The sequence below is a fragment of the Solea senegalensis genome, linkage group LG3, assembly GCF_019176455.1.
Source record: "Solea senegalensis isolate Sse05_10M linkage group LG3, IFAPA_SoseM_1, whole genome shotgun sequence".
NCBI classification, from domain to species: domain Eukaryota; kingdom Metazoa; phylum Chordata; class Actinopteri; order Pleuronectiformes; family Soleidae; genus Solea; species Solea senegalensis.
In genome coordinates, this window is record NC_058023.1 from 23,279,310 (window position 1) to 23,418,283 (window position 138,974).

At 40.6% G+C, this 138,974-nt stretch overlaps 8 protein-coding genes and 1 long non-coding RNA gene across 12 annotated transcripts in view; 5 read left to right on the top strand and 4 right to left on the bottom strand.

Annotated features, from left to right (window-relative positions):
- The window catches only part of LOC122766157 (amphoterin-induced protein 2-like), a 3,710-nt gene extending 545 nt beyond the window's left edge, over positions 1-3,165 (top strand). Inside the window, exon 2 of the mRNA XM_044020813.1 lies at positions 1,348-3,165. Within this exon, the coding sequence (XP_043876748.1) occupies positions 1,444-2,958 (1,515 nt within the window). The 5' untranslated portion in view covers positions 1,348-1,443 and the 3' untranslated portion in view covers positions 2,959-3,165. The remainder of the gene's footprint in view (positions 1-1,347) is intronic.
- A 16,652-nt stretch (positions 3,166-19,817) lies between these two features.
- LOC122766347 (anoctamin-4-like) lies at positions 19,818-62,435 on the bottom strand. The gene is made up of 29 exons (XM_044021113.1): positions 62,089-62,435; positions 58,864-58,938; positions 50,341-50,565; positions 44,121-44,321; positions 43,498-43,655; positions 43,235-43,384; positions 40,495-40,595; positions 39,437-39,481; positions 39,223-39,354; positions 38,952-39,058; positions 37,376-37,431; positions 37,125-37,246; positions 36,864-36,998; positions 34,827-34,923; positions 34,253-34,313; positions 28,635-28,717; positions 27,823-27,963; positions 26,062-26,226; positions 25,887-25,923; positions 25,597-25,708; positions 24,895-24,952; positions 23,906-24,003; positions 22,970-23,112; positions 22,249-22,401; positions 22,009-22,156; positions 21,781-21,900; positions 21,565-21,670; positions 21,123-21,326; positions 19,818-20,432 (listed from the first exon to the last, which is right to left on the bottom strand). The coding sequence occupies exons 1-28, from the start codon at positions 62,318-62,320 to the stop codon at positions 21,135-21,137; spliced, it is 3,453 nt and encodes a 1,150-aa protein (XP_043877048.1). The 5' UTR covers positions 62,321-62,435; the 3' UTR covers positions 19,818-20,432; positions 21,123-21,134.
- LOC122766348 lies at positions 31,389-34,141 on the top strand. Of its 2 annotated transcripts, XR_006360060.1 has the most exons (5): positions 31,389-31,453; positions 31,607-31,795; positions 32,740-32,854; positions 33,540-33,680; positions 33,837-34,141. It is a non-coding gene; the product is annotated as an uncharacterized LOC122766348 (long non-coding RNA). The 2 variants fall into 2 exon arrangements; XR_006360059.1 differs by lacking the exon at positions 31,389-31,453 and having other exon boundaries at positions 31,482-31,795.
- Positions 62,436-71,228: 8,793 nt separating the features above from the next.
- LOC122765952 (angiopoietin-related protein 5-like) lies at positions 71,229-73,250 on the top strand. Its single transcript, XM_044020450.1, has 6 exons — positions 71,229-71,309; positions 71,432-71,462; positions 71,563-71,654; positions 71,859-71,976; positions 72,171-72,350; positions 72,875-73,250. Exons 1-6 carry the CDS (start codon positions 71,229-71,231, stop codon positions 73,198-73,200), a joined length of 828 nt encoding a protein of 275 aa, XP_043876385.1. The 3' UTR covers positions 73,201-73,250.
- Positions 73,251-73,564: 314 nt separating this feature from the next.
- On the bottom strand, positions 73,565-80,190 carry LOC122765951 (NACHT, LRR and PYD domains-containing protein 12-like). Its single transcript, XM_044020449.1, has 11 exons — positions 79,706-80,190; positions 79,590-79,613; positions 77,739-79,482; positions 77,386-77,559; positions 76,952-77,125; positions 76,701-76,874; positions 76,188-76,361; positions 75,884-76,054; positions 75,623-75,796; positions 75,214-75,257; positions 73,565-75,029 (listed from the first exon to the last, which is right to left on the bottom strand). The coding sequence occupies exons 1-11, from the start codon at positions 79,974-79,976 to the stop codon at positions 74,449-74,451; spliced, it is 3,705 nt and encodes a 1,234-aa protein (XP_043876384.1). The 5' UTR covers positions 79,977-80,190; the 3' UTR covers positions 73,565-74,448.
- Positions 80,191-82,239: 2,049 nt separating this feature from the next.
- On the bottom strand, positions 82,240-85,637 carry LOC122766231 (homeodomain-interacting protein kinase 2-like). Its single transcript, XM_044020921.1, has 7 exons — positions 85,455-85,637; positions 85,146-85,337; positions 84,891-85,072; positions 84,594-84,717; positions 83,779-83,901; positions 83,431-83,684; positions 82,240-82,510 (listed from the first exon to the last, which is right to left on the bottom strand). The coding sequence occupies exons 1-7, from the start codon at positions 85,635-85,637 to the stop codon at positions 82,240-82,242; spliced, it is 1,329 nt and encodes a 442-aa protein (XP_043876856.1).
- Positions 85,638-86,508: 871 nt separating this feature from the next.
- Positions 86,509-93,086, top strand: LOC122766905 (zinc finger protein 11-like). The gene is made up of 9 exons (XM_044022142.1): positions 86,509-86,786; positions 87,934-88,136; positions 88,261-88,350; positions 88,525-88,620; positions 88,728-88,838; positions 89,115-89,238; positions 89,345-90,494; positions 90,700-90,752; positions 91,699-93,086. The coding sequence occupies exons 1-9, from the start codon at positions 86,753-86,755 to the stop codon at positions 92,970-92,972; spliced, it is 3,135 nt and encodes a 1,044-aa protein (XP_043878077.1). The 5' UTR covers positions 86,509-86,752; the 3' UTR covers positions 92,973-93,086.
- Positions 93,087-93,278: 192 nt separating this feature from the next.
- apex1 (APEX nuclease (multifunctional DNA repair enzyme) 1) lies at positions 93,279-96,339 on the bottom strand. Of its 2 annotated transcripts, none has more exons than XM_044022144.1 (5): positions 96,263-96,339; positions 95,118-95,255; positions 94,818-94,981; positions 94,513-94,705; positions 93,279-94,260 (listed from the first exon to the last, which is right to left on the bottom strand). In XM_044022144.1, exons 1-5 carry the CDS (start codon positions 96,318-96,320, stop codon positions 93,746-93,748), a joined length of 1,068 nt encoding a protein of 355 aa, XP_043878079.1. In that variant the 5' UTR covers positions 96,321-96,339; the 3' UTR covers positions 93,279-93,745. The 2 variants fall into 2 exon arrangements, with proteins under 2 accessions (XP_043878079.1, XP_043878078.1); XM_044022143.1 differs by having other exon boundaries at positions 96,257-96,310.
- Positions 96,340-96,546: 207 nt separating this feature from the next.
- LOC122766852 (probable tRNA N6-adenosine threonylcarbamoyltransferase) lies at positions 96,547-101,152 on the top strand. Of its 2 annotated transcripts, none has more exons than XM_044022056.1 (10): positions 96,547-96,689; positions 97,446-97,596; positions 97,708-97,827; positions 98,616-98,791; positions 98,901-98,996; positions 99,080-99,129; positions 99,229-99,307; positions 99,424-99,489; positions 99,834-99,924; positions 101,073-101,152. In XM_044022056.1, the coding sequence occupies exons 2-10, from the start codon at positions 97,482-97,484 to the stop codon at positions 101,150-101,152; spliced, it is 873 nt and encodes a 290-aa protein (XP_043877991.1). In that variant the 5' UTR covers positions 96,547-96,689; positions 97,446-97,481. The 2 variants fall into 2 exon arrangements, with proteins under 2 accessions (XP_043877991.1, XP_043877990.1); XM_044022055.1 differs by having other exon boundaries at positions 96,548-96,689; positions 97,477-97,596.
- The last annotated feature ends 37,822 nt before the right edge of the window (positions 101,153-138,974 follow it).

Consider the following 138,974-nt stretch of genomic DNA (forward strand, 5'->3'; position numbering starts at 1 on the left):
TTAATCTTCCTTTATAAATTCTATATCAGCACATGATCTAAATTTATGCCAGTGGCTTGATACCACGTATCTCACATACCTTAAGTATGATATCAGTCTTTTTACAATTTTACAGTCCTCTGTTCTGTTGTTGTTTTTTTAAAACATTAAATCAAGTCCACATAGGTCCACTTAATCACTGCAGACATGAATTCCTCACATTCTCAGTCATAAATTGGTGATTAGTCGGTCTCTCTTTTACAACATTCATGTGAATATGTATATGTATATATATATGTATATATATATATATATATATATATATATATATATATATATATACATATGTGTATATATATATGTATATATACGTGTGTGTGTGTGTGTATGTATATATATATATATATGTATATATACATATATATATATATATATACATATATATATATATATATACATACATATATATATATATATATATATATATATATATATATATATATATATATATATATATATACACATACATGTACATAGGGTCTTTGGATTGCATCACATTATGGTGTCCTCTTGTCCAATATCTAATCAGTTTTTTACATCAGCATCTGAATAATACAGATACTAAATATCACATGGGCTCATCTCTGTATTCAACTCAAATGAATACATTTTGTTTTACACTGGCTTCAAACATGGGAAAATAAAATCCAGTAAATAAAACGCCACTGCCATTATGTTTTTGCTTAGTAAATAAATAAAACACCTTTTGAATATTAAAGTAAATATTCACTTGGCTTTAACAATGTCCCAGTTTGAAGTATAAACTATAAATTATCGACATACCTGTTGGCTGCAGTTTTTGAGGAAGCCTATGGGGATTTTAAAATATTGAGTCATGTGACTTGATTTAAACGATGCCGTGGAACTACAGCAGAGCAGCGGTGTGTATTTTATTTGTGGTGAACAGGGGAGGAGTATTACATGTCATGTCTGGATTACGTGCACATATGGATTAAGTTTCACTTGTTCTAGCAGTTTCTACCAGTTGTCATGTGCAGATGATGCCAGCAGCTATCACATTTGGATTTACATGAGGATCATTATTTATTTTTAGTTGCCTGCAATTCTTCTCCCTGCATTGTATTTTTACCCACATACTGTTACTAGGTGTTGTCACTGTTTACGCAGTGTTTAACTGTGGTTATATACAAATAAATCATTCAAATATGTATATTAGTTAGTCACAAAATTAAGACCAGCAACTGACATTTTTACGTGCAATATTTTTGCATTTTTACATATAATGGTTCAATAAAACACAAGATTAATTTCCATTTTCTCTTTATCTTCCTTGTTTTCCCTCCTCAGTTCGTAAATGTCGTCTGTTATCAGATCTGTGTAATGCTGACATGTGTGCACCCAGTGAGACAGTGACCTGAGATCTCGCCTCAAGGGAAGACCAGGATGCATTCCATTGCATCACAGCTTTTAGGCAAGACCAGCGTTGGAGGGCACCATTGTAACCCAGCTGCTGCAGTCCTGCTGCTGCTCCTGTGTCGTGGCTTCCTTCCCTCTGCGGCTGTTTGCCCACCCTGCTGCCTTTGCACCAGTGATATAATTTCCTGCAGCGGCTGCAATCTGTCCACACTGCCCTTTGATTTACCAAGCTATGCCACGCGGCTGGACCTCAGCCACAATCTTCTCACTGCCCTGCCAACCAATTGGATCCCCCAACCGTTTGACCGACTCATTACATTGGTTATCAACAGAAACTCGATAAGCAAAATTGAGGTGAATGCTTTCAATGTCACCCCACATGTGCTGCACCTGGACCTCTCATCCAACCAGATGACAGCACTGAACCTGTCCCTTTTCACTGGGTTGAAGGAACTGAAAGAGCTGTTGCTCTTTGACAACCGCATTGTCCAGATCTACCCGGGGGCTTTCAGTGGTCTTCACAGCCTGCAAAAACTCTACCTCTCTGGGAATAGACTGAAGGCTTTTCCCCTTGGACTTTATTGGGAACCTGGAGGTCCTCACAACCTGACCTTTCTTGATATGTCCTACAACAGACTCTCTAAAGTACCTGTTCAGAGTTTGCTGTCTCTCACCCGCGAAGGTAGAGTTTATTTGCAGGAAAACCCTTTGATCTGTGACTGCGCTTTACTTGCCTTGCTTGAGTACTGGATGTGGAAACAATATCGCCCCTTAGTGGACTTCAAAGCTGAATACCCATGTAGGGATGACTCCATATCAGGACTGGTCTGCAGCCAACCGGACATGTTGGACATGCCCCTTGAGTTGCAGACTTACAAAGAGGAGCCTGGTAAATGGCTCAGAGTACCATGTCCAGGCCTGACTTCTTCAGCTGAAGAGGGGCAGGTGGTTTTCTGGGTTACACCAAAGGCTGTAGTCAATTCATCAACCAGTGATCCGAGTGCTCACTTTATCGTTCTCCCCAATGGCACGCTGGAAATCAGAGGAGCAGTCATCGAGGATTCTGGTACGTATGGGTGTGTGGCAGCACGTCAGCGACACTATGACCCCCTTGAGTCTGTGGAGGTTAATGTGGTTGTCGGAAACTCGAGCACTGCCTCCGCCAGAGGCTTGACAAACCGCAGTGGGACAGAGCATTTTAACACTGCATTCACCACCCTTGTTTCCTGTTTTATCAGCATCGTATTGGTGCTGCTTTACTTGTACCTCACCCCATGTCGGTGCAGAGACAGCCGCGGTGGCACCAGAGGGTGCGGCGGACGAGCCTGGATTCTCTGTTCAGACCCCAGAGAGGTGGAGTCAGGACACCGGCGGTCAAACGGAAAGAGGGTAGCATTCTTAGAGCCTCAGGCAGAGGACTCAGATATTTGTGCTCCAAAAACACCAGCAATGAACTTGGGTCATGTTACTACTGAGGGAATTCTCAAGAATGGAAGTAGGACAGTGGGACAGACCCACACAGACCCTGCTCACATGGCATAGCAAGAAATTGACCATTTACACACTTGTATATTCTCAGTCTGTCTTTTTTTTTTTTTTCCTACAATACCTTGCTTTAGTACACACTGAAATTGGAATCTATTTGATGCAAACTAGTGTACTGTATGTCTTGTGAAGTGCTTTTGCACTGTAGTTGTGGTTTTTGTAGCAGGAATGTATATATATATGTATATGTGTATGTATATATATATATATATATATACATATATATATATATATATATATATATGTATGTATATATATGTATATATATATACAGACATATAGGCATCTGCCTATGACTGTGGAGATTATCTGAACTCAAAGATATGTCGATCAAATATGACCTTGTTATTTTATAAAATATGTAAAAATTGCCATCTTAACCCGAGGGGTTAACAATTGTAGTATTGAACCATTTCACAAATGCAGCCAGTACTCATGCCCTCTCCCTCCATTTTTAGTCTCTGAACAATAATGAGACGGTTTACTGTCATTTTTATGACCAGGTGTGTGTGGCCTGTTGTACAAAGTGCAAAGCTGTTAATGGAAACCTTTATGTGGCTCAAAGAAGTGCAAGTGAAAATGGCTTGGAGGATAAATTTGATATTCTTTCCTTACCAGGTCAAAAACACGTTCTTGCCTGCTTTTATAAACCATATGAAACAGTTTCCATAGGCATATATGGCTTCAAGTAGAACTGGCTACGGTGGTGTTGTCCTGTCACGGCATGGAAGGTGTTTTCACCGTTGTGTGTGTGTGTCGTAAATCACACGAGCTGTAGCAGGAATGACTGTTTAAGCAAGTCATCAAACCAAAGCCAGAGGTCAACGATACTGTAGCTCTGGTCCAAGCAAGAAGTGTAGATAATAGAGAGGATGCTATCCAGGAGCTTGTCAACACAAAGGAATGAATTATGCATGTCAGCCTGGCTTCAGCCTAAACAAACAAGAAATCACAGCCAACCACAACCAGGTTTGCAGCCATTGAAGCCTGACAAAGTAGAATTCTGATTCTGATTATGTGAGGCTATTTTTATTTTTTTTTATTTTTTGCTTTTTTTGCTTTTCAGTTTCAACAACTCCACAGTTGCAAAGTTGCATTGATCATCATTCTGTTTATTAAGAATGACTGTTACGTGACGGGAGTGTCATATTGCTGTTGAGTAATGTTTACAATGTGAGATCACATCCACATTTCCATTTAGCTTCATTTTATTGCCGTATTACAAGATATGACAGAGGAGAAGAGTTACTGGTTGTAATTCGTGTAGACTGTCGCAGTCAAATGAACAAGCATGAAATCTTTACTTGCCAAATACCAGCTTAAAGCTGAAGTATGGACTGTTTAACTGTCATAATTTGACCACTATATATAAATAGTGATAATGTCATTTAAGACACTGGCTTTTCAACACATTAGACACTTGTTCCCTTTTCCTTTAGTTAAAATGGCCCACAGTTTTATAAACGACAGATTTGTGGAGGAATTGATCCTCATCATCCACAGGAGTGTTCAGGCTTGGTGATGAAGCCACAGTCAGGCCAGATCAGCATCACAGTAATCAGGAGTTTTGTCACTCCACTCCAAGCCCACCATGACCTACATTCCTTTGTCCTTTGTCTGATTGTATAGGTGTGGAGGCATTTCTAAGGTGCCAGGAGGCTTGTTATATATGTATATATTTTGTTTTTGGCTGTAGATTGTCTGAATATCAACTTCTCTATATGTATATACAGTATTTATTTTGTTCTTGTACACATTGTAAATTTTTTGATGACTACAGTGATTGATATTTGTAGCTATGAAATAAAATGTTTCAGTTTTAGAGTACTACGAGTGTTATTTTCTCCCTGCAAGTGTCATCATACTTGTGTTCAACTTGTTTATTTCCCCTTTAATCGTTTTTTGGCTCCTCCCTCTTTGGTCAAATCTTTTTCTTCATCACTCTAAACCTAAAATGAAAAGTGGGGCTTTTCGGGTGACAAATGAAAAGTAGTGTTACATCTAGTGGGATTTAAGGATGACGGATAACCTCTTAGTGACAACACAATCACAGTGAAAATGAAATCCCCTTAAAAGCCTTTCCAGTGGCTATGGAAAAATCAATTTTTTTCCCCCCGGTGTTCACTTGGAGTGGTGAGACATGTTGGAAACACAGCTTCATGATTTCAGTGGAGAGGCCAATGGCAAGTGTTGAACAGAGGCTTCATCGTGATGGATCCCATTGGGACCAATTTAAGCACCTTGTCATTGTGGTTTACATATGTTAACACATTTAGATAGATGCAGGCGTTGACAGCGGAACAAAAAAGACTTGTTGGTGACCGAGTTGTCACTTCACTGAATATTATTTTACTGACTGTAACAAAATCTTAGGATAGAATATTATTAGTGTGATTTAAAGCTATTTGTTTTTATTTTGCCCGGGTTTGGACAATGTAACATTATTTATCTGCTGTGTCCTTCATCTAAAAGCAGGCTATGTCCATACCAAAACTATCAGTCCTGACTGAGGGAATGTGTGAGTGAAGCCAGCAGCTGCACAGGATAAGAATCATTTATCCTGTCAAACTGCTGGACATTTAGATTTCTTAAACGGTACAATTCACTTATGAAACTTTTCCGTCGGCTCTTCTTTGTCTCTTCAGTCATACCCCAACCTGTTTGCAGCCATCTCGCTTTACTAGCACAATGTCCCTGTCTGTCTTCACATGAAATGAATCACTTCCTGTGTGCAGTGTGAGAATATCTCTGCGCGATACAAGGTCTTGACACCGCTACACTAATGGCGCTTTTCCACTTGCCTTTCTATTAGCGATAGTACCTGGAATCTGGTACCTTTTTTCGTACCTGCGCTTGTGAGGTTACAAGTGAACGTCAGACTGCCGGCCACCGATTGGCAGAATGTCTGCACTGGTAGAGCCCCTTCTGCCGTATTTCAGTTCAGTGACCAGTTCAGCTGCGGTCATGCAGGAAGTACTCAACGATTCTGTGAACAAATGTTTTTTTATTAACTGAGTGCTAAGGTTACTAGCTTGTGTGTGTCGCATATAAAATGACGTCACAACAGTTTCATGCAGCCTTGCTATGATGAATCTGCCCATGTTGCGGAGGTACTATAGTATAGTAAAATCATCTGGAGTTATGCAGTTTTAGGTAGAAGATTCTTTGCATATATTCTGTATTAAAAAAGATGAAGGCTTCCATTGACAACACAAAGAGTTTTGAAGCCTCATAATTCACAATATGACCAGAAGTTCACCTGTAATCGGGCATAGATAATATTACATGTGCCATACTTTATCGATTGTCCTCCAAGTGTGAACACAATTAACAAAATTGACTTTTTCAAACCTAATTACTAATTCAAACCTCAGAAAAATGTTCACTGACTTGATAAATCAAATGAAAAGTAGCTAATTTTTCCCATAGACTTCAATTCAGTTTTTTTACAGCCAGCAGAGTCAGACACTGGTAAACTGCTTCTTCCATCCTCCTTCCTATGCTTCATCCATTTAAATGTACATTCTATGGTTTCTGGTTCTTTGCTAAGAACGAGAAATTAAAGACACTGAGTTGTGTCGTGGTTAATTTAGGATTCAGTGTTAGGGTCTGCATTTTGTCTATGACAGCTCGTCACTAGACAACAGCGAGTGGATCGTTGGAGGCACAATGACTTGTGTGCCGAGCGATTTTTAATTTCACATTTTTATGATTCTTGCAATTTAGCAGTAGTCCCTTTAGCACTGGGAGCAGTTTCAGTGCAGTACTGTGTTTTATGTTTCTCATATTTTATGGATCTGTTCTAAGAAGGTGAGTGAGAAATAAGCATACTGGTTGGGTTATTATAGCATTGCTAAAACAACAAATCTAATGGTGGCCTAAGACTTTTGCACAGCACTGTTGTAGTAATGGAGCCGCAGGATGTAGTTTCAAGAGGCTTTTAATCTCTTCTGTGCCCAATATAAATGTAGTAATTTCCCGACTATCCATAATTCAAACGCTAGTTGAGTGTAATGGATGTGTGGGTCGTAGCTTGAATAGAAACATTAATGTGAACACATTTAAGATAATGGCACCATTTAGCTAATTGTTCTCACTGTTTAATTAACACAGCTTTATTACAGATAGCCGCTTACTTGTACACAGTCTACAATTAGCTGGCAGTTCATGCCAAACCATGTAGTATGAAAATAAACTTCCTATAATCCTGGGAATCATACCCTTCAGTCAGCATTTAAAGGTTGATAAAATAAAAATGTATTCATTGCATTTGCTGTTATTGTGGAATCGGAGCTTACAATATGCTGATGTAAACAAATATGCTTACAACATGCATCAAAAATGAATTATGCATGTCTCCTATAAAAAATAAATACAAAATGGATAAATAAAATGCCATTTAATGGCGACTTCCGTCACAGCACACTAATGCTGGCAGCACGTGTGCCACGTGTGTATACATGCTGTAGATTTAATCATTTCCAGAGGGATGCTGGTGACATGCATGAAGAAAAATCCATTAAAAAAACTGCGCCATTTGCAATTCTTTATTTTTTCATTGCAAATACAACCCATTTAGAGTGACGAAATGCAGACTGGAAAATACATGATACACCGTGAAGGAGTTCTGCAATAATTGAAAGGCTCCTGCTTGTTGATGGACTGACTGTGTCATTCAGTGTGGTGGTGAACATGAGAGGTTTTGCCATGTGTTTTCAAGATCTTACCTCGTGATGTTTAATTTTCCTTTAAGGCCTTTCATATGCAAATACACCTAGTTCATTAGCATGTCTCCTTAGAACTCTCACTATGACCCTTGCTATTGTGATCAATGATGATCTAGTGTGGTCGTTTTAAGAATAGACCAAAGAGACACTAATGGTTTTTTTTAAGAGTTCTGATGATTTACATAACAGTTTCAATGTGACAATAATAGTTGTTACATAAAAGAGGACAACACAACAGAACTCGAGACGGCACAAACCCCCAGAGAGGTGGCCAAGTTTCTCACACAGTCTGTTCACTCCCCTACCTCTCAAGGTCGAATTTGGTTGACAAGGTCATATAGTTTGGTTAAAGAAAACTCAAACTCCAAAAATCAAAAAACTCCAAACTGTATCTGGATCACTGCAATAATCTAAAAATTGCTTCTTGGGATTATAACCCTTCATCCACAGAATATTTTATCCAAATCGGCCATTTTCTTTTGTGTTCTGCTCATTGACAGACAGCCAGACAGACAACCTTGACCAAAAACAGAAGCTCCTTAACTTAAAACACAGCATTAAAGAATACAAATGCACACATAGAATAATCTAATATATGACATAGTGGCTCTCTAAAGATAATATCAAAACTAGTTATGTATATCGTTAGGATTGTATCAATATCGATACCGATACTCCTTATCGGTACCAACACTTATCGATACTACATGTCATTTTGTGTAAAAAATAAAGACGTTACAAGATGTTGAAAGATTCAACCTTTTTTTTTAATGACCACAAGGTAATATTGAAGCTTCAACAGAACAGAAGCTGAATGCTTTCATTCTGCTGTCATCTTCATTTGTCTGGCGATTGTGAATGGGGTTGTCTGCGATGTCGGCGGAGCTGTGGTAGCTGCTGTTTGATTCATGCTGCCTACAGGATTAACGTAACGTAACAGTCTTTAGCGTTAGCCGGGCTGCTAGCTTTATTATAGCAATCAAACACGCCGCACTCCTTTAGCTTCATACTATGAGCGCGCACCAAGTGTTTGGTGATGAGAAAAAAAAGGACCAAAAACAGTACCGTTTGTCCAGGATCTTAACAGTACCCTGGTCCCGACCCAATTAGGGATGCGTACCAAGAAAGTACCACTCCTCGGTAAACATCCCTAATCAAAATTGAACGAAGAATATAGTGCAATCCATCATTTAAGCAGGGAAGATTCAGTGTGGCCTTAGGAGCAGCCACTTTCACAATAGCAGCAACAGCATATGAAACATTTTCCATTTATTTATTTTTTCTTTTTGCAAATTTGGTGCTACTGTCAAATGCAGACTGTCTATTTGACACAGATTTACTGATTAGATTCACTGTCTTGAGGCAGAGATGCTGGCTGTCAGGAGGAAGTGATCAGCTCAAACTGAATGTTGAAAACCTGAAAAATTGACTGTTGTAATAATTGCAGCCAGAAATGGGAAGTTGGTTTCTTCTTTTAGAATGGGGGCAAATTATATCTTATCTCTCATCCGCATTTGTAGTACATTAGAGGTGCATTAGAAGTATTTGTCTCTTTTGATTTTACCAAAGATACCTTCCATCCATCATCATTGTTCCTAAAAAACTGCAAGAATTAGCCTTTAAAATGTCATTAATGTAACATTTTGACCTGTCTGTAAAGGTTAAAAGACACTGACAAACTCAAGCAGGTCCAGTCACCTATAAATAATCTCTTGAAGAGAACAGGAAGGTGCAATAGCAGAATATACAACTAAGAAGGGGTGGAGTGGCTCAGTGGTTAAGACCGGTACCCTGTGTGCGAAAGACATCATGGTCGCAATGGTCACAAGTTTGACTCCACCCCTAGCTGATTGTACTCAATTCCATTGTAAGTCGCTTTGGATAAAAGCGTCTGCTAAAATGACATGTAATGTAAAGATAGCCTTCCATAACACTAATACTGTTTAGGCACAATGAAAGCAGCTGAAAACACTGTGAGCACGGAATCATGAAAGTGCTTCAGACCATAACAGTCAGCGCTGTGGTGAGAGGTGCTGAAGAATGGATGTTTCATCAACTCTATAGGCTTTAGTTTAAGGAGCATATCAGAGTAAGTGGAGGAGGCAGACAGAGGAGGGAATGTGATTCACTGCTGTGAGAGTGATGTGAGCTATTTGTTGAAGGGATGAGTGTTCAACCCACAGTCACATCGGGAGGAATTCTAATGTTGTGACTGTAGATAAAAGCCAGACTGACCCGGTATTGTCAATATACTAGACCGGTTTTTCAACAGCACTTGAGAGAGGGCAGTTGGAACAACAGCAGGTAAAAATATGAGCTCACATTGTGCTTCAGTAAAATGTGCAATAGTAACAGTAGTTAAATGTTATGTTGTGTTAGATAAGGATCAGGATAAACACGATATGTGCTACGTGTTTGACATTTATTGCATTAAGTCACAGAGGTGGTGGACTTGACTCGAGTCGGACTTAAGAAGCAAATTTTAGGACTTGAGACTTGCTTGACTAATGTTGGTGAAAGACTCGACTTAAGGCCCTGGTATACTTCCGCAAACCCGTTTTTGAAACACGGAAAACATTGGGTATCTACTTTTGCTACCTTGCATATAAACCTAGCAACACTTGAAATGTGTCGTCTTTTAAAGGCTAATATTTGAAATGCATTTTCATGGTTTAATATCGGCCTAATGTCAGTTTTTTTTTTACGTTTTAGGCTCTGTAGTTATATTTATTTTCATTTTATTGATGCTATTTTTTTTCATTAACAATTCCACTGTATGGGACCATGAAGCAGTCCTTACATTGTTGAATTTGAGACTTGGTTGTGACTTGCATGTGTGTGACTCCCTTCTCTGTTAAGTCATAATCTGACCACCATATGTCAGAAATGAGGGAACCATGGTAAATTGAAATAATGGCTTTATTGATAACAATGGTGCAGACATACCCACCCACTGCCAACCAAATGCAAAACATTACCACATTTAAAAAACCCAAAACTAGAATCTGCACTGGCGATTCAATTATGAATTATTGAAGACAGATATTGAATTTAGAGGATTTCTCTCTTTCTGTCTTTATAATAATTCAACGTAGAACAGATATGTCTGGGACAAATTCAAAATGGTTATGGCTCCAACTGTTTCTAAGAAAGTTCTAACCATTCTACGTCAGACTCATGATTTTAACACTAATTTGTAAAATATTTAAATGCTGATTAAAGATGATGACGTTATTGTGATATTTTATACTGTAATATTACACAACTACTGCTTCACATTTACAGTAGCAAGGTTATTCTGTAGAAGCCTGTAGTGGTTGACCATAGCTATTTATTTTGTGATTGGATTTAAACACAAGGGCATACTAAAATACACATGGCTTTCATGTCAAGCTGATATGAAAGCAGATCATCACGACTGACAGAGAAGGCCGGAAGCCATTTCCTTTCACTAAATTGCTTGGCATATTCTCAGCCATCGAGAAACTGGTTCAAGGTGAATGTTTGACACTGGGTTTTCTCTGAAGACCAACATCAAGCGCCGTGTGCAGTGGACTTTAAAGGGCGCTGGTGCTCAAAGCCTGTGGTGTAGCTTGTCTGTTTGGACACAGGAACTGCTCCATTTTTATTCTATAAAGGTGCAGTTTGCAATGTTTTGCCTTCGTTTATTAGAACATTGTACTTATGGAGATTATTTGTGCCACCAACCAGCACATGTGATTATACACACACCTGAACCTGCCCGATTCATGTGCTTATAAAAGTTAATAAAAATCACCAGTACTTCTAATATTTTAAAATGTGATTGCAAAGTAGGCTGTAATTTGATTAAACACAGATATTACAGGCTAAATAGTGAGGAAAATGTCATGACTTTAATTTAAAGAAGTTCTTTCATGTAAAGCAGTGAGTTTTTTCTCATTAATATTGAATTAATCCCTCCTGTGAGGCTCCTGTCAGTCAAAGCTGCTCTGGGTTTTTCTGTTGCTGGGGTTTGACTTTTAGAGTTTTAATATTAGTTTTTGCTGTTTCTGTTTAGTCATAGCTCTGTCAATCCATTAATCTCTTGATCATTTTTTGGATCAATCCAGTAGTCGTTTGGTCCATAAAATATTCAGAAAATGTCCATTGATAATTCCCAAACCTGGAAATAATGATGATCTCGAATGATTTCAAACCAAAGTTTTAATGACTCTGTTACATGGAGTAATGTAACTTAGCGCTAGTAAAAAATATTCCCATTTAATAAGATGACAAATAACTCAAACTTAACTTGTGTCCTTTAAATTAGTTAATTCTGAACTAAAAATGTAAAACATTTTCTCACATGGCAAAAAAAAGGCTTAGTATTGTTAAAGTCACCAAACGACTGTAAACAGGCATTATTTTACTGTATATAAGTTATTTACTGTAACAACAACTTACTTAAACTTAAAGCCACAGTAGTCCTGACATTTTTATATTCTGCACACAATTACAGTGAGTCTAAGACAGACAGGGACAAGGTGCAGCATTCATTTTCCACAGTGTGACAGCAGGAGCTGTAAAAGCTTGTAGTGAGAGGACAGACAGAAAAAGAAAATGTTGCCGGCCACAGATACAGCAGCCGGAGCTGACCCAGATTCCTGCAGAGTTAAGGTTGAAAGGAGTCTCTCGTCTGCAGAGTCATTTTCTGAAGTGAGCAATGACAGATTTGCCCTCAAAAAACGTGTTATCCAATATTTCGAAGCAGATGTAGGGTCACAGTCTGAGTATGAATGTAAGCTGCAGCCCATATATCAAACATATCATTATAGGCCTTAATAATAATAGTAATAATCATAAAATCTTGAGATATTTTCTCAACAGTGTTACAAAGTGCTTAACAGTAAAAATTGAGGAGGGAAAAGTGTTTTACAAGATGTAGTAAAACAAAACTGAAACAAACGTGAGTGAAAATACAAAATTAAAACTGATTAATCTAATTTAATCCAAATTATGTACAAATCGAATATTCTCAGAAGCTTTGATTGAAAACACAAGAGTTTAAGATGTGATTTAAAAGAAGCCAAGGATGGGATTTGTCTAATGCCACTTTCCCACTCTACAGTTGTAGCACAACTCGAATCTACTCGTTTTTGTGTGTGTGTGTGTGTGTGTGTTGTTTTTTGCTTTTTCATTAGATATAGTAACTGGTACCTTGTACTTTTTTGGTACCTGCCTTGGTGAGGTTCCAAGCGAGCTGAGCCGAGAACTGCATTCCTCTAACTTCGAGAACCTAATTCTTTTTTATAGCACTACGGCTTGAAAGTGATTCATTTTAGGATTTATTAATGATGATACGTTATCCGAGGACAGTAGTTTGTGGTTTCTATTAATTAGCGACTACATAAAGGCCCTTATTCCAGCCGGGGTTTGAACCTGGGTCTTCTTGCTGCAAAAGCAACCAGGCACCAACGAATTCCATGTGAATGCATTATTTGTTAGTATTGAATTCTTGAGCTGATTGTTACATATGTGAAATTAAAACAATTAAGCCCATAATACAGTGCATATATTTTATTTTGGTATGAAATAGTGTTGATCATGTTATATCTGGATGTCTTCTTGCACATGTCTCACAAGCTTCCTGGTTAAATACAAACAGGGATGCAAACCTCGGCATCTATAAAACCAGCTCCACTGAAATATGCACCCCTTGTTTATTTTATTTTGTATTTGGGATGAAATAGTGATGCAGAGTGACAGGAATCGAACTGAACAATGTAGGTCACTTCTTAAGACTTCTTATATTTAAGTCTGGTGTATTTAGTGACCGAAAGCCGGTGATTGTGACCCACATCACAACCCCTTCCTCCCTATTTTAATTCAGCGACTGTGTCTTTGCTCCAGTCATGCACTTATCTTTTTAATTAACTGATTCTAATGATTCAGTACACTGAAAAGAACTGCTTTGTTCATCACTTGTTTGTGTCGAGTATAAAACAACATCATGGCATTTCTGTGCAGCCGCGCTATGGCGATTCCGCCCTCCCGTTGAGGAGGTAATATAGTAATGGAAAAGAACCAAACCATGTAGTCAGGCCGAGCCGTGCTACAACTGTATAGTGGAAAAGTGCCATATAATCATGAGCGCTTTGGGGTGTCTCATCTTGACATTTGGAATAACACTTTGGGCTCAATCAATCATACCAATTTAAAACTTCAGATGTATAAATAGTGGCAAGACCATTTAATGCTTTCAAAGTAAGACATTTTTTTAAAATCACTATGAAGGCTAATGGGGAGACAGTGAAAGGAGGCAAGGACAGGAGTGATGTGAATAATGGCAATAAAATACAAATACGGGCGTAATAATACATATAAACGAGAGATAAAGTGACTGTAGAATAAAATAAAATGGGCATAGATAGCAGTGATTAACAAGTGGTTAACTGTAGAATACCGGGTACACTACTGGCTACACACATAGACACACAATACATAGAATATCCTAAGCTGTATTTTTACTTCATGTAATTTTTTTAAATTATTTTTTAAATTTGATTTCCAGTCCCTGAGTAGCTCAGCTGGTGTCGCATCAGTTGTGTTCTGAGGGGTTGACCTATACAGAACTTGGCTAACTTTGTCTCCTCCCCCATCTCTTTGATTCCTTCCTTAAACGCCCGTATGGCCCTTTCAGAACATCCCTTTGATGAGTTGTGACGTGTTTTATACCTTTTTTTTTGTTTTCATAAAATGTTCTAACTCTGCACTCACCAGGCATGACACGTTATCACTCATCAGGATGGCTGGGATCCCATGGGTGGCAAAGATGCCCCTCATTTTTTTCCACTGTTCACAATTAGGAACTGTTCCCAATACTGGCCCACAAAAATCCATGTGCAGCCTCATCCAGGGTCACAGATGTAGTGGTGCCACTGCTGGTGTGGCTTAGTTGGACTGGCATGCATGTATGGCACTTGCGCACTTCTGACTCCAAGCCTGCATCCATGTTGGGCCACCACACATAACTGCAGGCTAACACTTTCATTCTTGAGACCCCTGCATGGGCCTCATGAAGCTCTTGCGTCATAATCTGTCTCCCTTGTGGTGGGATTATTGCTCTACTCCCTCCATCATATGCACCCATCCTCCACACTTAGGGTGCATTCTCACCAGCCCTTCTAAATCGAATCCGAGTTCATTTGCTCGGAAAGTCATGTTCATTTGGGGAGGTGCTAATGCACAACCGAACTCTGATCTGCACCAAAGAAGCAAACTGGTCCGCCTACAAATGTAAGTCGCGGTTTGCTTCAAGTGAACCAAACGCAGGAAGCGGACTACAGCGCATTTGTGGGTAAACACAACCAAAACATACGTGTGTGTAGAATGATAGCCGGGAGAAATGGCTGAGCCCATTATTATTATTGCAGCGTATACAGTATGTGTCGTATGTTCACATACAACCCTAGGATTTGATGCAGCTCCATGTTTTGCTCTTATGTGCAGGAAGCGACCAACAGATGAGCGAGTTTTCTTGTTCATTGTCCTGTCTTCCCCTTCAGTAATTATTGATGCAGCCACCACCTCAGGCGAGGAGGGGAATACGTTACTCAAAAGTGTGAAAGCCAACCCCCAATTGAACCGAGTCCCCAATTGCGCCGAGTCTACTGGACTATTAGGTGGGAAAACAACCTTAGTTTGTTTTGCCGTTGCATGCATGGCTACACGTCTGTGTAACATTACACAATCGAGTTCAATAACTCAGCTGTCATTTCAGGTCCTGCCCTCCTATGTAATCAAGTCAATTCCCCTCACCTGTTGTTCCACATCCCTTCTACTCACCTGTAGCTCATTAGTTCCTCTCTCTATATACAGTATATACCAGCTCACTATCACCTTACCTCTGCCAGATTGTCTTGTGTTTTTGTAGCCTGTCTGATCAGACCTGTTTCATGTTCTGAGGTACTGGTTGAATTTGAAGATAATAGCCAGTGCCTCTTTCTCAGGTTGGGAATAACCCCTGATGATAATATCTGTGTACATGCATAACAGGCACAATACATGATCTGTCCTTTAATTGCTTTGAATGTTTTACCATGGGTGTTACTTTCTACCCATGAAGAAGTTTGTAACCACAATGAACTGGTTTCTTCAACTTTCACTCGGGAGCAATAATTCCTCTTCATTTATCTGACGTGAAAAAAGTGTAAGTGAATCTACAGATCGACTCTTATAATCTCTGAACATGGTCTGAACACAGTCAGAAAACCGTGAACACACCTTTTAGTGCACTTCCTTAAAGATCCCCTTAAAGTTACAGGTGCTAATTGCTTCTCTCGCATAAGAAACAAATTGTGACATTTTAAATTAAATACCAATTAACATAATAATTAGGACCTAACTTAGACTTTTAAGTGTGGGTAAATCATCAGAACTAATATTAAACCCAAACATAATCAATCATAAACTGAAACTACTATGAAATACATAAATTATTCATATGACACCTACAAATGCATTGTGAAGGGCGTTAATGTAGATGGGACTGAAACTTAAAATTGCTTGTATTATTGCATGAGCATTCACGAAGCAAACCAAATGCTAAGGATGTACGGTATATGTCACTTTGTTCAAGAAATTAAAGTCTCATCTGGGACTACAGATCTTAGGTGGATCGATACGTGAAAGGAAACTTACTGAAGACTAAAGGGAAAAAAAGGACTTATTTTAATGAGACAGACAGGGAAAACAACAGGAGAAAGAAAGAAGGGGACATGCAGAGATGGCCTAGTCAGCTGTGTTGCCCTGGCAACTGCAGCCAGGAAACAGCAGGAGTGTTTAATTTTCATGTGTTTTTTTTTGTTTTCCTGTCGTTTGCAGGGATGATCCAGGATGTGACATCATGGCAAAGAAACAAAATAAATTTCTCTTTCGGTTTAAATACCTGGGGACGCCAATAATTTATTATCGCGAGATAAGTGAAGTTAAATGCACCATATTCAATGAGATTAAAATGGATGAACCAAAACATGGTATTGAAAACCCCCACTCTCAAATAATAGTACAAATGATGATTTAAAGTGATTTACGATCACACCATGGCAAATTTGAGTAATTTAATAAAAGCAAACACAACAAATGTGTAAAAAATAAAAAATAATACGAATAATTTGAGTAATGACTCTTCCTTTCAAATCTAGAAATTGCAATGTTCATGTAAAACCATGACAGGGATTCTTCTGATTAGGAAAGTCACACAGTGCTGGGATGTGGCAGACAGATGATGGATGATTGTTATTTAAGTAGCTAATTGCTGATTTATATTAACTCTAGAGGGAGTCGAGATTTCAGCACTGAGCGCCTGCTGAGTTCAGTAGTCTGTGGCACATGTGCCACTTCAGTCTTGGCAGTAGCTGATGGTTGCACTGTTGGATCAGATGAACTGAGAGTTCAGCTGGTCAGGTGAGCACACTCCTATGTTTTCTGTCAAAAAAGAATCATACCTTGCGATGGTAACTGCACTGAAGGCGGGTATAGACATTGACGAGGCGTTACGCAGCAAGAATCTCAGAAGCTACTGATCTACTCGATGGTAAACCTTTACCATAAAGGGAAATAATAGGATTTTTTGGTGGTTTTTATATAAGCATATACATATATTACCTTATACTACTTTCTAGAATGAAAAAATAATGTATTTCTTTAAGTCTAATAGTTCATTTAAAGTGGAAATGGGTTTTGGTTTTTACCTGTGACTGCCACTGCTGAAATCAAGAAATTAAAGGCTCAATCTATGGATTTATGGCAAAAAAGGACCTGTGTCCGTAAAGCTCTCTCTCTTTTTTTGCCCGAATAGTTATCGGTGGCTTTTTGTGTGAAAGTGGAAATGTGCTGGTAGAAAAATCCGCAAATAAAGTTACATTTAATGGAAAAGGTAAAGACGAAACCAGAGAACCTTGAAAAAGATTGCTGTGAGAAATTGAATGTATGGGACTGTGGTTTAAATGGGGATTTTTACAGTAGGAGCCATGTTGTCATCCTCTCTTTGTGACATTCAGTTCTCTTACTTTACAATTCAGACTTTCATCAAAGTATTCCTTGTGATCTTGCGACTCTTCAACGCGTCCAAAAGAGTCCGTCTTCACCACATTAACTTCGCCACCTTCCTCTTAAATACAGCTGACTTGCCGTTCCAGCACACCTCAGCTGAACTGCAGCCATTACACAGAGTGCCGCGCTTCCAAAATGCAGGATATGAGGAAATGTCAGATATTATCCTCTGAAAGCTTTATGTAACCCCTGGGCTTGTGTCAGGGGTAATCCTCTTAGAGAGGAGACGAGTTGCTTTAATAGGAAACAAAAACACAGTTTGCCTCCTCTGTTGTGTTTGATGATAAAACTGGAGTTTGATCAGAGGCCACAACACCAGTGTAATCCACGCTGAAGGACGAGCCTCTTTGATTATTTCTATGTTCAACGTGACCAGCCACAGTGTTGGGTGCTGGATAAACTGGTGTGTATTAAATCTGCAGGGAAGTCTTAACACAACAGTGTAGTGAGTGGGACTGTGTAAGGTCTGAGTCATACAAGGTAGAATGATGTTATTCCATTTATAATTTGAAATCTGATTTAAATTTTTAAAAGCACCATTGATTTTTGCAGCTTTTTGAGAGAACATGCTCATGAAGGGCTGCGTTTCATCATAAACCACATCTCAGTGATGATATGTGTAAAAGCCTTTTTATCTGTAATGAGAGGGATAACAAGCTGGTCAGCCATTCAGACCAGCACATTCACAGTCTATTATCGATCAATCCAAATTATCATTACATTATTATTGGCTTGTCCACGGTGAAACGTTTATATAGAAATCTGTATCTTCAAGGCAACACGGCTCTCTGCCTCCCCCGTGTGGTGACAAAGACACTTTGTCCCTGTGCGTGAGCGTGATAGAAGATTAAAATGTCCCATTTGGAGGGTTTAGGAGAATGAATTGTTCTTGACCTCTGTTCATGGTTCATTATCCATACCCATAACGTCTCATATCATTAATTTACCTGTGAAATGGCATTAACAGATGGAAGAAATGATCAGTTTAAGGTTGTTTTTTGCCTCACTCATCAGTAGTGTCATTATAACCTTTCAGCATTATGTAAATCCGGTGAGCTGCGAGAGAATGACACTTCTCTGTGGCTTCTGTTTACAGCCTCTCAACTAAATATGTTGTGGCACAAGAGGATATGACCAATTACGGTGTAGTTCTGAGAGAGACAGCATGGGAGCTCATTACTGGCTGTTCCATTACAACTCGTCTGCATACAGGCTCCTAAAGGTGTAATGATTGCTGGCAACAAATTTAAATAAGGAATGAGTCTGTGCTCATCTGATGAGAGGAGCTCGAGACAGACAGTTGCAATATCAAGCATTATATATAGTATAGAAAAATATGATCCTCCCACAGTCTAAAAACATGCAATAAGGTGAATTGGACACTCTAACTTGACCATAGGTGTGATTGTGATAGTCGATGGTTGTTTGTCTATTTATGTGGCCCTGTGATGGACTGGTGATCTGTCCAGGGTGTACCCAGCCTTTCACCCTAGGTCAGCTGGGATTGCAGCCCCAGCAACCTTCATGCGGAGGATGAATGTATTAACTTTTAACTTGTGTTTGGTATGGTGATGCGGTGGTGAGTTGTGTCACAGCAAAAAGGTTTTAGGTATGAATCCAACTGCTGCCTTTGTATGTGGTATTTGTGTGTCTTTTGTTGAGTCAAAGTTCTAAATAAATTTTCTGTTCTGTTCTGTGATAAAAACAACTAAATAAACTGTTTTCCTTTTCTTTTTTGTTCACAAAAACGAGCCATGTGAACTTTGAACTCTGACGTGTTTCCAGATTTCACAATTTCAATCCAATTTTAAATATTTTGAGTACTTTTTGCTCAGGTGTGTTTATGTAGTTGGTGAAAATTATTTTTATTTTCATCAGATTGCCTAGGTTGTGCTGGAAAAAAAGGATATAAGACACTCTATGTTGCACATTCTTATAGCCTCTGTATTTACATAGTAATGGAAAAAAGCAGCTGAATGCTCTGTGTTCTAAGGATAACCACAGCATAACCACTAACCCCCAGCCCCCCATAAAAAACACACACATGCATTCAAATTAAGTTAAAATCTATTTACATTAAATATCTTTATTACTGCATTTATCAATCTTAATTCACATGGAAAGCATTTTCAATGTCAGCAAAATCTGGGCTCAGATAGAATAGATTTTTTTAAATGACTTAATTTGTCTTCTACTACACTATAGCAGAGCAGAGGGCCTAACATTCATTCAAACAGCTTCATTTACAATAAAGCAAAACGTGAACTCCTCAAACCAGGAGAAAATGTAAACAAGGTTTGTCATTCAGTAAGCTCAGCAGAGTTGTATTCTCCTACGTCAAACAATAAATCTGCAAAAGTTTTGTTTGAAACTGTCATTCAGGGTCTGAAGACACAAGCTGTTGACAATCCAAAGGAGATGAAACTGTCCAGAGAACAAAGAGTAGTAAATCTTGTTTCTGACTGTTCCAGAGGACACAGCATGGTTCTGAGTCAGGAGGCTGAAAGTGAAGGATCTCTGCCATCCTGCTGCTGTCCACTTGGAGGCGTTGGTCTGACATGACCGGAGGAAAGAGGGGAAGAGTGAGGGTCCAGTATCATCATGCAGGAAACCCAGCAGCCTTCACTTTCCTGGATTGTGCCTTATAAAACCAAACTGACAGCTGACAACCTGGAAATAAGACAAACTACATGGTGAGTAAATTTGGTCTTATTTTAGTTAGAATTTTAGTTTACTTTCTCTCGTCAAAGAGTTACAGATTGACTAAAGCGACGAGAAATTAGGTTTCCGAAAGTTTTAGCATTCACTTGGATACTGCAGCAACAAGTCTCTCATTTTAGACCGGGGTTGAGAAAAAGCCGGTTGTACCAAGTGACTGTTGTTTCCGACGACAGTGATGACAACTGTTGCTATAAGATGTTATTCACCACAGCTAGTTAACTGGTTGAAAACACTAAGCTTGTCCTTCTGATGTTTTATAAAGGAGTTATGAGCTAATAGTGGCTAATGCTACATCTCCCCAGGTCAACCCCCCCAAAAAAAAAAAAACAAAACAAAGACCATTGTTGATATACTGTACTATATACTTGAAGATCATAACATATATTGTAAAATACAGCATACTGTTTGTTTGAATGCTCTAAAAAGTGTTGCATGCCACCCTTTTGGCTAACGGATAACACTAGCATCTTAGTTTTCTAACCTAGTAACATTTGGAAGGGCCAAAACTGTTTCCATGAGCAACTCTTTTTACATGTGGAGAAATCCAAACCTTATGACTGGATGATCTTTGTACTGGAGGGGCAGATTTTACCCTTACATATAACATTTTTTTGGTTGATGAAAAATGTCTGGTCTTACCAGTTGATGTGTTCAGGGCCATTCCTTGTTGTGGGCCCTGACTTTCTTCTTTTTTGCGTTCTTCTCTTTCTGCAGTCTCTCCAGCTCTGCCTCATACATCATCTCCTGGATCAGGTATTTCTCCCTGCGCATGCGGTCCCTCAGGTCCTTGGGAAGGTCTGGGATTAGGTACGCAATTAGGGTCTTGATGGCAAACACCATGTGCTGCAAAAAAAAACAGAAACATTAGAACAAACATCTTCTGTGTTCAGCTCATCACTAATTGTGTCTCTCGGCTGTTTGTGGGTGCAGGTGATGCACAGTGGCTTATTGTGACATGTCTTTGCTGAAATGTTAATGAGATCGGTGAGTGAACTGAAACTGAACCCACATTTTATCGGAATCCAGTTCAGAAGCGAGTCTACTGTGTGGAGTCATTCATCAAAGACTGACAAACACTCACCTCAAAGACAATAATAAAGGCGAGTCTTGCTGCCAGGACATGCCAGAACTGTAGAGTGTATGAGTAGGGCTCAGCAGAGTCTGGAGGCTCCCTATAGTCTCGATACCTGATGGATCACAACACATAGGTCAAAGAGGAAATGTGTTACTTGTCCTGTTAAACAAAGTCTGAGCAAACGAACATAGAACATGCAATGTGTGCTCAGTAATGTGCAACCTGCAGTATGTGACAGCTTCTCCAAAGAGCTCAGAGCCATTAGTCCTGGGCTGCGATCGCTTCTCAAAGTCGGACACTCGGAACACTGAGAGACTGGCGTTGACATAACCCATCATACACCTGAGGATCACATGCCAATACATAATTCAATCAAACACTTTATAGTATTGAAATCAGCATGATCAGTATCACAAAACGAAAGAAATTCATTGTTCGATTGTTTCTCACCCTTGCCCTGCTCGGCCCTGACCAGCACAAGGTCCATATTTGTAGGCGTAAACAAGGCGAGGGATGAAGTCTGAGGTGACGGCGATGACAAAAGCATTGGTGATGACTGAGAGGATGCCAATGCCTTCCAGAATGCCATACCAGATCCCTGCCATAAATAAGCACGTGTTCACTTTTTACACAGGAAGCCAATCGTCTGTGGCTTGAGAAAATTGAGATAAGTGCACTGTATTTCATTACCTATGTCTTTGGCTTGTGATGGCAGAGGCCTCCGCCACTGTGTGACAAACTTGTAGGCGTCTAAACGGATCTCAATGATGTTGTTGAGCAGCGCTAAGAGAGGGGCCAGAGGGAACGCGGCCACAAAGATGGTCGTGAAGCCGAACTGTAAAACTGAAACACAGCACAAGGACGCTTTAGATCACACTTTCAGTGTGTCACGTCACATAAGCGCTTATTTTGACTCTTTTTTGCAGGGAGTAAATCTAAGATTAACTCCACTATTAGCTTCAGTTAAATCCTGAGGGTATCGATTAGCTTTATAGATTATAGACTGTATAGATTAGTTTTTCTTGTAATCTTGCCTATAGACATACATTTTAATGTATGTCACAGATTAATGACACTGAAAACATGAACACTTTGTGAGCAGTAATATAGATATATATATGTATATATATTGCAATATTGATAAACAATGGCGACCAGGGACAAAAAATCCTTTCTGCCCAATTTCAATCCACAAAAAAAAAACAGTTGCGTAACAAGGACTACAGCTCCTGTATTGCAAATGAAAACATGTAAAACTGTGCTGTAGAAGATTAAATTGTCGAGAGCATTTGGGATTACCTTAAAATAAAGATGTGATATCAGAGGATGTGACATTAATATTGGCAGTTTTTTTCCCCCAGTACTGACCATGAGAGAAAATTGCATGGATTGAGATTAAGATTCCACATACTCATCTCCAAATATTCATCGAAGAGTCCATAGGCATTCATTGGCTGCAGGTTGTAATCCCTCTCCCACTGAGGGAAGCTGGCCTTAGCGTTTGGCCCATGCTCTCGCCTCAGCCTCCGCCGTGTCCACCAGTTTTGGATCAGTCTAAAATAACAAATGAACAATGTACATGTTCAAATGTGTATAGTAGTATAAAAGACAGTATAAAAACACATGAAAACCTAGGTGTTTGTAGGGTTGTGTCTGTTGCATCTGTCATTACTAATGGCCCTTTTCCACTATGGTCTCGCCGGAACCTGGGGCCTGCTGAGATGACCAACATTGCCGCAGCTTCACTGAATTAATGAAAGCTTTCAGCACTTACTGCATCCCAGAATGATGAGATATACTATATAGACAAAAGTATTTGGCCACACCTGTTAAGTATTAAATTCAGTTGTTTCAATCAGGATTTGGGCGAGGCTTCATCTTCAATGCAGGAAAATCTTAACTCATTTCGGACAATGCTATGCTTCCAACTTTGTGGCATCAGTTTGAGGAAGGTCCTTTTCTATTCCACCATGACTGTGCCCCAGTGCACAAAGCAAGGACTATAAAGATACGGTTAACCTTTGGGATGAACTGGAACAGAGATTGTGAGCCAGGTCTTCTCGTCCAACATCAGTGCTGACCTCATAAATGCTCTACAGAATGGATGGGCACAAACTCACATAGAAACCCTTCAAAATCTTGAGGAAACTCCATATTAAAGAACTGCATATGTATTTGAATCCTAACCCTATGTCATTATAGTCCCTGTTGATGAACTTTTGTCCATATAGTGCATTTCCACCTCCATTTCCACCTTTTTTCCCCAAGGACACAGTAAATCTATATGACATCTTACTGTAGATACATACCAATTTAGTAAGAATGACGACAAACAGACGAAACTCACGGGTAGCCGAGCTCCATAAAGTTGTTCCAGGTCTGTTTTAGCACCATGATTATCCCCATCTGCATACAGAGGTCAATGAGACAGCCACTGGGGTGGCACTGCAGATATAAGAAGACAGAGAGAAACCGGGGCAACATGATCAGTAGCACTGGCTTACAATGGCATTCCCAAAATGTCTGCAAAAATGGAGGCACTCTGCATCATCCTCGTGTTAGGTTTTGTCCGTATCACTCACTGGAAAACACACATTGTCACTGCATTATATAGGTTGTAGAGGAAGAATTCCATCTAACCACCATGAGTAGACACACTTTTGCCATACGTACTTCTTTGTATTTACTATAGTACACCTTATATACATTTAGAATGACCAAAGTCTTTCCTGTTAATATTATAATTAGTTACATTCATTACTGGAAGGAAACCGACAAATTCATATGATTTTATGGTGTGGTTGTGTATTTAATCAGCATAAGGTTTGGCGTGTTTTCTTTTATCATGCTGTGTTAATAATACTTACACTTTTTACAATAGAAATGATAACGTTGTTGTTGTTTAACGTCTAAAGAACCTTGTCAACTTTGAAATGTCAGTGTGCAGGCAATTCTTTTGAAAGATTTCTGCACCAAAGGCACTACTCCCTCCAAGCAAAATCATCATGACTTGGCATAACTACGAAAGGCTGACTTAGGCTACACTGTTCATTACATGTCACAGTACAGAGATTTTTTTTTTTTTCCAATTCTGCAGCCAGGGGAACAAGTGGGAGCCCATTAGCTCAGCATCTAAAAGCGCCAGCTCAGGCCCTTAATTCCCTCACATTATTTCAGTGTATATTTTCCAGCATACACCTATAAGCACAGCAGGCAGAATCACTTATTGCTGATGGTGTTTAAATGCCTCATAGTTGGGCATAATAGCCCTAATGTCTTATTTAGAAATACTTAGATCCATAATGATTTGCTGCCCCACGAGAATACATTACTCACCTCTTCCAGTTTCCAGCGGTTGATGAGCCGTAGATATGCACCAGGCCGACCCGTAAATCTGTCAACCAAGAAAATAATAATAATCGATCAATTAATCAAACAATCTTTATTTGTACAGCACTTTTCATACATATGAAATGCAGGACAAAGTGCTTTACTTAAAAAAAAAACCCATCCCCACCCACACCATATACTCACACATTTACATTCAGACACATTGATAAGTGTGAGTTGGTTTTTTTTGTTTGTTTTTTTTAAATGCAGTAAATTGGGGGATCTCAAAATGACTGAAAAAGAGATCGATTTTATTTAGTTTCATGTGTTTATGTGTGAAAACATCCTGCACCACAAAGCTCCCCTTGGGGACGAAGTAAAGTTGAAGTTGAATACCTGCCTTAGATTTGGGTGAATATGTTAGAACCTTCATACTGTGCAGTCTTGTGTTGGGTGTGTCTGACTGCTATATTATGTTTGATCTCCAATTTCTTTGTGTACTTAAGAGGGCACACTCTTTACTTGTCACATCATTTCCTTAAGAAAGCTTGAATATTTAAACCGTGAGCTTATTTCTTTTTGAATATTTACTCAGACAACAGCCTGTATTTTAGTTAGTCATTACCCTTTTGATAATCTTATTTTCTTTAATTAAATTAATCCATTCCTGCAGTGGCACCTGTCTTACTTCATTGTTGTCTTTCTTACCTTCCTAAAAAGAAAGCAATGTAGAATGTTGAACTGTTGAGGTTGACAAACTGAAAAAGGAACATCTTGAGAGTGAAGCTGTTCTCCCACTCTGACTCTGTCCTTGGCTGCTCTGTGGATACACAGAGAAACGGAATAGTGAGACAATGGATCAATTAAAAAGTGTATATACTGTATGTATATTCTAATCAGTTGTATGGGTTAAAAAAATATGCATAGATGTCATTAAAACTGAACCAACACCAGAGTAAGGTAATCGGATAATCTATCTAATGGTGAAGTCAACTTACCTAAGTTAGTGAGAAGAAGAGCAACTTTTTCATAGAGCTAGAGAAAAATACAGGTTTAAGCTTAGTTTCGAGGGAGGAAGTTGCACATTCTGTCACTTACAGTGATTGCGTTACTGTTATTCAGTTAATAACTGATTGACCGTTGATCTCTGTACCATAACAGCCAGAAACTCACCACGTTGAGGAGCATGATGATGCAGAAGTTGATGCAGACTGCCGTGCCCGTGGTTGCCACCTGAGAGTTGTTCCTGATAAGAGCCCAGCCAAAGGCGGCAAAGGTGCTGACAGTGATGACGCGGTAAATGACAATGCCAAACACAGCAGCAATCACCACCAGAATCTGTGACATCAGAGTCATGCAAAGAGTATTGATACAACAAGTTATAGTAAATGACAAATTTACATTGCACTGACAATATAATATCAAATTACAAACATGAATTTAAATAGCCAGAAAATAAATGTCATATCCTTAATTTATTGTCCTCATGTCCTCTTTTTTTAACAGTAGTACATTATTTGTTTAAACAGTAATCCACAACAGTGGGGACGGATAAATATAATTGTAACAAGTAAACACAATAATCAGATACAAGTACAAAGACAGACCTAGAAATTATTTTATAAAATGAATTTGTGACATTTTTACAAAAAAATGCATTGATAAATAATTGATAAATTCAATGTGTGCACCTCAGTGCTGCCTCAAAATTAGCTAAGGTGTGCAACAAGGCTCAGTTGTAGGGCCCACTCTTTTTTGATCAATGTTTATAATGTTGGTCAGAATATTACTGATGCATCTTTTCATATTTATGCTAATAACACAACTGTCACACAAACACTTTTGCTTTGGACTTTCAAATTTCACATTTGGCATTTGACACATTCATTCAGACCTGTCCCATCTTAGTTTTGTACTAAATGCTAATGAAAACAAAACAAATTTAAAAAATAAACAAAAATATAAAAATTTGAATACATGTTCATAGCTTTTAGTATGTTTATCTACGTTTACGTGACAATTTAACTTGAATGTGTTGTATAATTTAGTTTAGCCCTCCTGCTACCTTGTGTGGGTCAGATTGACCCGCTCGGTCCAGAATGACACCGCTCCCCCTGGCTGTGGGATATTAAGGAAGCAGGAGAGTTGATCTAGTTTGTTTAGTAAATGTTGTTAAACTGGTCTTTCTTGTGAATGAGACTCTGGTCTCAGGAGATTACCTGTATAAATAAAGGTTAAATACAAATATATGAAAACATTTAAGTTTTTATCTTGGAAAGAAGGTTTACATATAATATGCAGTTTGGATGAAATTGGTCAATATTGGCCAAACATAAATTTGCATTTGACAATTAATTTAAATAAGACTGATCTAAATCAATGGTGCACTTCATGAATTCAAGGAATTGTCCTATAGAAGAGCATGGAGATAAAAATCCTCTACATCAGTGGTCACCAACGTGGTGCCCTCGGGCACCTGGTAGCCCGCGAGCAGCCAACGAGGTGCCCGTGGGCAAGGAGTAAAATGTCCTTGATATTGTTTATACAAACTGTGATAATCATTAGGAGTAAGCACTGGAATTAATGTGTATGCAATTGAATGCATAATATTCATCATTTAAATGGTAAATTGCACAAAATAATAAAAATGAATATGGTAGCCCTCCATATTATTCTCTACCCTTCAGGTAGCTCTCGGTCTCAAAAAGGTTGGTGACCCCTGCTCTACATGAACATAATTTACTAAACTTGCAAAAATATTATGGAACCCTTTAGCAATTACCATATTCAGAGAGCATGTTTATACAAAATTTGTTTTAACTGGCTCATGTGCAAACAAAATGAAAATATTCCACACGGTTAAGTGTTTGTATAAGCCTGTAGGGAAGATACATGCAAAGGTGAGGGTCTAGCTAGTTGACACTTCAAACTAACCATGAAGAAGATCCCGGATGTTGAGACAACAAGGCGACTGTATTTATCAGTGAATGCTTGATAAGGCTCAGGTTTTCCAGATATGGGGTTCATCCTCTCTTTCTTTGAGTATTTGGCTTCAAACTGAGGACGTATTTCATCCTGTAAAACAACGGACAAGACTGTGGCAGCAAAATCAACTCTACTTGTGTTTCCTCCCTAACACAAATGAATCTGAGTGATGCTTGACTACAACCGTTGAATGTGATAAATAGATGCTAGTGAGACCTGTCCTTTCCCATAATAACAAACACAATGGAGATACGTGTGTTCAAGGTCAGTGAACTTTGTGACATGAAAGTTAAAGCTGCAGTGTGATCATTTTTATTCTTTGTTATTCTACATCTGTTTGGTCTTCATGAACAGAAATGATGTTAATAATTTGTCATTTACAGTGACAAACAATGAGTTTGTCACTGTAAAAGAGATAAAATGGTACATTTCCACTAAGTCATAACAGACTCCTGGTGCCAGCAACAATCAAACATTTATACATGTACTAGACTGACACAGTCTTAACAAAGATATGAGGAGTATTGTATGTCTCAAGGGTAGAGCTGCTGTGAAGGTAGAAATACATCATTTGAGTTGAAGATCTTTCTGGGGGACGTCAAAGATAAAAAGAGTAATACCTTGGCAAATGAAGCTGCATAGAAAAACCTCTGTATATATATATATATATAAATACCTCAAAATGTCCTAAAAATGTATTGATACATGTCTATAGGTACTGAAATTCCAAATTGAAAAGGATCACACGGACTATCGTTTACCTCGTCTTCCTCCCAGTCGATCAGGTCCCAGTCGTATGCGAGCACAGCCCTGCGTCTTTTCCAGAACTCCAGGAAGACCGTTGCTGAAAAACATCCATCAAACAGTATCAGGTGTTTGCATGTAAATGGTCTGTATTTATATGGTGCTTTTCTAGTCGTGACCACTCAAAGCTGGTTTAAGGCCCAGGTATACTTACGCCCACACCGTGCAACGCAGGCCAGATTTTGGAACCGTGCGCAAAAAGAGCGTTGGGTGCGCATGCGTGAACTGAGCCTCCGCCCCACCAGTAGGTGGAGTATAAGCCCCGCTCACCAAGCAGAAAAAATATTTTGCGCAACAGGGCCTTTACACTACAGTTATACAGCAACTAGTTTTATCACTTATCTTTAGCAAAGCTAGGAAACAAACCCACAACCTTTAAATTGAAAGACTTCTTGCTCACTCGCTGAGCTGAGTAGTGATCGCAGGACTGCTTAGTCCTAATGAAATTCAATTCTCTGTTCTGCATTGTGTTAAATGATCCTTGCAAAAAACCAAACTGGCCACTGTTGCTTGAGACAAGATCAATACAATCGCTAGGAGTATCCTAAAACAGGAGAGTTGCAGGTCATCAATCCAAAACATTGAGGAGAAAGACACACAGGGAAGTTTCTTCATCACTACAGTGGAGTTCCATTAATGGGATTCCAGAGAGACGTGTCTGTGTGAAGTCGGGGTGAATAGTTCACACGAACTGAGACCAAGTCATGACCAAGACATGAGACGAGACATTTCAGGACCATGAACGAGTCTCCGTGCTATCAAATCATGAATCAAGACATGTTTGGAGAAACTGGTCAGAAGTCACATCATCCAAGGACTTCCACCCATAATCGACCACCACCTGTTTGCATACAGGGATAACAGATGGACAGTGGACCCATGTGGAACAGAAGGACATACAGTGACTCAACCTCCTGAGGGTCCTGAAAAACAACGCCCTAAACCGAGGAGCTGCTGGCGTTCCTTCTCTCCTGCATCCCAGTGTGGTTCGCACCAGCTGCACTGCTCAGGAAAAGACAGCGCCCTCTCCAGAGGGTCAACAACACGGCACAGAAGATCATCGGCTGTGCTCTCCTGTCCTTAGAGGAGCTGTACAGGTCCCACAGGACAGCAAGCCAAAACAAACAGCCTGAAAAACAGCACACGTCCAAGGGCTGCTGCAGTAATATATGAACACTGGAGGGTATGCTTCTTTTTCACAAACTTGTGCAATATTGTACCTGTAAAACAGTGAAGCATCTATAAGCATGATGGAAGCACTTTTTATATACTAACATATATATTTTATATTTTATTCTGGTCTGTTTATTAGAAATTCTCTTTTTTTAATCTTTGTACTTAGGTAAATTGTTTTAGTAAGATCATTAGATTGCCGTCTTTACACTGAATGGGTCCAATTTTGTTGTAGCTTTTGGAACCATGAATTTACAACCAACCTAACTGCACATAGAACTAACCAAGTAAACAAACCAAGTAAAAATGTGTCCTGAGGAGACGTCAGTGATCTTAAGACCTAGGCTAGTTCTGAGCATTACAGTGCCAGAGGACAGTGTGTCACCATGAGCCTGATGTCCACGTGAAATAGTGGAATGTAGTGTGTGGATGTTATAAAGATAAACAATAAATGCTAATAGTCATGTTAAGGGCCACAGGAGTGTATGCTTTTATTTTAGTTTTAGCTCCCGGCACTTTTATCCCAATGTAAACATGTAGAAGGAAAGTTTCACAGTAAAATAAAAGCCACTCCCAAGACAGCTTGTTACAGAGCTAGAGTTTGTAACCCTCAGGTCAGCACCGAACAACAATCAGGTAACAGGGTCGATAGGTTTTTATTTTTATTTTTAAAGGAGGGAGGATTGTGGTACGTGTTGAAAATGGATTACTTATCCAAGTCAGAAGCAGCTGATCAGCAGATCTGAGAGACCACGATGGAGCATAGCACTGAAGCAAGTCAGAGAGGTAGCGTGGAGCAAGGCCATGTAGACATTTAAATGCAAACAAAAGTATTTTGAAATTGATCCTGTAATATACCGAGAGCCAGTGAAGGTAGGAGGGCCCCTTTTTTTGCTTGGGGTCCAAGGGAGGCAGGGGCAAATCCTACTGAGCTACATTTACATTAGTCAATCAGTTACTATTTCAGTATAAGAGGCTCTCCCATGTCCTTTTCATCAGCATGGGTTTATCTGTAAGTTTGTCCTTTTGTTAGCAACCTCCTGTCTCCAGTTTTTGACTGATCAATCGGAATGTTTCTTTCCCATTACATTTTTGTGAGAATCTACAGTACGTATCGATAACATCACAGAAAAATGATCGCATTTTGGCAAAACTGTAGGAAATCATATCTCTGTTAGAACTCACTGGATTTGGTCTGCCCGTTCCGATGCATACATCTCAAAATGTGTAAAACGCTTGTTTTGAGTGTGTAAGAGAGCGACTGAATGAATGAATGAATCAAAGCTGGTATAAGTTTTTAACCATTCAAAAATAAATCATATGGCTGTGAATGTTAATAATGTGGTGGAGGCTATGAATCAACAAATAGATGCTGGTTTGTCTAAAACTGTGGATGAGAGGACTTCACTTTCACCACAGGTCACAAACGACAGTAACTACCAGTGCTATCGGCTGGTTTGAAGCCAAGATAATCAAACCGTGTTTAATTTATCTCAGGGCAAAGTAACACCGCTGTGTTTTCTACTTGTGTGTTCACAGAGCATAATGAGATTCTCTCTCTCATTACCATAGCGAGAGATTGCTTCCAGAGACATTCACGAAAGTAAGTAATGCCGAACAAAGTCCTATGGATAGCTTACTTATTGCCTGTTTACATGCCTCAGCTCAGCAGTGCATGTGCAGGGACTTTGGTCTGATCCAAGGCTTTTATTTTCACCCTATTTCCAACCACGTTGCCTTATTTTATTATGCCCAGGACCATGTTGAACATGCAGCAGGGGAAGATGTTTTTGTGAATGTCTGAGAGCCACTGCTTCCCGTGTGCAGCCAGCAGGGGAGCACACTTCTGAGGAAACTTAATGAAGGGATTTAAGCTGATTCTCTTGAAGCAGAATCACTTTGACGGCAGCAGCAAGAGTGAATTCCGTAACAGAGACACTTTAAGGTCAGTACATTCATGGGTTTTTAGATTGAAAAGAACAATGTTCTTGCAGGTTTTAGCGCAGGCTCATGCAGGTCCGTGCAGCTGTGAAAACAACGTTAGTCCACAGCCACAGTTTCACATTCATCGTGTATACTTCGCTTTCTGCTGCTCTCTACTGTGCTCACTCCGCTGTGTGTGCGCTTTAATTAACAGGCAAGTCGATTATGTTGTTAGTTTTAAGAACTGAAAACTTGACAGTGACAGTATAATGTCCTGTAACTGACTGAAGCGTTGTAAGTTTATGAAGACATTCAGTTAAGGTGATATTAGTAGTATAACCTTAAATTCCCCAAGCTGTTGTACTGGCTACAGTGAGACACTATTAATCTTATTTTAAACTACACTAAGGTAACAATGTAATTGAAATCTTACATATTTAGTTTCCCCAACACTATCAATGTACTTTGAATTGAATTGTTGCTACTTTTATTGCAAATAACACCAAAAAGATCATTTCTGTCATCACACATCATATTTTTAGTATTGCTTGTGTCTGTTTTCAGATGAAGGACACGTCATACAAATCATGTTACACTGTTTCAAATCTTGTGAATTCAAATGAAATGTTATATTTATATCAGTTATATGTTATATCAGTTTCAGTACTTGCATTTTGTTTGCTCTGCCCATGATGTTAGATTCTTGTGTTCATCAGCATTTGTTGTTGGCTGTTTGCTTAGAGGTTGCAGGTTTAATCCGTGGATTCATGTCCTCTCCTTTAACTTGTTTCACTCAACGTGTAAGGGCCTCATGGCTGAGATAATCATTCTAAACTTTAAACAAAACTTGAGAAAGAATTGACGCTTTTGATACCGCAGCAAACCGCTTTAACCTTAATATAATATGATGTAACGTAAAAAATACGCTGATGCAGCTATGTGGTTAAAACCATGACTCTCCTGCAGGGACGAAACATCTGACCAATGGGATTCCTCCAGAGCCAGAACTTGACTCGGGGCTTCACCCAGCAAGAGGTCACCAACTGGGAGTCAATATCACAGCAACAGCAGTCATTATCTGGTACTCAAATGAATGTCATCTAATGAAAATGTTTTGATGAGTAAATGTACTCAAAATTACAGGAAAAATAGTGAGCCTAATTAAGAAGTAACTACACCCCCCCAAAAAGAGTAGTTTTACATTGTGCATTAATCCAGCTCTGCCTACATTAATCTCTTCATCCCTGCTCTTGTGAGATCCCGTAGTATCACCGTAGATGCCACCGTGTCAGAGTAAATCTTGGTTGTAAAGTAATACACATACTGTCCAGCAGACATGATTTTGTCTTTGTTTACATGATCAGGCTGATTCTCCGGTGACATTTATGAATGTTTACACTGTTACGGTGAAACCTTTAAAACTAACTTCTTTTTTCAAAGGTTTCTGTTTTGCATTCTTAACTTTTCTCGACCAAAAGCCTGTCACACTGTTGTTTCCTCTGTAATCACCATAAATCTTTAATAAGGGTGTGCAACAGATAGTATTTCCACTGGCAACAGGACAATGTCTGAATATGTCTGAGCATCTGAATTATTAATACACTCTAATGCAACAGGGCGCAGGCTTTTCACTCTATGCTGCAATGTATGAGAGCTGGACCACTGCCTGTCCATGAAAGCAATGACTGTGGCAGTTTGGATTGATATGTATGATATATGATTCAGATTTCATCTCATAGCCTCTGTTCCTCCTTCACCTTCAACAGTTAACACCATAATCCTGCTGGGTGTGTTGACCTTTGCCCTCCAGCTGTGTTTACTTCTGTTCGTCCTGCTGAGATGTTGGAGAATCGGCAACAAAGTAGAAAACGCTCTCGAGCATCAAGACACTGAAAAGCAAACTATTGGTGAGCACTGAGTCTGTTGTGAACATTGATGTTTTTTACTGCATATAAGTGAGTTAATGATAGATCTATATATAAGTTAATTGTAATGAGGGAACGTTTCCCATTTTCTTCAGCACAGAGATTTGAGGTTAATTTCTCCCTCTTTTTTCCCTCTAGCTTTGTCAGCCATCTATACAGACACACATCAGCTATTTGATGGTGGGATGCCGTCACATTTGACATCACATTCAGTGTTTGTAGATGATGATGAATACGAACCCTTCACAAACTCACAGTTGGTACCGTCCATACCCTGGGACCTTGTTCAGGGCTGAGTAAAGGAATGACTGCCTTCACGTGTAATCTACTGTACATGTAATGCACTGTTTGGGAGAGGACCAATGATGTTTGTTTGTTGCAGCCTTGTGAATGTGAATACCAAATGATAAATAGATGAATCACAGGATTAACCAGTAATGTAACTGATGCAAAGTGTGATTTATCAGCCAACATGGCCCCCTTAAGCTCAATATGTAGGCGTTATGGTTGACAGAATGGAGCATGTAGTTGCTGGAAAGATCATGTCGACTCACCCCAAACAGCCATGAAGACGGCAAAGAAAACAGTTGCCCCGTTATCAAAAAGATGTGTGACCTAAACAAAAAAACAACAACAAAAAAACTAGATTGAATCACTATTTCACACAGTTCACAATGAATTTCTATAGAGATAAATAGACTACCATTAATTGTTTTGTTTTTTTTTGTTATACAGACAGGGTTTTAGAAAACAGTGAAGACGTCTCTGGAGTCTGCAGTGACTTAGGTTGGATTCATTTAGTGAATGAAGCTTAATGTCGGGATGACATGTGCTTTCTCTAGGATAAACCTCTTTGTTTTTTCTTTATCTCTGGTCTGAGTGTGTCAGATTCCTCAGTGACACGGAACACACCCTTTATCTTCCTCTGGGTGCCGGCCTTCAAGTTATCAGGAGTGTAGCGTCTAAGACGAGACATGTAACACATAACTGTGTGCGATTTCATGAACTTCCCCTCACAATTGTGTTAACTCATTTTACAGGAAAGTCTGCTATTAGAACAACACAACAATAACAACATGCATCACATCTGTCAGGAACATTTTGTCCCACTCACTGTGGCGACACTACCTTGGCGTAGATGCAGCTGTCAGACAGTCTCAGGTAGGGACAGTACTGGTCACAGATGGGACACATGATGACGTCAGTGGCCTGGCAGATTTCTTTACTGGAGAGAAAGACACAGCGTTCAGTTCATCACATCCCAGTAAGCCTGTGTTTGTCACACTATTTTCTACTGTATTAAGAAATGTAGTTTGGGATAGCCCTCACAGCTTAACGGGGATTTTAGGGAGTTAAAGCGTGGTTTTGACAGTCTGTCAATCAAAACGATAATAAAAAAACCTTGTTTGTTGACGTCGGGAAGCAGCGTGGCATCATGGGAATTGTCATCTTGTCATGTTTGATGTGTTTGTGCTTTATGGGGAGAGCTTCAGCAGCAGAACAGTAGTAATACAGAATATTTCCTTCCTTTCATGAAGTGGATGACGTCATTAAAACAAAACATGTATATGTAACATAACAAAATATACAACACTATTCTTGTTTTAGAAAGTTTAATGCAGAAATGTTACTTATCATATAAGAAGGTTAGGTTAGGATAAGGGTTGGAATTTGGTGCTTCCCAACCTCAGTTTCCCCTGAGTTGAGAAATATCTTCATTCTTTTCTTTGTTACGTGCCCAGCAGTGACACTTGGTCCTGTTAGCGTAACTGTTAGCAAAGATGGCGGACACTGTTTACATTCTGGGAATGAGGTCCGTCCCCCTACGAGTGGGTCTAAAAAGTGTGGAAGCCTCAGTCCAAGTGTCACTGGTGGACACGTACCAAAAATATTTCTCAACTCAGGGGAAACTGTGGTTGTGAAGCACCATTTTTCAAAAATACTACAACTATTCTAGTAATACAAAGCTAAATGCAAATTGGTGAAGTATTCCTTTAAGTAAAATGCAAGGACATTTAGAGAGAGTGTGTGTGTGTGTGTGAGTGATTGATAAAATGATGATGCTCCTCTTATTCCACAGCACTGCATTGTTTCACAAACTGATGATGGAGCACATTCACATTCCGTTTAACCAGAGAAACCTGGTCAAATGTATTCATCTTAACAAACGTCCAATACCAGGTTACACGGGACAATTTCACGCTCCACTGCCTTATCTGTAATACAGAATTAGTTTTGTGCCCACAAACAGTTGTTGTAACTGAGTGTGTGACTTCTATTTGCTATTGAGTGTGTTTAAAGCACAGACAACAATATGAAGCACATTTAAAGCTGCTCTAGGATGGATAGTCTTGTCCCTGGGTTGTTATAATTTGGGATTGGGGCTATGTGACCTGTTCATCTTTTAAAGGAATACTCCACTGATTTGCATTTAGCTTTGTATTACTAGAATAGGGGTAGTGTTTTTGAAAAATGGTGCTTCCCAACCTCAGTTTCCCAGAGTCGAGAAATATCTCCACTCTTTTCTTTGTTAAATGCCGCACTTTTTAGACCCACTCGTAGAGGGACGGACCTCATTCCCAGAACGTAAACAGTGTCCGCCATCTTTGCTAACAGTTATGCTAACAGTACCAAGTGTCACTGGTGTGCACCTAACAAAAAAAAAGAATGAAGATATTTCTCAACTCAGGGGAAACTTGGACTATTTTTTCCCATTATTTAGTTCTGGGGATTTGTATTTATATTTAAGTTCAGTCACAATTTATGTGACTTAATATTTGATTGTTCTATGTTCTATAAACATATTTATATTCATATACGTTGAATGCAATTCATATCTAACTTTTCAACCATTTTTAACACAGTGGATATGGAACAGAAACTTTAAATAATTTTCCACCTCAAATTGAAATCACAGTATCTGCCAGAAAAATCACAATTAAATATTCTTCACAATTCATTCTACTCTAATAAGTGAATATATGTTGCCTACTTTAGCTTTAAAGCCTCTTCTTTCCAACATGTTACCTCCACCATGGATGTTATGTCTCTATGTGAGCAGCAGACTAGTAGTAGTAGCTCAAAAATACACATTCAAGTCAGAGTGAGAAACTGGACGTACTTTTTCTAGCATTTCACATACATTTATCAGGAAAGAGTGTTTACCTGACCTGGCAGTGGTCCAAAGTGAAAATGCCGTACACAAACACCAGGAGGCCGACCAGAGCAGCAGGAAACAGCATCCCTGTGTACCAGCCAAGCCAGGCAAAGTATAGGCCGATCTTCTCCCCAAAATACCTCCTGAAACAGCAGCGAACCTTGAGCATCCTTGAATTGATTCTTTACGAATCATTCATACAGATGTACGTCCTGAGGAGCTGTCTCTTCACAGGATTAAGATTTTTTTTTTTGTTTTTTTGGCGATACCTGATGAGGTCCAGTGGTTGGTACTTGTACCACACGCCCCACCAGGCCCAGCACTCGTACAGCAAGTGCCGATGGTTCTCAGCTCCATGTGTCCTGATAGAGTTTTTGCTGTGGTAGCTTCCCTGTTAAAGTGCAAACACAAACACACACGGACGTGCAGCATCGTCACGTGTGTTTTAGTGCAAGTGCTTGCAAGTGACAGAACTGACTGAATGAATGGATGTTTTTTTTATGAAGAGCGGTGTCATTACCTCATGAAGAGGGAAAGCTGCTTCATATGAGTTATTGCTCAAAAGACGATTGAGCCCTGCAACCAAAAAGAGAGAATGATGAGAAACGTGTCTGATAGAAGCGTGAGAAGCGGTGAAATCATGTATTTATTTATTAGAGTGCCTGCTTAGCAATACAAACCAATGAGAACTCTACGGAGTTCTCTGGTCTGTACTATAACTTGCCTATGATAAAAAAATTGTAAATAATTTCCACATACACACAAATGGGAAACGGTCAAAGAAAAAAAGATCACCACCCAGCCCATTTTGGAGCCTCACAGTGTCGTCATACTTTAACGTAGAGATGTGGTTGAAACTTTAAACCGGTCACAAGACTTGAGACTTTTCTCACCTCAATTTCCTATTACGGTTTTTAAACAGTCACGGTTTAAGTTTTGCACTTTTTCTGTACGTTTTCAGATTTTAGAATAAGTGTGTATATCGTGGCTAGAGGTTCATGAAAATAATCACAAAAAACTTCTTCTCCTGCCCACAATTTCCAACATACACAGACATTTATTTTATTTTTTTACATTAAAACGTTGCTATAGTTTCTATGGTTGTGGACAGTTAGAAAATAGGTGTTTGGAAGGGGGAGGGGGAAGCAGGGAGGGGGAGGGGCTTGCACAACCAGCTGCAAGAGTCAGTCTCTCTCTCTCTCTCTGAAATACTTTTTTTTAGTTTTAAAGTTTTAAAGATTCAATCGAATCCCAATCCAAATTGGCAGCAAGAAGCTGGCACGATAAAAAAATTTGCAGCGGAATTTACTAGTTCATACGACGAAGTATTAGGGCCACATTGAGGGAAAAAAAAATTCACAGACTTTGACAATAAAGTTTTCATTTGCGAGATTAAAGTCGTGAGAATAAAGTCGTAAATTTACGAGAACAAAGTCGTAAATCTACGAGAATAAAGTCGTAAATTTATGAGACTAAAGCTGTAAATGCACGAGAATAAAGTCGTAATATTCTAACCTGTTGTTTTAGCTATTTCCGCCTCCACAAAAGCAGCGATTGACTTTTCAAAGTCCTGATACTTATGATAATGTGATGCTGATGTGCCAAAAGGATCAATTCCATGAAATGCTCCATAGCCCTCATTTTAACAACTCTCCTCTTCTAAAACAACAGGTTATAATATCACGACTTTATTCTCACAAATTTACGAGATGACAGTTTATAAAACCAGAAGTTCACAGATGCACCTGTTGAGCGACACTAGCTGTCAGTCTCAATTATCCTCTAAATGTGAACAGAATTTGGAAAAATGACCTCATGTGCTCCTGAAATTAGTGATCGAGACCATTAACTTGTCAGGGAAATGTTTACCGATATTACAAATGAAGTGAGAAGGAGTTCTTTTTGCAACTCCCATCGTCGTTCTTGTGTTACATTTCATCCAATTTTATGTGCAGTCTATGGATGTCCTGTTTTTATATACCAGCCTCTGTAAATAAAGAGCTCGATGTCTTTCTCATTCATAATACAACATTGCGTGGCGTTCACTGCCTCCCTCTGTCTCCTGTTTTTCATCCATTTTTACAAGGAAAACTCACCCATTTTATTTTTCCCCTCCTCGTATTTGACTCTCTGGAGGATGTGGTGGACGATGCGGCTTCTGGTGGCGTTGTTGAAAAAAGTGTCTTTGTTGTGGATGATGAAACTGCAGTGAAACAAACTGGTTATTACAAATCTGTCTGCTGTGACCCAGTGGCGTGTTTGTGTGTGTGAGGAAATAGAAAACATAACACGCAGCAATGTGAGATGGAATAAAAATCCATCTCCCGTTGATTTCACCGTTTAAAGGACACTCGCGTAAAAACTCACTGATGTATCCTTGACCGACTGAAGGGGGCGGTGAAGCTTTCGTTCTCCTCCAGGTCTGGCAGAGTGTTGTTGTCAAACTTCATGGGCTTGCGCGGAAGCCAGCCTCGGAATTTGTTGACGCGCTTCTCCATCCTGCAAATGACATTTGCGTTAAAGCTGCTGGAGTTAAAACTACATCACCTGATCGTCGTAAAGCCTCGCGTCGCACACTCACCTGCTCATGAACTTGTGCCGTCGGTGCTTATAAAAGATTTTCCTCCTGGAGTTTGGAAGGTGGAGAACAATTTACTTGGATGACAGTTTAGTAGTGAGGATAGTGTTAATGAATGATAAGGATAACAATAGCATATCGTTACTAACCCTGCAGTTCAAGTCGTTTTAATCATTATTAATTCATTTAAGTCATGATCATCTAATCACTATAATAAAGATTAGAAAACAAATATTGACAAGTACAAGCTTTTTCTTGCTGGTTGACACTAGGTGGCGCTCATGGTCAAAAGTTTAGAAAAAAGGTTCAATTTCAAAAACGTATTAACGGGGTTTTAGGGGACAATGAAATGGTATTTTTTGAAAACGCCACTCAGAGTGGGAACATCTCAAAACGTCGTTTCGCCGGTTCTGTGTAGACTTCAATAGTTTAGGATAACGATGACGTCATCATCCCAGCTCTCTCTTGCGCTGTCATTCATCGTCTTGTGTTTGGAGATTGTTTGACAGTGTTACCAACTACTGTCAATGGAAAGTAACTGAAGTCAGTCTGAATAGACAGTCGACTGCACTGAACATCCACAGCTCGTTCTTGTCTGTGACTCTGTTTGATGTGCGCTGCGCTCACACTGTGTGATTCACACGTGTATGTGTGTGTGTGACACTCCACTCGCAGTAAATACAGTTGGATGGATCTCACTCAAGTATTTAGGGTTATGACAGAAAGTTGCTAGATTTAAAAAAAAAAAAAAAGACGAACCGTACACTTAAACAAACACACATTATTTCTATTTCTCTGTTTCTGTTATTATTTTTAATGTTTACGATGTCTTTTTTGGGTGTAACGTTACAGCGCAACTTACAGTCCTGGCATATGTACTGCAGTGTTTTGAGTTGCTTCGGGTGGTTCCGTGTGGACGCAGATATTTCCTGAAACAACGCCGCGTTTACAGGGAACTTTTTTGAAAACAGCAAGGAAAATAATTGTTTACGTTTCGTGCCGTCTGCACGCGGCGTGCACTTTGTTGTGATGAAACGGACACGAAGTGTTTGTTGTCTCACCTAAAAGGCATGCGAATGTTCATGAGCTCTGCATAGCGACAGAGTACATCCCACGGTGCGTGAAGCTTCAGAAAGATCACGTCACTGTTTGTTAAAGACGCCTAAGAAAGAAACACAATAGAATAACAATTTCACTTCAGAGACAACATACAGTGAAAATAGGGACGATGCAAACAAGAACACAAACAAACAAACCAAATGTAATTAGCGCTCATCACTGTGCAGGTTTGGCAGACTGTACAGTGATGATTAGACCAAGAATGAACAGCAGTAAGAACATTTAAAAAGCAACTATTATGTCTGAGTGGGTGTTGCCAGATTTGTTGACTACACTAGGACACATTTCCCATAATTGGTGGGAGATCCTTTTGATTTAAAAAAGAAGGTTGTGTGTTGATAAGGGTTTTAGGCCACAGAGGATTTCTAGAACTGAAATCAAGCCGTGAGATTCGTAAGTTTCAAACTGGCTGGTGTAAAGGCAGCCGCATTGTCAGCTACTCAACGTGTGATTAACATCAATGTGTTTCATTCGCTCGGCTTTTTCCTGACGGCGTAGGAGCCGGTGTGAAGGTGCACAAATCAGGGGCTAAAAGGAAAGAGGCCTAAAATGAACAGAATGACTCAACACAAGAACTGCACATAAGTGAGCTGTTGAAGGAGACGAGAGCCATTCTCTTCCTCTGCATATTCTGGATCACGGTGTCTGTGACGCTCGAGTATTGACTGTGCTGAAGTTGAACACACACACACACACACACACACGTCACTGTTTCAAGAGACACTTTAACTAAATAGGAAGCCGCCAGGGAGAGAATTGCCATCAGCATGTTCTTTTTCAGTTTGTACAAGTGATGATTGTTCAGCCAGTCGCGTTGCATGCATTATACGACAAAATACATTAAAGGACTTAAATGCTTCTTCACACAAACTGGCACTGATGTTGCTCATGTTGAAAAAAGCAAAGTTAAACCCTATTTCTCCAAGTTAAAATAGTTCCCTGGTGTCCTAATGAACATGTATGTGACATGCTTTGGTCAAAATACCACAAGGATGAAGCACCATAGCAGTTCGTCGGTGAAATACGGTCGCTGGCTAAATACGCCGACCGCTGGCCGCAGTCTGATGCGAAGTGGTGCGAACACACGGACACACGTTTGCTGACTTTATCCGGCACATTAGCTTCATATATAAAATCCTCTGTAAAACACCGTGCTCCACTGTGCAGCCACCAACAGCACACTTGTCCCTCCGCGTTGACATAATACCGCTCTTCCTCCCTCGCCTGCACACTCGCAGGAACAAGGTGGAGCTAAGGTGGAGCTCTCGAAGTAAACTTAGTGGTGGGGCGGTGAAATGCGCATGCTGCCGTCATAAGCGCAGGGAATTCAACATCGAGTGTTTTATCGCCTATACTTACACTAAGGGGGACCACGAAAACATGACTGAGTATTCTTTTTCCACACTTTGGCGACTGGTAGGGCCTCCAGAGTCCCAAATATAAGTATTAAAATGGTTAAAAAGTTGATTTTGCATAATATGTCCCCTTTAAAGGCGACATAGAATGCTTGTATCACACATATATGTTAGTTATGGAGGTCTACTTACATATATTAACTTGTTTTCATGGTTAAAAACCTCCTAATCGCTGCAAACGAGCCGATCAAAATATCTCCTCACTGACGCTCTCGTCAGCCGCGCTGTTTTTCAGACCAAAACCACACCCCCAGAATGTGGACTGTGTTGTGATTGGCCAGTCAACGAGAGCTTTCCCACTGTCCTCTCAGATACACAGCTCCCCCTCTGGCACGGTGGATGCTCTGCATCTCAGCAGCTACAACGAGAGTAGTTCTTCTTCTTCTGCGGTTGAATATACGCAACTGGATGTGCCCGGACTAGTGCCAGCACCAGGAGGCGCTATGATGGTGAGAGGAGTGGTGAGGATTTCTGATGACGACATCAAATTAAGGAAGTGCCGATCCGTTTCGCAGAGCCCAGGAAAACAATACAACACTATTTTCTCAGCAGTGGCTGAACTGTTTGTTCTGAAACTTTAGGGTATCATAAACGAGGTAATGACGCAGATACACACACACACACAGCGTTAATTGGAGCTTCCGGTCTATGTGAACTTTAAGTCACTTTTGGTTCAAGGATTCCCCTTTCTGCACTTTCAGGTAGAAAATTATGACCGTAAAATAAATGTATCCTAAAGAAACCTTAACCCAGTAACCCAATGATTGGCTGAGATTGTTTGTAAAAGTCTATTACTATAAAATAAAAATCATTATCACAATTACCCTTGTATAAGAACTACACAGGTAAGAGGCTGCCATCTCATTTCTCTAGCGATCTGAGTGGATGTGCGTACAACACAAACAAAGAACATCTCAGTCCACATAAAACCGACGTATAAACCAGTGAACAACAGTACTTTTCCATGCACAGTCAAGTCGAGCCATGATTGTTGTGGTCTCCAGTTCAGCTGGCTGAGTTGTCCAACCATCCACTTAAAATATCCAACTCTTAGAGCTGGCAGAGCATAAAATCGCTCCTTCTCCATCTGAGAAAATGTGTTGGCCAGGATTTTTGCTCTTTCTCTTCTGTGAGTTTGATTTCTTACACTTACAGTGAGTCAGTTAAAAGCCTGGATTTAACCGGACTTGTTGTGAGAGGGCCACTGTGATTTCACTTTATATTCTTCTGTTTATTAATGAACCCAGACATTTTTTTTTTTTTTTACCTCTTTCTCCATTTGTAAACCCTCAGCACGGATATTCCGCTCAAACACCTCCCTCTTCTCTGAGAGCGAGCTGGACTTCCTGTACACCAGGATGTAGTCGATGCGGCTCTTTCCATCGCTGAAGCAAATGCCGCTGGACTTACTCCTCCCCTGCAGACAGACAGACAGTCAGAGTCTCCCGTGGTTTATTACAGACCAGTGAAGTGCGTTTCTTCTTTATGTGGCTAACTTTGAAAGGTGAAAAAGTGATTTTCTCCACTGACCTCTGAGTGAGCAGAGTCGGACTTTGTGTTGTCGTCGAGGATGCTGCTGTGCGTGGCTGGATTCAGCAGCGTGGAGTCGTCGTCGTCGCCGCCTCTGGACGGGCTGCTGATGCCCTCTGACCTCTCCTTCTCCAGCAGAACATTGACATCCTTCACAGCTGGAGGGGGATTAACATGCTGTAGTGTGCGTTCACTTTTGAGTTAAACCAACTTCTATCACACTCTAACCAAAATCGTGTTTTGCCTGGGACACATTCCAGTGCTACACACAGGGAGTGATTTGTTTTATGTCAACAACATCGCAATAATAAAGCGAGACAGTTGCAAACAAGCCGTTTCTGATGTGAATTCTACTGCTTAAAAAAGCCCAGTCAGATAAGAACAAGGACAGTTGTGTTTTTCATCAGGAGTTTTGACTGTTGACCCCATTGTTTGTCCTTGAAGTGGTGACAGAGAGTCAACACACTGACCATGGACCCAAAACAATGAGCTGTAAGACACTGAATTGTATCATAGAGTTGAGAACTAAAGAGTCGCTCGTCATTTCTCTGTTATAACTCAATGTCAAATCACACAACTGCATTTGTACAGAAATATCGGGGTCTGTTGACGTTGGGTCTCACCCAGACGAGGCACGTCGTCCTGAGTGCTGGAATCGGGGGCTCCAGCCGAGGATTCCTCCATGATGTCTGCCTTCCCACTGGATGGGAAGGCGAAAAGTCTGACCGCTGCCTGGCAGCCGGAGGCTGAGGGCTGCAGCGGGACTCTGCGTCGGTGGAGGCTCTGATGTTGAGACTCAGACCCATGTAGAGACAAACTCACACCTGCAGATTTCAGACACATGGAACACGAGAATGTTTAAGCCTACAGTTTGAAGTGGCACAGATCGTTGTGTCTGAGTTCAGTGATAGTCTGGCACTTCTTATTTGTCTTATCTGTTGGGATTGCTTAAAAGGGTCTGATGTGGCCGACAGTAAGGCAGAGCTAATGGTGCAATGCAATCACCAAAGATCTATATGGTCAATAAATCTTATGAGTTTACAATGAAAGAGCAGTAAAACCAAAACCGCACACTGCTGCAAGGCAAACAAAATGAACATCATGTTCTGTTGAAGCGGAGCAGCTGAAACTAGTGATTATAAGACCATTAACCCTTTAACACTTTTTTTTTGTGCTTATTTTAACCATAAAAGGGCTGTGATGTATAACTTACTGCATGTTAAAATAGTGTATTAACAATTTAAAATGAAGAAAAACAAAAAAATACTGTAGTCGTACTTGAACACCAGATTATGCGTATAAAACATACAGTATTTAAAGTAACATTTGTTGGAGTCTTTGTCTCAATGTCCAAAAACAGGCCAAAAACTATAAACAGGCATTTTTCCAACTCTTTTACGGATGAGGTCATGAGGTCATGCAAAAACTGCGAGACGCTCAGTGTCAAAGGGTCAACTCCTCAGGAAAATGTTTCGTGACGTTATAAATGACAAATTCTCCCACTGACATTCATGCAAACTAAATTGACTTACATTTTTATACCCGATCACTTCACTACAACAAGCTTTAAGTGCATGACATATTAAAGTGTCTAACCACAGTCAAGCCCTTTCTTCACTCTCCTACGTTATGTTCTGCCCTCACTTAATTCCAGCTTAAATAGTATCTCGCTCTGAGCTCTGAAATGCTCCGTGTTTACCAGCGAGTCAATATCTGTTTCTGGAAATAATGCTCAAGTAAGTCTGCTTCGGAAAAACTTCAATGAAAGGTAGTGAATGGATTGTTTTGACAGACAGAATTAAATGAGTGTGTCCAGCAAAGGGATGACAGCAGAAATCTGACTCTTGAATCAAAGTCTTATATTCAGCGACAAAGGCGTCAACAGGTTCAGAGAAGCGCCACACACACTACACAGGGTGTGAGGGGTGACATTTAAGTTTAAAAGAAAATAATAGGGTGAACTAGAGCGCGGGGAAAAGCCCAGCTCAGTCACTTTTATCTCTCTAACAAGGATTATCCTCGAAAGACCTTGGAAAAAAAAGACTCACATTGGAGACACAACCTATTTGTCAACCGCACGCTGTTTGGAGAAAGAAATTGTCCAAAGATGCAGCAACTAAAACAGTTTAAATCCATTTATCTAAACCTGTCTCGATGTGATACTTTCAGTCGTCTGGAGAACAGGAGGACTTCAGTGGAGGTGGGTGGATGTCTTGGTGCTGAATGACTCAGCTATATTTTTCTGCTGAGCCGTGGTCCCAGCGACACGGAGCGAGGTCGAGGAAGCATCTGTGCTCTTAATCAGCTGTTGATGCTTTGCAGCTCTGGATTGACGCAGCTAATAGAAATGTGATGAATCTCTTACAAAAAAAGACTTGCAGCTGTGAGTCCTTTACTCAGAGCTGCAGCAATCACACTGATCGCTGATCCTGCATCCTGTGCTAATCAAACTACTCTAACTTTACTTTGATCACAGGCATAATTGCTATATCATAATAGAACCAAAATAGACACTGAACTTGTTATGTACTTGTGATATAGTGTTTCTCTAAAGTGCAGAAACCGTAGCAGTTTGCATTATCGGTGTTCCTTTGTTGCGCATTTCGATTTGTGATGGTGGACGTTTGCGTCGTCGCAGTTTCGGCCTCGCGACACAATGTTTCGGGATCGCGACATGGTCACACTTTAGCAACAGTTTGTTTGCGACATTTTTAATCGGTACAGACATAAACACAGGTCAAAGACATGTAGGGTCTTTCATGAAGCATGGTCCTTGACCCTTTAAACGTACAGTATACAGAGGCTATAACAACGTCTACTTTAATCACTACTCAAAATGCGGTATGAAATGAATCATGACTCAACAACGCATAAGAAGATTAAAGGAAACACTTTTTTTTTTTAAGCCTGAACATGTGACCCATAAACCCCAGGAAGTCCATATAAGGAGTTGTGTGCCGCGCCGCCTGAGCACTAAGGGTTAAACTAAGGACAAGAAAACATGCATGGTAAATAAATAAATAAATAAATAAAAGATAATCATAAAAATATGCATCTACACTCTTATTCTTGTGACATTAAATCACCAGCAGTGGAAAGGACGCGAGGCCTCGCAACCTCGAAACTCGTTTAGATAATAAAAGTCAACGACATATCATCTGCCAATCACTGGTAATGCGTATAGAGGTTACACTTTTTAAGCTCCATTAAAGCAGGAAAAGAGATGTGATGCATGTGGGGAGTCTGCTTAAAACAGGCATGTCCAAAGTCCAAAGTGAGACTCTGTACAGTCAGCAGCTTTGCTTTTTATAATGTATTATTTACGGCCAGGGAGGGAATTGGACAAAATATCATTATCAAATTGTTAATAAAAGTTTGGTCACCCTGGGCTTAAAAGATAAATCTCCTCAGGCAGGTTTCCCCTCTGATGAATCCATTTACAGGAATGTTCGAGGAACCACTTAGTGCCATGACAATGGAATATAATGGAATATGGAATATTGTATTGTTCACTAAGTATAGTGCAGATTGCTTTGTTTTGTATCACTTTTTTTGTTTTTCTTGGCAATCATCTAATCTCGTGTTTCAATCCACTCCAAATGGAGGAGAAACAGGTGATTGTATTGCAGAACGACTGCGGGGAGCAACGGTCTGCAACCGCTGCATATTCTGGACACTCAGCGACCCCGTTTCCTCTGCACCCACCCTCCGCTCCCCAACGCTGGTCTCATTAGAAGGAGCGAGAGCTGCTCTCTATAAATATTGGCTCTCCGAGGACTGACACACTACACATTAGCCTACATTATGCTGTTATGCTGAGACTGTGGCTCATCAAACAATGCATCCATCAAAGTTTAATGGCCCTGTGGCTCGTCTGTAACTCGAGACACAGCTGAGGTTTCATGCTCCTGACGCTTTGGCAGCTGAAGCACACAGTGGTGCAGTGGACGGTTCGCTTCACGTACAGTAAATACAACTTATCATATTTCATTAGGGATGTGATCGGACATGGGTTTTCCAAATCAAAAATCAAAGCGATTATCAAGTTGTAAAGGCTGCAGTTAAGGACGGGCAACAGTATAACAAAGTATATATTGATATAAAATCATTGTTGTTGACTGGTTTCTTCAGCTTTCACCATTCCTTATTAATTATTAATTATCATTTATCACAATAATTATCCATCTCTACTGAACTGTTTCATATTATTTTTTATAGTGATAAGGGTTTTGGTGATATCGCTCAGCAATATGACAGACATTTAATGTTTCTATTGAATTACATCTATATCTTACATGCTGCCAACATGTACTGTATATAATGAGAACATTATGTACAATATATTATCATGTGGTATGTGCTGAAAACATGGAGGTGGCTTTTTAACACTTGCTTATACTTTACAAATCTAACGTTTGAGCCACAAAATACTTTATACTTATTAATTTAATTGTTGTTGTTTCTTTGCTGTGTTTTAATCAACAAGCTGCTGTGTATCTGTGTTTTTTTAATTCAACAGCTCACTTAGATGTGCCGAGGTTTTAAAATAAAATCACTGTAAGTAGCAGCCACTAAGTAAGTAGCAGCCAAAAAGTATGACTGGAGCAGCATAAGCTATTAAACGTTGATCAAATACGTAACAGATGCGTAGCCTACTTACCTTGCGTTAATGAGCCTCTCGAGTCTAAATATTGGAGGACCTGTTTGAAGTCTAGTGGGTCGTTAAGTTTAATATAGTGTACATGAAAGGAGAATCTGACAGTGAGACAATTCAACGCAGATCACACAGAATCTTAGAGCCGGACATAATCATTCATTCAGGAAAATCATCTACAGAATTATCTTCTTCACCAGGTAGAGATGAGAATCCTGAAGTTCCTCGTCAGCTGTATGATACTCATGATAGTTTTTAAATGAAATCGTAACTCTAGATTCAAGATCGTCTTACACTCGATAACAAAGTACCATCATTACCAGTTACCACTGGAAACAGTAATTGTGTGTTTGGTTGATTCATCGTCACTGAGGAAAGTGCACTGATTCAAGCAGAGATGAGAGAGTGTGTGTGTGTGTGTGTCTGCTGCAGATTCTGAGACATTTTGGCCGGTCCTCACCTCTTTCAATAGGTTTTTTTAAGGTTAAGAGTTATAATTTGGCTTAGGTTAAGAGTGGGGATTAGGCATCTAGCTGTGCTGGTTATGGTTCGGGTTGCATTTTGCCTCCGAGTGTCCTCACTACGGCCGCTGTGCAAGAGTCTGTATGTACTGCATGTGTGGCAAAAGGGCCCAGATGTCAGTCACTTGTGAGGATGCATACATGCACGTTGTTCACACAGTGCCATGCTCACAGCGGGCACATGTCCACTTGCGTCACATGACCCACTGCAATACTGTGATACGACAGGTCGCAGAATTTGTATGTTTGAAAACATCAAGAGAGCGGGGGGACAAATACGAGCGGCGTGTTTGCGTGTCAAGGTCAAATACTCGTATGGGCACAGGGATAACGTGAAAGAGATGAAGCTACATTTATAAACAGGAGTGTGAGCAAGACAGACAGAGAGAGAGAGACAGAGAGAGAGAGAGAGAGACAGAGAGAGAGAGAGAGAGAGCACTGCAGCAAAAAAACATCCACTCTTGAGAACAAGCTGCCTTTGCTTCAAGACAACTTGATGACACTCACCGTGTGAAGGTAGAAAGAAGAAGGGAGGCAGCTTCTTCCCTTAAAAAAATGAGGGGGGGCTTCCCTGCTGAGTCGCATCAGACGCCAAAACAGCCGGGATACTATTTCCTATTATCACACACACACACACATGCAGCAGTCACCCCACCTCCACCTCCTCCTTCTCCTCCCAGTCCCAGCGTACAAGTGACCTCACTGGGGGAAACAAACCAGAGCAACATCCCACGAGGGAAACCAGCCACTATTTACTCCTCACTCCTCCTCCATCAGTGCCACGGACGATCCACCGTCACAACACACACACACTCACACACACACAGACACACACACACACACACACACACTCACACACGGACGACTCTGTCACAGAAAGGATGCTAAAGCGGCAGGCAGCAGAAGAGACGGGGGGAGAAGCTGTCAAATCTTCTCTGAGGAGCAAAAAAAACCACACACAAGCATGAGCAGGATGTTTACAGTGGCACAGAGAGAGAGAGAGAGCGAGAGAGAGAGAGGGGGGGAAAGAGAGAGAGGAGGTGCATGGCACCCTATGGCATTCTTAATCAGTTTTCAATGCAGCCAATCAGAGGTGAAGTCGCTCTAGTAGCAGCCAATGAGGAAAGAGGGCTGGCTCTGTCAGTGGTGTTGCCTGAGAGCAAAACAATGACATTTGGCACTGATGACAGAAGCTGTGTGCAGACACGCAGGCAACACACACACACAAAATTCCTGCAGATTATCAGCAGAAGATTATAGATCCCTGCATTTATTTCTCATACTGGTCATGAGAAGACTCCTCAGAGGAAGTGATGCATGCGACATAAAGTGCACCAGAGCTTGCTTTTGACCTCCTCTCAAAAGACAAATAAATTCTTCAGGCAAGTAGTGGGTTTTTTATTCTGTTAAATGTCTTTGACGGAAATGATCACCTTGCTTATAGTATCCCTTATGTGGCAATATACCATTCCATATTGTACTGCCTTTGTATACACAATTATAATAATATTCCAAATATTTTCATCCATTAAACTGTTCTCATATAATCAATTTGCTGTTTCGTCCAGAAAAGTGTGAAAAATCCCCATTGTTGTATTCATTACTTTCAAATGTTTGCGAAATACAATTAAAGCTTGTTTTTTTTTAACAGTTATTGTAAATACGTACTTGTGCTACTGTCACACAGCGTCTCCTGACTGGCGCTGCAGGTGGGCAGCGGGCTCACTGACAGTGACGCTGGGCAGGACACCGGCTCCAAGTGGTCACCGACGGGCGGGACGGCCGTGGCCTCCGAGTGAACGTGGTCCAGACTGGGCAGATTGTGACTGCTGCCTGGGAACGGGCTCTTCCAGTGGGAGAACCCGATCGCCACTTGACCTCCGAGATCGAAACCTGCAAGACAGAAACACAGATAATGATAGAAAAAGTAACACATGTCCAACAATATCACATTAATGACAGGAAAATAGTCTTATAAACTTAAAACCATACATTCAAACTGTAGCGCCTGGTAGACTTGAACATGTAAACAATCCATGATCAGTTATATCACATTCATGTATTCAGCATTGTTGCCCTCTAGTGGTAGAAGCTGTCAGCAGCATGACAAGAAACCCAACTGAAGAGGAGTGAAGTATCGACCACCATGATGAAGTACAACATTCACGTATCTGTACTTTACTTTGTTATTTATATTTCTAGCAACTTTTAGTTGGTCATGGTCTGTATTTATCTAGAGCTTTTCTAGTCTGGACGAGCTGCTTCACACGACCATCTTTCATACCTGCAACATGGGGTTAAGTGCCTTGCTCAAGGAAAACATAGACGAGCAGAGCCAGGAATTGAACGACAACTCGCCCACGACTGAGCTACCGTGGCTCAATCCTCACTTTTTTAATACTTTTACTTACTAAAACGTAGTATATTTTATTATAAAAAGGGACTTCAACTTCTACCAAAGTCATTTTCTGGTTAGATACGTGAACTTTTACTCAAGTATCCCATTTAGGTGCTTCATACAAGACTGCAAGAAACCCAACTAAATAACACTCCTGTTACGTCATAATGGACAAACGTTCATGTTTTTAAATGTGTATAAATGTGATTGAAGAATAATTGTCAGGTGGAGGTTTGCCTCGACTATGGTCAGACACTGGTAGAGTGACCAGTGTCTGCTGCTCTCTTTGCTCCATGAGGATCCACACACACACACACACACACACACACACACACACGCTGCTGAACCAGCTCATCACCACCCCAACCTTCGATTTCACGTCTCTCTCTGTTTCATGGCAGTGAATTACCCAGTGTATTCATTCATTGACTTGCGTTAAACTATAATGTACTGTAGAATGTAGCCAGAACGTTGTGTTTAGTTACTGCACTGTAGTTAACATGAGCAGTATTAACCCCTTAACACCTAACCCTCACAATGTTGTGCTTAATTTAACCATAAAAGGACCAGAACATGTCCTGTAACTACGTGCTTTTGCCGATTTCTCCATAATAACGTTCAATATCTGGGAGTTATTTACAATTTACTTCATGTCAAAATACTGTACAAAATACACTGTAGTTGTACTCGAAACACCAGATGTTGCATGTGCAATTTGAACTTTGAACAGTACAAAACATATTTACAATAACATTTGGCCAAATAATGGAAACTATGGACCGGCGTGTTCCCAACTCTCTCCTCTCTGGTGACAAAGGCACTGATTTCCGGGCTTCCTGTAACAGCACGAGTGAAATTACCGTAATAACCACATATTGGTTTTAAAATGCAACGTGACGTCTGCGATACATACGCTTAGTGTTAAAGGGGCTTAATACACCTACACAGAGATACACCAAGAGATTAAAGCAAGTATTAATAAGCTGTACGTGTGTATATATATATATGTATATATATATATATATATATATATATGTATATATATATATATAATGTATATAATGCTCACTGAGAACATGCTGTGTACTGTGTGTATTTTCCTGCTTACTCAGCCCTACATACATAATTTGGAACCTTTGGAGACACACGTGTGGAAGTCACAGCATAAGTTTTGTGTTGTGCTTGGTTGCACAACGTACAGAACACCAAATATAAGATGGATTTCCTGTGCTACGTGTTACGTAAAACACCTGGGCAAGTGGGACACCCCTCATCACGCACACACTCACTTCCTGTGAAACACAAAGCCCAGCAGATTTCGGAGGTACATCAGCAAAGAACGAACGCAGTCTGATCAATAGCAGAGTGGAGGGAACGCCCGGCTGTCTCTGAGCATCACAACGCACCGCTGAGGAGGAGGGGAAGAGGTTCTTCTTCTGAATCCCGAGCTACATCCCATCTCAGCAGGTTTACAGATCTGATTTCACTAAAAAAGAAGAAATAGTTTTTTTCTTTTGCTTTTTTTTCCCACAACAAGAAGGGCAACCGCGTCAGGCTGTCCCTGGGTGTCCCCGTGATAATGTTTGTGCTCGTGTCAGCTGCAGCTGCAAAAACTAGAGCACTCAGGTCATTATTTCCCCTCAGGGAATTTGTCTAGTATGACACTTTTTTATAGGGAGAAAAGTCCAACAGCTCTGTTGAAATGAGAGGAAAGGGAAATGTCTTTGGTGGACAAAATGTACTCATGGAGTACATTTGATAATAGCAGCATGGATTTTGCTTTTAAAGGTACAGTGAGTAGGATTTAAATTAAATTAAATTAAATTAAATTAAATTAAATTAAATTAAATTAAATTAAATTAAATTAAATTAAATTAAATTAAATTAAATTAAATGTTTCATTTAACATTTCAGAATTTCAGCTTAATGTTACCCTCAATCTTCTACATTAAAACACATCAACAGCTCATTCATTCCTTACAAGTCCTTCATGAGGCTTTCTTCATTACAGACTACAGACTATACTATTTATTGGGTTTAACAAAAATAAGCTTAAGTAAACAAGTAATTAGTTATAGGCTTATTTATAATAAGCCTATAACTGTCACAATCAAATAAATCATAACTGGTGCACAGAAATAGGTAACATTATAAACTCCCCATCACTCTCAGTTTGATTGAGAAAGTTTGGTTCTTGTTGCTCACACATTACAACTTTAACAGAGCCGTTCTTCTTGATACACTTTTAGGACTTTCAGGTCGCTACTGATGCCTAAATGTAAATAAAAATCTTAATACATCTTAGTGTGACTTTATAGTAAAATAAAGGTTAAATGAATAAATAAAGTTTTTGGACTTTCTGTTGTTCTGTTATAGTTCTTTGGTGGTTTCCTGTTCCTTGTTTCCTGTTTTATTTTGTAGTATTTCTTCTTTAAGTTGGACTTCCTGTCCTGTCTCCACTCATGATTGCCTGACACACCCTAATGTGTTTCACCTGTGTCTTATTAGTTTCACCTGTGTTGGAATTTCCCCTTTAAATCACCTGTGGTGACAAAGCGCACAGGGAAGGAAAGTGATATTCTCATATCTGGCCATGACTGGACTTTATGAAAGGATTTAAGACGACCATAACATAAGAAGAAAGAGGACCCGAGGGTGCCTGTAATGCAACTACATGGATGCCAGCTGTCATAAAACACCAAAGAAGAAGAGTTTCATCTCTAAGGTATTTTTCTGTTTGCGTTTGACTTCACGCCACCCCCTCCTGCTTTGCTTTGCTCAGTTTTTTTGTTGTTCAACCCTCTTATGACCTTCACGATAATGAGGCTGCCTGGATTTATTTTGATTTTATGGCTGTAGTGTTGTCAAGAAATGTTCAATGAGTGAATGTTTCCCAAGATCACTTTCACTTTCGATATCTGGCAGTTATTCAACCGTTTAGGAATAAGCTGACGTCACAAATGTGTGGCGCGCTGGCGAATCTTATCTGTGATTGGACGCGGAAGTCCTGAGGGCTCTAGTTCTCTGCTTTCCGGTATCCATCCATCCATCTTCTACCGCTTTATCCTCCACATGAGGGTCACGCGGGTGAAAGGCGTGGTACACCCTGAACAGATCGCCTGTCCATAGTTTTTTTAATTTTCTAGATATCACAAATGGTCTAGGAGTTAAGGTGATGAGAAGTACACATGTCAAAGGCTCACAGAAGGGTTAGTCAAAGATTTGTTTTGGGGGGAAAACATTTTATTGACACTTGCTCATTTGAAGTTGGTCCATGTCATGTATGCATGTGTGTTTGTTGTGCTTTTTTACACCACATTGATAACTACTCGTGAGCCGACAATCCTCAACACGACATGAAATGCAGGGAGGGACAGAGGTTGTAATCTACACCTGGAATTCATCCGAACGTCCTCCAAAAGTACCGGCGCAAAGCCTTTTCACGCGAAGGGTGTTCTAAGCGATATCAATGCATAGTCATCAGAAAATTGTGCCCACGTGTCTCTCTGAGGTGAGAGAGTCCCAGATCTGTAGAACCTTCACCTCCTTAGGCTCTCAGGAGGAAGCGTAAGAAAACAAGTGAGCGCAGGTGCAGGTATCTGGGCCACAGAGAGCACTGCACAGGGACTGTGAGAGTGAGCCAGTTTCAGTTTGAAAGTCAACAGTCATCACAGTGGATGGTATGAAGGGACAGGAAACAGGATGATAACATGAAGGGTTAAAGGCTAAACAAACCTCTATTACCGCAATCTTTTGGTGCCACTTCCTGTGTCGCACAACCCAATTGCGTCCAGAATTGGCTCAAACAATTCAATTTGATTCGACTGTGACTGAAGTCTGATCGGGCCCTTTTACCCTCACACACTAACAGATTTCTGTGCCAAGTCGCCATGCCGACCGACCGTCCCTAAGTAGTGCTGACTGAATTAGACTCTGTCCAACTGTGAATCGTGGCTAACAACTACAAATCTTGTAGTGCGTCCCCAGCCTATGTGTTTGTTTTGTGCTTGGCATGCATAAGTGCATGCTTTGAAATGCTTCACTCAGCACAAGTATTCTTTACAACAACAACAAAAAAAAGCAGCATCTTGCTGTTTCAAGGTCAAGTGAGGAAGAAAATCAGTGATGGAAAAAAATGTGTCTTCACAGCCCAGACAACCTTTTTATGTTTAGCTTCAATTTCAATGGGCTGATCACACTGAGTCCCTCACTAGAGCCTAACTGCCATGTATATGTTTGTATATATCAGTAAGTGCACAACAAATAAGACACTAGATATTTGGCTAAATGTAGACGAGCTGATTCATGTGCTGCCAGTTTTCATGCTAAGCTAATTGGTTGTATTTTCAGAATCTTCCTCCTCTCCATCCTTTGCCTCCTCACTTCCTCCTATTTTCCTTACCATCACACCATACTCTGGTCATATGCTAATAACAATAATGATGCAGAATCAATGCAGTTTAATTTACTCAATTTAAACTATAAAATATTTAATACAAGTGACAATGCTGGAGGATGAGTTAAATAAAACAGGACTCTATTCCACTTTGCTCTGCAGCCTTTCATGAGAACCATCCTTGAACATCTGACACACTGTGACCACTGTGACCACCACCTTGAAGAAGGTCATGCCTGAAATGCACTTCAGCACAAAACAAGGTTAGTGTCAGGAAAATGACCACACATTGTGCTTCTCCGGTCATACCCCCGCCCCATACCCCCATACCCTCATACCCCTCCCCGTTGAAAACAAACCGGCATTTTTGAAGCCTCGACATTCACACTTTGACCAGCATCATGACGTCTCCTGCAACCAGGCACTTTTTGGAAGGCACATGCTGTCGGTCACATACCTGTCCTCTCGAGTGTTGTGCTTTTAAGTATAGGTGAACAAAAATATGAACCTTGAATGAGCTAATTATAAATCGTAAAAAAAAGATGCAGGCTATACTCTCCTTGAGGCACTTGAGTTAGACCCACATCAAATATTACCATTTCTTCTCCCGTTCACAACTACAGCAAAATGTTTATTTACGGCAGACAACTTGAGTGCTTTTTATCCTGATGTGTGATAAATGTGTGTATATATATATATATATATATATATGTATATGTATGTATATATATATATATATATATATATATATATATATATATATATATATATATATATATATATATATATATATATATATATACCCTCCCTGGGAAATACACAAACACCGTTTTCATTACTGCTGACAAATGGGGCATGTGCAGTGATATACTGGTTGATCTTAATCTGTTCCAGATATACGGGTGTGATGTATACACTGTATGTTAGCTGATAGGCAAGAAGAAATTAGATCGTCCCTTTTTTTTTTTCTTTCACATACTGGCTATACCTTTTTAGCATATTTTTATTTTTTGTTGTGTGTTTTAAATATGATAATAAGACTTGCAGTTTGCTGTGATGTCAATAAGTTTCTTAAGACTCTTTGATCATTGAAAACAAGGTCGATATTTGCAGGACTTATATCAGACATGGCCAAAGTTTGGCCCGTGGGTCGGTTTTAAATCCAGAATCCCAGTTTCAAAACCCACCTGTCCTGTGACAGACACAGATACATGCACTCATCTGACATTATGTCAGATTATTTGCCTCCAGATGTGAAAGACATTGTTTTTCCACTCCTGCATTGCTTAGAATTGGTTACATTGCCATTCAAAGATGATAAAATTCAATTATTATAAAACAGTATGTATGTAATGTTTGGACACCGCTGACTGAAATAATGAAATGCCATATTTTTGTCACAAAATGTAAAAACTCCATGTACACATCAGTGAACACATTCCATGGTTTCATTAGTCCAGTATTGGTTCTATATTTGTTTTATTTAGGGTGTCTCTTAACCTCGACGCAGTATGACATATGGTAGTGAACTGTACAATAAATGCTTATTTATATATATAATCTTATTTAACACTCTTATTTTATAGAGAATAACAATAAAGATGGTGGACGTCACGAATGACTGATCGTTCAGAACTTTTCCAAAACAGACTGTGATGCCGACTGTTGTCCAACAAAGGCTGCACTCAGACAGCACTCTAACTACTTTTGACCTCGGAGTGCATGGCCATGACTATAGATTTTTCCCTTTGTTAAACCAAGAGGACGAATCCCAACTGTCCAAAACTCTCCTTCAGCACTTCATTAGTTTGTTTTTAACCTTAGGGAGGAGAGAGGAACACCTGCATGCAGCAGCACAGCCTGAGCTGAACCCAAACTCTTCACTGTCACAGCAGCTCATTCTCCCACTCTAACCAGGCACTGCTGTGATAGACACTGGAGAAAAAAACCCCTCCAATGGAACAAGGGTGCGGTTCTGTGACGGACAGGAAAGTTATTTCAGACAGCTCCGTCAACCAATGCGTTACTTTCTGTCTAAAAAGCCTTGGTATTCAAATAAAGTTGCATGTCAGGGGAAATCTTTAATTTTCTTACTGCTTAGCAAATCTTCGCTTCATAGTCCCCTCCTTCCCGGGCCAGCTGTCACAAAGCTTATCGTTTTTACAGCTGCAGACTGCACAGCAGTGTAAGCTCTGTACACGCATTTACCTCATAAAAAGGTACACTGTACTGGTACACTTTTATTTTTCTTTCTTTGCAATAAACACCTCGTCAGGACTGGCCCTGTCTGAGGACCTGGTTCATTTTAGAGCAAAGATTTAAATTATGGTTAGGTTAGGTTTAGGCTTTGATTGGTTATCATTAAGGTTAGGGATAAGGCTTTCTTTAGGCTGTAGTCAATGCAGTGTGTGTGTGTGTGTGTGTGTGTGTGAGAGAGAATCTGATGTGGTTTGCTGTTCCCCTCATTAGACATTTCCATAATGATTATAGTATATAACTGTAATATTGTAAAACACAATATTAATAGGTAATTAATGAGCTGATATGACACACGGTAATGGGTCAAAATCACAAGTTGGATATATAGGAAAAAAGAAAATGTAAAAATCCATGATCTTAAATTTGTGGGCTGTTTAGTTCTAACTTTATAGGGACAGAATATGTGTTTATGTTTTTACAATGGCTGATTATGGCAAGGTGATAAAGGCATGAGCACGAATGTGTGAACAGCTTGGTATGAAACAATTGTGTGTGAGTGTGTAGATCCTCAAGGTCGTGATGTCGGTATGGGATAAGAACATGTGGTACAGAGCTACATCCTTAGTTAGCAGTTGTCATTGCTATGTTTGTAAGCACAACATGTGATTGATTAAAAAATAAACAGGAGTACCTGAATGTGTGTGTGTGTGTTACACAGTATTTACATTTCATGAGACTTGCTCCATCAGCTAACATGGAGGAAGAAGTTACTGACATGCACTGCAACCAGCCACCAGGGGGCGATGGAAACAATCTGGCTTCACCTGTCACACTGTCCTTGTCTTTATTGAGACTAGAGTTGCACGATATTAGTAAAACAAACTACACATGGTGATTTTAATGACTTTGACTTCTGAGAAATATACGAATACTTAAGTATAAAATGTACATGTCCTGCTTTGGGTTCACTTCAAATGCAGATTCAAAAACATTTTAAGTGTAAAGTAGGGTGCCATGATGTGAGAAAATGTTATAATAAACAAGACAAAAGAATGAACTGTGAGAGTGAATGGCCCAAGCAATGGCTCGCACTAACTAAGTGGAATGCACTGGATGTGGATTTCACGGTATACAATTATACGCTCAAGATATTCAACAATATTTAAATAAGCAAGGCTCTGGAACCGAGTGTACTCACCAATAGTGATTTGACTGACGCAGCTGTAGAAGGTTCCTGAAGAGACATTGTAGCTGCTACTGCTGGGCTCGCGGTCTGTGATGGGAGCAGAGATCACACACGGTTGAGTTAAAAAAAAAAGGAATTTAATTCAGCACAACGTAGGGATCCACTGCTGTTGATGGTGCAACTGCTGTAAGCACTTGGGCACCATCTTGGATGAAGCCAATACTGACTACTTTTGCAAGAAGTCCAGTCAGAGACTTTTCTTTTTGAGGAAATTGATGTGTTTTAAAGCTGGCAGTTTGTAATTATTTAACATCTGTAAACCAAACAGAGTTTTTTTTTTTTTTGTGATGTGAAGTTACATATTATATACATATTTATATATAATTATAAGGCAGTTCATACAGTTTATTCATCACCTACTGCTGATATTATAGATGAATAAGGCAGGGTCCCACAGTATCATGTATCTGACAGTTGAAATGTGTCCACTCAGCCAGTGAGTACAGTTCTGTTGCAGAGCGCCGGTGGAAACCTGCGACCCTGCAGCGTTACAGGACTGAAACTAATCCTGCAACGTTAGAGTCCTGTTCCATCGAACTACACGGGGAGAAATCCCTTGACCTTGACACAGTTGGGGGAATAAAATCCACAACTCTGGCAGCTCAGTCGAACAATTTATATGAAGCGGGAACAAAAATCATCCACTGTGGTAGGACACCGATAATGACATTCACAATGCTGGCAGTGAAATGGGAATGAGCCCTTAATAACTCTTAAAGACTCCAGAGGAAAAGAGCCATCAGTGATTTTCGATTTTTGAAGGTCTATGGCTATGTTGTATGTTTGCCAATCCACAGACAGTAGTTACTGTATGTGACTATTTAATCGATATGTACATAGAATATTTGCTTTTTATTTAGCTCATGACTTTTGTATACCTCATGGTGACCTCCAGTATCTGGCTGTATATAGCTGCTATATATTCAACTACTATATACAGTATATTGACCTGCTCGGTGCTACCTTTGTATGTTTACAGGAACCTGTCTTAATGAAAGCAGTGAGACTGAACGGGAACTGTGGCTCCTCAATGAGCCAAAAGGTGTTTTTTGTGCTTTGTGCTGCTTTGAGGTAACTATTGAGAGTTACGTCGGCAGTTGTCACAGCCTCAATTCAAACTGAAGTGTCCGTTTTTTTCCAAAAGTCATTGAAACAACAGCAAATGGACTCGCTACAAATCAACACTGGCTCCTAAATCTTCACAGTTTCTATATAGCTGGTGTAAATATATATACATAATAAAAACAATATAGAAATATTTGAACATGAATCCTTTAGGTCACCAAGGAGCTGAAGTCCATTAACCATGACACTGGAAGTCAAAGGCCTAATTTCGAGCTCCATATTATCATGTACCACCTGACTGATTGTTCCCCCTATATGAAAACTTATACAAACGCTTCCGCTGATTTAGCAATTTGCCGGAAGCTCTCATTTCATTTCGTTTTTTTTTTTTCTTTCCCTGATCTAACACCAAGAGCTGCATCAAAGAAGAGTAAGAGCAGCAAAGCATGGACATTTATCATGGAGTCTTTTCAGCTGAAGGACGTGCATTTGCTCGCATGTTTGGAGATAAAGCTGCAGGTATCATTTGTTACAAAAGCCACAGGGCGTCAGCAAGTGGACGCAGCAAACGGTATCACGCGCTGAACAGCTTCCAACTGTTTCATAATTCATCATCAGAGTGCACTTTAAAGTGTGTTCAACGCTTTGTGTACAAAATATTACACCAATATTTTAAAACTAGGATCCAGTAAGTGACTGGAACAACGTTGCACAATGATGAATACAGCACTGTCCTAATGTGAGCCATACAATAGGTTAACATCCACCTGTTTTATGCACATGTGAATACCAGGATGAAATCTTGCAGACATTTTGCATAAAATTAGAAGTAAAAGTAGAAACGTTGGCATCTCAAACGAAGGTCAATGTGAATTAGTGCAAGTAAAGAATGAAGAGTGAAAACGTCACTTATATTATGACAATGAGAATCAGCAATGGAACATGACCAAGAAGCAAATTTCCAAATAATCCATCCATCAATAATACGTCATTAAATTGCACCTTCTTAACCTAACCTCCTAATGACCCAGACTTTAACTTTTTCCGCCACCCACTGCTTATCTCTGTGAATTAACTCCCATTATTTGCTTCAGGGTAACATGCACACTTAAATGTTACATTTGGTGGAAGATACTCTATTATTCCAAGAGTATATTATTACAGCCTTTTACCTAAAATGTGCACACACATAAAATTAAGTTGTGAATAATTTATGTCTGGTCTTACTATTCAAAATAACATTAGATGCTATAAAATGTCAATACAAACTAAATTATGTTGTCAATCGGGTGGCTATGGTTTGTTGTCTTTAAAAAAGGTGGGTCCCCATATAAAAGCTTTGTGAAACACTGCTTCAAGTGATGCAACAGTGTTTTTATCTTTTTTTTTTCAATACTATATCCTCACTTGATCCTGTCATTGTTCAAGTGAAAATGAACAATTAAAATGAAATTTTCCTTTGGTTAGGGTTCTGGTGCAGTCTTGGTGGCTGCAAACTCGCAGACTAGTTTGTTTACGTTGTGTAATTCAAAAGTCTTGGAGGGAACAGTGTTCCGAGTGTAGACCCACACCCTGACCTTACATCACCTTTAAAGCAGTGAAAAAGAATTACTATTATTATTATTATTTGTAGTATAGTAGTATTTAAAATTAAACCACATGCAAATGTACAAACACGACACTTGAGTGAAGAGAACACCATTCACATGCAACTGAAATAAACAAGTAAAATACTCACAGACCCAATAATCACAAAAACAGTTCATACAAATTAGCAGAGATAAATACAGTGTGACTAGGGCTTGTTCATTTATAATCTTCAATTTGGATTAAGATGGTTGCATTTTTCATTGTCATAAATTGAAGGGATCAGTGTGTGTTTTTAATGTTAAATGAGGATTAAATCGCATTAATAATAATAACAATTATAACAATTGACCGAGGAAAGTGATTTTAAAAGGAGTCCAGTGATCAGAAAGCGATATGTGAATGTGTCCAACCACAGAGTTTCAGAGTTGGAAGAATAAATGAGTTTCAGCACCACACACACACACACACACACAGTTCCTGTGTGCTTCATGATTTATTTGCTGTTTCCTGAGTGACTATTACCTGCCGATCCCGAGGACAGCCGCGTCGCGATGGCGCTGCGAGGACTGCGTGGACTTCCCGGACAAACCCGCACCAGCTCGTCCTGACACTGCAAACAGATCACCTGGTTCTCCTGGTGGTTCTCCCCGACTTTGCTGCAGCCGATGGGCTCCCCACCCGCCGCCTGGATCTTCATACCTGAGCTCATCTGACGGACCAGTCGCATGTCTGCCGCCGCTTCATGCTCGAGCATCTTCCTCGGGACGACTGCACCGCCGGCGCTCGCACTTACTGTTATTATTACGCATGGCTTTGCGGTGTGAAGGCACCAACTTCTGTGCTTGGTACCTACAGCATCCGTAGCTCCACCCACCCCTCTCCTCCTGTGTATTCAAACATTATGATGGTGGTGGTGCTGCTGCTGCTGCTCACTCCGGCTCACCTCCGCTCCAGTACCCTGTCAGCCTCTCTGTGCTCGTGGAGGAAGCTGGTGATGTTGCAGTCTTTACGCACCACACTGCAGGCGTGGCAGCTTCACGTGGTTCCGGAGATCAGAAGTTCTTGTGGAAAATGTGCATTGTCTTGATGACTAAGCCATAACAAGTACATGGTAACGGATCATCCAATGCCAACTTAAAGATGTTGTGCTTAACTTTAAAATGTGATTTATGTTAGAATTATTTTCAAAAGATCAGCTTCATATCACTCTCTGTATTTCACAGCAGAAGTGTTTAGATCTTGTTTGTCTTTGTGACACAGGAAGTGATTTGTTTTTCATCAAAACAGAGACAGCAGCAACAATGTGTTGGTGAAGCGAGACGTCTGTAAACGGATTGGATTATGATTTATTAAGTAAAATTGTATCTTTGGAAAAACTCAAAACTTTCAGCAGTGGGATGGATTATATATCCATTCTTGCCCCTGTATACACTCAACTGTCCCCACAGTCAGGTGTAATTATGCTCGACAGAGGAACTAACGTACAAGTATTGTCATCATGTTTCTGTTCATGAAGACCAAACAACAGAGGAATAATATCATCAACAACAAAAGTTTAAAGTTTAATTTTAATGTAAGCTAAATTATAAGTCATCAGGTGCATGCACACAGCAAATGTGTCCCCACTGGCAGCCATGTTTAAGTGAGAGCGCACACAGTACGTTTACATGCACAGTTTAATCGAGCCATAGTCTGACTAAGACAGGCAATTGGACAACATGACCAATTATATGTGAGGAAAAATCCGCTTCCATCGTGGCGCTGTATCTCTCTTGAAGCTAGCGCGTATTGACTCATTTTCCTGTCGAGCTGGATCACTCTGTGGTTCTGTATGTTTCGTACCTGCTGCTCATGTTAATCGAGATACAAATTAGATGGAGCATGGCAAGACACCGCTGCTCTATGATTTCCAGCAACAGTACTACAGTTTATACAACGTCCGCTTCTACTTCCAGGGCAAAGACCGGAATAATCGCACCATGAATGGCATTATTTAGGTATGTTAGTCCGATTAAGACTAACTAGATTTTGGTCGGACTATCCTGTTTACGTGACAGTATTTACAAATGTTAAAACTGGACTTTTAACATGCATGTAGACCCATGTCTCATTCTGGATTTTGGTGACAGGGACACACTCGCTGTGCACTCGGCACAGTCAGTGCTGCCTGTGTTAGGACGCCATGCAACCACACTTCAAAACACCTGAATTATACCTTTTTAAGATGTGTTCTGGCAGAAAGTTAAAGGTCCAGTTTGTAAGAATGACGTCTAAAGATGACACTGCAGAACAAACAAAAGACTTAAGAGACGTAGAGCTCATTTTTACAATTGTGTCAAGGAATGACAGTGGCCTTCACATACAGAATGTTGCTCTTATTTGTTTGTGTGGTAAATGGAGGTGCTTACCTGAAAACATATAAACATTCTATTTTTATTTCAGTCATTATACACTAAATATTTATTGGAGTATTTTGAATATCTGCCAATAAACCCTCCTAAATGTTGTACACTGGACCTTTAAAGTTATCATGCTAGTCAGTTAGCCCACAACTGGCTCATGTTACATTCTGATAAATTCAACAATGACAGAAACTTGGAAACACAATATGTAGGTTAGGTCCATAACATTAATGTCCCAGACATTGTAGACATTTTAAAAGCAGAACTGTGTGTTTGTTTGCATATTCCAGCCTTGGATGAGCTGAATATTTGGACATGAGACATCAGTTGAGGAAGTCCCTATGGCTCAAGGGAAATAGCCCAGTTCTGTCAGGTAATAATTCAGCTCCTGCAGAAATACTGTTCTACATTTACAAGCAGAGTGTGGACTCAGACTCAGCTCAGCGAGGCCCCGACTTGCTGCCAGGAAATCAAACTGTGTGTCGGCTTTAGTTTGTTCATCATCTCTTATTTTACACCCAATGTGCACAGGAAGAAGAGTAATACTGATAATTGTGATAATTGTACTAACCTTTTATCCGTGTGTTCGGTCTGATAGTAGCGCTGAAGGTGATTCAACTTCATTTTCCTCACCTCTGGGACATCCACGACGTGTTATACACAGACGAGGACAAATGGAGACAATACGAGGGGACAGTTGCTGAAATCCCTTTTTACAAGCTCTGACTAATGGTGATCAGTCTGTATCTCCTCTGGCAGCAGTGGAGCACATAAGTTGCTAATGTATCTTTGGCTACACTGAAGGACTTTCTACTCAGCCGATGGTGTCTTTGGGGGAAAAATAAATAAATCACAGACCAAAGAAACTGAGCAAGAGCTGACATTTGGTAATGCTCTAGATTCGGCTAAGGTCCATGACTTGATTAAAAAGATCCAGCGGTGCAATGGCTCCTCAACCTTTTCTGCAGGACCCGTGTTCGGCAGATTAAAGATTCAAGCCTATTCGTTCCTGTCCCATACAGTGGAAAGTGCAGTTACTTAGTTAACCCTTTAAGCCTGATTGGTCCCTACAAATGCCCTTTTTTTAACCGTTGTTCAAAGTTAATGCCTAATGTCCTAAATGAATGTTTAGAAACAGCTTTTTAATCTTTCTTGGGCTCATTTGGAATGTTGGACTAGACGAAAAACAATCATTTATATCACTGTAAATCCCTCCGCTGTGCGGCCATTTTTGTAGTCCTTTGAAAGGGGAGAAGCTACTGAATTATTATCACATTTGGTATTTTTGTGGTCAAGGAGTTGCTGAAGGGGATCAGTGTCATCTGTGTGCATGGAATCATTGCGAGCATTGTGTTATCCTCTGTCAGAAAAAAAAAAAATGTCCTCCTTTTGGTTTACTCAATTTTACTCAGGCATAGTAGCAGACAAAATATTTCTATCACTGGTTATACGTTCTCTGAGGTCCCTCGATGTCCTTAGACACCAAGAAGATAAAGATGCAGATGAATTAATTATTGTGGAGTAATTCTTCAATTACTTTGGGTATGGTTTTTTTTAGGTATTTTTCTCTGAAATATTGAGTCGGCAGATCTTTATATCTTTACAGCAAAAGAAATCACACACAATCATCTTCTGTCTGACTTCTTAGTCTGTAAATGCTTTATTTACATTTCATTTGGTGTCATTAATAGATATTCTCCTGCTACTGCAGCTCGTGTGCTGCATGAACAATAGTCCTCAGTTTTCTTTTTGTAAATGTCATGGTATTGTCTGAATAAGAACTTAACAGTGAAGCAGAGAAGAATAATAGTGTGTGTGTGTGTGTGTTTTAATGTCTGGTCTCTGTTGCCGCAGGAAGCATAGCAAACAGTAGGTGGCGGCACAGAACATCAGTTCACTGGAAGCACTGCCACCAGTCAATGATTGACCTACCAGGGAGCTGATTTATTTCAGACTGTTTCCATCATTTATTCTCTGCGATACACTTGTTGTGGTTCGACATGTTGTGTGTTCAGAGATGGTCCTCGACACACTGTGGTTGTTATTAGCGGGTTTTTGAGTGACTTACTTTTTGCCTTTCTATTATTTTGAATCTATCTGGCCATTCTTCTCTGATCTCTAGCATCAACAAAGCATTATATACCAGGGGAGTGCTGTACACTCTGTATTTTCTCTTTTTTTTTAAGTATTCTCTCTAAATCCCAGTAGAGCAGATGTTTCTGAAATACCAACAACTCAAATTCACTCAAATCACCTCATTCTAATGCTCACTGTGAACTTTGTAAGTTCACCTTCACCATGTCTATGCTTTAAGTTTCTAACAAGTAAATCTAGCCGTACAGTGGCCAGTGAGTGTAGATCTCAAGATAACATTCACAGGCTGAGGCCAGTTTGATCTTCATGGTCTAGTACACCTCTGTAACTGCCACACCCCTCCATCTGACGACAGGACAGAACGGCCATTAGTTAGCTGACGACTACAGTTCTCTGTACTTTCCCAGAAGTTGAATAGGTGTTGCTTTTTGTTTGTTTGTTTTCATAATCTGTTTATACAAATACAAATAACCACAGCTGAATGATTGCACATGGAACACAAATTGAAGGGTTGGCAGAAGCAGATTGAGATCACTCGCCGACATAATTATCAAAGCAACTTTTATTTTATTTCAGAATGATTACCTTCATCGTGGTTTTTTAACTAACCTGTTTGTTTGTGTGCGGCAAATGCAGATTGTGATGACATTTTCTAGGGATGTAGGCTATGACCCAAGGAAAATGATTAGATTTAGGTGGAGGTTTGTACTCTCTGAGTGTGCTCTCGCGTTTTCAGCATAAAAGGATCTGAGAAACACGCGTCTCTTTCATGATACAACACTTTGTGTCCTAAATGTCCCAGGATTTAAAGGAGCGCGTATACAAGGACTGCATGTCCACCATTGCTTTATATCTATGTTAAAGCGATGTTGAGCAGATAACTTCCCACATGGAGCAACCTGTTTAGTTTCAGGGGACTGTATAAGACGAGGCTGATGCAGTTTTCCTGCAGGAGGACACACAGGGACAACCTGTCGAGCTCGATGGTTTTCTGAAAGGTTCAACACCGACCAGCTGAATAAGTTAGTGGTTGAAAAAGAAGCACTGTCATTAATCTTTGCATTTAGCTTTGTATTACTAGAATGGGGGTAGTATTTTTGAAAAATTGTGACATCCATCGACAGCCCTGACAATAATAATGAAATAACTTGACTTAAATAAACAATCACATATAGTAAATATCATATGCTCACACACACACACGCCCTAAGTACGCTTATTTATAGATACATACACACACCACAGCATTCTTACATATACACCTAGACACTATAATTATAGCAATATAATATATTAATAATCAATACATTAAAAACTAAAACTAACGTGAATAAAAAAACAGAATAAATATTTGTTTTTTAAGTTTTTTTGTGAAAGAATCCCACAAGCTCTTGTCTCACTGTCTCTCTGTCTCACTGGTCTGTTGACGCACTTCTCTGTCTCACACACACACACACGTATACTGCTGACATACTGTCCTGCTGACACACGTGTTAGCAATGCCATTCACGTGTTAACATGTATAACAGTTATTCTTTCCTTCTCTTCCTCACATGTGATGCACAGCATGTTACGCTGTTTTGTTTTGAAAGCTAAATTAGAGTTAATTACTGTATTTATGATAATTGAGTTAAGTGTGTGGAACATACGGCTCCTTTCATCCTTTGTCTCATACTTTGACGCCTGGGCGCGGACACCTGAAAACTGCATGTTCAGTTCACCACCGCGTAATTTGCTTGGCAGCACAGTGCAAAACAAACGTGCGCCCAGGCGTATTCACCTGAGATATTACCGAAAGCCATCAGGGTGCTCTTCCTGTTTCGTATTTTAGTTTGGTTTCCGGTGCATTTATTTTGAACAGCATCCTCCTCCCTTATTTCCTCCTGTTGCAATGTCTCAAGTTTAGCATTTGTTTTCTTTTGTTCAAATGGCAAATATACAAACATACAGTATAATATTTCAATCATTTTAAATTTTGTTGTCAGGTGAGGATGTGAATGAGGGGGAGCAGCCGTCATTGTTACGATCACTAGTGCTGAAACCATATCCATTCTGGTCTTGGAGGGCATCACCTTTAAACAGAGTTGAAAATAATTAAAGGTCTTGTTCTTTTGCATTTGTCAGAAAAACAGGAAAATGTAGAACATGAAGTCATTATTTGCTCCTTTATGTTAATGACTCCACAGTTGAGTACCTGCATTTCCTTCATATGTACATGGCGTAAAGAGTGCGACCATCATGGGTATACAAGTCCACCCTGAGGGTCCACGTCTTTTTCTGGGTCACAGAGAAGACCTTGCTCAGACCAAGCCAGTGATTCTCTGATGGAATAAGCAGAGCATGGAAAACAAATAATTATAGATGCGTTTCAAATCAGTTTCCACACAAAATTAAACCCTGTGCACCAAAAACAGACTTTAAGATTTTTACTGAAACAGTCATCACATCTGCATTATGCTTCCAAAAATTGGTCAAAGTTCGTCCTCACAGTGCAATGCGAGCGTTCCTTTACGCCACAAAATGATAGGCCTCGTTCTGCTCGACAAACACTTCACTCACATAATGACACACGGCAGCCGTCAGCGCAGTGTAGCAGGTTACTTACGCATTAGGTCTCCAAAACCATCTTTATATTCTGTCCAGCTTCTGCGGAAAGAAACGTCTCGTCCACTGCGTCTCTGCAGCACCGTCCAGCCTCCATCTGTCTGCATCTCACAGTACACCTGAGCAGGTAGACCAGGAAATGTGTAAGAAAACATAAGAAATAAAAACAACAAAGCTGATAACATAACATAATATACTACACACATACGACTGTACACACTGAACTGTTGCCCATTGAGACACTCTGATATTGTTTTCTTGATTATAATTATTAAAAATGATTTGTATTTCTCTTTCAAAACATTAAACATATTTAAAGAATATCATGAGACTGTTAGACTTGTTTGGTGTCAATCATGCATATTGTGCGAAATTAATATTTCCAGAGCAGAAACATAAGTAAGTAAGTACTGTTCCAGTCAGTGCATCACTTTCTCTGAACCTGTCAGTGTATCATGTCACATCATCGTTACCTGGAAGACTTTTTTGAACTCCAACAGGCTGGATTACGTAAACACCACTGATACATGATATGTAATAATATGCTCCGTCTCTAGCAATAACACAGAAACAATTATCAGAGTGAGACTTGATGGTCGGAAATAAACAATGTAAAGATATAAACATTATAGTCGGAGCCTTAGAGAGAAGAAAGTTGATTCAGAACTCTGGCCCAGTTCTTTGACCTATTCCACTTGGCAAAAAACACAATTCCTTTCCAAGTTTCTGTGTCAGTTTGTGGTAAACGCCTGGTACAGTACTTATATAAATGCTCACTGTTGACAGTTGAAATCCACAGATGAATAACATAAACAGGATCATTGAAGGAGTTTTTCTTTTATTATTATTTTATTTGTGGATTAGGTAAACTGGAGTGGTTGCTTGTGGTGATCTGTCCACGGTGTATCCTGCCTTTCGCCCTATGTCAGCTGAGATTGGTATCCTCATGTGATGGATCTTGGATTTTATCACAGAGAGTCTTAAAATGTTAATGTCAAACATCCATAAAGCATTTTGAGTGGCGCTTGATTTGTTCAAAATTAATATATTGAAGATGCCCTGATGGTGTTGATGGATTGCCTTGAACTTGTATTATTGTATTATTGACCTACATTAGCCTCAGCTGTATTTTGTGCTACTAGGTTTGGATCATGAACATCAGGCCCAGTGTCACTAGGGGGCAAAAGATTTACTGAAGATCACTGATCACTTTACCACTAACTGAAGAATTCAACTGTATTAAGTTAGGATTTTTGTATTGTTTCAGAGTGGTGACAGTATGGGTTATTGTGGTTTTGATGATCTACTAGTTTATGTGCTTGTGACACGTCATTCGACCCTACGTCATTTACTGCTGGCACTGGGCCTGATGAACACGAGATTTGACCTTTAAATTTAATGTCTTCCAGGTGTGTCGATGATAACTTAATGAGTCCACAACGTACAGAGCTAAAAGTATCTTGTTTGACAAGTTTGGTAACTGCATGTGTTCTAATTCAATTCAAACCAAAGTCTCCCGTTTTTTACTTTACCAAACATTCACCTTTCTGTGTTTTGACAACAAAATCAGACAAACTGACTCACAATGTACAACTCAACATGTCAACGTCAAATCTCTTGTTCATGACCTGAGGCTAATGTAGGTCAGTAATGCAAGTTCAAGTCATTCGAGACACCATCAGGGCATCTTCAATCTGCTAATCCATCTACATACAGCTCTTTTTGAACAAATCAAATGCCACTCGAAATGCTTTATGGATGTTTGACGAAGAAACGTATAATAAAAATTTGTTTGACATTAACGTTTTAAGGCTATTGTGATCTGTAATAAAATCCAAGATCCATCCATCCATCTTCTATCACTTTATCCTATACATGAGGGTCGTGGAGGGTGCTGTGTTAATCTCAGTTGACATCACCCTGGCCAGGCCATCACAGGGCCACATATAGAGACAAGGATCCACCCACTCCCACACACACACACACATAGAGGGAGAACATGTAAACTCCATGCAGGAAGGCCCTTGTTTCTGACCGGGTCGCAAACCTTCGACCGGTCTTCTTGCTGCAAATGCAAGAGTGCTAACCACTAAACCAACCATGTGGCCCAGAATTCAGGATATTATGTCACAAATAAAATAAAATAATAAAAAAACAAAACTCCTCCAATGATCCTGTTTATTTTATTCATCTGTGGATTTCAACTAGCAACAGTGTGCATTTCTAAGTACTGTTCCAGGCGTTTACTATTTGACACAGAAACTTGGAAAGGAACTCCAACTGGAATAGGTCAAAGAACAGGGCCAGAGTTCTGAACATACCGTACATGTGAAAGAAAACAAAAATACTTTAAGGGGAATGTGGCACAGTTTTCTCCTCCCCAGGAAGCAACAGACTTAAAATACTAAGGAGGAGTGGTGGCTTAGTCAGTCAGGGAAAAGGAGCTGCCTCCGTTTGAGACACACACAGGTAAGTGTCAAGAGACAGAAATGATTAACCTTTACTTTCCTTTACAAAGCACAACGTGAGATATATCAGTTCAAACTAAATGGTCACTGTAAAATGCAGGTCAAAATGAAGAGTCTGGTTTTATGTTGTGGACTCATCTCGGCACTTCTCTTGAGCAGCACAGCACAAGTCGAGGTAAATGAAGAAAACCTATACTTTCTTCTTTCTAAGGCTCCGACTATAATGTCTATATCTTTACACTGTTTATTTCCGAGCAGCAAGTCTCACTCTGACAATTGTTTCTGTGATATTTCTAGGGACAAAGTGGCCAAAGTCCTTCTCATCAAGGTACATACAGAGCATATTATTACATATCATTTCATAGGATGTAGACACCATGCGTTCATATGGACTGAAGGTTGTTTTTCTCTTGTCATGTGCACCTCAGGAACAGACTGCACACAGATTCATTCTCGGAACCCTGCAGCGCCCAGTGGTGTTTATGTAATCAAGCCTGTTGGAGTCAAAAATACCTTCCAGGTAACAAACGTGACATGATAGAATACAAAAAAAACAAGATCACAGTGTATCAATGGGCAACAGTACAGGTGTACCATACCTCTGTTGTGTGTTTTATGTTATGTTATCAGCTTTGTTGTTTTTATGTCTAACAATAGGTGTCATCAGTCTTTAGTAAACAATGAACAGCCGTTTTCTTACACATTTCCTGGACTACCTGCTCAGGTGTACTGTGAGATGCAGACAGATGGAGGCTGGACGGTGCTGCAGAGACGCAGTGGACGAGACGTTTCTTTCCACAGAAACTGGACAGAATATAAAGATGGTTTTGGAGACCTAATGCGTAAGTAACATGCTACACTGCGCTGACGGCTGCCGTGTGTCATTATGTGAAGTGTCTGTCGAGGCCTATCATTTTGTGGCGTAAAGGAACGCTCGCATTGCACTGTGAGGATGAACTTGGTTTAATTTTGTGTGGAAACTGATTTGAAACGCATCTATAATTATTTGTTTTCCATGCTCTGCTTATTCCATCAGAGAATCACTGGCTTGGTCTGAGCAAGGTCTTCTCTATGACCCAGAAAAAGACGTGGACCCTCAGGGTGGACTTGTATACCCATGATGGTCGCACTCTTTACGCCCTGTACAAAAACTTTAGAGTGGGCGATGAGACATCAGGTTTCAAACTACATGTTGGGGAATACGATGGAAATGCAGGTACTGTAAGAAACATATACTGGCTCACTTTGGCCTTTTTACAACACTTTTTATTGCTGTTGCTGTAAATACAGTATAATCAAATGTAACCAAACATCGTTAATAAAGAGACATATGTAAAATATGTACAGGAGCAACCCTGAACATTTACAACCCTGAGTTAAAATATTGTTGAGTTTAGTTGCCAAAGAAACTTGAAATACAGAAACAAGGACTTGCACTCTTCTTCTCCCCTGGTTGAGATGTTTTTGGGAGGGATAGTGAGGCCTTTTAGGATTAATTGCAACTTGATGTGATTTTTTTCTTTATTTCTAAAAACACATCATTTTAATTTTTTTGACTTCATGCATTCCTTACATATAACATTTACTAAAACGAATTAGCAAAGTTAATCTGGACATACAATTGGGGAGTAATGAACATAAATGAGCAAATAACGACTTCATGTTCTAGACTACATTTTCCTGCTTTCATCACATATGTAAAAGAACAAGACCTTTAATTATTTTCAACTCTATTTAAAGGTGATGCCCTCCAAGACCAGAATGGATATGGTTTCAGCACTAGTGATCGTGACAATGACGGCTGCTCCCCGTGCATCTTTGGTGACATTGCTTGGTATAAGTGCGTCGGATCTAAGGAGGGTTGGTGGTACAGTCAATGCGGCTCTGCCAGTCTCAACGGTGACTGGCATGCTAGTGGTGATCACATCGGCTGGTCATCAGGCCTTTACTGGAGAACCGACAAATTTCCAAAACTTTACTCAGTCAAGGGCAGCAAAATGATGATCAAGTCTTGCTTAAAGAATTTTGTTGCAAAACATTTCATCAGGGGCCACACGGTGGTGTAGTGGTGAGCACTCTCGCCTTGCAGCGAGAAGACCCGGGTTCGAGCCCCGGTTGGAACAAGGGCCTTTCTGCATGGAGTTTGCATGTTCTCCCTGTGTGTGCGTGGGTTCTCTCCGGGTTCACAGTCCAAAAACATGCAATGTGGGGATTAGGTAAATTGGACACTCTAAATTGACCATAGGAGTGAGTGTGAGAGTGAATGGTTGTTTGTCTCTATCTGTGTGTGGCCCTGCGATGGACTGGCGAACTGTCCAGGGTGTACCCCGCCTATCGCCCGATGTAGCTGAGATTGGCACAGCACCCCCCGCGACCCTCTGGTGGAGGATAAAGCGGTTAGACGATGACTGACTGACATTTCATCAGTTGCTGAGCTCCTCATTGAGGAGCTTCATTTCAAAAGGTGGAAAAATATGAAACAGGAATGATGGATGCCGAAAACTCATACAATTACTGGATATCATTGTGTTTTTGAATTGCCCAGATGACAGATTTTATAATAAAAACAGCAAGTGCTAAACTTGAGACGTTGCATTTCCTGTGCTTATTTTGTTTAAGTGAACCCACGTTTCATTTTGTTTTATTGTCAAATGTTTTGTTTGTTTGCTTTGTTGCAATATGACGACCCCGGCTCATTACGGAGGGGGAAGCAAAAATTCACTAAAACTAAAATACAAAACAGGAAGAGCACCCTGAAGTCTGACATACAGCTAGACAAATAATATTTAAACTAAACTAAAACACAGGTCCAGGCCTTCTGGCACACACAGGCCAAGTGAAATGGCTAACAATTAATACTAACCCTCCACTACCAATAACACCATTACATTACAAGGAGGCATTTAACAAGAACAACAACAAGAAACAGAGTTACACAGGACGACATTTTACCTACAATATCAATAACAGGAGAGAGTGATGTCCTCTAGACTTAAATCTAACTAACTTGCTGTGATAGCTCGTGTTCCTGAATTTCGCTGATTGGAGATCAATAAAGATCCATGTTAACTTGTCTAACTGATCTCCCATTTTGTTGATGATGAGATATTTGTGCATGTGTGTGTGCAATCTGACAGCACAATTACATTCAAATAGAAGACACTTGCAGTTATAAATGTAAAATCTGTAACAAATCAAATTTGAATCGGCTGAGAGCAATGTGGCCGGTAATCAGATTGTAGCCTAAAAGAGAGAAAGACACAATTTCCTCCATAAGTACTGTAAAATTGTTCATAACTACATTTAAAATGCATTTATTGTGACTGTACTACAGCCGAGTGAGATCTTCCTGGAATTCCCTCCTCTGTACAAATGATGACAGTGCTGTCGTCCTTCTCCATCCCAAACCCAGCATAGAGGGGCTCAGTGAAAGTGCTGTAGAATGTGTGAAGGTGACTGAGGCTCCCAGAGGAGACGCTGTAGAAGGACAGGGTTCCACCAGGCCAGTCCAGATACACTCCAACCCTGTGGGATCGAGACAGAGGTGCTGGTATCTCCTCAATCTGGTCATTATGTTTAGCACTGTAGTGATCCTCAGAGCAGTACAGAGTCCAGGACTGGTCTGTGTCGCCAAACCCGGAGAGATACGGGCCTGCCTTTCGGCGGATGCTCCTCATAGCCACAGCAACATCCACCCAGGATCCCCTCCACTCCACTTCCCAGTAGTGGCGTTGAGTGAGGGCTTGGTGACAGAGAACCTGGGACACACTCTCAAACCTGTCAGGGTGATCTGGATACTGCTGCTCCCTCCTCACCCATGTCACCTGCTTCCCCCCGTCATACACAAAGAGGGATTTGGCTGCCGTGTCTTTGTTGAGCGTCAGTGTGCATGCATCTGTAGAAGACACAAATATGTTTTTATTAAATAATTCATTCATTCATTACAAAGAAAGAAAGTGACATAAATATATATTTTAGCTCTATTCTGCCATCTGTTGGACAAATGACAACACAGCAATTAATAAAAACCTTCATAAACCTTTAGGTGCATGTACTGTAAGTGAGAATACATCACTTACACTTCAGTGTTGATTTCAAGTAGCACTCCGCATTATGGTCCACACTGTAGACACGGATTAATGGATGAGAAACGTTAATCCACAACAGACACCAAAATGAAGAATATATAGTTTTTGGAACCAAATAATAATAAGCCTTTGATATTTAGTTTTACTTTTTCTTGCCCCACCATGTTTTTACAGCTGCCCAATTTAAAAAAAAAACATTGTCGCTTACTATACAAACCAAGAATGACTTTCTGGTATGCGAAGGCCACCATAGTTCCCCGACATATTTGGGAGAGGTGAACAGTCCCCTGTTTGTTGCGATATACAGCTTTTACCATTAACTGTTAGTGCCCCCTACATGCTGGAACTTAAAGGAGCAATGTTTACATTTTTATTACATTTTTGTAATCCACTGTTTTACCTGAGTATTTCTAGTTTACACTGTGGGTTGTCCCGCTGACCAGCGAGCAGCTTCACTCCAGAGTCCTGCAGGTAATTGTAGCTGAGGTCCAGCTGCCTCAGGTAAAATGGGTTGGAGCTCAGTGCTGCAGCCAAATAAGCACAGCCTTCCACTGTGACTCCACAGAATGACAACCTATGTTCACACACAAATATGCTGATTGACATTCATTGTCACATTTTCTAGATAAGATTTCTATTTACTAGATGACTATGGGCTGACCTTAACGTCTCCAGTTTGCATTGTGCACTAGCCAGTCCTTCAGAAAGCAACTTCACCTCAGAGTCCTGCAAATCATTCCCACTCAGATCAAGCTCTGTCATGTGAGAGGTGTCCGAGCCAATGATTGAGGCAAAATCACTGCAGCATTTCTGGAGACTCCCATCATTTGTCCTGTACATGAGAATATATTCTGTCTTAATTATTTTCGGTTGCCTTATTAAAACAAAAGGCTGCACTGGAATAATACTGTATGGTGTACATATGACTGTCATTATGCATCCTTGTGTTATATTTTTGTGTTCACCTTAATTTCTCCAGTTTACAGTCTGGGCTCCTCAGTCCGGCAAACAGGAGCTGAAAGTCTGGACCCTGCAGGTTTTTTCGTCCCAGGTCCAGCTCTTTGAGATGGGTAGAGCTGCAGCTGAGAGCTGAGCCAATGGGATTGCAGCATTTGTGTGTAAGGCCACAGCAGCTGAGACTGGTAAATTATACATTTCAGATCAAATTATTTTTTTATATATGCTGCAAGGGCTGCAACAAACCTCTCTCTCTCTCTCTTGTCCATACATTTAAGTAAATGTGTCAGAAATCCCTTCATTGCTCTTACAGCTGAGTCAGCTTGTTTAGAATTATTCTGCCCTCTAGAGGACAAACTTTGATTGGTTTGTCTTTCAACAAATATGTTTGTATAAGATTCCGTGGTAAAAAATAGAATCAGGGCTGAGCATCAACACAAAATGCCATTCTCACTGAGTAAAATATAATGACAGGGTGAAACAAGAATGCTCATGTTGTACAAAATGGTGGAGGCACTGACCTCAGTGTTTCCAGTCTACAATGTGGACTCTTCAGTCCTTCAGTAAGCTGGGATACACCAGAATCTTTCACATTGTTGTTACTCAGGTCAAGATTTTTCAGTTGAGATACACCTGAGCTTAAAAGCAAGGCCAGATCTTCACAAGAACCATCCTTGAGCTTGCACTGATTCAACCTGCGGAAGAGGAGAATTTTATTTAAATGTATTTAAATTCAAGCAAGATATTTGTCAGAAAGAAGTTCAGGTTTTACCTTAATGTTTCCAGTTTGCAGTGATGGCTGCATAGTCCCATAGTCAGAGGCTTTAGTCCTGTTTTTTGAAAGTCATTAGCACTTAGGTCCAGTTCTCTGAGTTGGGTTGACTCTGAGCTCAGAACAGCCCCCAGTGCTTCACAGCAGCCTCCCTCCAGTTTACAACTATGCAATCTTAAAGATGGAAAAAAGAAGCTATATTATTATCCTTCATTCAACACTATTTATGGGAACAATAATAAACCTAATCCACAGGCCCTGCACAGTAAGTATTGTGTGCAGGGATGTGAAAAACAAAATACCACAAGGCAGAACAACCTCAGGCTATGGGAATGGTTTTTAATCGCATTTTTATCAGCTTCTCTCTGGTGTAAAAATTCACACTTATGCCCACTAATTTGTTTTAGTATGAAATTGACTTGAGTGTTACAGACCTCAACTTCTTCAGTTTACAATTTGGACTTGATAGTCCAACAGAAAGCACTATCACCCCTGAGTCTTTCAGGCTGTTGTCACTCAGGTCCAGCTCTATCAGGTGAGAGGAGGTCGAGTTCAGTGCAGAGGCCAAAAGTTGGCAGCTGGTTTCAGTGAGGTGGCACTGATTTAACCTACAAAGTGACACATGGGAGAAAATGACTCATGGAAAAAGTATATCAAGTAAATCTGTAGGCTGTAGGTAAAAGTCCAACATCAGCTGCAATAAAAGGTATCACTTCTGTCAGAACCTTGGAGAGCAATAAAATCTAATATGTAAGAAGAACAGAGGTTACTATGTGTGACAACTCACAGAGCATGTGTGGAGGAGGTTATGACAGGCAGCAGCTTCACTACTCCTTCCTCAGATCTTATGTACTTCTTCAGGTCAAACGTCTCTGTGGCCTCTGATGTCATCAATTCAAACGTGAGTGCTGACCACTGAACTGGAGACAGGTCTTTGGCAGCAAGTGTCCCAGAACTCATAAAACGCTGGATCTCCTGCACTAAAGACTCATCTTTGAGCTCACTTAGACAATGGAATAAGTTGAGCTTGGCCTCTGGTTCCTCTTTGATCTTCTCCTTGATAAACTGGGCAGTTCTTGCTACGTCTTCTTCTCCTACTGCGTCCACGTCAAGTATTCTGCCCAGGAGCTCCTGGTTTGATTTCAGTGACAGTCCCAGGAGAAAGCGGAGGAACAGGTCCCAGTGGCCGTCCTTGCTCGCCAAGGCTTTTTCAATAGCTGTTTGGTGAAATCTGAACACAGACTTGGGGAGCAACCATGTAGACATTCTTTTCAGATCTCCAACAAGAATGTTGTCCTTTCTTTGCATGTAGGAGTGATGGGCATACACAGCGGCCAGAAACTCCTGAACAGTCAAATGTACAAAACTAAAAGCCTCTTGCCTCCGTCTTCCCTCCTTCACAAACAACTTTGTGCAAACTCCCGAGTAAACAGTTGCCTCTTGCACATCACATTCTTTCAGGTCAGCCTCATAGAAGATCAGGTGGCCCTTCTCCAGTTGATGGTATGCCAGTTTAGCTAGCTTCAAAACAACACAGTCACTTTGTACTGGATTATGCCTTTCTCTCATCTTGTCCGTTTGACACAGGAGGAGATATGTGTACATCTCTGTCAAAGTGTTTGGCATGTGTCCTGTCAAGTTGTCGCACAACATTTTCTTCATCACAGTGGCAGTGATCCAGCAGAAAACAGGTATTTGACACATGACACAGAGACTCTTTGATGACTCGACATGGTTGAGGATTCTGATGGCGAGGTTATTGTCACACAAGTGCCTCCTGAAGTATTCCTCCCTCTGCTTTTCAGTAAAGCCCTTGACTTCTGTCCACTGGTGGATGTATTTTCGAGGGATATTGCTGACTGTGGCAGGCCGGGACGTGACCCAAACAAGGGAGTTACAGAGCAAATCTCCCGTGATGAGGTTTGTGATCAGGACATCCAGTGAGGCTGGCTCTGTCTCATCTCTCAAGACCTTGTTGAGCTTAAAGTTTAAGGGCAGGAGGGTCTCATCAAGACCATCAAAGATGAACAAGACTTGGGATTCTGTTCCCAATGTCTCAAGAGGTTTGCTGTCAGGGAAGAACTTGTGGAGCAGCTGCATCAGACTGTAGTCCTTGTCATGTATGTTGGGATTTAGTTCACGGAAAGGAAGAGGGAAAATGAAGGTGATGTCCTGGTTTTCTTCTCCTTCAGCCCAGCTTAGGATAAACTTCTGTGTACAGACAGTTTTGCCTACTCCAGGGATACCCAGGGTAAGCACAGTTCTGATCCCCTTGTCTTGATCGGGGTTGGGTTTGAAAATGTCACCAACTTTGATTATAGTTTCCCCTGCTGTCACATGGTTGAACCTCTGCTGCCTGGTTTCATGCTCGTCACTGAGGCCTCCCCATGCTCCTTCTATCACATGCAGTTCAGTGTAGATTCTGTTGAGGTAGACGTTCTCCCCCTCATCTGCAGTACCTTGATAAATGTTTTTGTACTTTTCCCTCAGGGTGAATTTCAGTTTGTCTCGAATTGCATGGTGGGGGATTTCTGTTCAAGAATTCAAAAATAATAATTGAGTTCAAATTTGAGCTATTCAAATATTGTGTCTGAAAATAGCTTTATAATTTGGAATTTGTGTGTGTTTATCTGCTTACCTTTGGGTGTTTGGTTGCTTTGGACTGATAAAGAAACACAGAAGAAAATGATGTTATCTGACCAAACTATTTAGTCCAAAAATCAGGTGGCGATCTTTAAAAAAGTCATGTTTTACCTTCCTCATACTTCTTCTTTAATGTTTCAGCAGACAGTTTCAGTTGCATCTTTGAAAGTATATGCACCGTGACTGTAACAGCGTCTTTGTAGCCATATGTCTGTACCAAAAGATCCACAGTGCCCTCTCTGTCCACCCCCTCAAGCCTAGCCTTTGGAATATGAGGAAATCCTTCAACAACTTTACTGGACAGATACCAGCGGAACGTCCTAAACTGTTCGACAACAAGCTCATCGAAGGTTTCCAACAGCAGCTCTGGGACAGACGCCATATCAGTTCTCCATATGGATCATATAGCTGACCATTCCTGTTACTGCGCGTCCATCCTTTGTCTGAAAACACTGAGCACTTTCAGTTTTGCCTTGATGTAGGCTAACGCTTGATGTGTTTGTTCACCGTTGACCCTGCTCCTCCTTATGTTATGACTACACTTGTTTGCGTGCTATAAACTAGTCAAGTCAGTGCAGGCAGGAGAGTGACTGGTATAGGGGTTGTTGATGGTAAACATGATAATGAAGTATAATAAAGTAGCTTTGGCCGAACACTGTGAGGTTGTGAGTATATCATGTGGTTCACTATGCAGTGTTAATGGTTTGAATCTCTGTCACCATCACGGAGGATCTTTGTTTTGTTAACTTGATCAACAATAAGAAATAGACAAGACACCTATGAGATGATCTTCTATATACCTTAGTTGGAACAGGTGCTAATTTGACTGGGTCTGGCAACCTTACAATGTTAGAAAATGATTAATGAATTACAGGAACTGCTATACTTCCTACCTGTATGTGTGATGTCAAGCCATGAATCAGAAGCATGATTGTCCTAATTAGTAAATCATTATGATGTTCTTTGACCGTTCAATCATAAAATGTGAAACGATCTAATAATTTGTAGCTGTGTGACAGATTTTATCCCTGTTGTTTTTTTTGTTTGTTTTTTATGTATATCCTCTGTGACTGCAGAACCTGTAACCCTGCAGGGTAAATTGGACTACATAAACCTTTTTAGATTGATTGACTATAAATGATTGAGTTATAAAGGCTTGAAAACACCAGCTGAGCAACATATTACTACATAGTCTAACTACCTACATATTATGCTGTTTATTCTTAAATACATTCACACATATGACTCACTGCATATACTGTACACTGAATGTATACAATATGCACCTTTATCCACACATAAACAAACACACTTAACATAACATAATTTGATTCAAAATTGGACACTCTAAATTGACCGTGGGTGTTGAGTGTGAGAGCGGATGTTGTTTGTCTCTATATGTGTCCCTGTGATGGACTGGTGACCTGTCCAGTAAGCTGGAGGGATGGATAATTTGACAAAATACTAAAGATACAAAACAGTACCATTGTATAATATTACATATTTCAGTTACTTAACTGTCCCCCCCAAAAAAATCTACACCTGTAGACTTGTATTTCTTAAGTCAATAAAAGACTAAATTAAAATGAATGAAATGACATTAAAAAAAATACATTAAAAAATTAAAGGTCGATTCACACATCTCCTCTATCCAGATCCAAGGGCTCCATAATTCATTAAACAACTAAACGTCTCCCTTAACTAAGTGCAACACCTCTTCCTTTCCTTAGTTATCTCCCTTCTCTCTTTCTCCTCGTTTTAACAGGGTCATCCTAGGTCAATCTGCACTTAATTCTTTCAGACCTTCTGAGGATTTCTGAAAAAGAACAAAAAAAAGGTGTTTACTCAATATTGTAAGAAAACAGGTTAAACTAACTCGTCATAAACATAATACATAAAGACTCACCTACACCATTTTATCTCAATATATATATTTCCCTATTCATCTCACGTGTCTGTGTGCATGTGAGTGGTTTGCTCTTTCTTTTTTTAACCTCTTAAGGACCTTTTTGGTATAAATGCTGACCTGGTCAACCTGGTCCTAATGAGGCAGAACCTAATTTCTGAGGAACTGTGGTTAGGGTTAAGATGTGAATTATGTTTGGGAATGGGGTTAGGGATTAAGGTAAGGAGCAAGGTTTTGTTAAAGGTGTCTAAACTAATGGAGGTCAATACAGGTTCTTAACATGAATATCTGCACAAATCTGTGTGTGTCTGTGTGTGTGAGAGAGAGAGAGAGAGCACAAGATCTTACTTTTGACACCATTTTCCAGTTGTTTGTTCACCGGGACACTGTTGGCCTTGTTAATTCTTCTGCCCTTCCACCCTGGGCGGTTGTTTTCTGTAGTTGTGCTTAAAACAGCATCAATCCTCTTGCGTCCCTTTGACTTGTCTGGTATCATTTCCCCTCTAGTCTCTGCTGGCACTTCTTTCTGGCTTCCTCTTTTCCTCTTCTTGACTTGGAAACGCTCTGGGCTTTAGTGATATAAAAAAAATATGTGAATACAAAAACATCATGAACATCTTGAAACAATTGTTTGAGTTGCTTTGTTGCCACTGTTAGATGTGAAGATCAACACTGCACTCATGTCTGGTCATTAGCCATGAAACATCCATAATTGATAAGCTCCACATATTTCAGACACCTACGTGTTGTCATGATGTGGATCCTCATCGGTATCCCTTCTTCTCTTTCTGTCATCTGCCTTGTCCTCGCTGATGATAGAGTCTGAAGGTGAGAAATGCTCATTTGCACTCAACCAAACAGAGCTGCCTTCAGAGGGGTCACTGCCTCGTGAACTGGCAGTGATGTAAGAGGAATCCTCACTCTGGTATGTTGACGGGACTGTGATGTCTTTCTCGTTATCAGAGCTCAGACCCTGAAAGGTGCGCCTCTGCTTTATGAACGACTGCACACTGGAAGAAAATCGATCAATGAGTCACATTGTATCATCTACGTCCATTATGTACAGTATATATATCTATATACGCCACCTTTTTTTGTTTCTTTGCAAAACATTATGGGAGTCAACCTTGGGGAGGACCTTTTTTAATCCCTTTTTGTTTTTAATCTCCTCACTTCCCCGTTTGTTACAGACCCAAATTTAATCTTGGTGTAGTAGTCAGGAGAGGCTGGGGGCGTGTAGTAGGAACTTGCTGTGACAACGAACAAGTGTTAGTTTGAATCACTCTAATTCACATAGTGTGCAATACCTTTATATAGTGTGCAGTGGAACTTAATCCATGTCTGGTGAGTGAAATTAAATCAATGTATGGGACGTTACAAAGTGGGTGTTTCTGAAATTCAGATCTTACGTAAGAAATCAAATAAACTTCACCCTCTTCACTGTCATTTATTACGCAAGCACCTTCAGTGGGTATAATGTCTTCCATTGTCCATGATAAAGTCTGTTTGAAAGAAAGTCTATGGGCAAGGGTGGCTACTTGTACCTTGATTTATGCAGCAAACATTGGAAATAATGCTCTCAATCCCTACTGTAAAGTCTTCTTCAGAAGTCAGTTGTGTAATATATGTTCCCAAGTGATAGCTGGTATCGTCCAATAGGAGCTTGGTAAGAGGTGATGCCTTTAAACATGGTGCCGGCCAACTCGTTACTCTGGAGGCTTCAAATTGGCAGGTCAGATTCCTATGGGTGTCATTGCCAGTTGGTATTAACCTACACTGATATCAGTCTGTTACAGTTACAGCAGGGGTTTTAGATGGATTTTATGTTTCTCTTTGTCCAATAGCATTTTATCATTAAGTATTGTATCAGCTGATCCCCAATCAGCACAGAGACAGTACACACAGCGTGCAGAACAATCCATACACTTACTAGGGGGTGCAGCCAAATATGTCGACAAGGTGGTCCATTGTGATAAATGGGTGCTGAAGAATCTGCATTGGTGTGATTCTGTCAGCAGCATCCACCGTCAACATCTTTGTCACCAGGTCAGCAAAGCTCACCCTTTCACAGATTTCACAAAAAGTGTCTTTGTCTGACACTCTATAAGGCGCCTTCTGCAGGATTGTCTGAAGATCACTCAGCATGTTGCCCTTGTCAGCGGAAATCGTCTCATCACCTCTCGACTAGACAGAGAAAAAGTTTTAGTTGGATCATTTACTCACAGACTGAAGGATAGGCACAGATATGTATGCATTTAAAATCACATTCAAATATTACCGCAAAGGTCCACTGGTTGGTTCCGGGTCGCAGGACATTTTTCTTGAAAAACTCTGCTGTGTACCGTCCTGCATCGAGCACACGGACTGGTGGCTGTCCAACGGTGAAGACGATCCATCTCATCTGTGGGCAGAGTACAGTGTCATATTTAGAGACTGACTTTAATGTCAGAAATATACCTTAAAGTTAAATTTAAGTTAAAACAAAGGTTTTGTGAAACGGAGATATGTGTGATTTCACACAATCACACATCAATCAATTAATATGGATTCAGGGCTTTTAGAGCGAGAGGAGAGTTGTTGTCTGATTTAAGGTCTAGTGTGCAAGAATTAGTGACATCTTTCCAAAGCATGTCAGGGAAATACAGTGGTCTTCTAACACCAGAGAGGATGTTAACACTCCTTCTCAACACTCTTGTCATTTCCTTCATTTAAAGTTAAAGAGTTGTGCAATGGCGCTTAGATTCTTTCTTGTATGCAAAGGCCACCATAGATCCCTGACAAGCTTGGGAAAGCAAGGTTTGTTTGTTTGTTACAGTCTGTAATGTCACCATCAGATGTTACACATTGTTTACACACTGAGTTGAATAAAATGCTCAAAGTCAGTGATCATGTAATGGAATGTGGCCCACTGCTGATTATTTAATTTAAATAATAATAATTTAATTTAATTTAATTTAATTTAATTTAATTTAATTTAATTTAATTTAATTTAATTTAATTTAATTTAATTTAATTTAAAGATTGAAATAAAATAATCATACCAAGAAATTATTGCTACACTGTGTTTTATGCATATTATTGTAAAATGCTAACCATGTCATATTCATCACAGCCCTGGAAAAGTACTTTGCCCAATAGCAGTTCAGCAGCAACGCATCCCAAAGACCAAACATCGATGGCCTCGTTGAAGGGACTTCCAAGCAAGACCTCTGGAGCTCTAAGAAGAAAAGGTCACAAAGACTAATGAAGAAGTCAGTCTCTGTTTCATGTCAGTGTTTTGAATATACAATGATTTGGTATGACGTTATCCTCAGTTAAAAAACCTGAGATGCAAGCATTCAGCGCATCTTCTCTAACACACATACACATGCACAGATGTCACTGACTTACCTATAACACCTGGACTGGAGGTTTACACCCACATGTTTCTCAGGATGTCTGCATGCTAAACCAAAGTCAATGACTTTGACTCTCACTGGCCTTTGTGAATGGTCCACCACCATAACGTTTTTCGGCTTTAAGTCAGCATGAACCACCCCGATGCCCTTCAGAAACTCTAGGGCAGTAGCCATCTGAAATCATGAAGAGAAAATCATCACATCACAATGTAATTTGCAGTGAATCTGAAATGTTCCAGAAACAAACCTGCTGCACAATGGAGCGTATCACCGTCATCTCCAGAGTCTGATCGTGGTTATTCTCGATGAATTGTTTAAGGTTCATGTCCAGTTTCTCAAACTCAAGACAGAGTTGGCCCTTGAAGGTGAAGTAGGTGTTCAGTTTGAGGATATTGAAATTGTCTAAGTTGAAGTTTCTCATTGACTTGAGAAAAGCCACCTGCAATCATAAATGTTCGAGAGGTAAGTGTTTTAAAATTATTACTTGACATATTACTGATTTATTGTACAAGTGGAATGTTGAATAGGTGTGTGTGTGTGTGTGTGTGTATTGCACCTCTTTCTTGGCAGCTTCCATACACTGTGGTGACCGGAGGATTTTTAAAGCCACAATTTCATTGGTGGTTGTTTTCCTGCACTTAGTGACTATCCCATAGGTGCCTCTGCCTAGAAGCTCCTGCACCTCATAATGAGTGGAGTCAGAGGGGATGAGTTCATCAACGGAGATACTGAAATACATTGTAAATGCTGAAATCTGCAGATTTTTCCACACCTGACAAGAGAGAACAAAATAAGACATTCATATATAACTATAAATATATACTATATCAGTCATCTGTCAGTGTTAATTAAAAACAAAACCTACCAGAATTGTGAAAAAGTAAATGTGAAATGTTTCCCTTGAAAAATTAAGAGCTAAAACAATTTTTTCCTGCATAAAATGCAATTAAGTTCTCTTGCCTTTGATCTGTGCATGATCTGCCTTACCACGACAACCCACATACACATCAAAGGTAGATGATGGTGACATACATATCCATTCATTTTCAATAGCAAAAAGGCAGTAAGGCTAAAAACATTTTATATCTAAAAACGTTTGAAGTAATTTTAGTAAATTAAAATGATGATTAATTTTAATACAATAAGCAAGTCCTCTCTGCTCTGTCATATTAGACAGTTTCATAACTGACCGACCTCCAGGTCACGTCACATTAATGCTATTTATTCCTGGATGTAAACAAAAAAAGGTCTTCCTCCTGCTCTTTGGTATTTTATGGCAGTTGGCCATCATGTTGCAGTCCTACCTTCTTTACAATTTTCTGTTTTTCTCCCTCTCCAGAAACTGCAACTGACTAAACTGTCCCAAAGTTTGAATTAAAGGATCAAAGCTGTGAGGTCATCATGAGAGAACCTTCTCCTTGTTATATATGCATATATTACATTATTTACAGTCATTGTATGTGCAATGACAAAATACAGGAAGAAATCAAAAGGTACATCAACTAATAAATAATCCAAAAGTGAAAAGTGAGCCAAAACAAAACAAAAGTCTAATTTCTTGAGCCTCCAGCAGATGGCAGTAAGAAAACGAAAGAAAATGTCACCTGCTGTAAAATATATATATGTAAGGAAGAAGAAGAACCCTAACCAACAAGCCAGCTGGTGTTAAATATTTACTTCCCCACTTATGTTTCTAATTTAAAATGTTACTTCACAGCTACAGATGAACAACTTCCTTAGCCACAGCTTTGTCATTCAGCGGCTTCTAGTAACAGTCCTGTGGCTGATAGCTAGCCAGCTGGCTAACAGCAGCTAACCGCAGCTAGTCAAACTTTTCAACACTGGAAAGAGAGGATGGACTCTTGTGTTTTTACGGCCATTTCTAAAGGTTGGTTTAACGCAGAATATATAACAAATAGACTTTTAATAAAACTATTAATGTTGATAATTTGAGTTGAAGTTATCACAACACACTGGGTTTTGGCTAAATTAGCCATGGTTGCTAGCGTACTGCGGGTGGATTATCCTCGGAAAGCAATGTTCCATTGGCATGTTTTGTTTCCGTCGTTAATGTTGTAAAGTGTTTTGACAGCACGTTTACTTCATTACGCAGACTGTTCAGAAATGGCAAACGTTAGCCCACTGCTTTGAATGACATTGCGGTTATTGAACATAGACTGACGCGTTTCCTGCAAGGATGCATTCAAATCACGTTACTGTTGTTTTTGCAGGATGTTTGAAAAATCTCTGTTCATGAAGTGTCCTATACTGAATGAGAATTTCAGATAAAATTTGTTATTTTCCCACTCTTTACTATTTGTCATTGTTAGGACTATAGTACACACCTGTATATTACAGAAATAAACTAACATCACATACAAATGACATAGAATTTGTTAAAATGTAACTGAGCAATAGGGCTGAACGATTTTGAATAAAAATCTAATCTATTTTGACAGGAAATGCAATTGCGATATGATTTGCGATATCAGAAGGAGTGTTAACGTCCTCTCTGGTGTTTGAAGACTACTGTAGTTCCCTGACATGCTTTGGAAAGATGTCACTAATTCTTGCACACTAGACCTTAAATCAGACTCTCTCGCTCTAAAAGCCCTGAATCCATATGATTGATGTGTGATTGTGTGAAATCACACATATCTCCTTTTCACAAAACCTTTGTTTTAACTTAAGTTTATCATTATTCTCATAAAATGTAATTAATTGTTCAGCCCTACTGAGCAATGAATTGTAATTGCAGTCTAGGTGTCACTTTTTATCATTAGAGTTGTACACAACAATACACTTACTGGGAAGCACTCATGTTACTTAGTTTTCCACATTGTCGGACTGTCAATACACTCCCCTATGGCTGGTGTTAGAGCATTATTTTTGGAAAAATCTGACTCCTCAGCAGAAGGAATCACGACACTGACATGTCATTTTGTCAGATCAGACTGAAAGTATGTAAACACTTGATTAGTGACAGACAAGTGAGCTGTATTTATCTTCAGTCTACCTGTGTTCTTGTTTTTCAGATGAGGCCTTACCTCTGGCGTCACTGCGCCTCCTGGTCCCACCTCTGCAGCTCATGACAGCCTGGATGTGGCAGGTGCTGAAGAGACAGGACGTCATGAACTACTGGAATGTGGCAGAGTTTGTCGCACTGGTAATGGACATGGTTCCAGAGCTGCTTATGTACAAGCACAGAACACAACTGAATTTGGGATTAAAAGCCAGGGTGGGTATCATGGCAAGGCATTCATAGCTAATGTAATATTTTAATTTTTAAGATGTAGTTAATGTAGACTTTATAGACTGCTAAAGACATGTAAACACTGGATGTTTTTTTTTTTCCTGAATAGTACATCCTTGAGTTGTGCCGATTTGAACTTGCTGAAACTGACTTAATCTTATCTCACCTGGACAAGATTAAATCTCAGCACAGCACCCAGGTATGTGGTGTCTTCTTGGTCTTTGGGCCCCACATTTCAGCTACCTATCCCAGTAATTGTTTATTTAAAATGATTATATTAATGACACATTTATTAACATCACCATGGCATCTTTCCCATAGTACACCTGTAACTCGCAACTAACTGTGTGTCATATTTATGCCCATATTACAGATGGAAACAGCAGAGGAGGAAAAAGTAGTAGTTCACTTTCTTGAGTTAATCCAAGCTCTGCTCAAAGATCCTGAAGAGAGAAGAGACTTTTTCTCAGTAAGAAAATATCACTACCACCTCCGTGGATATAGAGATATAGAGCAAGTACCTGACTTTGTAGTGAAATTGTTATTTTTATCACAGTGTCTTTTATCCTTTTAAAGGAGGTCTTCCCTGCAGAGTATGGGCCACAATATCACAGTGATCTGCTGACACTGTTTTGGGAATTCCACTGTCGGCTTGCTCAGCTGTTGCCCGTTCCTGACCTTGAACAGGTGAGGTGTAATTTTGACTAAAAACACAAGACTTTGTACACAAACATTTTTCCAGACTTAACTGATAAAGACTGTTGTCATGAGCCTTTCAGGGAACGTCTGTTTCAGGTAGAATTTCCCTCCTCTTCTGTCACTGCAAATGACATGATTTAATAAATATGTGGGTAATATAGATGCATAGATGCAATGGCTAACAAATCGTATTGGTGGTGGTAAGTGTTGAAACCTGAGGACATTGGATTTGGTGTAGTTTATATTTCCATCGGTTTCCCTCAGACAATGTCCTGGCTTGGAGCTGAACAGTCACTGCTGGAGGATTGTGTGCATTCCTTCTCCAAGCCTGCAGACCTGAAACATTTACTCCAGCACCACAAAAGCTTGGGACATTTAGAGCAACACGGTGAGTAAATGGTTTTTTTTCCCATTTTTTCTTTACGTTTCACTTTTATTTGTGGACACAACTAAAAGTGAAAAAAATAAGTTTTTTGTTCCTTCTTTTTGTGCAGTACCTCCATGTGGCATGGGCGACAGCATCCTTTCCTCCCTCTCTGCAGGTCCTCTTAGGAAAGTGACAACAACTACAGAAGAGTCCCAATCAGGTTCACTGTCAGGCTTCAGTGATGAAACACAGACTGTATCATTTGTGGATGATGTAGCAGTTGAAATAATCACCGTCACAGATTACGCAGAGGTTGAATTAGCCACATGCACAGACAATGGGGTCATTATGGGAGAACACTGCTATGAAACTACAGACGGTGGCACAGAGGCTGACATTTCCTTGGTAATACTTCCTGAAAAGGTGTCCAGTGAGGAGGAAGCTGATGAAGCAGAGGGAGGAGGGACACAAGGAAAGGCTGAAAGTGCTTTGATAGACCAGAGATTTTGCCAACCAGAATATGACAAGGACCAAGACCAAGCTTCCCCCCAACACAAAGTCTGTGTAGGTCCTCATGACTGTCCAGACTGTGAAAAGAAATTTCAGTTTGCCTCTTCACTAACTGCCCACAGGGTCATCCACACTGGCGAACGCCCCCACTGCTGCAATGACTGTGGTCGCTGCTTCTCTTTCAGACAGTCCCTCGACAGGCACAGACGCACGCACAAAATTGGACGCAAATATGACTGCGCCATCTGTGGTGAGACTTTCCTCTCCTTGTCAGCCCGCACAGAGCACAAGCAAACACACATGGAAGACGGTGTTTACATGTGTCAGCAGTGCAACAGGAAATTCAACTGGGAGCTGGCATTTGCCAGGCACTTAAAAACTCATATGGATTGTCACACTGCTAACAAGCTCATAGATGATGATGATGATCATGATGAGCGAGAGATTGATTTAAGTGTTGAAGATATCTGCAAGGATCCTGTGAAGTGTCTGGAGCCTGGTTGTGAGGTGCAACTGCAAGCAGATGATAACAGTGATAAGGATCCAGAGAAAGCAGATGTTCAGACCAGTGAACTCATCACCTGTGATTCTGGAGGCCTGGTCCCTGAACTCCATAATCAAATCGCCTCTACGTTGAAGGTCCGCACAAGTGGGCGCAAACGCAAACCAACCATGAAGGTTCAGGTGATAAATTTACAGAAGAGCATAACTATGAAGAGAAAGAAGATTATCAATCCTGTGATCCTGAAGCCTCTTCCTGTGAGCTGGTAAAAACATCTAATCTTATTATTCGTCTTTGAAAGTTTCACAAAGTTTCTTTGTCATTGTCATCTATCAACTGTACTCCATTGGATTAGTTTCGATTTGTCTTTGGAAGTGAGCAAGTGCACTCCATGCTTGTTATAGTCATGTGTATGAATATATCGGTAATTCTCAGGCTAATCAAATCACCCCTTGCTATTTTTTTTACAGTGCAGAGCACTCTTATGGGTCACCAATGGCCTCATCAAAGGACAGTGATGGAAGTGAGTTTTTTTCTTTTTATCACAGTTATATAATCAGAAGGACATGGAACAGAAAAAGACCAGGAGCAGGTGTATAACACTTGTTTTGAGTACTCAGAGTAGAGTTATATTTTACAATATATGTGTGTTACTTATACTAGAAGCAGCATGCATTGTGATGACATCATTTACAGATATCAACTTTAATCATCCTCAACATGACACAAGGGATAGGGTGAGATGGAAGCAGTCGATGGTAGCACCTAAAAAGAGAAGCCAAAAGAACTAACTCATCCTCAGTCATGATGAACATAGTAATACAGTTAGAGAACGTAAGACACCAAACAATGTAAAAAAATAAATAAAAAATAGGTCGATAGAGTTGATGGAAATGCATTCAATTACAGGCAAGAGAGTAATAATAGTTTTCACCTCCACTCAGCAGGTTATGTCATTGTGACCAGTCAAGATGACATTGTTATTATTAACTAATACATGAACTAATAATATAGATAAACTAATTATAGCCGTTTTTTGTATATTTTTGATGAGCCTGTATGTCCTGAAAGGCATTGAAAGTTTAATGACTTCCCTTTACCCCAAATGACCAGTTATGAGAAGCATATCATTTTCTACAAATGATCTAGTATATCTTATATGTTACAAATTCACTGTTCCTGTTTGTAAAGAAATATGACTTCCTGTGCAGAGTCTGGTTAATATATGACAATGTATACTAAAACACACTTATATAATTACTTATTAATTACTTTATAATGTGCGCATGACATACTTGTAAATACCTTAAAGCATTACACTTGAAGAGAGCAGGTGTCGTTAATAGAGAAACAACACAGTGTGATGGCAGTAGCTTGTTTGTACTGACACTTGACAGTAGAAATTAAAACATTGTTTTCTTTATAGTAAACACTGCATTTAACCAGTTATATTTTCTTTTTTTTATTAGGATCTGTAGCCGATATCGCATCCACTACTTTGTCCTGTTCAAAGTGCTCGCTTCACCATTCAGATGACGTGCAGGTTCAGCAGCACAGTGACAGCGTCCGCTCTGCTGAGACTGAGGAGCAGGAGGACATGACATCCCTTCTGCCTCTCCCAGATGAAGAGGGAAGTTTTGCTTGTGCAGACTGTGAGAAGAGCTTCAAGTTCCAGTCTTTACTTAAAGCCCATCAGCGCATCCACACAGGTGAACAGCCGTTCCTCTGTTCACAGTGCGGACGGCGTTTCTCCTTCAAACAGTCACTGGAGCGGCACAAGCAGACACACAAGTCTGGCCGCAAATACAAGTGCCTGATCTGTGGGGAGTTCTTCAAGACGTCACTGGCCCAGAGGGAACACAAGAGCACCCACATGGAGAATGGGGAGTATTTATGTTCAGAGTGTGGTAGGGCATTCGCCTGGAAGTCGGCACTAGTGAGACATCTGAAGATCCACGGAGAAGATGCTAACAAGGATGAGCATTCTTACAGATGCCCTCATTGTGACCTGAGCTTCAGCTGTGCCAGCTACTTGAACAGGCACATTCAGACTCACCAGGAAGAAAGAGTGTACACGTGCAACTGTGGAAAGAGCTTTGCCTACCAAGCCGCTCTCACTGCACACCAACGCATCCATCTGAAGGAGCGGCGGCACATATGCACTCAGTGTGGCAAGGGATTTCTCTACCGGGGGGGTTTGCTGAGCCACATGAAGATCCACTCTGAGGAGATGCCCTTCATATGCTCCTTCTGCGGCAAGAGCTTCAAGAGGGAGCGCAACATGAAGAAGCATGAGCGCTGCCACACCAGAGAAAATGTTTTCAGCTGCTCACAGTGCGACAAGAGTTTTGTGTACAAGGCCACTCTGATCCGTCACGAGCTGACTCATTCCGGTGAGAGGCCATATCTCTGCTCCGACTGTGGGAAGGGTTTCTTTTCCCATGCAGAGCTCCTGAAGCATGAACGTTTCCACACGGGCCACAAACCATTCCAGTGCCCCCACTGTGGCAAGAAATTTACTCAGTCCTGTTACCTGACCGTCCACCTGCGCTATCACACCGGAGTGCGACCTTACGCCTGCACCGAATGTGACAAGAGCTTCCTGAGTGCCAACAGGCTCAAGAGACACCAACGAACACATTCAGGAGAAAAACCATACCTCTGTGGAGAATGTGGGAAGGGTTTCAGGCAGGCGTATAATCTCAAAATGCATCAACGGACCCATCTCATGACTTTAACATAGACTGACACTTTGGGAAGTTACAGTGGGAGTGAAGTAACTTCAAAAATGATTACTGTGAACTGCATTTAATATAGAATCTTGTGCTGAAAACCAATTAAAGCTGCTGTCAGCGATTTTTTTTTTTTTGCTTATTTCTCGCCATGTCACCTCAAGAACCTGAGGCCAAGAGACTCATGTCAAAGTATATAATATTATATTAAAACATTTTAAATATTTAATATACATAAGGACAATTTCAAAATATATTGTAGTGTAACTTTGGCATAATTTAGTTCAAATAATCTTAAAAAAAAATTAACTGAAACATTTATATAAATTCAGTCTTTATTCAGAAATGAGCCAAATGTTTTTCAACAGTCTGGTTGGGAAAGAAAGCTTAAACATTTTGTGTTACAACATATACATTATGGCGATGGCAATTTGAAACTTTTTGAATGATGACAAACATGAACTTGTGTCAGATCAGCAGTAGCATAAAGTCATCAGGTTTTACAGTTGGTCATCACATTAGTGTTGTATTTTTACAGAAATTAAAAAGTAAATTCAGGTGTAAATGAATGGATTCATTTACTATGTTCACTAACAGGAAGAGGACAAATACAAGTAAAAAAGTAAATAACAGAGTTACTACAGTGCTGGCTTTACTGAATGAATGACATAGGGCAAGTGTGGCTGAACTCAAATGGAGCGGTTGCTGGCAGCAGTCAGAAATTAAGTATTTAAATGACAGTGCACGACAGGCAGAGCAGAGACCCTTCTGCCCACTCAGTGAGTTACACAGCAATGTGCAGAGTGATGGGGCAGTGGTCGCTTCCCATTGCCTTGTTCCGGATCTTGCTGTCGCACAAACCTGGCACCAAAGAGGATGAAAGCAAAAAGTAATCAAGCCTCCAGCCAACATTCTTTGCACGGGAATTCATCATGTAGGTCCAGAAGGTGTAGGCATAGGTCTGCTCGGGGTAAAGCTCGCGGAAGCTGTCGACGAATCCTGCTTCCAGAAGCTGACTGAAGCCCTCACGCTCCTCGGGGGTGAAGCCTGCATTTTTCTTGTTCCCCTTGGGGTTTTTAAGATCGATCTCCTGGTGTGCAACGTTGAGGTCACCACAAAGTACCACAGGTTTCTGGATGTCCAGCTCGCTTAGATACATCTTGAAGTCCTCATCCCAGGTTTTACGGTAATCTAAGCGCACCAAGCCTTTGCTGGAATTTGGCACATAGGCGGTCACCAGGTAGAAGTTGGGGAACTCGGCAGTGATGACCCGGCCCTCCTTGTCGTGCTCCTCTTTCCCTGGAGATGAAGAGCTTTATTAATTGTTTGTCCAAAATGTCAAGTGAAAACATGCATTTGTTTTTTACGGACTATATACTAGAGACTTTTACAATTCTAATGATGTAATTTTACTAACTACTAGAAGATGTACTAAAAATTTGAACTTCTTAGTAGAATTTTCAAATAATCATTTCAATCTAAACATTTTTGGTCTGCTGTGTCTAGTATATATTGTTGGAGTTCTAAATGGTGTACAAGCCTAACACTTACCAATTCCATAGGTCACGTTGAGGGGCTCAGTCTTGCAGAGCATGGCCACACCGCTGTAACCCCCCTTTTCATTTGAGCTAGCCCAGTACTTGTGCGGGTACTCAGGCATTGAGGTGATGTTGGCAGGGAGGTCTTTCTCTGCACACTTCGTCTCTTGTAGGCACAAAATATCTGGATTCTCCTCACGTACCCACTGGATTTTAAAAGCATAAATGAGAAGCATTGAGCACACATGCATTTACTCTGTATAACTCTGTATCAGGCTGGAAGTGAACTCGTGTTTCTCAGGGTCACTGCAAACTCACATCCAGGCCATTCTTTTTCACCCAGGCCCTCAGTCCATCGACATTCCAGGAGGTGATCTTCGTGTTGGCTTCACGTCCATCTTTGCTCGTCATTTTGTCAGGAGGATCATCGTACAGTATCGGGGCCTCTGGTTCCTTAGCACTCTTCCCTTTCTTTGCAGGAGCTGTGCAGTGGAAGACATGTTATAACACAAGATCCCATGAGGTCAGATATGTACTGAGAAAAAGCAAGTTATGTTTAGTCATTTTAAGAATGCAGGAACAGCATGTTTCTGAATATGCATGGGAACATGTAATTACCAGAGCCGGTGTCGTTCTCCCCCTCTGCAGTAGCTGCCTCCTCTGCCTTCTTGCCTCTCTTCATACTTGAACTCGCTCTGACCGTAAACACACTTTTCAGACACACAGCACGCACACAACAAAACCTCAAACACGCCGCTGCGGAAAAAAAAAGTTTTTAATTTATTAGGTGCACTCATTCCAACAATATACAAATACAGAATCTGTACATGTTTCATTGAAAAGGAATAAAGATGGTTGTTTCCAGCTATTCATTGGTAAATATCGTTTTGTGCTATATTTACAATGCAGCACATCACATATTGTGCACCCCAAGAACAAAAAAAAATACTTATTTGCCTGTTATTTTCCAATCTTTAACACACTTGCTCAGAGCACACATGGTCAGATGATGGTATTCCGATGATAGATCGATCGATATCAATAACAGTCTGTCGAACTGTAATATTGTAATAAAATAACTGACGTTCTACAGGAGACACTGTAACATATAGGCCAATATGAGCCAAGTAATCCGTTTAATTGCAAACAAGTTGTTTGTGTAAGCTTGTTCAGTTGCTTCTTCCATGAAGTCCAAAACTCAGTGTGTACACGTACATTTGAAGGCGACCAGTCTCGCCTTCGAACAGACGCCATATTTCTGAAATCGTGAGCATCCTCGTGTTCACACTTATCCGTGTACTTTTTTAGATGGTGCACGTCAGCTTCATAAAGACCACGTGTGTTCCGAACTCTTTTAATATGTTATCTGACAGAAGGAAAACGCACAGAGAGCGTTTATTTGTAAGTCGTTGCTGTGGAGAACAAAAAACTGCCAAATGCACTAAATGCAACGTATGAATGAATTTGAGTTGAGTTTAAACAGCAACAGTGCGCATGCAGAAGATACTACATCGAACTACAGAACCCATACTGTTTTACAATGTGTGATGCACAACCAATTGAATGGAAAGCTAAGCTAACGCTAGCCCTTTCTCTGACAAAGAGAACAGAGCCTGCAGCTGCAGCAGTCGGCCTGCAATTACAATCTGTGTAGACTTTAATCTATATGATTCATCTGCTAATGCAAATGCGGTTAAATACCGCAAGTGTTTTCTTTTCAACCGTGTTTCAGTTAAAGGAGATGCAAATAATCTTACTCGTACTTTCACAACAGGATGTAAAGACCAGCCACACTCCCCCGAACAATCTCGCAAGTCGCATAAGATTTGTGAACGTGAGCACGCGCTCACTGTGTTATGGGGGTGCCTAAACTTGCGCCTGATTTAAAACACAAACGGAAAATGCCGCCTTTTTATTCATCGTTACAAGAAAGTGAGAATGACATCAGATACAACAATAGAACGCATTTAATTGCAAGACACACATTTTATCATGCTCACATGCTGCTGCGGGGAGATAAATTATGTTTTAACTGAGGCGAACTGTACAGCAATGTTGGGGTCCTCCGAGACTTATTTAGAACATTTGGGTTGCTGAAATTAACTCTGTTGGTTAAAAAAAAGTGGTTTCATAGATTAAACGACTCGAATTGCGACTAATGCGTATTACCGTGGGAAACTGAAAAGCGAGGTATACTTGTCTTGTGACTCGCAGCAGCGTTTGTATTGTCTAATTTGTAGTGAGACTGCATGTTAACATTGCTAGCATAGCAGCAATACAGCCTTACAAAGTGGTTGATGTGAGTTGTTATCTCCTGCTCCCACTGAGCTAATTAACATAATATGCTATTAACACGTTAGTTCTACACGTCATATTGTCTCTCAGTTTTAAGTTTTCAATGTCCTACTTTATTGAAGATGAACACTTCATTTGAGTACATTCATCTGTATTTTGGTTTTATTGTTTTGTTATTGTTTACAATGAAATAGTGATTGTAAGGTAAATAAATAGACATGATATTAGATACTGAGTGAAAGTGTGATATCAGAATTTTAAGGCTCGTCAACGTGACAAGTGTTCAACAAACATTGCAACATTGCAACATTGCAGCTGCCAAAGTTGTACAATTACTTTAACACACTCAAAAAGTGTATAATTTTGTTGAATCATATTGTGTAAGTTTTAGCTGTGTGTTCTGAATACACTGAATGTATTGTAATGACCTGCAGTTTTACTCTACAGTTAATCTGGGGGAACAGTGAACACAACACGATACATATAAAAAGTGACACCAGTATCCAGTCAAGCCAGCAAATGCTGCTGAGATGTGCAAATTTAGAATTTTTAAATTTGAATCATACCTATCTTCATATCTATTTATATAACAGACGTGTACTTTCTGAAGATATACAGTCATTAATAAGGAAACGTTGTTGTTTTCTGCAGTTTCATCTCTATACTGTTGACTGTTTTCCAGCTGCAATGACTGTAGTAATTGGGTTTGAAGGCAGTGCCAATAAGATTGGTATAGGAATCATTAGAGATGGTGAAGTTCTTTCCAATCCTCGACGAACTTACATCACTCCCCCAGGTCAAGGTGAGTCACATTTTTGTCCTATCTCCCCTTCTCCAATGCTACACAGTACATGTTAAAGTCATGTGTACAGTTAAGGTGATGGGAAAGGTTTTTTTTTTTTTTACCCAATAGGATTCATGCCGAGCGACACAGCCAGGCATCACCGTGCTGTCATACTGACTGTCCTGAAGGAGGCTCTGGATCAAGCTGGGCTAAAGCCTGAAGACATTGATTGTGTGGCTTACACCAAAGGTATTGTAAGATCCTGTGTGTTCATGTTTAATTTAAATGTTCCATGACAAATTTTAATTATTGTGTTTAATTAGAGTGCCATTCTATATTGTTCTCTTAAACAAATGATATTTTTTGAGTAAAGTACAAATAAATAAAATTAAAAAGGACTAGTCAAATGGAGAGGGAGAAAAATCTAATAAATAGTGATACAACAACAACAACAACAAATAAATTATAATAATCATTAAATAATACCCCTCCCCCCAAAAACATACTTTTTAAGTATTGCCCATTGCACATACTACAGGTATACATATGACTTAACTGCTCTAATAGTGCTTTCTTTCTTAGTTAAAGATTATCAACAGTCAGATGAACCTAACAAAGTCTGTAGCAATAAACCAAGGGAGACCTTGCCTGTGTCATTCTAAACTGCTTATTACTTCAAATCCAGTTTTAGGAATGTATGTCGATTTTCAGCCTGCTCTGGTATGTTTAATTATTCCCTCCTTGCCAAACATACCACACTGTTCTGTGAGTGAAAGACATTTGTTTTTAAAATGGTAATGCTGCTCTTTACGTGGGTTCAGTTTGAACTGTTCCCGATTACCTTGTCGGTTCACTCTGGATTAAAAACTCCTCTAAAGAGCTTCAGATTATCATAGTACACACAGACTCTCTACTGATGTCAGGTTGAGAAAACTGGATTGGAACTGACAGGCTCATATTACATTCTTTCTGAAACACAAACTGCATGACTTTTGCACCCCAGTATGGAAACCCTTTCTCTTGTTGTTCTTCTTAAGGTCCTGGTATGGGTGCCCCCTTAGTAACGACGGCTCTGGTGGCTCGTACAGTTGCACAGCTTTGGGGAAAGCCGCTCCTTGGTGTGAACCACTGTATCGGACATATAGAGATGGGTCGACTCATCACCAAAGCCAACAACCCCACTGTGCTGTATGTTAGTGGGGGGAACACACAGGTTTGTTTCCGCATTATGAAGGTCTCAGTCAATTGGACTAACTGCTGTTTTGTAATGACACGACACACGTACATTTTTTTAATTTAGTAATTTATTTCTTCCTGTGCAGGTTATTGCATACTCGGAGCGACGGTATAGAATATTTGGGGAGACCATTGACATTGCAGTTGGGAACTGTTTGGATAGGTTTGCCAGAGTTATAAAGGTTTGTGCTATTTTGATCTTCTTTTTGTCTGTATTTGTATAAAGATGTATAAAACTTCTATGCCCAACTGTTTCTCACCTCAGATTTCCAATGACCCCAGTCCAGGTTACAACATAGAGCAGATGGCCAAGAAGTGAGTGATGGTGTACAAAATACATTTATATACTATCTGCAGCTGTTGGACACTTAACAGCTTCACAGATATTCGCTTTGCTTCTGTCTGTGTCCTTAGAGGGAGTCAGTATGTGGAGTTGCCATATACAGTTAAAGGAATGGATGTCTCATTTTCTGGGATTTTATCCTACATTGAGGTGAGTAGAAATTCATGTTACTTAATAAGTATATAATCTTACACTTTAATACTTACCTATATGTTCCCTCAGGGTTAATGTTAATGAGTCACATTTTTAAACTCTTTCTTTTATAGGAGGCTGCTCATAAGATGCTGAGCTCTGGTCAGTGTACAGCAGAGGACCTGTGTTTCTCACTTCAGGTGTGAAGGATCAAAAAGGCTGTTTTTATATATGGTGACCTTTGTTGCTATAAAAACAGTTGTATGACTTTGTAGGACCTATTTGTGAGTTTCAAGATCCTAAATCTTGTCAAATGTTGTTTTATCTTATTTGGTCTTAAATATCACAAACCTGCTGTTTCACCTCTCAGTACCTGACGTTTTAACCTGTTTTATTGTTTTTTAGAAAAGGACCAAGTTCTTATATTTGAAAATGAAATGAAAACTACATTACATTCTGAGTATAGCCATAGATTGACTTTGTGTTGATGAATAATGGTTGCAGCTGTAATCATGATATTAAATTGTGTCTGTTTTCCCTGTAGGAGACATTATTCTCCATGCTGGTCGAGATCACAGAGAGGGCGATGGCTCACTGCGGCTCCCAGGAGGTCCTCATCGTTGGGGGTGTTGGCTGTGAGTAACACAGGAATGTAATGTCTGTTCAAATGTGTATTTCAATCTCATTTGTTCGTGGTTCTGCCTGTGTTGAGTGTGTTATCATGCCCAGTAAATTGTACTTGTGAAATATCCCAATCATGTAGTAATATCAACAGTAAAATGTTCCAATTTCTAGGAAAAAAGGGGTGAGTTTCAGTCGCATGGGCAAAATTGCAAGAGAGTACAGTGATATGGGTCCACAACTGCATGGAGCAGTTTCTCCAGTTATTGTGCAATGACATCACTCAGGTGTTGGTTTTGCTTTTAAAAGAAACAGGTGTATCTATTTGTCACCTGTGCCAGAATACACAGAAATAGACAAAAACAGAAATATGTTCATTCCTGATGGTCACCTAGCTGTGTTGAAATATCACTAGATTAGCAACACAGGATTGATTATGCATTTGTAACAAGAACAGGTCACTAAGGCAGTCTTCAGCCGTTTTTTTTTTTTTTTTGGTTAAATATAATTTCCCCAAACCTTTAGTTAAAATGTGTAAATGTTTGATATAACATGCATAAAATAAGGTTTTAATTAATTTACCAACCCTTTCCTGGACATTATTCAAAATGATATTAGCTGTCACACATATGACTGTAAATTAGTTATGTACATTATGCACAAATGTGCTTTTGTCATAATGTATATTGTGATTTGGATCGTGATAGTTAACCATCTGTAAAAAGTCGGTCCCTTTGTGGAAGGTTTCGGAAACACTGTTGTATAGAATACCAATTGCTAAAATATGAATGATCAATGATAATTTGGTCTCTGATGCCAACATTTAATGGTTTAAATCAAAACATATTTTCTGATTGTTAATGAAATGCAGTGGGTTACTTGGATTTTTTTTTGTGGTTTGTTAGTTTTAATTATCCTCTCCATACTTCATTTACTTTTTTGATACTGTCTTGTCTACTATCGAAAAGTCAGAATTATTTCTGTGTGTTAGCCCTGTGATGGACTAGCGACCTGCGCATAGTTTTCCCTGCCTTTCGCTCTATGTCAGCTGAGATTGGCTCCAGCTCCCAGTGACCCTCATGTGGAGGATAAAGTGGTAGACAATGAGTGAGTGAGTAATCAGTTTGTATTGAATTGAGATGTGTTGTTAACTTTGCTGCAGGTAACCTGAGGCTACAGGAGATGATGGAGGTGATGTGTAAGGAGAGAGGAGCCAAGCTGTTTGCCACAGATGAACGGTAAATCAACATATTTATGTCTCCAAAATCAGTCAAAAAAGTCATAGAATAGTATGTCAGCCCAAAATCACCCAAAATGTCATAGTATAGTATGTCGTCCAAAATGACATCAAAATGTCATAGTATAGTATGTCGTCCAAAATTGGCCAAAAATGTCATAGTATAGCATGTCGTCCAAAATCACTCAAAAATGTCATAGTATATAGTTAGGTAAGCAAAATGTCTTAAAAATGTCATAGTATAGTAAGGTGTCCAAAATATGACAAAATGTCATTGTACATTATTTACTTCAGATGCTGTAGATGCCAGAGACACAGGACACTGTATTAAACTCAGTCACTCCCATTGTCTTCCCAAGCTGTACTATCAAATGACAAGTGTGTTGTGGTAAAATGTATGATGCAGGGGAATACTAAAAATCTACAACTGAAGAGAAAGTGGAGCCTATTACAATGCAATCAACCGATTCAGTCAGTGATAGTTGATAGACTCACAGGCTCTTTTGTTTATCACTCTCCAAGGTGAGCTAATGTTCCCTGAACTAGCTTATTGATTTGTATAGCCAGGTTGTTAACATGCACAGTGCCTCTTAAACAGCAATTCTCTGCAGGAAACTAACATACAGTATTGTACAGGGTTGTTAGTGGGAACTGGATACCACAATTAGGTAAAGACTGGGTTATACAGAGGTCTGTGTGAAGTAAATTGTGTCATCCACCCACTTGGTGGATGATCTTTTTGTCAGTCAGTCAGTCATCATCTAACCGCTTTATCCTCCACCAGAGGGTCGCGGGGGGTGCTGTGCCAATCTCAGCTACATCGGGCGATAGGCGGGGTACACCCTGGACAGTTCGCCAGTCCATCGCAGGGCCACACACAACTAGAGACAAACAACCATTCACTCTCACACTCACTCCTACGGTCAATTTAGAGTGTCCAATTTACCTATTCCCCACATTGCATGTTTTTGGACTGTGGGAGGAAGCCGGAGAACCCGGAGAGAACCCACGCACACACGGGGAGAACATGCAAACTCCATGCAGAAAGGCCCTTGTTCTCGCTGCAAGGCGAGAGTGCTAACCACTACACCACCGTGTGGCCCTGATCTTTTTGTATTTTATTTTATTTTATTGTATGTCTTTTGCTCTAATTTCTGCTTTTATGGTAGTTCTAATTTACAGTTTGTCCTCAGTTTTGGAGCAGCCTTGAAAAAGTTAATTAATGGCAATGTTAGGCTAAGGACAACGAAGGCTTCTTTTGTGATTTTTATATTTCCCCCATGACTGCAAAAATGAGGCACTTGGGCATGGGTGTGTCGACAGTCTTCACTTTATATTTACAATATCAAAAATGTTCATACTTTATAGGCCTCAAGTGTGTCATTTTGACCACATACCACACTGGAAGAATTCTAAAGATAGTATTTTTTAGCCTAAATGAGGCTACTTGCTAAAAGCTGAGCTGTACCAGCCCATACTATATCTACTGATCAGCAGCAGTGTGAATGTCTGACATTTCACCACAATCCTCAGCAGCTTCTCTCCTCGGCACACTATCATCTCCATCATCTGCTCCTCCTCGTCTCTCTTCTTCTGTCACCACCTCTCGGATTCCCTCCCTTTGCACCCACCGCAGTGTGACAGGTGACTGACGATGCTAACAATAGTGGGGCGCGGCCACCCTGTTCGGCAGAGCACAGGCTGCATGATAAATTACCCTCATCAGTTTGTTTTGCCAGCAGCCCACACAGGTCACCACCAAGGCCGGTCGTGACATTTTGTTGCATACTGTATATGCAAATACCTGCCAATCAATTAGCACACCGCCGCCACCAACACTCCCTCTGCTGCCCATTGTGATTAAAATGAATTGATTGGGAGCTAAAAATCAACACTGCCAGTCTGCCAAGAGACCAACGGTCAACAGGATGCAACAAAGGAAATTTGGGTAAAATACCCAACTGGTGGTAATGTTGTGTCCTCTTCTCTGTCTTCAGGAATTAAGTTACTAAAATGAGAAAACTGAAAAATATGGCACATAGTTCCAGCACGGCTCGACTTGGCACATTTTTTATTTTTTTTGGCTTTTCCATTAGCGATAGTACCTGGATATGACCTCGACAGACTGCCGCTCACAACTGCTTTACAAGTCACTAGTTTGTGTGTGTCGCGTATAAAACGGCGTCACGGGAGTTTCATGCAGCCATGCTATGATGACTCCGCCCACGTTGAGGAGGTACTACAGTAATGGCAAACAAACCAAACCGTGCAGAGTGAAGCCGCGCTGTGCCGGGACCGTATCGTCGCGGGAAAGCTTCCATAAACAGTCCCAGTCATTAGCATGTGGGACCTGGAGAACGACGGCACCAATGTCCAGGGCTGTTAGTAAGCAACAACCTTTATGGACAAAGAGAGGGAGGAAAAAAAGATCTCCCCCATTTGATTTGGCATCAAGGGCTTAACAGGCAGAGTAAACAACTCGCTGATGGATCACGGAGAGGCTGATTAAAGGAAGCACTTATCATTCAAAACGATGCCTGCGTACATAAATGATGAAACACAGGAAGAATCCAGAGTAAGGAAATGGAGGGTGCAGTTCTGAAACGGCAGCTTTTTTATATATAGGTTCATTTCCTCTTATTTGTGTACACCTGTGTAACAATACAGGACTTTGAGGTAATTATATGAACACAGCAATGAAATAAACGGGCCATGAACAAAGGGAAGCACAGACAAAGAAAAGGGGAGAAAACAACATACAGGTGATGAAATCAGGGAGACGGGTAACTCAAATGGATGGGAAATAAATTAAGACCAGAAGAAAAAAAAAGAGCCAGTTTTAACAGACCAAGTCACTTAATCCAAAAGCAGAAGTGAAGAATGTCTGAAACTAATCGAACCCCCAATGTCCTGAGTGTCATTCAGAGGTAGCTGATGACAAAATGGAAGAAAACCTGCAATATGGAGGAGTTGGAATAAAAAAGTTGGGACGTCTAATGAAGGGCAGCATTGTTGGAGGGTTTAATTGGACATGATTGGGCCACTGGATTTGTGGTTGTGCAGTATGGAGGTGGGTCATCCATCCATTTATCTTTACCACTGGAGTTGGAGAAACATTTGGCGAGGACACAGTGCTTAAATCTTAGATAAATGACAGGGGTTAATAGAGAGCAATTTAGAGTTTAAGAAGTTAACCATGCTGATTTATGTCTCAGCTTTATTTAAGTGGAGCTGTTTTTTGTTTGCACACTAAGTTTCCTTTTTTTTTTTTTAGTTTGTCCACTGTTGTAGAGACACGACTTGTCTTAAGTACATTGTCACTCGGAGGGGCTACGAAAAAACCATATTTTATTAGACTTTTTCAGCGATTATACACTTATGCAAACATACTGACGGATAATCCATTCGTTTCATTTGAATAAAACCCTCTAAATGTTGCTCCCTGGGCCTTTAAATAAGCCTCTAAGAGTGGTGAGACTTTAGTTATTAACATTTTCCGACATTGCGTTGAAAAGCACAGCTTCTCTTGTAAGTACAACAGATGCCAGCGCACACACTTGGCTCGGAGAAATGCTCCAAACCTTTTCTCCTCGACGGCCTCGCCTGCACATCGCGGGTTCCCTGTGATCTTCGTTGACAGCGTCAGCGGCGGTGCATTATACAGGTCAGACGCTCCAACCTCAGTCGTCAGCGCAACTTCTACAGAAAACTGTACGTCAGTTGTCGTCTCCACTTGAAGTTATTTGCAGTTTTCCCTCCGTTCCGATTTCTTCGTCTTCGCAGTGCAACTCGATCATAAGGTCCATTAGTTCTGCAATTACTTTACCAGAAGCTTAGCAGCCATTAGCAATCGGGCCAGCGCGTACAATAATTGCAGTTGTCCGTATTCTCTTGACTTGACTGCAGATGATTTCCATACTCAATTTACATAAAAGCATAAGTGCTGCCCGGGTTATGCCACCATTGTTTTTGAATTGCTCTGCACCTCGTTACGGTTTAGGTACAAAGTTTCAGGTCATCACAGTTTTCATATATGCCACATTTGAGCGCTCGTAATCCCGTGCTCCTATTAACCTAAAAGGTTCATGATGTTCGAACAGGTATTTATGCACCTCTTTGATAATATTTGTTAACCTTGGTCTTTTCACTGGCGGATTATGGTATTTGTGGTGTTTAATGTTAGAGGTCATTTTTTTTAAATGGGCCCCTTTAATGAATCCGATCGCCTTGACGGGTTTAGAGCACAAACAAGCCCATCTCTCTCTTTTACTATCGTTCTTGAACATTTATTATTTTTAATTTTTCAACTTCAACACAGTTATGGCTGTTTTTCTTTGTTTGAAATGTTACTAATCGTACCCACTGGCCATTCTGTCGTGTCTACCATCTGCTGTGGAGATTTAAATGTCATTAACATTAACGCACCTACAACCTCGCTGAATTTCCTGCGCTGAGGACTTTAATCACTTTTACACAGAAAACAATTCATGTGAATGATGCAGAAGACGTAAATGTCATTTTGGCTTTTATATCCAGCCTCATATGTGTCATCCTGTCATCCTATCAACTATCTCTGGTCCAGTGGTGACTTTTTATTTTAGACACATAACTTGTGTAATAAAGTTGATCCACTGCTGCTTCAACACGTTTGACATATGGTGCTTTTGGACATGACCTCCCCGCCCGTCTTGGTTTTTAACAAGTGGTTATTTGAATACGTTTCTATCATTTCGAAACCGGTCTGGTCTTAACTCCCTGACCTTTGGCGTCAACAGGGTATTGTATGCCCAGAGAACTGCTGCACACTGGATATTTTTCTCTTTTCAGGAACATTCTCTTCTCCCTCGTTCCCACTCTGATGCTCAGTTTGATTCAGCCGGTTGTTTTGACCATGTCTTCAGGTAGAAAATGGGATGATCGGATGACTGTATGTTGCCATGTGAAATGGGAAAGCAGTTAATCCAGACTCTTCTTGGCCTCGTGTGACCAAAGTGAGTCACATAATCCGAGCATTTCAACGGTTAATCAGGTTTGGTGAAATTGAAATTGAAAGTTACAGTAAAGTAGGCGTTTCCATCGTCACGCGGTGCAGGAGGTAAAGTGACAGTGAAGGAGGCGCAACGTATTCCGGAGCAGTTCTGAACGGGAAAGGCCTGCGAGAGCGAGACAGTTGCAACGCTCAAATGTGTGTGTGTGTGTTTGTGCACTGTGTTTAGTTAATTTGAATGTTTATACATTCAATACTCTGTGGGTGTGTTCCTTATGTCAGGATGAACACTGGTACTGGAGAGGGGGCTGCACGCCACAACACGGCATAGTGCACAGCCATGCATTATTCATGGCACTGCATCGAGCCATAATCTTTGCGTCGCGCACTAATGAAAGCTGCAGCACTGTATTTTTACTGCATGCAAGTCGGGGCTGACTAGATAATGTGGCAGAGAGGAGAACATCACATCACTGGGTACGCTGACTTCCCCCTCTCCTCTCCTCTCCTCTCCTCTCCTCTCCTCTCCTGCTATTGCTGTTTTCTTCCTCCAGACTCTTGCAGCCTCTGTCATCTCACGGTCCATCAAATGTCACTGGAGGCCTGGCAATACCACACCAGACTTTTACAGTTTTCAAAGCTTAAAGAGCGGCAAACAACGCCAAAAAAGAAAAAAAAAAAAAGTGTGGCCGGAAGAGCAGTGTAGTAATGCGGTGGTCGGTGTGCTCTTTTAATGAATGGGTTCTAGCAGGTAGCAGGAGCTCCAGCTGACAGCCAGTGCGGGAGTTTTCTTTTTGCTCGACAGCAGCACTTTTCCCATTTCCCATCCGTGCCGGCGAAATGGCCAACAAAGCAAATCTCCCAGCCCCTCTATTTCAAAGAATCTTGATGTTTATGTGATGGAATAATGTGAATTAGACAGAGAGCAGCACATCATTCGCTCTCCTCCCCGCTCACCCTCCTCTATCCTATTTCCCTCCCATTGGCCATCAATTCCATGGGTTTGGCTCATTGAGTGCAGCGGAGCGAGACGGATGCGCATGGTCGCGCTCAATAGCACCACGTTGCTCAGCATGGAGATATTAGTGTACTCTGCCAGACGGTTTGGATACAGTCCTCTGACCTCACTTGTAAAGAATCAGTTTTCTATCTATCTGTCCTTCTGCTTGTTTTTTTCTTCTCTTTTTTTTGCCATGTCCAGAGGTGGCCACGCAGGGTTTATCTGTTGGCCGTGAGTGGCTGATGAACTCAGCAGAGATGACGGCGACATGGAGTCGAGTTCAGAGGAAAAAAAAAGGGACAATTGCATGTTTTCATCCTGCTGCAAATTTTGAATATGCACAAAAGATGATAATTGCATTAACTCTAAGAAAAAAATAAATAAAGGTGCATTGAAAAAAGAGCTCAGGATGATTTGCATAAAACAATTCGAGATTACTTTCTCCACTTCAGCCTTTAAAGTTCTCGTCTGAGTATTTAGTATAACATCTGCAAGCAACGGTTTATTTAATTGTAACTGTTTTTGATTGAATAGTCAACAATGAATGAATAAGTTGGCTGGCTGTCGCTTTAAAGAGTAAACACAGTAGAGTTAATCTCTGAACTGTCTGCTCCATGACTTCATCTGAATTTCACGCGTGATCGTCGGTAAAACGCATCAGCAGCTTCTTTCCCCCTCAGGAGACGATACGTATGAATCAGTAGGAAACGCTCGGGGCAGAAGACTCGTGGGCGTGACGGTGCTTCCATATTAGTCTCGCTCCAGGCTTCACTACGGCTCGAAAGAGAAGTAGCCTTGTGTTGTTCGTCAGCGAGAAGAGCAGCGCACTATTGATTTATGTTAGCGCCAAAAGGCAACAATGTTAGCCCTTTTTCTTTTTTTTAATCAAATTTCAAATAAAGAAAATGCAATTTCCTCTGTTTCAGAGTCTTGGACGAAGCTCATGTGTCAGAGAGAGATGGCCTCATTATTACAGGCTTTAAAGGCTCGCCGGGCACCTCTCCACCTGAGCTTTCCTCGTGGGCGTCTCATGTCAGTCACCTCGCCGTCTATAAGGCGGGCAAGACTTGTGAGGCTGGAGCCTGCCGTCTGTAGCCCACGACTAGCTCATGCATTATTCTGCGACAGACTCCCCCTTTCATTTGGAGGACCAGAAGGAGGCCTTGGAACGCGAAGAAGACAGTTCATCGAATTTGAAATGCAGCGTGAGAGAGGACGGACTTGAATTTTCTATTTCTCTCCACTTATGTGTTTTGCTTTGTTTGTCTATTCCCCCCCACCGTCTCAGCTTGACTCATGTCATCCCGCTCGCCGAAGCCCAATCTCGTATTCGTTTCACAGCGAACATCGCGTTCATCTGAAGTCGTGCCACTGCCATGTTGCATTGACATGGAGGCTCGCAATGAAAAGGAAGCTTAAAAATCTAAGAAGAGCTGTAGGATGCTGTCAAAACGCTCCAGCTGGGCGAGTGATTCAGTAACATCGTCCTTCCAAGAATATCTGCTCAGAGCAGACGAGAAGAAAGGCCAGACTACATGCTGCTGTGTTGTAACCTAAAATAAGCAAACTGGAAAACAGTGTGACATTTGGATTCTGGCATTTTTCTGGTGGATAATTCCATGTGGATATTTGATATGAAAGTAGCATCAGGAAAGTTGAGTCTAGTTCACTATTTTCTCACGTTACTGTTACTAAAATGATGCGGACAGGTGAACTGGCGTGAATTAAGGTCCGTCGGTGAGTGAGAAAGCTAAAGCATTTGTGACCTTTGACCCATTTTGACCGACACATGATGTGTTCACACTGTTTTATTTTGTCAGCACTGTGGTACTGACAAAAAAACAGTGGTACATTTACTCGAGTAGAATATTTCAGTACTCTTTGCCAACAAATTCTCCAAAGGAGAATGGGGCACAGGAAAATGAATAAATGAAAATAAAAAAAATTAAAAAACATTTTACACATAAAGGAAACAAAAATACTCCACAAATCATATCTTAATTGTCACCTTGAGGGGTGAAATAAGCGAGGTCCTTCTCGGAATGTCATTCGAAATGATGCATAAACGGCTACAAACGTACTATTTGCTTGACCTTCTTTGTTCTTCAGAGTGCACAGGTTTTTCCCTCCCTCCTTCCTCAGGTTTTTCGCCAGCCATTTTAGGCCAGGTATATTTTGAGCTGCACAGAGAACCTGACCTGATCACAGTGACCCACTGGTTCCTCCGCCTCTGCAGCGCTTCATGGGATACTCGGTCCCTGCAGCAGCTGTGTTCCAATTAGAGAGCCCTGACTTATGTGGCCTGTATTAGCATTTCATTTAGGCCCCCCTGCTCCTCACCTGGCTCCCGCGGTGTGGTCGTCCACCACAAACTGTCACTGGCTCGTACTGCTTGGCTGAGGATGCCCACTAAACCCACTAATTGACTTCTGATCTTCCCCAAGCGCACAGGTGAGACCATATCGCATTAGCTTCAAATTAATGCACAATATGGAGTGGAATATCATCTCGGCTCCTCAGGTCCTCCCCTCTGTTGGTGGGATAAAAAAAAAGAAAAAGGAGCCATGCTAAATTAAATCGACACCAAAGAGAGCTTGGATGGTGAGGCTGTTTATGACGTTCACCTGCAGAGCTTTCCATTCTCGTTGCCGAGTAAATGTGGAATATTAATGGCATGTTTCTTATGCAGCAAAAGAGGGGATTGTGCAAAATCTCAAAAAAACACCGGAGGTCATTCGTATGTTGGTGTGAACACTAAAGGCCCTGCTCAGTATACAGCGCAGTGCAGCCCAGAAAAAAAACATTTAGACAACAGAAGAGGTAGTCGCCAGTGATCCGAGTCATCCGAAGCCTTGAACCGGCTGACACTCCCCCAACCAGGCGTGTCCAAGGGAGCTGTAGCATCGCTCGTACCGTCGGAGACTACGCGACCTTGGCGTGCGAGCAGACCGAGGTACGCGATATGCGACGCGCCAGTATAACAGGGCTTTGAGAGGGTTGTTGCTGCTGGCCGTGACTGCAGAGCGTTGCCTCGCAGACGATAAGAGATTCCTCTGATCACGGTTCAGCCAGGGTGAAGGCTGCGGAGGACCAGGCTCTGCAGGCTTATCATGCCACGCAGTGTGTAATACAGGGATCACACATGCACATGTGTACTTGACACATACACTTGAAAAACACTGAGATATTCAAAGAGTGGCAGATATATACAGGCAGTGCTGACTTTGTGTGTATTCAAATATTACATGCTGCCTTTTTCTTTCTTTCTTTCTTTCTTTTTTTTTATAAAATGTGAATCCCCGGGCTTCCTTTGTAGACGGAGGTTTTGAAAGAAGTGATTCCTAAATTTATTTCCCAGGCTGCTGCAGGATATCAAAAGATTGAAAATGTATATTCTTGCATAATAAAATGTGACTTTATTTCCACTCTGGTTTACATAAGTTATTAAAAAAGAAAAAAAGTGAGAGTTCAGAATGTGGAGCCACTGGGTATCAAGGCAGGGACTATTTTCTCCTCTCATTTAATTAGTCAAGCTTTCAAAATGCGAGAACAATCACCCTGTGTCTTGATGATATGACATGGAGTGGAACTGCTGATAATAATAAAATGTATTAGATTTCACCCGCTGTAGTATCTGTATTCTACTTTTCTCAATAATGGAAAAATAAACCAAGTAGTGATTCTCCACATTTCAGTCCAGGTATTACAATTATTTTTTTAATTAGAATTTTGGAGAGTGTATTTCATTTAACCATGAAATAATACGGCAGGTCTCTGAACTAGCACAACTATCAAATGTGACGTTTGAACAAAAATGAACACCTCTATACTGCACAAGAGTTGGAGAAATTTAGCTAAAGATTCAGATTTGTAACATTAAGTTAATGAAGCAAAGTTAAAGTGCAAAATTCGGAACATTTCGAAATCAGAAAGTGGCCGCAGTGAACTCAAATGATGCTCTCAATGATGAGGGTGTTGCTCCCAAACCACGCGACACACGTCGTGTCTCTGCCTCTGTCTAACAACGCTCGCCCCCAAAGCTGCGGCTGTCCCAAGTTTTTGTATCCGTCCACGAGACGTCCACCCCTGACAAGAAACGGATTGCGGCGCTTTCCCGCCCCAGTAAACAGGCTTCCTGCTTGTGAAGGTATAGATGGGTTTGATATAGCGTGCTGTTTAACCCAGAAACGACGCCGCGGCCCCCGGGACGGCCCATTCCTCACACTGCACATCCATCATGTGGGGCAATCGAATGAATGGGATACGGGGCTTTCCCCCAGGGAGGGCTGGGGGAGAACAGGAGAGAGGAGATGTAGAGGGAGTGAGAGGAGAAGAGGGTGTCAGGTTTTTTCGCCCGTGCATGTGGGTGGAGGTAACGTAGGCCCGCCCACCACATCTCCCCACTTATGGCGTTCAATTTTTAACGGCCTCTTTTGTCAGGCTCCATCATGTTTTGACTGTTAAGCAGGCGGGAGGAGGTCCGTGGGGAAGCCAGGTGAAACACTGGGGAAATCTTCAGTTTAGGCTTGAAACACAGGAGCTAGATTGGTGTAGTCGTGCCGGATTGGCGGCGGCCGCGAGGAATCTTCCGTGTTTACCCACTCATTCTCATGTGCCAGACCTTGTAACAGCTCTTAGGTGCCACACACAAACCCCAGTGGAACTATATTAAAAGGCTCACGGTAGATCTTTCCCCGCCGCCTCCGCGTGACAGCCACATGCTTATCAACTTGCGTGTCGTCGGGAGCCGAGAGCGAGAATCATTGAAAAGTCACCTCTGAATTAAATTTTTTTTTTCTTCTTATAATATCACAGTCTCACCCACTTTTTTTTTTTTTGTTGCCAGTTTATGGCGTTTAGTTCAGTTTTCACACTCCCAGTTGTTTGTCTTCACTATACCATGAACAGGAGAGAACTTGTTCCACTGACACAGTATGAACTGGCAGGTGCAGATGTTTATTTATTATTAGATATTATTCCATCACAACTTTGCACCTGAGAACAATTGCATGGTGCGGCTCACACTGTGCTTGTCCTTCTAATACAGAGGCGTACATGGGAAAGTTGTGAAGAGGAAGGCAGCTGAGGAAGCAGGTTTCGCAACCGCGCGAAGACGCGGAGCAAGAGTTTCACGATTCATTCCTGCTTGCCTTCTCTGGAAGGAGGCGGCATTCTTGAGGGACGCACACTCGATCGTGCTTTACTGGCCACAAAATACAGTCAGGGTGCAGCACTGTGCGCCGATTACGCAACCAGCTGCAGGCTTGGCAAACCCATCCATCGTAAAATGAACTGATATCAACACCCTGGAAAAAGTCCCCTCTTTTTAGTCTGTGCTCACAAACGAGCTGCCGTCTTTGTGCGAGGACTGACACTGATTGACGGTTCAAGTAACGTGGAAGTCTGATGGCATTCATTTTTATCTAACAGAACGTAGAATTCTCGTTTTCTGTGACATTAATAATAACACTTTTATGTAGAACTTTGTGCTTCACAGTTAAAACCAAGAGGAGTTAAATATGATAAACAACTAGTAAAAAAAACCTCTTACCCTTAGAACACAGAGCATTTTGGCTGCTTTTTTCCCATTACTATGTTTAAATGTATGCAGAGTGTATAAGAATGTACAATATAGAGTGTCTTATATCCTTTTTTTCAGCACAGCCTAGGCAATCTGATGAAGAAAAAAAAAAAAATTCACCAAATACATAAACACACCTGCACAAAAAGTAGCTTAAAAATCAGAGTGAGTTTTTGAAAATTGGAAACGTCACAGTTCAAAGTTCACAAAAAGAAAAGAAAAACACGTCTATTTTGTGACTTGTGCACATTTATTGCTATTTTATAACACTACTAAAAATGCGACATAAAATGAAACTTTTATCTTTGACTCAACAACACATAAGAAGCCTGAATATGTGACCTATAAACACACACACCCCCAGGATGTCCATATAAGGAGTTGTTCATTATTACCTGCGTGAGTACTAAGGGTTACCCAAAAGAACACGGCCACACTAAAAGTGAGTGAAAATGACAAAAAAAAAACATTAAAAATGCATAAAAGACAAATAAAAATGGTGCTGATTAAAAGAAACAACACAAAAACGACGACAACATAAAAAAAAAACCAAGGTTTTAAGACTTGATTTATTTGTCTGAGATCAGCAAGGATAGAGTTCCAAGAGTGTCAGAGCTCTAATCTCTTTTAGTCCCACATTTAAATTTAGGAGTAAGTAAATAAAAGTCACCGACTGCCCAAGACATGGAATCCACACCTGCTGTGGGCACTTAAAGTAAATCCGATGGTCACGTCGCGCATCATATGTCGCGTGTACATAGCGTGTGTCTGCCGTTATTCTCGCTAATGCTCTGCGGGCACTTTTCTTTGAAAGATCGTTTTAAATTTTTCATGTCGCTCATGCCAGTACAAACAAAGGAGCTCTTAATGTTCCTGTCAGGAGGTCGCAATTATGTTCGTGAGTGCATGTGTGTGGACTGCATCTACATGCATGGCAGCGGCTGTCAACACGTGGCACCGTCAAGGTTTTTAGTCCACTTTTCCAAGTGGAAACTAGAGTCATTTTAGTTTCCTAGCCTACTTTTCTAATGCAGTACAAACTAATGGGACAAATTCTACCTCTACTTTTTTTTTGCACAGTTGAAAATGACAGGATAACAAATTACATGCAGCACAGGGAGACAGAAAGCCCAGTGGTTAATTTAAGCATTCGTTCTAAGTAATGTTTAAAGTCCAAATTCTATTCATACAGCAGAATAGGAAGAGAACCAAGCGAGGGGCCTGAAACATGTGCACCTTTCCCCTTAAAAAAAACTTAACCCTTAGAACACAGAGCATTAAGGCTGCTGTTTTTTCCCATTACTATGTTAAAATGTATACACAGAGACTATAAGAATGTGCAATATAGAGCGTCTTATATCATTTTCTGCAGCACAGTCAGTCAAGTTAGATATACTTGTTGTTGTTTCGGTAGCATGAAGCGTTTTACAGGGTTGGGTTGCTGACCCGACGCCAGACCCGACCCGGAGTGCACCACGAGGAGGTGGCAGTCGGACTTGCACCCCTTTTTACAGCACAATCTATAGGCAATCTGATGAAAAAGTGTTTCGTTTTTTTAAGGGTTTTAAGGGTTAAGTTTTTTTTTTTTTCATTTTCTCCAACTATGTAAACACACCTGAGCAAAAAGCACTCAATTTATTTTTATCTTTTTAAATCGGATTTAATTTGTCACTCGTTTTTGTAAACAAAAAAAAAAATTAAAAAGAATTTTATTCCCTTATTTTTTTGCATATCTCGTCACTCACTAGAATCGACCTTCATCCCACCTATCATTACCCAAATTGGCCTCTGTTTCAACCGATGACCTATACAGTATCTGTATATACGGTCTTGAACATGTCACATTTATGAATGGGTAGTGAATGGATGTGATGTGGTGATGGCGAGTGGTCACATGGACATTATTCACCCTTAGAACACAGGGGATTTTGGCTTCTTTTTTCCATTACTATGTTAAAACATGCAGTATATAAAGAGGGTATAACAATGTGCAATAGAGTGTATTGTATCCTTTTTTTTTTCAGCACAATCGAGACAATGATTTTCACCAGCTATATAAACACACCTGAGCAAAAAGGTAACGTTTAAAGTCGATCTATTGTGCAGAAGTCACAAAATATTGCTACTTTATGCCACTTCTAAAAATGCGATATAAAATGAATCGTCACTTTGACTCAACAACACATAAGAAGACGAAAAAGAAAAGCTTTTTTTTAAAGCCTGAATATGCGACCTATAAACACACACACCCAGGACGTCCATATAAGGAGTTGTGTATTATTCCCATGGCAATTTACCATGGGTGCACCTGCGGCACTGATCTGTGCCGTGTGAGGACTGAGGGTTAACATGCTTGGGGATCACAATTCTACTCAGCAGTGGCACAGTGGACAATTTCTTAACTTTACTTTAACATCACCAATATGCCTTGGAACCCTTGTGTCTTCATTGTTGTTATTTTATCATCATTATTATTATTATTATTATTATTATTATTTTTGCCGCTATTCATTTGTTTTCTCTTTTTTTCCGTATGTGTGGAGATGATAGGTTCCCGACATTTACTGTGTGTGTTTATTTCTTTTTTATCTTCATGGGTTTTTGACCATTTCACTAACTAACTACACTAACATACTCATAATGGGAGATCTCCACTCATCAGAAGGCATAATTAAACACACATTTTACTGGACAGGTGACGTCTCACTCCAGGAGGGCAGGACAGAGAGTGACTGTAACAGCACCGCCGATTGGCTGACACGTTAATGATGTACTTGAATGTCTCCGTGTGTCCCCCCGCCCGTTTGGTCACGACTCTCCACTGAGTGCTCATTAGTGGAATAGATTACTAATGGATTATTAATCTAAGAGGAGAGAGTCCGTGGCGACCCAGCTCTGAACACCTGGAAAGTAACCAGTAAATAGCAGTTTACACAAACAAACACACACAGGTAGACAAACACAAACATCAGCATATTCACACACACACACACACACACACTTGCTGGGCATTAGTTACAAGTCTTTTAGGACAAAAATAGCTTGACCATTTGATTTATCGTTGGCCCAGTAAATATAACGCATACATCTAATTAGCCGTAATTAATTGTTGCGCCGTCTCTGTTTCTCCAGGTTTTGGCCTCCAAATGTATGGCCTCTGCTATGTCCTTTCCTCCCATCCTTACCACCGGCAAACAAATGGCAGCCGCACGCTGCACCACTACACACACACACACACACACACACACAAAAGACAAAAACATAGATCTTTCCCTGTAGCCGAGGCACCATTACGTTTGCTTTTGTCACATAATTATTCCTCAGGAGAGGCAATTAGCCACCGCGCATGCAGCTTTGGCTACATGATTCGAAACGTAGCGCGCGCGCACGCACGCACAAGGATGCACAAACACTGCACATACAGCATACTGCACATGCTCTATATGTGGATCATGTATGTTGCAAAGCAAAAACACACACACACACACATAAGCATAATCACTCAGGAGCGTAGGTCCAGGGAGAGCACAGAATCTGTGCAGCTAACCGTGGAATATATATATTTAGAAAGTGAATTTAATCAGATAAATGTTTTCATATGCAGAGCGAACCATAAATATAAATACATATACATATTCTCCATATCAAAGACAAGACTTCAAAAGGAAATAAAAAAAAAAAGAAGAAGACGTTGCTTGTCCGTTTGGGGGCTTGTTCTTTTTTTTAAATAATCACTGCTCACAAAAGAAAAGTGGAAAAAGAAAAGATGCTGACTTCATGGTGAAGAGGGATTGTGTTTGCCAAATGATTTGAAACAAAGGAGCAAAAACAAAAAAAAAACACACCAATGGTGTCATGTTAGTGTTTTTCGCCCCAAATATGCCAGGGCCTCACGTAAACACTGTGTGATTATGAAAGCTCGCAGCGACACGCTGGGGTGTCACTCTCAATCAGAGGCAAATTATGAGCTCAAAACTGACTGTTGTTCATAAAAACTTGAAGTCAAAACACTTTTTTTGCTCTCGGAGATTCGGTTGGTCTTGAATAATTTGTTACACCCCTTAATTATTTCATTAGAAATGTTGTTCGTGTGACATTAGAGTATTAGGGCTAAAAACATTAAAATAAAACTGCATGAATTCAGAGTTTAAAGTCAGAATACTCTCGAACCGCACATACGTGACATGCCTTGTCTAAGTCGCATTATTTACCCGTTGCTACCTCCGGGAGCTGATTCATTTTGGTTGGCAACGCCGCGTCTCTCGCAGATATCCAAGTTTAGAAAGACGTGCGGGAGGTCCGCAGCTCGATACATGCGGCCAAGACATGAAGCCAAGACGAACTGGCACGCACACGACGCCATGTACGAGCAACGTAGCGGGGAAACACGCCGACGCCGTTACTTTGGCTGAACCCGCACAAGCAGAAAATACACATGCAAGGCCAGCGCGTCCATAAACCCGCCCCCCACCACCACCACCACCCTCCCCCCGCCTTTTTGTTCCACGTGCCATGTTGATTATTAGGACTCAGAGTTTTAAGGATGCATGGGAGAGCAGATAAAGAATTTGAATTCCTGGCAGGACTATCAGTAAAGGTTATTAAGCCGCTGTTGATGCATCCATTTGTCGTGGCTGTATCTAGCTGTGTGACATTTATCAAGTATGTCCAGCTAAATGTCACAGAGAGAGGTAGCTCTCGCTGTCCTGTCCCTAATTAGGACCCTGAAAGTCACACTGAAAGTCCCTCTCATCCACTTCTACTTCCCCGGGACAACATTGATCTCTCTCTTTTCTCTTTCTCACTCTATTTTCTCCCCTTCTTCCCTCTTTCATCTTTTCTTTTTTTCCCCTCCATGTATAACAGGGACTGCATGTTAAGCAAACTTTGGGCTTTAACAATTGATTCAGAGATGGGGATAAAGCGCAGACAAATGGGGAGGGATGTAGGCCATCCGTCACAGCCACAGGACTCATTGTTTGCAGATTTTAACCTATGGGAGAGCGAGCTTCTTCCCCAGTGGGCGCCACAAATCACAGGCAGGAAGGGAGAGAGTGCAGCACAGTAGGCAGGCCTGGCCTGGGAATAGCCTGAAAAGCAGGACGGAGATTCAGCTGAAGGGAACAGAATGCGTAGCTCGGACGACTCGCTCCCTCTCCCCGCTCACTAGTCCCAGTTTCACTGACCAGACTTGGAAAATTGATTTAAGGGTGAGGGTTATGAAAACAATAAAGAACAAAGAGGAAGAATAAGACAGAAGTATTTTTAGAGCGGTTTGAATCCCAAAGCTTTGTCACACTTTTTTTTTTTTTTAATGATAATTACACATGTAATGTTAAAATTGTAAAGGAATTCTGGTAAATCCATTATAGTTTGTTAAGATAGACGTGTAGTTTACCCAGTAATGTAAACAGACTGAACCACACCAGGGTCAAGCCTCCATAAGTGTAGGAGCACATTACATGTAATAATATACATGAACAAATCCCTGCACTGTAATATTATTTATTAAACACTTACATACAGCGTGTGGTGTTTTGTTGTGTTTTTCTTCTTATTGCTGATATACTGTCAAGTATTTCTAGTAAATTCGAAATTGGAGATGAAAATAAACTATGGAAACGTGTATTTATATTTGCCAGTATGATAAGATTTATCATTAAATAAAGAGAAAGGGCAGAAAATCACGAGTCAGTTCAAGTAGAAACAAGCTTTATTAAAGTTCAAATGACTACTTACTGCCGTCATGCCAAATTGAAAAGGTTTTGGTTTCTCAGCTTTTCTCCTTCCAGGCCTCGGACTCGCAGATTCTGATTGCTCCTACACGAAAGATGAAATTTGAAGAAAAAAAAAAACAGTAAACCAAAGCTGGAATTGTGGTTTCGGCAAATGTGTGAATCCATGTTATTGTAGAATTAGAGCGTAGAATAAACTAGAATATTTGGTTCTGGCCAAAAGATCACAACTTAGTTTGTGGAGTAACAACATTATAAATAAATAACGACTGATAACATTTCTTACAGGTAAAAAAAAAACCCCGATGCCACTTGAATTATTCAGAAGTGAGCAGAAAAGTTTCTCATTGTTCTTATAGATGAAGAGGCGAGTGCAGCGGGGCCTGATCTGGGAATAGTCTCCTGTAAGCAGGACGACGGCGGAGCCTCAGCTGTGGAGAACAAAGTGCCACGCTTGTACTACACCCTTTACTACTCAGTGGCCCCATTTCCTCTGGACCCGGTTGTACTCTCAAGGTGATGAAACAGGAGGGGGGGGGGGAGCAGTTGTGCCGTGAACAGGAGAACAGCTTTTGAATTGAGTGTACTGCAGGTTCAGGTGTTCAGGTGTGGAAAACACCTGGTTCTTTACCTGTTCCGTGACCTTCCTGTGGAGGATGGCGTTGGCAAAACAACCTATGAAATGTAAATTAAACTGTGCACGTTTAAACATTTCTTACACACTAAAGATCCCTTTTGATTTGTCTTCTCATCACTTCTCATACTATTTCATTTTCCCTCGTGTCAAAAACTATTACTATATGAATTTAAATCACTGGCTGTACTCATGTTTACTCATATCTCTTATTTGGCAGCGTTTTCTTTTTGTACGACACCATACAAAGAATTAACATTTATCCATGGTGCAATTACACAAGTGTTTATAAATAGTTTGTTAAAAAAGAAAGAATTTGTTGTGTCGTGATATACAATAGAATTGCATCTTCATGTGCAAATTAAAAAAAATCTTAAAAAGGGTTTGCTATTAATTTAATGTATTGTAGTTTTATTTTTATTGTTTTGTTTTTTTACCCACAAGAAAAAAAATATAATAATACATTTAAAATATATATATATATATATATATATCTGTTGTGACACAGGTAGTGACTAAATTCTCAGAATTCCAGTTACACTGATTAAGTGAACCTGACATAAATATTTGGGCAAAGATCTAGCTGATAACAAATACAGGTCCTTAATATATTATTTAGACACAGGTTATATTTTCTAAATACAAAATAATAAAAGTATTAATTGTTAAATAAATAAGAAAAAGTGAAAATAAGTAAATGCACTTTCCATTTGCGCTCACTTATTTGTACGTATATTGACAGTCTTGTACACTGTGTGGTGTTTATTTACCGATTTCATGAACAGTAAAAAAAAAACCCAAAAAAACAGGAGTGTTTTAATATCAAACTTTATCAATATAAATTTGTGATTCAGACCAACCTTTTTTTGATTATATGTTTCTGCAAAATTGAATTACTTAAAGCACAGGTGTCAAACATATGGCCCACGGGCCACCAGTGGGTCCAATTCGGCCCCCAGGTGGAAATCGCACTTATTTTTCTCAAGAAATTTCAAGCTGTTCATAATATGTGTTTTGTAAAGGACACTGAATTTAATGTGAAACAAAAAGGAAACATTTGGAGTGCTTGTTGTTCATAGGTTATTATGCTATTATTTGACTGGTCCGGCCCACTTGAGACTAAACTGTGCTTCCCTGAAAATGTGGCCCTTGAACTAAAAAAATAGTTTGACACACCTGATTTAATGTTTATTTGGCTGGACTGGAAGCCAAATAAACATTAATTTGGCTTCACACACACACACACAAAACATGAAAAGACACTTATTTATATTGTCGATGTTTGTTTTGACGTGAGAGCCTTGAAGAGGCCAGCGGTGTAAAGCCTTGCACATGCAGCGAGGAGAAGGAAAACTCCTTGAAGAAATCCCACGGGAATAAGAAGTGTGGTCCGAGAACACAAAAACAATACATCTGATGTCAGAGTGAGCAAATACATTTAAAAGCAAAAAAGAAACGCCGCCTCAAACTGAAATTCACCGGCATTTCTTGTAGGTGTTCTTGTACGACTGAATGCAGAGGGAAAAAGAGGAATAGAAGCACATATATATAGAGAGAGAGGGTGGAATGTGTTGCATTAATGTGTGGCGAGCTAACCCAGTGGTGAGTATCAGGAGACCTCCTACTTGCATGGAGACAGAGCCAAAAACAGAGCCATGGACTCAAGGGGGCAGCGGCTCTGAAGCTCGAGATTGATGATAGCTCGGGTGTGCGTGTGCATGAGTGAGTGTGTGTGTTATACTTATTATATGTATTCTTAGATATGTGTGTACAGGAAACGCACAGGAATCAGCGATGAGTGTGTCGCAAATGTGCATTCCTCGGTGAATTTGCGCGCGTGCGCTATATTGGTGGCGAGCACTTGCGTGAACATACGCACATTTTTAAGGAAAAAAAAGAAAAGAGAGAGTTTGAGTAAGCGTGAGCACGCGTGTGTGCGCTGCATTCCCCTGATGCTGTATCTCCTTTCTGTTTTTTGTCATTTAATTTCCCCTTCCTCGTTACCTCAGGATCCCCACTGATCCCCCCCCTCAGGTTCTTCAACTGGCCCCTGGCCTCCGAGCTCCCTAACTGAATCCCGTGTTGTTCGGTCTCGGAGCTGTCTTGGGGCCTGCCTGGCGTAACGTAAATAATTCATTGAATTCCTATGCTATGGCAGAAAGGTGATAATGCCTTTCTGGGTCTGTCTCATCCCCCAGGAGCAATGCAGCCCAGCGCGGAGAGTATCAAGGAATGGCAGCATGTGAGGGAAGTACGCCTAACCTCTTGATAAGCCTATAAACAGTAAACACACATGCACAAATGCACAGCCAGAATGTGTGTGTGTGTGTGGTCATATCTGTGGATGCCTCATACCTGACACTTTCATTAAACGATGAATACAGTGTCAGGAATGTGGCGAGTGTAAATGACACAGAGAATGTAAAATTTCATTTTAAAAGCTAGTGTATGCCAAAAGTAATGCATGCTCATTTTAAAAGTTAGATTTGAGATAGACTATAAAAATATAAAGTGGGCAGATGTTTTTTTGTATTATGTGCTGCCTTTATCCAACCACTTCATCCTTTGATAAGTGTAAATTTCCCAAGGAATTACTGTATATCGCAGAGTAACTAGGATGTCTCCAAATACACAGCTCCGGATATATCATTTAAAATGAGCTGTTTGAACTCCATGTGAATGTCTTAAAGGTAGAAAATGTATTAGTAAAGTTGCATGAGTCCCTTGCTCGGGCACCGGAGAGGACAGCTCCCTGGAGCTCCAGGGGAGGGGGGACTCCATATTCTTATATTCTTAATGTCATGAATTTGCATCATACCTACATTTCTAACTATTGTTTGGGCTACATTAAAGTTAACAATCTCCACTTACTTCAGCAATGTTTATTTTGTTCATTGTGTATGAACATGGAGGTCCTTTATAGAGCTGACACAGCTACTGGTATGAATATAAAAGTCTCGTTCTAGGAAACATGAAAACAACAATTAATACCATCAGGTGATTGTATAACTATACACTAAGGTAGGGTGGGAGATCATTGGAGCATCGTTTCACTGTATTGCTTAAAATCCTCTTCACACCCCGATTGCAACCAATTCATTAACGCGTTGCCACAAACATGAGCCTTTAAAAACACCATCCAATCACATTGAAAGGTCCAAACTAATTAACTGGATTGCGATGCATCAATCAAACCATTTGCCCCATCCCATACGTGCATACCCCCCTTTGAGAAGACACCGACAAAACTTAAGCTAGCTTGGTAAATCCAATGAGACAGTTGCAGCAACAGGCTGCAGAAAAAGGTGTTGCCCACAAACGAAAGATGTTTTTTGGGAAAGCTACTGCCAAGAAAAAGGCTGACGCAGAGCGATCCAAGACCAGAGTGAACATCGGTGCTGTATTTGAACGGTTGGTGACAACTGAGAGCCCAGAAAAGGAAATGATGACATGATGACATGGTGGCTGTTTCTACTGGACAGGTGGGTTAACTTTTGTTGAGTATTTGTTGTTTTTCGCCATCACGTTGTCAATCGAACAAGTATCCAAAAAAGTATGGAAGTAACCGATGCTTGTGAATCTGTGTGAAACCAACGCTCTTCGTGAACAAGTATTGCGCGTTCCTGTGCTGTTGTAGCTTCGGAAAGAGGTCTGAAGACAGGGGCTTGGACTTTTGAATTCAAAATGTAGCCTGCATGAACAGTTTTTTCCAGGATCTCCAACCCTACCTTTAAAAAAATAAGTGTACTTTGTTTCAAATTCTCCCCAAGGACAATGAACGACATCTTTTCTGGTATATGAATCCCCTTACGTACTAAGGAGAGAGAGGGTTTGGCAAAGAAGTCCTAACTTTGTGACAATCTGCATTTGCTTTATTAGCGGTCAAGTTTTACAGACTGGACCTTTAATAGAATATAACCTTGTGTTACCATTTCAGTTTTTAGTCACTGTGTGCTTTTGGGATCCCAGTTGGATTAGGGAGTCTGAGGCTTGGACAAATACAGTCAGTGTGTCTCTGTGTAAGTGAGAGATGCAGACGTTTGTGTAATGATGACCCAAAATGTAGCATCTGCAAAATCATGTCCTTTTTAAAAGGCCACGTAAATCCTAGCACTCACCTTCTACACCAACTGCTGACTTTACATCCTGCGTTTGATGATTTTGCAACACACTAAAGACAGAGGCATTAAAGCGCGCTAAAATTTGTGAGCAGTCATAATTGTGTTTTTTCTTTTTTTTTTTATCATTGTGTGCTCGGTGAGGCTGTAATTAAAGGGATACTCTGGAACTTGAAGCATTTGGGGGCCGGAGGAATATGTTTTTCTTTTCAAAAATAATGAGGGTGGGATGACTCAAACACACAAAGGGGGAGAAGGTTGTGATATTCAGGGATGCACAGGTGCAGGAAATGGACAAAGGATGAGGAAAACACAAAATCACAAACAGGGCAATGCTGGGATCTTTACCTTGAAACTGTATTTTATGATCATGTACGTTGGCATCATGTTCTCTCTTTCTCAAGCCAAGGTTCTTATATATATATATATATATATATATATACATATATATATACATATATATATATACATATATATATATTATACAGAACATTTTAGTCACAGGTATCTGGAACTAAAAATTCTAGTATTTCACACATGATTAGAACATTTTACTACACATCTATGTTGTATTCCTGAAACTAAAGTGAGAGCTAATAAAAATGCTACCCCAGGGGACAAATTATACTGTATGCACAGTATAAGTACATAATTGTAGTTGATTATCTTCAGTGTAGTGTTAACTTTCCTGCGCTGCTTCTGGACAGCGAGGGGAGATATTATTACCTGCAGAGCTGGAGCTGTGGCTGCTCCAGGTTAACACGCTTACTTCCACAGACAGAGGATGAACAGGCGGACACTCGGGTTGATCTGGAAGAGTCGGAGCGTTCATAGTTAGTTAGTTTTATTAATCCCCTTAAGTATTCCTCTGCATTTTGGCATTGGGGGTTTGATTACCTTGCTCAGGGGTACCCCAGCCCTTTTTGGCTCGGGTGGGGATTTGAACCGGTTACAAGTCAAGTTCCCTTTCCACTTGGCCACGGGCTGTCCAATTCATAGTGACTAATGCTAACTCTGCTCATACGCCGGCTTCTTTCTCTTCACTCAGACATACAACGCTCGCTCACTCTCTCCCCCTCTCCCTGCTCATACTCTTTTCCCCCGGCTCTTAAAGGGGTTGCAGCATTCTCACAACAGTAGTTTACACAAATTCATCTTGCGGGCCCGATTGGAGCTTCTGGTGCCCCGCGGACCGTATGTTTGACACCCCTGCATATTGACAAACACAGAATCTCACAGTCACGTGTTGATGTATTAATGTTATGCAGATTTTAAGTTTATAAAGTCGACAGCACGGTAGAAGTTGTGTCAAACTTAAGACAACGTTTCTCTTAGTTTGCATTACTGTGTAATTCAAAGACAATGGAAAGGAGCAACAAGTCCAAGATGAAAGACAAACTTTTTATCCGCCTGCCACAGCGCTGATGATCAGTTCTACAAAGCAGCAGGAATTTGCTCTATTCTCGTCTCTGCTCTCATGAAAAGACTCCGTCGCAAATAAGGCAGCCGCACACTGACTGTACCTCCTTTGTGGTGCGGGGAAATAAATAATCGCATGTTTACATGGGGGCACACACACACACACAAAGAGACCGTCTTCATCAACGGCCTGTGATGACTGAGGCAGGGCATCAAAGATGGCAGAAGGTATAGGACAACAAAGGCTTTTTCTTTTCTTTCTTTTTTTTTATTTTGACCTGATCAATGTATTCCAAGTGTTTGATGATGATGTTTATTGTTTTTTTTTTGAGCGTGTGCGCATGTGTTTTCCTATTCAGACATACGGCTCCACGGGGAGCCAGTGTTAACAGAGCAAGAGACAGAGACACAACACACGTGGAGAGACGGAGACTGACATGGATATGAAAAAAAAACAAATAGCACTGATCAATCCAGGCCCCTGAGCGATGCATGCTGGGAACATGGCGGCGTGCTCGCCCCGAGCCAGGTCCTCACTCTACGAGCTTCGATCCTGTCCTGTCCCGCCCGCCCTCTCTTAATTGCTTTCCTTTTTTAGTCTCTTCTTTGCCTCCCGCACACTAGAGGCTCCCTAATCCTCTCTTTGCAAATTTACCCTCCAGTATTTTCATTAGTTATTAAAAGCTGTCGAGATGAGGTTGGCCTTCACTCCATCATCCCCGGGAGTTCCTACATTCGGTGCAATCCTGAGGAGAGTAGGCATAACACACACCATCTATTAAGTACAAAGTATGTGGGGGAATTCGGCAGAATATTCACTCAGTCTCACTCAGTTCTCTTTATAAATGATCATATTACTAAAGAGGCACATTTGCTATGTATGGTTTGTTGCCTGGGAGCATGTTCTAATAGCCCTCTATAAAGCAGGAGGGGGCTCTCGACTCTGATGTATGCTGGCCAGAGCCCACTGTCAGCGGTGGGCCATGCCATCATTTATCAGATTTTTTTAAGAGAGCTCCAGATGGGAGTATATTAACGAGAATATTTGGCACAACTAAAGTCTATAAGAATCTTAGCGCCATACTTTGCTGACACTGTACAGGGAGAGAGGTGCTGGTGGAGGGTGGAGGGTGAGGGGTGGGCGGTGGGTGGGGCGGTTGTGTGGGATTGGTATTCAAGATCTTGAGTGGATGAATGGAGAAAATATCCACACAATATGCCTCAGTCAATTAGCGCGTGCCATGTTGCCGCGCTGCATTCATACATCATCCGAGAGGGTTTAAATCGAAAAACTGACGTTGCCAAAGTGATGACATTTTCAAGCAGCTGAAAATGCACTCCCATTTACAACGCTCCTCGGAATAAATCCTCTGCATTGTCAAGATAGAAAGCGACTCCATTAATGTATCACTCCGAGAAATGCATATTTGTTGTTGTTGTTTTGCCTTTCGCCCGAGTTATTTATCACGAGTGCTCAAGAATATTAAGCCACATAGAGCATTAACACCGATCTGGAGTCGACGACTATCGTATTTGATGTCCCAAACAACCCTCAAGCCTATCACCCTACGCACGCGCGATCACGCAACAAGATTAAATGACAGACAAACCAAACTGGAAGCCACATCGGACAGATACTGTGACGAATAAAGTAATTTTAAAGAGAAATATTCCCTATATAGTATATGGACACAATGCACCAATAAATTACATTTTTTTTCTGAAAGTAGCATATTTTACAATAATACTAAATGTTAGGCAACACTAGTGTTAACACCAGCTCAAACCATACCACAATATTAAGTAGTGTCACAAAACTAGTTTTTCCATCTAATTTTTTATTCTCTTTTGAGGAAATATACGCTGTCATTTTAAATCCTCGTCACATTTCAGTCCCGGTGTAACTGAACACACACCTTTGGCAAGCCGAGGCCCGGTCGGACGATAATGGGCTTAGCTCAAATTAAAAAGAGAACACTAGTCCAGGCTACGTGTCACAGTCGCCGTGGCTCCCACAACTGCAGGAATCTGTTCTGGATTTATTGGTTTCAATTTCACACCCCTTCTCCTTAATGCCCGCTGTTTCGCTGCACTCCTCTCCTCTGCCACATATTCCTCTTCTCCTCTGCAACCTGCTGCTGAGCTCAAACTCCTCTCGTTTTCCTGCTGGTTTGTCTTTCTTGCCTCATTTGTTACTCCTCAATTATTCTCCTCGCGGTTAGTCCTTCCCCCTGTGCCGACTGTTTATTCATTTTTTGGTTCATCTTTTCATTGCCCGTCTTTTCCAGCTCTTCTTTTCATGTCATATTTTGAAGAAAATAGTGTGTCCTTGTTTTACGCTGCCACAGAACACAATCGCTTGGCTTACCACAACAACTTTGCTGAAAAGGTTGTGTTTCTTTTCTTTTGGATGAGTCAATGAAAGAAGATGAATGGACTTATTTTCTCTTCTTTTTTTTTAATTTTCATCATGAAATTTCACCTATTGTATAGAATACAATATTTACAGTCATGTGTATCAGGGCTTTACTTTTCTCTTTCTCGCTGACAGCTCATCCATCACTGGGTCCAGGTCTATATTTAAAAATAAAGAGCAGAATTTGGTATATTCTTGAAATGAAATATACTGGGGACGGTATTTCAGTTTTAATGCTAAGGATGTTTGCTCTAAAATGACATTTAAAGGTTCATTGCTATAGTCCTACATGAGCGATGATCGTATATTTTAAGGCTAGTATGAGGTTTGTTGGTGTATGTCAAAAAGTTGTTGATTATTCTCCAGATCAAGGGCAGAGCCTCGCAGAAATAGTAACAATGCCGGGTACGACCTTGCGTTTATGAATGACACATACGAGATTCAACCATGCAACCGTCCAAGTAATTCTTATTTAGTTCCAAATGTATCGGAAGGTAAAACAAACCCATACAAATGTCCTCATCCACTTCAAAATGTCTCTCTCATGTCTCTTACAAACCAAATGTGGGTCATCTAAATGAACGGATACAGAATGTGTCCACTCCCGTTCACACTCCACTTCATTATTTCACTGTCACCCCACCACCTGTTTCAGCCACGTGACTCACCTTCTGCTTCGCTTACCGTGCGGCGGTCGTCCATTTTTTTTAAACTATAATTAAGAATTTCAAGCTGCACAATTATTATTTTTTCGTGCTCTGCCTCTCTCCTGCCTGTCTTCACTCATCAGTGGAGCCTTTAGCCGCCCCTTGCCTCCATGGCAGTGTCTGTCGTCCCACCGCAGAGGCAGAAGGACCCGCAGGCTGTGAATTTAAACAAGTCTGAGCACTGGGCCGGCCTGGACTGCACCCGGCCATATGGCTCTGTCTCTGATAGAGGGATGGGAGGGAGGGAGAGATGGGAGAAAGATGAAAGGGGGGTGGGAAGCACAGAACATGGGAGGAAAGCTTACTTGGCAGAATGAAAAAGAACAAAAGGAGGAGTAAACACGGCTCGCTCACCTGGAAGATGGAGGAGGAACACTGAGGTGCATGGCAAATTACCAGGCATTAATCTGGAGGTAACAGCAAGAAGGGGGGGAAGGGAGGGGAGGAGAGGTCGCAGGTTTGGACAAGGCACTGGCTCACCTGGCAGGAGAGCGAGGCTCAAATGGAAAGAGCGAGCAGAGAAATCGATGCCAGGTGACAAAGGGAAGAAAAGATTGAGTACAGGACATAAGAGAAAACTAATGTTTGGCAAAAAACCTAAAGATCATTTTTACCTTCACTCAGGTTTTGAAGTTGAAAACAGTTCAATCAAAATTGAAGGTAAATTGATTCCACAAAGTCAGTGGAGCTGATGTACGAACGCGGTAATTACTTCAGACGGTCTGGTGCCCTTCTAGGCTGTATATTTTCAACTCGAACGGGATTTTAAGATTCAAGAAACTTAACTTTCTCCTCCAGGTTTGAATGGATATGCACATTTCAGAGAAAAAAGTGACATCACTGGATATTTATTGTGCTTTTGCACATTTTCAACCTTGCCCAGTATTTACAGACACATCCCAACCACAGTTATACACTGATACATGATACATGCAGTGCATTTATGAGGAAGATCTAATACCAAACTCCTTTGACAGGCCTAAAAAGAAATGGAAAAAATTTAGCACTTATGTTGTAGCCATAAAAGTAAGATCAGTGGCTGAAACAGTCAGAAATAATGAGCTTTTTGGGGAGTTTTGTAAATACAGGAAAACATTATACTGACTACTTAAACATTATAATGACTTTTAGAACCAAAATGCAGGGATCAAACGCTGCCCCCGAGCCATTAAAGGGTTCGGCAAAACACAAACCTGTGTTTGTTTTCATCCATTATACAAAATGTTTAATAAATAGCATGAACACGTTTCTTTGTTTAGCACAGAGACGTTGCTGAAACCAAGGTTACAGGAATTATAACCAAAGCCACTAGACTAGACGTGACAAAACAAGATGACAAATAACTCTGACTATGAATCTTTAGAATCAATTTTTGCAGCTATTTGATCAGTTTTGACTGAATGATGGTGATTCCGAGACCAGTTTGACGTACTTCTTTGGCCCAAGTACCGAAAGATGAAAGTGCTCATTGAAAAACATTCATCTCCATTGAAAATAATGTGCTTAATGCTTAATGTGAACCACTGTGGATATTGATGCTGTAGCAGTAGCCAAAGGGTTGGATGCCAAATATAATGAATCCATCTCATGTGAGCTCCCCCTCAAGGTACCATTTGTTAACACCTGACAATAACATATAAAAGACGGCGATGTAAAAATACAGAAACACCAATAACGATGCGAGCGCAGGACAGATGTTTGGGGGGAAAAAATGGACAAAGGAGGGACATGAGGAAAAACCACTGCATGGAAGAATAAGCAAAGAAAGTGAAAGATGAAATGGTGGATAAAAGACTTGAAAGAGCCAGATGGAGAAAGGGCGGGAGAAGAAGAGATGGGGGGGAATATAGGAAAGGACAGGAAGACGTAGGCAGGCTGGTGCAGAGCCGGCTGTGGAGCCTGGGTGACGGTGAAGTCTCTGGCGGGGGCTAAGGGCGCAGACGGACGGAGGGGGGACGAGGAAGCGGAGATGAATTCTGTCAGAACTGGGCTCATACCCCGGGGGGCACAGAACTGGGCTGGCCTGGGGAGAGTTAGCAGTGAAGAGAGCAGTGTAGCTATTTATATCATTTGATTCTGGACTTTAATGTTAAACATGTCGTAAGAGAGATAAAGGAGACAGATATGCTCTACGAAAGCAGGAGACAATGATATTTATGCACACTTTGAACATCTGTGCGCGTGGATTTACACTCATAAATCAGTCAATAAAAGGCAGTCGCCTCTGGAAGGACACGCGCTCCGAGCGAAGCATCCTTTTGTCATTGTGGCAGAGACAGAGACAAAGACGGGGAGAAAGAATAAGGTAACCCTGCCTTGTCCCCAGCACCGGGGGGAAATCTCCAACTCCAAGGTTAATTAAGCACTGGAAATGAGATCAAGAAGCTTTCTCTTTCCAACTCATTAACCAATTACAACGCTTCTTCAAAACAGTGCGGCGCTCGTCTCGGAGCGCGGAATAATCATCTGTCAATGCAGATCAAAAATCAGATCACGCGACACGGAGTGGGACAAACATCGGCAAGGGCCACAAGCCAGTGTTGACGTCCAGGCGATGAGCACAAACACGACCGCAGGGCATGTTATAATGATACAGAGTTTTTTTGATTATGCGTTTGTTCCCCAGCTGTCGATGAAATATGTGGCATTATTTAACGACAAAGACATGTTATCTTTGGCAATCTCCGACGTGTCTGTTACATTCAAGAAGAAGAAGATACTTTCACAGGTTCCTGCTACAGTCATTAATTAATGTTAAATGTGCTCGTACGATCGTTATAATAGATCTGGTCCGAGTTTGATCCTGTGAGTCCACAGAGGAATCTGGGGACGTGCTCTCTGTCACCGCCCGCAATTTAAAGCTCCTGTGCGGAACTTTTACTGCCCCCCTGTGGACTTCTGAGTAATTACCAAAACAACGCCATCACTTGGCGAGTAACGACCAAAACAACACGGTCTATTTCTGAGTAATTGCCGAAACATTGCGGGCACTATGACCCAGCTTTTCTCCACTGCCCCTCTCCCCAGTCACACAAACACACAAAAAGAGAGAGTGACGGAAATGGAGCAGTGTGCTTTACGGCACAAAAGACTTTCCAAAGTTGTGTGTTGTCTGTCCAGACTGGACTGGAACTGTGTGGTGCAGACACGGGCAGATTGTGAGGCAGTTGGGTAGAGGACTGCTGCTGACAGAGGACGAGTTACGATTGTGAAGTTCCAGTGCACATCGAGGATAATTCTTAGCCATGTAGTAGAGCTGCTGTGTGGGAGTGTGAACTGAGAAAGTGATTCACGTGGCGATGATAGGCACGCGTACTTCTCATAACCGTAACACCTAGGCCGTTTGTGAGATCCAGAAAATTCAAAAACTATGAACTGGTGATCTGTCCAGGGTGTGACCCCGCCTTTCGCCCTGTGTCAGCTGAGACATAGCCGCCCAATCACAGGCAAGATTCACACGTTTGTGACGTCAGCTTCTCAGTACCGTAATTCCTAAATAGTTAAATAACTGCTAGATATCGAAAGTGAAAGTTATCTTGGAAAAAGGGGCAGAAGCACTCACTCACTCGCTGGACAATTTCTGACAATTCTTGAGCCATCAAATCTAAATAAATCCAGAAGGATGTCATTAGAGGGTCAATCAGCTTTGTGCGGACTAATATTGGTTCGAATCCAACTGATATTTGTTTGGATTTAAAAGTTACAAACTACAGCTTTAAGGCCTGTGTATGTCTGCGGCTTTTTTTTCATTAAGTGGACATCAGTAGTTCGACCACAGTCACACAGCTGCGGGGCGTTTTAAAAAACATGAACCACACTCCAGACAAGGTCACCGCTAGAACTTACCTCATACAGAGGGAGAGATCAAGGCCTCAGACTGTACCTTCATGTTACACATGCTGAACACAGAGCACATGGCACTGCAAACATGCAAAGAAATGTCCAAACGTGAAAAGACACATAAATCCTTTTTTTCTTCACCTGCACTCTCAGTCGCAGGCGTGTCACAGAGTCCAGGTAATCTGACTCAATATGGGCATAAATCTTTTCTTTTTTTTTGTTTTTTTAATCAAATCATTGTTTTGAATACATCCCATTAGATAAGCTACTCCTCTGCATTCCACTGTATAACCTGGTAAATAAACTGAGTAGAACAACTGCCTCTGTGAACGACCTGACAGAATTAATGATGATCACTGATAATATTTCCTTGACGTACACAGAAGCGGCGTCTTTTGTTCTTGAGCGGACGCTCGGATACGATTTCGTAAAACAAAACTGTGCTATTGCGGCAATTTAGCTGCGTCCGCATGACTGAGTGTGGAGCAAAGAAATCAATGTTTGCACTTTATCACGCTGTCAGAAATTACGAAGAATTCCTCAGCAAACACTATTTTTGTTTGCATTAGGAAAAGAATCCCCCGCAGTATTAGCGTGTGACACGCGGAATAAATTGAAGACACAGGGATTTCACAATGACTCCTATTGTCTAACCTCCTTTAACAATGAGCTTTGCCATACGTGATTTATAGATTGTAAATGTGTGAGTAGCAAGATGGGATGTGCGGCGCTCCGTATTGTTATTCTGATGGAGAAAAATAAATGTGAACAGGTAAAAGAAGATGTGCATTTAAATAAAAAGAGGGGAGAAAAAAAAAACTGTAAAGCAAAAGGGCAGAAGATGTACTAGATAAATCCACTGTCGTATCTCTTACACACTATGCAATTGTTCATTTGTCTCTATTAGTGAGCAACCATTCGGGTTGTATACTCTGTAAACTGATCACACACAGCTATTCATTTGCTTTGCTTTTGTTCCCCCTCATCCTATATTGTTAATTTTTTAGTATTTTCAATTTGAGTCTGCGATAAAGACACCAAATGGAAAAAAGCAAATTAAACATGTGCTGTAAAAAAAAAAAGAAGAGCAACAGACGTGTATATAGAGGGCAGAATATGAGACATCACAGGGCTGTGGGTGAATAAATGTACCGTAGGAAGTGGCACTCTGCCACGTGCAGCAGCTAAAATAAGAATCACCTTAATCTTTAGGTGCAATAACTAGGGGAATACGACTCTGTGACATTGATGCAGAAACATATTGACACTATTCACTACAAATGGTCTCTCGCGGGGGCATGCAGAGTCCTCGTTGTAAAGTGCAAAGGGACCTGGCGTTTTAATGTTCCGCTGATATTTGAAATTCACTATGAATTGTAATTGTAAAAAAGTAATGGTAGAGCCGAGCTGCGAGCCACGCCAAACGGCCACAGCTGTAGCACGGGAAAACAACCATTAAAGCAATAACCCTCATGAATGGACAGCGGGACTGTATTTATTTTATTTTTCATAGGATCGGTCATGTTTTGTCAGTGATGGTTTTAAATTGCGTGTCTGTGCAAACATGGAAAAATGTTCTCGCTGCTCATTCACCTCTGTCTCTCTCTCTCTCTCTCTCTGTAATGAAAAACAGAAGCAGCGGCAGCTGCGTGGTCAACTATTGACCTTCACATCCCAGTGACCAGCTCACACTGATCACTGTCATTACTTTATCAAGGCTTGGTGCGAGCACACGCCGGCTCACAAACAGTAAACTCACACACACGACGGCAACAAAAATTATATATCGACAATAACGACATTCACTGTGCATAAAAGACACAACGCCTAACAAGTATCTCAGCCATGGCCTCACACACTTACACAAGAATATTGCTAATATACACATGAATATGTTTAATGACAAGGTCATGTTTTATTTCTGTATTATAAAGACATGGTTTTTACTTTTTCAATTATTCCTTTCACTAACCTATAAGTTAAAGCTGCCGCAATCGATACTTTGACACTGTCGATGAACAAAAGCGCTTTAAACGTGGATGGGAGTCGATCGTCGCGTGACAGTTCATAACTAATAGCAAATGCTCTGGCACCTTTGTGTTCCACGCCGCTTTATGAAGCATGGCAACAACTTTAAGCTAATTGTTTTGCTTTTACAATCCCCTACAAAATCAATGATGTCATTCAGCTGCACAGCTTTAAGATTTAAGGGAAGATTTGGTTTCGGATTTTCTTCCTGGAAAAAGAATTATGTAGCAAAAAAATGATAGAAATGATCTCAGAAAATTGCCCAGCGCATCTCTGTGACCTCCACATACTTAATTTCTGCTTAGATATGTCAAGGACCACTATTTTATCTGCTTATATTAAATTAAATATGTTCATAATTCTTGCTGTAATGAGCAGCTTGTCCATGGATGGTCTTCATTATTTTATGTTATGTTTATTTTATTAAAACCACAGGATCAGACTCGGTCTCTTATCAGCCCACGGGGGTTTAACCTATAACCTCTGTCTCTCAGGTTAAGGTTAGATTACTGGAAAACGTTGTGGGTGTTTATACTATGTGAATAAATAACTTTGCCTGCACATACACACACATGCACTCGAGGCTGCAAAATCAGAGCACAGATTTTTTGCCATAAACTGAACACATTTGGGTTTGATATCAAAAGTTGAATATGCAACAAGAGATCAACATTTCAGCTTTTATTTCCAGGTATTTACATCTGGATCTGCATTATTTGTAACAGAACACCACAGTATTGGTACAGATAAAAAACAAAAGGCTGGATGGATTCAAACATCAGATTGTTGTGCATCAGATCCAGATGCAAATACCAGGAAGTCTCATATTCATCTTTTGATGGCGAAAAATAAAGGAATTGACCTCACTGTTCCAATACTTTTAGGGAGCTCATGTTTTTGACCTAATAATACACTTCTTCAAATCACAAGCTTCTTATAAGGCGTTTGTTTTTACTCATTTACATGGCTTGTGCCACTTGGTAGAAATGAGGAAATGGAGGGGATGATAATTATTCCTTGGTTATGAATGTGGTTAGGTTTAGGCACACAAAAACACCCACCAGATTAGGTCTGTAGGGTTAGGGTGAGGGGTTTTCCTATAGCTATTCTTAGGGCTATAGGAAAGTCTTTCCTCTTAAAGTCAAAAATCCTCTCGACAAAACGTCAAAACGCACCTAACAGCATGAAAATGTCTCTGTGCACCGTATGCTTGGCTGACCCCCTTTGCCTCAAAGACGTTGCCATGACACATGAAACAATTTGGCAAAATGCAGGATTTCCAGCAGGAAAACAGTCCAGGAGCAACATTTTCTCAGACACCAGACTGGGGGCGGGGTAGTGCTGAGATGACTGTATTCAAAAGTAAATAATAATAATAGTAATGATAATAATAATAATACTAAAAAAAAAATAAAAACACTGTGTGTAAGTGATTTCTACAGGTGCCACCACATTTCATTTCATGTTCTTTCCATGACATAATTGTAAACGAGACAAACATCACTGTCCCCGCAGGCCCACAGTGAAGTTGAATGTCTCTATTAGTGTCCTATGGGGAAAGGATTGTGTTTATGCATGGGGGTGAGTCCCCCCCCTGCAGATTGTTCACATTCGTCTCACCACACTTCTCCCCTCGACACATCATCGTGGTCCCTCCAGCAAAGACCAGTTTATCGTGTGTGTGTGTGTGTAAAGTGCGATATTGGTCATAAATATTTAATGTCTGTCTGGGTGGTCCTCTACATGTACACAGAAGGCTTTGTACACGGAGGAGACATGTTGATGGTGTGAAACCAATGTCTTGGTTGGTTGTCACACCAGTTGAGTTTCAACCCGACCTTTGGTGTCCTCGCTGGATGAGGCCCTCCAGGGAGAAACCAATCAGGGAGGCATCCCGCCGAGCAGAGATTCAATCATTCTCCAAGAGCTGCCAAGTGATCAAAGAGGATCTACCTCATACACATAATACACACACTGTGGATAAAGCTATGAACCTAATATACATCTGTGTGTGCATACCGTCACACTTTACATATGCATTTTGTGGCCTGTTTTTTTTTTTTTTTTTATGTAAATATACTGCGTATTCTCTATTGTTCTCTTACTGTGTAAAGTTTCAGTCAAACTAGACCCAGAAACAAACTGGGCAGGGCATGAATTCTGGATAATGGGCAGCCTGTGGCCAAGTGGAAAGGGAACTTGACTTGTAACCAGAGGGTCGCTGGTTCAAATCCCCACCTGGCCAAAAAAAAAGGGCTGGGGTACCCCTGAGCAAGGTACCCAACCCCCGGGCGCCACTCAGTGTGGCAGCCCACTGCTCCTAATTCTAGGATGGGTCAAAATGCACAGGAATACTTTCCCTAAGGGGATTAATAAAAACTAACTTTAATGTTTGAGCACCGACATAATAATTGTGACTGTAGCTCTTGTGGTGCTAAAATGCAAATCTGGCATCCACGCTCATTTTTTTGATTGTGTAATTTCTTTGTCTTGATCACAAAAACATTAAACTTTTGGGAGAGCGGACTATGTCCCCACACAGTCGTAATGTTGAGTTATGTTTTAGTTGCTCCGGCTTGTTGCTCACAAGAAGAATGAGGCTTATTTTAGCATGTGTGAGCACACACTATAGTCTTAAGGATTTTGGAAAGAGCACATTAGGTGTACAAACTGAATTTCCGCCTCACTGGTAGGCGTAGTATTAAGCGCCGCTCACCAAGCAGAAAAAAACATGACACGTAGTTGCCAAACCGGCTGACACCCCGACTCCCCTGCCCGACAGGCCACTTCACTTCACTTCGCTGGATCGTCTGTTTGAATTTCCCACTGTAAACGAACCAGGGTTTGCTGGTAAGCGAACCGAGACCCATGTTTTCAGGTGGACCAGAGTTCTCTAGCTTGGTCCGCACCAGGGTTTGGGTGAGCTTTCACACCTGCCCAAATGAAGCGGACTATCCAAACTCTGATACGTTTAAAGTGGACCAAACAGCTTGGATGCCCTTAGAGGGCAAAGTAATATTTCTTTCTCCACTTTCTAGCTCAGAAGCAGGTTTGAGACATGTAGGGTAGGCAAGGTGGCCCCATGAGCTAAAGAAAACCCAGAAAAGTTTTCTATGATCAAGAGTGGTTGGAAACCCCCAAATGAACCCCTAACCATTAGCTTGCTGCAAAAAAGCTTTATAATTTCAACATTATCACTGTTTCATGGTTTAATGGAGGTCCAGACTCGGATCAAGGTCTCTCGGATCAAAATCCCTTAAAAATGCCTCTGCTTGGTAGCGCAATTGTAACCAACAAAGCAATATGCAAAATGTATTACACTAATAAATAAATACATTTATCTCTCCTTCTCCCTCTTATAATACAGAAGTAATAGCAAAGAAATAATCAGCAATTCTGCTGCAAACTATAAAAGCAAATGTTTGCCAACCCGTCCTCTAATATGAAGTGGCTGCATATCGAAGAGAACATTTCGTTTTTTCCCCTTAGATAGAAACTGTTAGATAGTTGTGTGCCATCGGGGAAATCACGACTTTAATTTTTTTCCCCAAATAGGTAATGGAAATAAAGGTTTTGATATCGTTAACAAAACCTGGGTAATGGCGGCAGTATTAACAAAGGTAGAAAAAATGCTGCGTCCCACGGAACAACACTAATATATAAATGGTCAAAATGGCTGCTTGTGTACGATAATAAAAAACACTAAAGACACACTATGCCAGGAAACAGCAGAGCAGCGGTTCATTGCATTCGTTGTTAATAGGTCCACAAGAAACCACAACTGAACGGCATGCAGCTTCCTCTCCTCTGCCTCATTTTATTGCTTCCACTCATTCTCTTTTCCTCCCATCCTCCCAGTTCTAATCCCTGTTATCTATTTGATTGACCAAACCCTTTAATCACACAGCTATCTCGAGGATGGAAATGGCAGTGCCTAGATAATTAGCTGCAAGATAATGGATGCCTTTTTTCCCTCCGACAGCCTCCCTTCTCCTTCCTTGTTCACTGGTCATTCCTGGAACAAGTTTAAAGTTAATTGACTATTCATCACGAGCCATCTGATGCTTGCCGAGAGTTGCTTTCCCCAGCACTCGCCACTTTTACCTCCAGAAACACAATCACGACCAGGTGGGAATGAGAAAGTAAGTATTACACAACACACACACACACACACACACGTCCAAGCACACACACAGAACTGCACACGCATTAGCATGAGCAGTCGTCTGTTTGTTGAGCTGCATGCATAATGTAGGTAGTGCCTCAAATAAGTCAGTTTAGACGTTGATTGTATGGTAAACAAAGTGAAATGAATGAAAAAAACAAAACACATAACACATAAAGCACATATTATGTGACCTTTATCAAAGGCACACGGTAAACTCATTAAGTTTACAGGTGTCAAAGCTGCTTTTTTGATAATTATCATAATACACAGTGTTAGCTGTACACATAGATGGTATATACAAAGATCGATTTGACCGGTTTGAAAGTGAAAGTTCACAGACATCCAGGCGACTATTGGTCAAAGTTGACATTATATTTTATTAAACAAGACTCGATTGAGACTTGTTTGGGTTTACGTTGCACAAACAAACATCTTTAAAACATAAAAGATGTCATTTACGTGTATGTAGCCATAAAAAAAGGGGTGTGTTGGGTGGTTGAATGCTATTATACGTCTCCTTTTGCACTGTATGCATTTCTACCTTAGTCCTGGTGTATGCTGTGGATCTACTTTAGTCAAATGGACACATCCATATTCCACATCCATATTGTGACAAATTTAATGTGGATTTAGTCATTTATGACTAAGCAGCAGCAGCTTCCTTCATCTTTTTTGCATTTAACAAATGTTAGAACAGAAATCTGTTTAGAAGTAGCAACCACTGAAAATAGGGAGTAGTAAAAATGTAGTAAAAATGTAAAAATGTTGACATATGTGATTTTTTTGGGGGGGCGATTAAAAACAAACATGATGAAATAATTTGGAGACTACGGCAATATTGCTACCATCAATTTGATTTACTTGCAGTTTTCTTTTTGGGTGCACCATGTTTACAGTATTTTCCATGATTCCCTCTGAATGCATTAGTGACTCATTATAATTTGACCCACACCCATAAAACCCTGGCTGAAATCATGAAGACAGTCTGAGTTGTGTGAAATTGCTCATCAGGAGGAGGGCGCAACGCGAAACAGCATCAGAGCCCATTTCTCAGTTTAAATCCGTGTGATGTTCATTATTAATGAGACGGCGTGATAATGAATGTCATTTTTTCCGTCATTGTTCTGTCTCTATTGGAGAACAAAGGCAGCATCAGTTACACAGAACGCATTATCAGCGGAGCATTTGCATTCG

Excerpts from the sequence above, each read along its gene's own strand:
- apex1 (XM_044022144.1), bottom strand. The coding sequence starts at position 96,320 with ATGCGACTTGCGAGATTGTTCGGGGGAGTGTGGCTGGTCTTTACATCC. Across the intron at positions 94,982-95,117 it reads GGAGAACGACACCGGCTCTG|CTCCTGCAAAGAAAGGGAAG; the intron begins GTAATTACATGT and ends TCCACTGCACAG. Across the intron at positions 94,706-94,817 it reads TGAAAAAGAATGGCCTGGAT|TGGGTACGTGAGGAGAATCC; the intron begins GTGAGTTTGCAG and ends TTTAAAATCCAG.
- LOC122765952 (XM_044020450.1), top strand. The coding sequence starts at position 71,229 with ATGCAGGTCAAAATGAAGAGTCTGGTTTTATGTTGTGGACTCATCTCG. Across the intron at positions 71,655-71,858 it reads GAGTCAAAAATACCTTCCAG|GTGTACTGTGAGATGCAGAC; the intron begins GTAACAAACGTG and ends CTACCTGCTCAG. Across the intron at positions 71,977-72,170 it reads TGGTTTTGGAGACCTAATGC|AGAATCACTGGCTTGGTCTG; the intron begins GTAAGTAACATG and ends TTATTCCATCAG.
- LOC122766347 (XM_044021113.1), bottom strand. The coding sequence starts at position 62,320 with ATGCTCGAGCATGAAGCGGCGGCAGACATGCGACTGGTCCGTCAGATG. Across the intron at positions 39,482-40,494 it reads AACATTCGCATGCCTTTTAG|GAGGAAAATCTTTTATAAGC; the intron begins GTGAGACAACAA and ends TCCAAACTCCAG. Across the intron at positions 21,671-21,780 it reads GAAGCTGTCACATACTGCAG|GTATCGAGACTATAGGGAGC; the intron begins GTTGCACATTAC and ends GTGATCCATCAG.
- LOC122766231 (XM_044020921.1), bottom strand. The coding sequence starts at position 85,637 with ATGTATTTCAGTATCTCCGTTGATGAACTCATCCCCTCTGACTCCACT. Across the intron at positions 84,718-84,890 it reads CTCCAGTCCAGGTGTTATAG|AGCTCCAGAGGTCTTGCTTG; the intron begins GTAAGTCAGTGA and ends TTTTCTTCTTAG. Across the intron at positions 83,685-83,778 it reads CCAACCAGTGGACCTTTGCG|TCGAGAGGTGATGAGACGAT; the intron begins GTAATATTTGAA and ends TTCTCTGTCTAG.
- LOC122766905 (XM_044022142.1), top strand. The coding sequence starts at position 86,753 with ATGGACTCTTGTGTTTTTACGGCCATTTCTAAAG. Across the intron at positions 88,621-88,727 it reads AGAGAAGAGACTTTTTCTCA|GAGGTCTTCCCTGCAGAGTA; the intron begins GTAAGAAAATAT and ends ATCCTTTTAAAG. Across the intron at positions 88,839-89,114 it reads CCGTTCCTGACCTTGAACAG|ACAATGTCCTGGCTTGGAGC; the intron begins GTGAGGTGTAAT and ends GGTTTCCCTCAG.
- LOC122765951 (XM_044020449.1), bottom strand. The coding sequence starts at position 79,976 with ATGGCGTCTGTCCCAGAGCTGCTGTTGGAAACCTTCGATGAGCTTGTT. Across the intron at positions 79,483-79,589 it reads AAGCAACCAAACACCCAAAG|AAATCCCCCACCATGCAATT; the intron begins GTAAGCAGATAA and ends ATTCTTGAACAG. Across the intron at positions 76,875-76,951 it reads TGCAAACTGGAAACATTAAG|GTTGAATCAGTGCAAGCTCA; the intron begins GTAAAACCTGAA and ends CCTCTTCCGCAG.
- LOC122766852 (XM_044022056.1), top strand. The coding sequence starts at position 97,482 with ATGACTGTAGTAATTGGGTTTGAAGGCAGTGCCAATAAGATTGGTATA. Across the intron at positions 97,828-98,615 it reads TTGTGTGGCTTACACCAAAG|GTCCTGGTATGGGTGCCCCC; the intron begins GTATTGTAAGAT and ends GTTCTTCTTAAG. Across the intron at positions 99,925-101,072 it reads CATCGTTGGGGGTGTTGGCT|GTAACCTGAGGCTACAGGAG; the intron begins GTGAGTAACACA and ends ACTTTGCTGCAG.